The 144,179-nt window shown below is 40.7% G+C and overlaps 2 protein-coding genes across 2 annotated transcripts; both read left to right on the top strand.

Annotated features, from left to right (window-relative positions):
- The first annotated feature begins 35,566 nt into the window (after positions 1-35,566).
- Positions 35,567-60,924, top strand: LOC134575408 (transient receptor potential cation channel subfamily V member 6-like). The gene is made up of 15 exons (XM_063434711.1): positions 35,567-35,790; positions 37,576-37,673; positions 38,168-38,290; positions 40,529-40,669; positions 41,086-41,184; positions 42,616-42,788; positions 43,164-43,310; positions 44,793-45,014; positions 46,214-46,300; positions 53,529-53,602; positions 54,181-54,346; positions 54,982-55,048; positions 55,867-56,132; positions 58,773-58,873; positions 59,165-60,924. The coding sequence occupies exons 1-15, from the start codon at positions 35,699-35,701 to the stop codon at positions 59,280-59,282; spliced, it is 1,974 nt and encodes a 657-aa protein (XP_063290781.1). The 5' UTR covers positions 35,567-35,698; the 3' UTR covers positions 59,283-60,924.
- Positions 60,925-80,398: 19,474 nt separating this feature from the next.
- Positions 80,399-143,285, top strand: LOC134575407 (transient receptor potential cation channel subfamily V member 5-like). The gene is made up of 15 exons (XM_063434710.1): positions 80,399-81,050; positions 95,053-95,150; positions 97,178-97,300; positions 97,853-97,993; positions 121,105-121,203; positions 121,525-121,697; positions 121,919-122,065; positions 124,407-124,619; positions 124,762-124,848; positions 126,046-126,122; positions 127,351-127,516; positions 140,802-140,868; positions 141,316-141,584; positions 142,106-142,212; positions 142,464-143,285. Exons 1-15 carry the CDS (start codon positions 80,983-80,985, stop codon positions 142,936-142,938), a joined length of 2,310 nt encoding a protein of 769 aa, XP_063290780.1. The 5' UTR covers positions 80,399-80,982; the 3' UTR covers positions 142,939-143,285.
- The last annotated feature ends 894 nt before the right edge of the window (positions 143,286-144,179 follow it).

The following is a 144,179-nucleotide window of genomic DNA, read 5'->3' as shown; positions in this document are numbered from 1 at the left end:
TATCTGGTGTCTCTATAGCGTGCTTTTACAAAGAAAAAAGGTTTCCAGTGTAAGCTAATAGCAGCCAGTCAGTGTCCTTCAAGCGGCTCTGTCAGGCCTACAGTGTGTGCTCTGCAGAACTGTTACAGTGCAGATTGCCAATCATATCTGGTATCTCTATAGCGTGCTTTTACAAATAAAAAAGGTTTCCAGTGTAAGCTAATAGCAGCCAGTCAGTGTCCTTCAAGTGGCTCTGTCAGGCCTACAGTGTGTGCTCTGCAGAACTGTTACAGTGCAGATTGCCAATCATATCTGGTGTCTCTATAGCGTGCTTTTACAAAGAAAAAAGGTTTCCAGTGTAAGCTAATAGCAGCCAGTCAGTGTCCTTCAAGCGGCTCTGTCAGGCCTACAGTGTGTGCTCTGCAGAACTGTTACAGTGCAGATTGCCAATCATATCTGGTGTCTCTACGGCGTGCTTTTACAAAGAAAAAAGGTTTCCAGTGTAAGCTAATAGCAGCCAGTCAGTGTCCTTCAAGCGGCTCTGTCAGGCCTACAGTGTGTGCTCTGCAGAACTGTTACAGTGCAGATTGCCAATCATATCTGGTGTCTCTATGGCGTGCTTTTAAAGCCAATTTTTTTCCCCACTGTAATAGAAGAGCAGTTGCCTGCCTGCCAGCTTCTGTTGAGGTTCACAGTGGATACTGTGCCCTCTTGCCCAGTGCCACCACTCATATCTGTTTTTACAATAGCTTAAGCTTTAGATTAAAAAAAAAAAAAAATTTCACTGTAATATAAGAGCAGTTAGTTGTCTGCAAGCGTCTTGGTGTCAGGCCTCCTTCAGCGTGTGCTCTGTAGACCTGTGCCAGCGTACTTTGACAGTTGCCACTCATATCTGTTGTCTCTATAGCGTGCTTTTACAAAGAAAAAAGGTTTCAAGTGTAAGCTAATAGCAGCCAGTCAGTGTCCTTCAAGCGGCTCTGTCAGTCCTTCCTTCAGCGTGTGCTCTCCAGAACTGTTCCAGTGCACATTGCCAATCATATCTGGTGTCTCTATAGCGCGCTTTTAAAACCAAAATTTGTTTTTCACTGTTATAGATTGAATAGCAGTTACTTGTCTTCAAGCGGTTGTGTCAGGCCTACAGTGTGTGCTCTGCAGAACTGTTACAGTTCACATTGCCAATCATATCTGGTCTCACAGTAGCTTGCACGCATAGTACCACTAATCCCCCAAAAAATGACAGGCAGAGGCAGGCCACCCCGCAGGGGCCGTTGTGGTCGTGGTGCTGTGATTCCCTTTTGCCCTAGAATAATGCCCAGTTTTCAGAAGCCACGTACCCTGAACTTGAAAAGTTCTGAGGACATAGTTGACTGGCTAACACAGGACACCCAATCTTGTACAGCCTCAGCTCGGAACCTTGACGCACCATCCTCCTCCAGCTTAGCTTCAGGCACCTCTCAAGATACCACTCACCCGCCTGCCGCCACCACCAAAACTAGCACCACAGCCGCTTTACTTGGTATGTCAGAGGAGTTATTCACACACCCGTTTGAAGAAATGAGTGATGCGCAACCATTATTCTAGAGGATGTAGATAACAGGGATATGTCTCAGGCAGGCAGCATTAAACAAATGGAGGTACGGTGTGATGATGATTATGTTGTACCCGCTGCTGCTTCCTTTTCTGAGTTGTCAGATTCAAGCGAAGCGGTTGATGATGACGATGCGTCCATGGATGTCACGTGGGTGCCCGCTCGGCAAGAAGAAGAACAGGGCGAAAGTTCAGATGGGGAGACAGAGAGGAGGAGGAGACGAGTTGGAAGCAGGGGGGGGTCGTCGCAAGGAGCTAGTGGCACAGTCAGACAGCATGCATCTGCACCCGGGGTCAGCCCGACAGCACGCCAATCAACGCATGCTGTGTCCACCACCAGAATGCCGTCATTGCAGAGCTCAGCAGTGTGGCATTTTTTTTGTGTGTCTGCCTCTGACAACAGCGATGCCATTTGCAACCTGTGCCAAAGGAAACTGAGTCGTGGGAGGTCCAACACCCACCTAGGTACAACTGCTTTGCGTAGGCACATGATCTCACATCACAAACGCCTATGGGATCAACACATCTGTACAAGCAGCGCGCCTACTCTAAGCCGCCATCCTCCTCCTGGTCCAGCATCTTCAGCCACGTCAACCACTGCTGTCCTCCTTGCCCCCTCTCAACCATCCGCCACTCCGTCTCCCGCCTTGAGCAGTTCCCGCTCATCTGCCCACAGTCATGTGTCTGTCAAGGACATGTTTGAGCGTAAGAAGCCAATGTCACCAAGTCACCCCCTTGCCCAGCGTCTGACAGCTGGCTTGTCCGAACTATTAGCCCGCCAGCTTTTACCATACAATCTGGTTGAGTCTGAGGCGTTCAAAAAATTTGTAGCTATTGGGACACCCCAGTGGAAGGTACCCGGCCCGAATTTCTTTTCACAAAAGGCAATCCCCAACCTGTACTCGATTGTGCAAAAGGAAGTCATGGCATGTCTAGCACACAGTGTTGGGGCAAGGGTCCATCTGACCACTGATACCTGGTCTGCAAAGCATGGTCAGGGCAGGTATATCACCTACACTGCGCATTGGGTAAACCTGCTGACGGCTGACAAGCAAGGAATGCGTGGCATTGCAGAGGAGTTGGTGACACCGCCACGACTTGCAGGCAGTCCTGCTGCCACCTCCTCTACTCCTCCTACTCCATCCTCTTCCATAACCTCCTCGGCTGAGTCCTCTTGTGCTGCTGCGTCTTGCTCCACATCAACGTCACCCCCCCAGCTCCCCAGGTACTATTCCACATCCCGGATACGGCAGTGTCACGCCGTCTTGGGTTTGACTTGCTTGAAAGCACTCCTGTCCGCCCTGAATGCACAGGTGGAAAAGTGGCTGACTCCGCAGCAACTGGATATCGGCAAAGTGGTGTGTGACAACGGAAAAAATTTGATAGCGGCATTGAAGTTGGGCAAGTTGACACATGTGCCGTGCATGGCACATGTGTGTAATATGATCGTACAACGCTTTGTGCATAAGTACACAGGCTTACAGGACGTCCTGAAGCAGGCCAGGAAGGTGTGTGGCCATTTCAGGCATTCCTACACGGCCATGGCTCACTTTGCCGATATCCAGCGGCGAAACAACATGCCAGTGAGGCGCTTGATTTGCGACAGCCCTACACGTTGGAATTCAACACTCCTAATGTTCGACCGCCTGCTCCAACAAGAAAAAGCTGTTAATGAATATTTGTATGACCGGGGTGCTAGGACAGCCTCTGGGGAGCTGGGAATTTTTTTGTCACGTTACTGGACGCTCATGCGCAATGCCTGTAGGCTCATGCGTCCTTTTGAGGAGGTGACAAACCTAGTCAGTCGCAACGAAGGAACCATCAGCGACATCATACCATTTGTTTTCTTCCTGGAGCGTGCCCTGCGAAGAGTGCTGGATCAGGCCGTAGATGAGCGTGAACAGGAAGAGGAAGAGTTGTGGTCACCATCACCACCAGAAACAGCCTTATCAGCATCGCTTGCTGGACCTGCGGCAACGCTGGAAGAGGATTGTGAGGAAGAGGAGTCAGAGGAGGAATGTAGCTTTGAGGAGGAGGAGGAGGAGCAAGACCAAACACAACAGGCATCCCAGGGTGCTCGTTGTCACCTATCTGGTACCCGTGGTGTTGTACGTGGCTGGGGGGAAGAACATACCTTCAATGACATCAGTGAGGAGGAGGAACGGGAAATGAGTAGCTCGGCATCCAACCTTGTGCAAATGGGGTCTTTCATGCTGTCCTGCCTGTTGAGGGACCCTTGTATAAAAAGGCTGAAGGAGAATGACCTGTACTGGGTGTCCACGCTACTAGACCCCCGGTATAAGCAGAAAGTGGCGGAAATGTTACCGAATTACAACAAGTCGGAAAGGATGCAGCATTTGCAAAATAAATTAAAAAGTATGCTTTACACAGCGTATAAGGGTGATGTCACAGCACAACGGGAATCTAACAGGGGGAGAGGTGGAAGTCATCCTCCTCCTCCCACGACCACGCCGGCAAGGACAGGACGCTTTAAAGACGTGTTGTTGATGGAGGACATGCGGACCTTTTTAAGTCCTACGGATCACCACACCCCTTCGGGATCCACCCTCAGAGAATGACTCGACCGACAGGTAGCAGTCTACCTCGCCTTAACCGCAGATATCGACACTCTGAAGAGCGATGAACCCCTTGACTACTGGGTGTGCAGGCTTGACCTGTAGCCTGAGCTATCCCAATTTGTGATAGAACTTCTGGCCTGCCCCGCTTCAAGTGTCCTGTCAGAAAGGACCTTCAGTGCAGCAGGTGGTATTGTCACTGAGAAGAGAAGTCGCCTAGGTCAAAAAAGTCTAGATTACCTCACCTTTATTAAGATGAATGAGGGATGGATCCCAAAGGGACTGACACTGGGCGATACATTCGATTAAAAAAGGCCTGATGAGATGAGCCGCCTTGGGCTAAAAATGGTCCACACGCTGCTGTATTTTAGCTCTGAATGCCGTTTGACTTGCGTGACTTTTCCGCAACCAACTAGGGTTCAAGCCGCCATGTTTTAGGGCACTTTCTGCCTGTGAAACAAACATCAATTTTTCTGGCCGCTGCTACAGCAGCGGCTGCAACAATACCAAATTTTTCAGGCATGTGTACATGCCTAATTTTCAGGCCCACTGGTGCAGCACTGTGGCTTCAAAAACCAAACCAAAAAAAAATCCTCCAAGATGGCACCAATATACCAGTGGTCTAAGCATCTTCCTACCTTGGCCTAAAAAGGGGAGGTGATTCAACAATTAAAAATCGCTGCAATATACACGTCCACTGATAGGAGACACGGAAGGTATTAAACTGATATGAACAATACTAAACTCACCACTCCTATCTGGTGGCACATTAGCTTGCCCGCGCAGTGCCCCAAATTTCAAGTAAGAGGACCGACCAAGCATCTTCTTCCATCTCCCTGTTACATAAATCAATGCCATATCCATAGAAATTGTAGATAATATCCAGGATAGTTTTACAGGGCCAAATCATGTCGCCTGTTGAAAGAGGTGACCTTGCTCAGGTCCCAGGTGTGCAGTTCCTAAAATGGCTGCCATATACACGTCCACTGATAGGAGACGCAGAAGGTATTAAACTGATATGAAACATACTCCACTAATATCAGTAGGTCCGTCCCATTGTGATTTATGCTCCCCACCCACCGCGCAGGGATGGGGCCGGGGGGGGAGGAAAGTAGGCCCCCCATTGTGATTTATGGCCCCCACCCACCGCGCAGGGGTGGGGGCCGAGGGGGGGAGGACAGTAGGTCCCCCCATTGTGATTTATGGCCCCCACCCACCGCGCAGGGGTTGGGGAGGACAGTAGCTCCCCCCAGTGTGTATCATGGGATTTGAGGACAGGTGTCAATCCATACCTGCCAAGTGACCCTATGTAGGGGGAACAGTCCCTATTCTGCTCTGTGTCAGTGTGTATCATGGTCTCTGTGGACAGGGAACAGTCTCTATTCTGCTCTGTGTCAGTGTGTATCATGGTCTCTGTGGACGGGGAACAGTCTCTATTCTGCTCTGTGTCAGTGTGTATCATGGTCTCTGTGGACAGGGAACAGTCTCTATTCTGCTCTGTGTCAGTGTGTATCAGGGGCTTTGAGGACAGGTGTCAATCCATACCTGCCAAGTGACCCTATGTAGGGGGAACAGTCTCTATTCTGCTCTGTGTCAGTGTGTATCATGGTCTCTGTGGACGGGGAACAGTCTCTATTCTGCTCTGTGTCAGTGTGTATCAGGGGCTTTGAGGTCAGGTGTCAATACATACCTGCCAAGTGACCCTATGTAGGGGGAACAGTCTCTATTCTGCTCTGTGTCAGTGTGTATCATGGTCTCTGTGGACGGGGAACAGTCTCTATTCTGCTCTGTGTCAGTGTGTATCATGGTCTCTGTGGACAGGGAACAGTATCTATTCTGCTCTGTGTCAGTGTGTATCAGGGGCTTTGAGGACAGGTGTCAATCCATACCTGCCAAGTGACCCTATGTAGTGTCACGCCGTCTTGGGTTTGACTTGCTTGAAAGCACTCCTGTCCGCCCTGAATGCACAGGTGGAAAAGTGGCTGACTCCGCAGCAACTGGATATCGGCAAAGTGGTGTGTGACAACGGAAAAAATTTGATAGCGGCATTGAAGTTGGGCAAGTTGACACATGTGCCGTGCATGGCACATGTGTGTAATATGATCGTACAGCGCGTTGTGCATAAGTACACAGGCTTACAGGACATCCTGAAGCAGGCCCGGAAGGTGTGTGGCCATTTCAGGCGTTCCTACACGGCCATGGCTCACTTTGCCGATATCCAGCGGCGAAACAACATGCCAGTGAGGCGCTTGATTTGCGACAGCCCTACACGTTGGAATTCAACACTCCTAATGTTCGACCGCCTGCTCCAACAAGAAAAAGCTGTTAATGAATATTTGTATGACCGGGGTGCTAGGACAGCCTCTGGTGACCTGGGAATTTTTTTGCCACGTTACTGGACGCTCATGCGCAATGCCTGTAGGCTCATGCGTCCTTTTGAGGAGGTGACAAACCTAGTCAGTCGCAACGAAGGCACCATCAGCGACATCATACCATTTGTTTTCTTCCTGGAGCGTGCCCTGCGAAGAGTGCACACTGCTCTGTGTCAGTGTGTATCATGGTCTCTGTGGACAGGGAACAGTCTCTATTCTGCTCTGTGTCAGTGTGTATCAGGGGCTTTGAGGACAGGTGTCAATCCATACCTGCCAAGTGACCCTATGTAGGGGGAACAGTCTCTATTCTGCTCTGTGTCAGTGTGTATCATGGTCTCTGTGGACGGGGAACAGTCTCTATTCTGCTCTGTGTCAGTGTGCATCATGGTCTCTGTGGACAGGGAACAGTCTCTATTCTGCTCTGTGTCAGTGTGTATCAGGGGTTTTGAGGACAGGTGTCAATCCATATCTGCCAAGTGACCCTATGTAGGAGGAACAGTCCCTATTCTGCTCTGTGTCAGTGTGTATCAGGGGTTTTGAGGACAGGTGTCAATCCATATCTGCCAAGTGACCCTATGTAGGGGGAACAGTCCCTATTATGCTCTGTGTAAGTGTGTATCAGGGATCATTAGGATAGGTGTCAATCCATATCTGCCAAGTGACCCCATGTAGGGGGAACAGTCCCTATTCTGCTCTGTGTGAGGAGGAGGAACGGGAAATGAGTAGCTCGGCATCCAACCTTGTGCAAATGGGGTCTTTCATGCTGCCGTGCCTGTTGAGGGACCCTCGTATAAAAAGGCTGAAGGAGAACAACCTGTGCTGGGTGTCCACGCTACTAGACCCCCGGTCTCTATTTTGCTCTGTGTCAGTGTGTATCATGGTCTCTGAGGACGGGGAACAGTCTCTATTCTGCTCTGTGTCAGTGTGTATCAGGGGTTTTGAGGACAGAAGTCAATCCATATCTGCCAAGTGACCCTATGTAGGAGGAACAGTCCCTATTCTGCTCTGTGTCAGTGTGTATCAGGGGCTTTGAGGACAGGTGTCAATCCATACCTGCCAAGTGACCCTATGTAGGGGGAACAGTCTCTATTCTGCTCTGGGGCAGTGTGTATCATGGTCTCTGTGGACGGGGAACAGTCTCTATTCTGCTCTGTGTCAGTGTGTATCAGGGTCTTTGAGGACAGGTGTCAATCCATACCTGCCAAGTGACCCTATGTAGGGGGAACAGTCTCTATTCTGCTCTGTGTCAGTGTGTAACATGGGCTTTGAGGACAGGTGTCAATCCATACCTGCCAAGTGACCCTATGTAGGGGGAACAGTCTCTATTCTGCTCTGTGTCAGTGTGTATCATGGGCTTTGAGGACAGGTGTCAATCCATGCCTGCCAAATGACCCTATGTAGGGGTAACAGTCTCTATTCTGCTCTGTGTCAGTGTGTATCATGGTCTCTGTGGACGGGGAACAGTCTCTATTCTGGTCTGTGTCAGTGTGTATCAGGGGTTTTGAGGACAGGTGTCAATCCATATCTGCCAAGTGACCCTATGTAGGGGGAACAGTCTCTATTATGCTCTTTGTCAGTGTGTATCAGGGGCTTTGAGGACAGGTGTCAATCCATATCTGCCAAGTGACCCTATGTAGGGGGAACAGTCCCTATTCTGCTCTGTGTGAGAAAGAGGAACGGGAAATGAGTAGCTCGGCATCCAACCTTGTTCAAATGGGGTCTTTCATGCTGTCGTGCCTGTTGAGGGACCCTCGTATAAAAAGGCTGAAGGAGAACGACCTGTGCTGGGTGTCCACGCTACTAGACCCCCGGTCTCTATTCTGCTCTGTGTCAGTGTGTATCATGGTCTCTGATAACGGGGAACAGTCTCTATTCTGCTCTGTGGCCAGAAAGAGTCCCTGTTGGTTTTAAAATTCGCTTGCCCATTGAAGTCAATGGCGGTTCGCGCGGTTCGCCGGTTCGCGAACATTTGCGGAAGTTCGCGTTCGCCGTTCGCGAACTGAAAATTTCGGGTTCGCGACAACACTAACCATTATTATCTCACAGGTCATCTCACCCTGAACATTGTATCAAACTATTATAACTTTCATAAGACTATCCTGGAGATTATGACATCTAGGCTTCCGTACTCAATATTCACTTTCCCCAATCATTTTGGAGGTATGGTCTGCCAGGTGGAGAACACCTAAGTGACATAAATTATTGATTGGCCTTCATACCACTCTTTGTGAAAGGAATCTGCAAGTGATACTGTGTCCATGGTTTTGCTTTGTGGCTCATTTCGTACTGTGGTGGAACATACCATGATTTCTGTGGAGTTTACTTTTCATCCGTTCAGGAGTTATGGTATCCGAACATTCTGCATTCGACTCCTGAACGAGGACCACCCTAGAACCCCATTAGAAAGTTCACACCATCAACTTAAGTGTGAAACCGCAAGGGAAGTAATTAATTAATGCTCCCCCTGGGTGGCCGCCGTTTTGTGTAACTGAATACACGTGGTCGGCAAAAGCGGGACGGCCATTTTGTCTCCCGAATGTAGGCAGTGGAACTTGGTCATCGAGTGCCTGGAACTTGTTTCGGCTAGGCACTTGCACAAACCCCAGTAAAGATTTTACTGCTGCCCGTCCTACTTCCCGACCAACTATGCGAACAACGTTCGGGAGATGGGAACTAACGAATGGGGGGAGCATTCACTCACTGAAATCAAGAGAATCCTTTGCATGGTTTTCGCACAGGAACCTCCGAACTTACCTATTTCCTTGGAACTGTTTTGGGTCGTCACCTCGTGTCCGGTCAGTCAAAACTTTACCCTGGTGGCAATCCAATTCTGCTGAACGGATCTGAGTTTGGCCAAGTCTAGTTACTGGGGGAATGGATGCTTAAGTGTTTAATGATTCTAGTCTGGCTGAGAGGAGAAATTAGCGGAGGTAACCCGGGGTCCACTACAAAGATACTTCCTCAAATTTACATACAAACTTCCTACCCTGATCCCACTGCTGAACAATCCAGATCTACTCAGTGATTTGCCTTCTGGACCCTGGGTTCTGTTCTGGCATGTGGACATCCCATACATTAAGCATCCATTTACTCCTTACTAAGCTTTCTTTCCTTCTCATTTCTCCTTTTTTACCACTTTCTTTTCACCCTATCACATTATTACCTCACCTCTTCTTTCACTTTCCCAGAATGCTAGGAAAAGTTTAGGATTATCTCGACAATTTATGCTATCACACCCATTGTTCACATTCACTTTCTCTTCCTGGCTTATTTTTAATATAAACCTGAGAATTCCTTTACATGCTGCATGTTTGTTTAACATATTCAATACATTTTGATTTTAAAACATTACAATTGCTGAAAAACGCTGATAACATGTGATTGATACTCTTATTCAAGATTGGACTTTGGCAGGATCAAATAGGTAGTGGTGTGTGTAGTTCCTTAACCCCTTAAGACCGCAGGACGTTCTATGCCGTCCTTATTTAGATGGCTCTAAAATCCGCAGGGCGGCATAGAACGTCCTGCGATCTTATGTACTTACCCGGTCGCCGGCGATCCCACGCCCGCGATCGGGGTATGGGGGACTTACCTGGGAGCCCAGGGAGTCCCCCTCCGTCCTTTTCAGCCCCCCAGGGCCATGTGATCGCGAGGTCCTTGCGAGGACCCCGCGATCACATGGACGGCATAGCCGTCCAAGGCAGTGCCAGCAGGGGGAGTGCCTGTAATGACAGGTACTCCCCCTGCTGTCTGAAATTCAAATAAAATCAGTTAAAACAGTGTAAAAATAAGTTTATATATACTTAGATCATATATATATTTATTATATATATGATCTAAGTATATATATACACATGTACACATATACACATAAATATACATACACTGTCTACATGCATTTTAATATTAATATATACATAATTATATATATATATTAATATCAAAATACACGTACAATGATATTGATTAAATATATATATATATATAATTTTTATTATATATATATTTATATATAATAAAAAATAAATAAATATATAAATACGTTAAAAAATAAAATAAAAAAATAATACAAAATAAATAGATAAAAAATATATAAACATGCGTAATTTCGTTCTAACTGTATTTTAAAATTAATATATATATATATTGATATCAAAATACATGTAGAACGAAATAATATATATATCTATATACATAAGTATATACGTATATATCACTAAATATATACCTATATATAAATAAAAATAATAAAAAAAATTATATATATATATGCACACATATATATATATACACACCTATATATATAATAATTCTACGCATATATTTATGTAATAATTTTACATAATTAGGTCATTTTATTAATTACAATTAGCGGGATCTGCCTGACAACTCATGCTGAAACTATAGGGAATTTAATTTGCTAGCACTATATTTAACCCTGTAACTTTCCAAGACACCATAAAACCTGTACATGGGGGTTACTGTTTTACTCGGAAGACTTCGCTGAACACAAATATTAGTGTTTCAAAACAGTAAAATATATTACAACGACGATATCGTCAGTGACAGTGACATTTTTTGCATTTTTCACACACAAATGGCACTTACACTGACGATATAATTGTTGTGATACGTTTTACTGTTTTGAAACACTAATATTTGTGTTCAGCGAAGTCTCCTGAGTATAACAGTACCCCTCATGTACAGGTTTTATGGTGTTTTCAAAAGTTACAGAGTCAAATATAAGGTTTGCGTTTCAGTTTTTTCACATTAAAATTCACCAGGTTGCCTTTGATACCGTATGGTAGCCCAGGAATGAAAATTATCCCCATGATGGCATACCATTTGCAATAGTAGACAACCCAGGGTATTGCAAATAGGGTATGTTTTTTTTTTTCTAGTAGCCACTTAGTCACAAACACTGGCCAAAATTTGCGTTCAAATTAGTTTTTTGCATTTTCAAATATTAACACTAACTTTGGCCAGTGTTTGTGACCAAGTGGCTACTAAAAAAGACTGGACATACTCCATTTGCAATACCTTGGGTTGTCTACTTTTGCAAATGGTATGCCATCATGGGGGTAATTCTTATTTCTGGGCTACCATATGGTCTCAAAGGCAACGTAACCAATCTGGCGAAGTTCAATGTGAAAAAACTGAAATATGTAACATGCTATATTTGACCCTGTAACTTCCCAAAACACCATAAAACCTGTACATAGGGGTACTGTTTTACACGTGAGACATCGCTGAATACAAATATGTGTATTGTATTGCAGTAAAAGCAAACAGTATTATGACATTCACAGTTAGAATGTCACGTAGAACTAAAAAAATTAAAAAAAATCTTATTTTCTCCCATTTTTGTAAATATTTTTTTCATATTAAATTATGTTCCATTCCTAAATATTTGATGTTAAACGAAAGCCCTGTTTCCCCTTAATAAAATGATATATAATAAGTGTGGGAGCATTTAATATGAAAGAGGTGAATTACGGTTGGACAGACATGTAGCGCAAATGCCAGGTTTTGTTTACCTTTTTTTTGGATCACAACTTGTACATTTGGCTGCGGTCTTAAGGGGTTAATGACAAACAGTGAAACAGCACTTCATCTTGTAATATATATTGTATTTGCTGTATTTTTGTCCTTTTGTGTTTATACAGATTCTTTTCTTTTTTTGAAAATGAAACCTGGAATCTGTATGATGGTGTGATTTACTATATATATATATATATATATATATATATATATATATATATATATATATATATATATATATATATATATATATACACACACACACATATACATATACACACACATAAATACATACATACAGGTGATACTCGAAAAATTAGAATAGCAAAGGTTAATTTATTTCAGTAATGCAACATAACAGGGGAAACTAGTATATGAGACAGACGCATTACATGCAAAGCAAGATAGTTCAAGCCGTGATTTGTCATAAGTGCGATGATTATGGCTTACAGCTCATGAAAACCACAAATCCACAATCTCAGTAAATTAGAATATTACATGCAATCAATAAAACAAGGAGTGTACATAGAACAATATTGAATCTCTGAAAAGTATAAGCATGCATATGGACTCAGTAGTTGGTTTGTGCCCCTATTTGTCACGGCTGACGGTACGGAAACCGGGACCCCTGAGTGCCTGCTGTGGAGATGAGCGGAGTCTTCAGCGTGGAAGGGCCTGGTGCAGGGTAACCACACGCCCCCTGGTGTTGTGCACCAGCGTTTGTGCAGCCACAAACCAGGTCCCTGATGCAGCTACAGCGGATCCCAGGAACTTGATATGCAGACCTCCCAGGAACTGGAAAGGGGGGCTCTGCAGCAGACATGTATCCAGTACAGAAACAAGGCAAGACTAGAACAGGCACCAAACATGAAAACAAGACAGAACTAGTAGAACCCAGAACCAGAGAAGGATAGGAAGCTAAACCCAGAACATGTACACATACATAAGGGAACATTAACTAAACAGGAGCAGGACAGGACAGGACTGTACATGGACTGGGAATACAAACTAAAACAAGACAAGATATGATAGGCAAAACAAGAGGAGAAATAACTAAGTACTACATATGAAAATCATGGGGATTTAGTCACATTATATGATCATACATTGCATAAGCCTGCCAACAACGCCAATGTACCCCATATCTGGTAGATCCTACTCTGCCTAATGTATACTAAAAGAACCAATACTAAACCACAATAGCACTTACCTGCAAGAAAGGGCAGAGACTTGAAACACTGCTGCAGGTCCAGACTGAAACAAAAGGAAAATGGAAAACAAACAGGTGTGGCAACAAAACAAACATTTAAAGGAAACTTGGACACTGGGAATTCCAGGGACAGATTACAGGAATGAACCTAGACAAACCCAGCATAAAGAAAACCAGACATAGAATAGAAAACCAAGAAAAACTAAACAAGAATTGTAAAAAGAGTACTGGATACCAGAGTCCAAAGCCAGACATCTCAGCAGAACATGGCATGATGTGACACTTTTGCAGCAATTACTGCCTCAATGCGGCGTGGCATGGAAGCCATGAGCCTGTGGCACTGTTGAGGTGTTATGGAAGACCAGGATGCCTCAATAGCGGCCTTCAGCTCTTCTGCATTGTTTGGTCTCATGTCTCTCATCTTTCTCTTGGCAATGCCCTATAGATTCTCTATGGGGTTCAGGTCAGGTGAGTTTGCTGGCCAATGAAGCACAGTAATCCCACGGTCATTGAACCAGGCTTTGGTGCTTTTGGCAATGCGGGCAGGTGTCCTGCTGGAAAATTAAGTCAGCATCCCCATAAAGCTCATCTGCGGAAGGAAGCATGAAGTGCTCCAAAATTTCCTTGTAGACGGCTGCGTTGACCCTGGACTTAATGAAGCACAGTGGACCAACACCAGCAGATGACATGGCTCCCCAAATCAACACAGACTGTGGAAACTTCACACTGGACTTCAAGCATCTTGCAGTGTGTGCCTCTCAATTCTTCCTCCAGACTCTGGGTCCTTGGTTTACAAATGAGATTCAAAAGTTGCTCTCATTTGAAAAGAGGACTTTGGACTAGGTAAGATGCTTCTGACGTTGTTTGTTGTTCAGGAGTGGCTTGACAAGAGGAATACAACATCTGAAGCCCATGTCCAGAATCCATCTGTGTGTGGTGGCTCTTGATGCACTGATTCCAGCCTCAGTCCACTCCTTGTGAAAGTCCCCAATACATTTGAATGGCCTTTTCCTGACAATCCTCTCCAGGCTGTGGTCATCCCTGCTGCTTCTGCACCTTTTTCTTCCACACTTTTTCCTTCCACATAACTTTCTATTAATGTTCTTTGATACAGCACTTTGGGAACATCCAACTTCCTTTGCAATTACCTTTTGAGGTTATCCCTCCTTATGGAGGGTGTCAATGATGGCTTTCTGCACAACTGTCAGGTCAGCAGTCTTCCCCATGATTGTGATTCCTACTGAACCAGACTGAGAGACAATTTAAAGGCTCAGAAACCCTTTGCAGGTGTTATGGCTTACTTAGCTGATTAGAGTGGGACACTGTGAGCCTAGAATATTGCACCTTTTCACAATATTCTACTTTACTGAGATTGTGGATTTGGGGTTTTCATGAGCTGTAATCCATAATCATCGCACTTATGACAATTCACGGCTTGAACTATCTTGCTTTGCATGTAATGTGTCTATCTCATATATTAGTTTCCCCTTTTACGTTGCATTACTGAAATAAATGAACTTTGCACGATATTCTAATTTTTCGAGTATCACCTGTATATGTAGACAAAAGTACTCCTTTTTTTTGGTACCTTGTCCTGGGATTAGAGTGTTACACACAGTCTTTTCAGGCTTCAGAGACACTTCACATGCTGGATGAGGTAAAATGACTTGATCTTTTTATTGTGGTTCCAAAATTCAACAATGTTCTTCTGAGCACTAACATAACAAAATAATAAACTAACTGGGTTGGATGACTGGTCCATTTCCCAACATAAATAGACATAAATACCCACCTTACTGTTTTACGCTCTTTCAGTTCTCTCTTTCCACTCACAGGAATCAAACACAATCTCTACTCCTCGTTTGGCAAGGGAGTACTTAATAGCACCTGCAATTAACAATCTTTTTCAGGTGAGATTTTTCAGAGGGTTGAAACTCTGGAACTGGACTCCTCACCTGCAGTTTCCAAACAACCTCCAAAATGTGGAGTGGAGCATTGGCCCAGCCTACTCTTCGAGTGCTCCACCCCAGGGCCCAAACATACACTTATATAAAGTGAAAAAATTATTTTATTCAACACATTTCCCTGGGGCTCATTACACAAAGTAAGAACCTTGCAGAATCTGGGGAGATATATGGACTCCATCCAACACAATTCCTTGCTGTCATAATATATATATATATATATATATATATATATATATATATATATATATATATATATATATATATATATATATATATATATATATATATATAGATATACAAATTATGAATATGCTTGGCACACCTCAAACAATACATTGTGTAATTCACATGCCTGGGTGCAAAAAAACCTGCGTTGAATATATAACAAACGAAGAAAGGGTGCACTCCAAGGTCTTCAGTAACAAACTCTGTGTTTAATCCAGTTTTTCAAATTAAATCAAATAATCATCTGTGCAACAAAACATCGACTTTTCAAACCCAATAGGGTCTTTATCAAGATTCATCTTGATAAAGACCCTATTGGGTCGAAATTTCTTTTTTTTTTTTTGCACAGGTGATTATTTGACCCTGGACTTAATGCCCCAAGTGTCCAAAACACTGTATAAGCCCGAGCGCGATCTGCGCATGTGCGGGCTATGTGAAAACATTGAAATGCCGATCGGAGTGTCTAAATGCGTGCCGGTGACTGGGACGAATTTAGACACTCCAATCGGCATTTCAATGTTTTCACATAGCCCGCACATGCGCAGATCGCGCTCGGGCTTATACAGTGTTTTGGACACTTGGGGCATCCGTAGGATAGGCGGAGTTCCGCAATCACATTGCACATGCGCACTTTAATCGGCTAGACGCCGAGAATCCTACTCAGCACCTGGAGTCTTTTTCTTCCACACTATGATAATTATTGTTTTAGTATGCATTATTGATTAATTATTGTTTAATTACTTAGCCTATATATTAGGGCACTGTTTATGTGTGATTTATTGATCCTGATGAAAGTCCTGAGAGAGGACTGAAACGTTGATCCTGGCATCATGTTTTAAACTTGCTTAATAAAAGAAGATTTTTAACCTGAAGACCGTGAGTGCTACCTTTCTACTTGTATTTGGATATTTAAAGTCCCAGGGTGTGCACCCGGCACCTACTATTTTTTCTATATAGCCTGAGTGCAAGGATTTTTGCATTTATTTATATATATATATATATATATATATATATATATATATATATATATATATATATATATATATATACATTATTATATAATTTATCCAAGGCTTTGCACTCCAACTCAAAAATGTAGTACCTGGTGCTCTGGTCACATAATAGCAAACCCCCCTTCCAAATTTCCCCGAGCAAACCCCCCTTCCAAATTTGAAGTGATGGCTCTTCCAGGCAGGGGACAGGTCCATTATTATTAGCTGAGTGCCTCACGATGCTTTCTTCAGAGTATGTAGATATTTCCTGGTGAAATTCTACTTAATCTTAATACAGGTGCTGGGCTGTGGTGGGGGGCACAGTGAATGTTAAGGGACACAGGGGCTATAGAAAGGGTGGGCAAGGGAACAAGGACAATAGATGCAGTGGGCATGGGCTGTAGAAGGGAGGACACATGGACTGTAAAGAGGGCACATTAGCTAAAGAAGGGGTGGACAAAGGGTGCACAGGGGCTATAGAAAGGAGAACAGGGTCTGTAGGGGTGGCAGGACTGAAATGGAGCACAGGGACTAAAGGAGCGGACAGGGGCTGTAAAAGGGAGCACAAGGGCTAAAGAAGGGGTGGGCAGGGGCTGCTAAAGGAGGCACAGGGTATATAGAAAAGGGAACAGGGGCCATAGAGGGGGCAGGGGCTTTAGAGGGGGGCATGAGCTGGCAAAAAAAACTATTGTAAGACACACAGTCTTTTCAGGCTTCAGAGACACTTCACATGCTGGATGAGGTGAAAGGACCCCTGAGGCTTACCTTGGACCAGGTAGGGGTGGGCAGGAGCCTGCAGCCAGAACAGAGCAGCCAGGGAAGTCGAATTTCTGGGGAGTCTGGGAGAAGAGCAGTGGAAGTCATGCCACCTCCTCCTGACATCAGGAATGGACGGCCGACTTCCCTGCCTGCTCTTTTCCACTACAAAAACAAAACAAAACTGAATGCAACAAATTACAGATGGCTTAGTGGAATTACATCACTTAGAGGCTCTCCAGTATTTAGACCCACAACCTCTCACTCAAGTGAATGCAACCAGTACCTACTTAAATGCTTGACTCTTGCTGACACAACAAAGGCCTTGATGTAGCTTAACCAAAATTATTACAAAAAGGGAATAAAGATGATTCTATGCTTGCAAAATACTTGAAAACTTGCATTAAATCTCATCAGGTATCTGGCATACGCACCTCGCCTCGTCGCATGAAGTATTCCCCAAAACTCATAGGGGATGCCTTTCAAAAATATTTTGAAGCCTTATACAACCATTCTCCCTCATCCCCTGATGAGATAATTAACATGCAATCTCTCGCCTCAGCCTTTCGGAGCACACAAGAGCTTTCAACATTGACCCTGGAGGCCCATGGGATATTGATGGCTGATGTCAGTCGATTAACTGGCAATGGCACTTGGCTCATTTAAGCCAAACAAAAGTCTGGGTCCAGATGGTTACACTGCCTTATATTATACGTTTTTTGGTGTTCAACTATTGAAACACCTCTGTGCTGTATTTAATGCACTTCTGAAAGGTGAAAAGCTGCTGATAGACATGGTTACACCTAATATCTGCCTTCTTCAAAAACCAGGAAATTACCACAGTGATCCCAATTCACTATAGGCCAATATCGCTCCTAATGTAGATCTAAAACTCATTACCAAAGTTATATCAAACTGAATCAACCCTTAACTGAATCCCTGATCCATCCAGACCAGGTGGGGTTCATCCCTAATAGGCAAGCGTCTTGCTAGATGCCGTTACGGTGTTTGATCACCTTCTATGGCCCTTCTTGTTTCAGACCCTCATCAAGTTTTCCACCATCCTTTTTATCATTTCTGCACCAGCATCTGAATCATTTGAAGAACAGATTTCCACTCCGAATTTGTAAGTTCACTCTTAGGGGGCATTTGGGAATTCAGCTCACCAATGATGCAGACAAGCTTTACGAAATAAATTGCAGCCCATACTACAAAAAGCAAATTTAAATCTGTATTGCTGGGAAACGCTGGGTATCTCCTGGCTGGGCCATGTTGCCTCGGTAAAGATGGATCTCCTCCCTAATTTCCTGTACGTGTTCCAAACTTGCCCAATCCTGTTTTTTTTTTTGTCTGACCAATTTGAAGGCTTTACAGTCAGCAGTAGACACATTTGTATGGGCAAGACGGAGGACGCACATTCGAAGAACCACTTCGTACACCCACCACAAACGTGGAAGTTTAGGCCTTCCAAGCTTTTTGCAATACCTCTATGCTACCCAATTAACACACATTCAACAATGGTACTTGCCCTCCAATAATAAAAGATTAGGGGATCGTGAACGCTCAATCTTTGGCTGGGACCATCCCTCCCTCTACATATGGCTATCCAAACAAGAAAGGTCTCTGTCCCCACTGACTGCCCCAACGATAACATGTGCTCTAGACTTATTAGATTAAAAGAAAAATTTGACCTTTCCTCATATCTGTCTATACCAACAACTCCCATATTACAAAATAAACTATTCCCACAAGGCTTTTGCTAGGTTTGAGGAGAAGGACATAAATAGATTAGGGAACCTTTTTGAATGTAACGATCTCCCAGACACATCCAAACACACTACCTTTGATTACTTCACTCAATCTGATTATCAAGGAATTGCTACATTTGCAGATACTCTGTTACTTTTAAGAGGTTTCACTATTCATTTGAAAAGTGTTGAAAGGATACCCAATAGTAGGAGTATGCTTATGTAAAACCGGCCAAACTACATACAGATATCCTATATCTGATTGCAGATACCTATGAGTTAGAGTATATTTTGTAAATATCCCTAGTTTCACCCTTCTTTCTTTTCCCTATTTTCTTCTTATTTTTCCTTTTTTGATTATATATTTTTGTACATGTTTTTAATAGAATTTTGATTAAATGTTATGTTTTATCAATCAAAATAAAAACCAACATTTTGTTAAAAGAATGGAGATAGCTTGAAATATCATGGTGGGGAAGAGTAAATACCATTCTACCAAATTGGTCTCATCTGTTCCAGATGATTCCTTTGAAGGTAACAGCTCCATGGATAATAATGATCCAGAGACTTTTAGATGGCTTTGTCTGGAAGGGTAAGACCGCAAGAATAAGTAGAAATAGTTTAGCATTGAAAACTAAAAAAGGAGGTATCAATATGCCTTTAAAGGGGATCTATATAGAGCTAATATTTTAACACATATATACAGATCTTAACTACATAGTTCTAAAACAGAATCTTGGTGGCAAGTTAAATGTGAAATGACCAATATGAATAACTGGGAAACAGCTATATGGAATATTGAAGATCCCTATAACCTAAAACAGCTGGAAACATAATGTAATTGTAAGTAATTTAATGGAAGAGTGGAAAAGGCTAAAGAAAAAAATTAATTTAGGAAAAAGTATCTTATAGTAAATTTCTTTAAAATTGAGATAGTGGAAGCTAATATAGAAAATATTACGCTAAGAAACTGTCATGGTATCAAGAAAAGTCATGGTATCAAATATGTAGATCACATTATGGAAGACACCAATATAAAATCGCTTTCCCGATTGCAAGATGCATTTTCCATGTCACATTCTGAATGTGATGTAACCAAGCTCTGGGATCATATATCCATATATGGAGGAAGTGCCCAAAAATACTAGAGTATGGAATAAATTGTTTGTCTGTCACACATGGGAATTCCTGACATTACTAGATCACCTGCAGTGGCCCTTCTCCATTTAGAATGGCCAAATCTAACTAAAGTAGATACATTTTTTGTAATCCATTGTTTTGTTTTAATAAAAATCATGATTGCACATAGTTGGGGACAATCAGAAACTCATATTTGGAGTGAGATCAAAAAACAACTACAATTAGTAATGGAACAAGGTCTTACCCATCTAAACAGTTTCATTACAAAGAAAAAAAGTGCCGATATTAGGAAGAGGATAGAAGCTTTAAAAATGTTGTCAGATTGATTGTTCACGTAGATCATGAGTTTTTTTTTTCTTTTTTCCTCCCCTTTATTAGTATAATTTTAAGGTTATATTATTCTCCACACTCCAATGCTACCTTTATATATATGTCTTAATTAAGCATGGGGCTAGCCGCACATGGGCATTAGGTCCCACACACCAGCTGACGTCAGCGAAGGAGGAGCAAAGATAGGGTTTCACCCAGCGCTGAGAGAAATATGTGCTGGCATCAGGTAAGTGACAGAAGGGCTTTTAGCTCTCGAGTGCCACTGGGGGCGCAGGGGAGGGGGCATTATAGGTCACTTTAATTTTGTTTTCCTAGCACTATAGTTTGCCTTTAATTCCAGTTTCAAATGATCATTATGCCAAGCCCAACTTTCAACTTTTTAATTTACCCTGTACAAAGAATGTTGTTTTTTTGGCTAAACTCATTGTGATTAAACATATCTTTCCTCACTTTCCTCAGTTATGGAGATACATTTAACAAACAAGCTTAAGAATAATACTGCTAGTACATCAAATCCACATGTTCTGTCAGAACACGTGCATACCAAATGATGCATAGCAGGTTTTGTGTGCATAGGCGAGAGGAGAAAAAAGACAGGGAGCACACAGATAAAGATATTAGAAAAAGAAAAAGGGAGTAAAGAAAAGAGTATCAATTAGTGGATTTCTATCACATAATGTTCAATTTAAAAAAAACTATAATCAGAAATGAAGGTTTTTGGGAACACGCTCTGTCTGTCTAGACAAGGGGTGCACAAAAGGTCAATTCCCAGAGTTGTAGACCTACAACTCCCATGATGCTTTGCGTGCCTTTAGAAAGATAAACCATCATGGAAGCTGTAGTTTTAAAACATTTGGGGATCTACCTTTTTGGCACCGCTGGCTTAAGCCAATACATAGTGCTTCCTGCCGGTCTGGTTTTCACATGAGTGGGCACAAGCTTGTATAAGGACTAGAGAAGGGCACAGCTGAAACATTTGTTTCAATTTTGATTTGTCCAAAATGTGGAAATTATCTATTCAGAATGAAACAAAATTTGGAAAAAAATGTGTTTGTTGTAAAAAAAATAAGATACCATTATTCCCAAAGTATACCAAATTATGGCACTGTTTAGCATACAGTTCCCTAATTTGGTGTCCTTAACCCCTTAACGCTGTTACGGCGTTCTATGCCGTCCCACATTTAAAGGGCTTTAAAGCCATTGCAGCGGCATAGAACGCCGTAACGGCTTGCAGCCCTGGAGGTGAGATTTACTTACCTCCACCGCAATCCTCTTCGGGAGGACTCCCTGACAGCCCAGGCAGCCCTCCCCTGGCAAATGAGGCCCCCAGGGGGCCATGTGATCGCTCTCAAAGAGCGATTACATGGCCCCCTATAGCTTGCTGTGGATCTGCCAGCAGGGGGACTGTCTGAAATATCAGACAGTCCCCCTGCTGGTGGGTAGTGTAAAAAAATTAGACATGTTTAAAATTAAATTAAAATTATTTAAATATATAATATATGTATTTCTATTATATATATAATATATATATATATATATATATATATATATATATATATATACATATTATATATATATATGTAACATCATACAAAGTGTATTTTAATATTAATATTAGTATATATATTAATATTACAATACACTTAGAATGACGTTACATATATATAATATGTATATATATTATATATATATAATAGATATATACACATATATTATATATATATATATATATATATATATATATATATATATATATACACGTATAATTACAATAATAAATAAATAAAATAATAAAATAAATAAATAAAATATTGAAACAAAATTTAATATAAATTAAATATTCATATGTAATTTCATTCTAACTGTAGTTTGTTATTAATATATATATATATATATATATATATATATATATATATATATATATATTGTTAACAAAATACACTTAGAATGACATTCTATATATATATATATATATATATATATATATATATATATATATATATATATATATATATATAAAATACAGATAACCGCAAATATATATATATATATATATATATATATATAGATAAATACATATAATTACATAAAAGATTAAATTAGTATACACGTAGAATTTAAATACCTATAAATGCATATATATTAAAATTCTACGTGTATATTTAAATAATCTTTTAACATAATTATGTCATTTGATTAATTAAAATTTGATTGACATGCCTGACAACACAGGGAGAAAGTGCAGAGAATTTAATTCGCAAGCACTATATTTGACCCTGTAACTCTCCAAGACACCATAAAATCTGTACATAGGGGGTAATGTTTTACTTGGGAGACTTCGCTGAACTCAAATATTAGTGTTTCAAACTGGTAAATTGTATTACAACGATAATATTTTAAGTAAAAGTGAAGTTTTTTGCCTTTTTTTACAAACGAACTGCAATTTTATGGACTATATTATTGTTGTAATATGTTTTACTGTTTTAAAACACTAATATTTGTGTTTAGTGAAGTCTCCCGAGAATAACAGTATGCCCCATGTACAGGTTTTATGGTGTTTTGGAAAGTTAGAGAGTCACATATAAGGCTTGCATTTCATTTTTTTCACATTGGAATTTGCCAGATTGGTTATGTTGCCTTTGAGAGCATATGGTAGCCCAGGAATGAGAATAACCCCCATGATAGCATACCATTTGCAAAAGTAGACAACCCAAGGTATTGCAAGTGGGGTATGTCCAGTCTTTCTTAGTAGCCACTTAGTCACAAACACAAACAGTATTATGACATTCACAGCTAAAATGTCAGATGGAAATACAAATGTAAAAAAAAAATCTTATTCGCCCACATTTTTTTAAATTGTATTCATAATTAATTATCTTCCATATATGAATAGTTAATGATTAATTAAAGCCCTGTTTCTCCTGAACAAAATGATATATAATAAGTGTGGGTGCACTTAATGTAACAGCGGTGAATTACGGTTGAACAGACATATAGCGCAAATTCCAGTTTTTGTTTACGTTTTGTTTTGATCAGAACGTGCACTATTGACTCCGTCCTGAAGGGGTTAAATATGGTAATTCCCCATAAGAGTACCACATTAGAGAGCAATATACTAAAACAGCTGAAATATCAAATTTAATAAAAAATATTTGTTCTTATTTTTGCTCTTTCAGCTGTTTAATAGATAATCCTCTAACTATGTATCCTTATGTAAGATTGCTATAATTAAGGGTACTAAATTAGGGACCTATCCACTAAGCAACTCAAAGAGCAAATTTAAGAAAAATGGCTGTTCTAAATTTTGCTCACTCAGCTGTTTAGAAGAGAGCTCACAGGGGCGGAGCCTGACTGCCGATGAAGATGGCCGCGATCTGAGAGAGCTCCGTGGCGGCAAACGCAACTTAAGCACAAAAAACGGGCATTAACACAGGCAATCCACCCGTGAACCGAGCACTGCATACCCGACCCACACCGGAGCAAGCTGAAATGGGAGGCGGACGAAAATCCAAGTCCGGAACGGCCGTGGCACCAATCTTCAGAACCAGGTCAGACAGAGAGGCGCCATGCGCACACAGCATGCAGGCCTCGGACTCAGACTCTGACACCAGCATTACTAGCCATAGGAAGGAGACATCACCCCTTACCAGGCAAGACCTCAAGGAACTACTCACAGACATGAAATCCCTAGTGGCAGATGAACTTACTAAGCATCTGGCCCCAATCAATGAAGGCCTGACCGCCCTAACTAAGCGCACACACACGCTAGAATCCAAAATGGCTGACGTTACCGCCATAACCTCCAACCATGAAGACAAATTTAAAGACATGCAAGAGCAAATAGCCTACCTGGAAGACTTGCAAGAAGACCTTAATAACCGGTCAAGGCGAAACAACATTCGCATAAGGGGCCTGCCTGAATCCGCTGCACCAGAAACCCTTAACGCCATGCTCCTTGAGGCCTTCAGCAGCTTGCTGCCAGACGCCTCGCCATCCGACCTCCTCCTAGACAGGGCACACAGAGCCCTTCGCCCACCCACAGCAGGCTCATCGCAACCCCGAGATATTATAGTTCGCTGCCACTACTTCCACATTAAGGAGGCGATCATGCGGGCCACCAGAGAGACCCCACTGCAGATTGAAGGCCACACGGTGCAACTATACCAAGACCTAGCACCCACGACCCTCCGCAAACGCAGAGAACTTAAACCGCTGACCCAAGCCCTCCAGGCACGGAGAATTCGCTACTCATGGGGCCATCCCTTCAAACTTATGGTGCGGCGAGACAACCACACATACACGCTATACAGACCATCGGAAGCCCAAGAATTCGCTACGCAATTAGGCCTCCAAGACCTAATCCTAGACCCAAACGCTGCCCCGCAACAACAACCAGCGGCTCAACACGGACCATGGGACCAACAGCCACAAAGGGAACGCGACAGAAGACAACGCCCTAGACAGCCTCCAGCCTAAACCGAAGCCCACTGTCACAGCCGCGTCTTGGCTCCATTCATGGCACCTTCACTTCAAGCCCACCCTACTAACCGACCCCGGACACACAGAACTAATGCCATCAGCACTGCCAAGCCGAAACTAACGACCTAACCGCAAACCCCAGAACCTGCCAAAATGCACTCAACACCTATACCTGCCCTCTGGCCCTCAGGACTCACTCACTCAGCATCACCAGGGCCTTATCCCAGCAGACGCGACCACCCACCACAGCTACCCTTGCTGCCGGCCTTGAGGCATACCGGCCTGCCGACCTCAACCTGAGGCCACAACAGGCTCCAGCGACCCACCCCAAGATCCACAAGATGCTGTCCATCATCCACAACCGCAGATGAAGGCGACCTCACCCAGCGATGAAGCACTCCAACTCACACCCCAAGACCCGGCTGATAGAGATCGAACTGTGAAAACTCTAAGTACATTGGGACTACAGTAAGATCACAGCGGGGACAACCTTTTTTTTGCCTTATTCCTACTGTTTGGGGTGGGGGGAAATGGACAGGGTGGAGGGACCCGGGGCCCTGGTGGTCCCCCCTCCCCCCCTCTTCTGAGGTGGGGGGACGGCGGGCCGCGACGGCCTCGGGCAGGGATGACATGATATGATATATGCACCATGTGGCTCACACACAACCTCACTTGAAGCACTGGGGGGGCTGGGGGAGGCGGGCTTGATGGAACACAGTGGGACTCTGGCTGCCTTCACCCCCCCCCCCTCCCAACGGGGGTGGGGGGTGGCGGGCTGCGGAGGCCCAGTAACAGATAAGGTAACGGCTCCCTTAAGTCACAGAGCACGCAACCTGGCTGAAGGACGGGAGTGCGTAGACAGTAAATTACAGATGGTCTGGGCCCTGGCGGCAGTCCCCCCCCCCCTCCCACGGGACGGGGGGGCGGCGGGCCGCGACGGCCTAGAGCCACTCAGAAAAGACATTCCCCGTCAACTACAATGACCCCAGACACTCACGGGAGGCACTATAGCCCCTCACGTCCCCAGAGAGACTGGGACCGGGGCAACACGACCCTCCGGCCTGGCCGGACCACCCACACCTAAAGAATGATCAGCCAGGTCAGTGCCACCCTGCCCCGGACAATCTCAGACAAAATATTGACTACTGATTGATCAGTAGCTTAAGACAGGATGAAAAAGCCTGACAAACCATAGGGAGGTCAAAGGCAGGGACCCCTGCAGGGAGGTATTTCCCAGCCACACACAACTACAGTGGTTTAATACTTTGACATTCCACCCACTTAAGGAATGAAAGCAGTTTCAATCTTGGCTGATCAAGTATAGATACATGATGACAACCCAAACTATTCTTATCTTACACGCATGCCATACAGCTCCTTGTGATATATGTAATAACTTGTGATAACTGTTAAAAATGTTTATTTCGCAGGGCACTTATTGTATCCCACAACTTGTTCCCACAACTTGTTCCTGTGTGTCCCCCTCCCTCCCCCCCCCCGGACAAATCAGAAAAGTAACAGAAGGGTAAAGCCAAACACAAAAGACGCGACAACCTCTAAACTCCAATGTATATAGTTAAGAAGCCTACCTTCCAGGTTTCATTCTCCCCGGTTCCTTACTAAAACAAGACTGCCCATACGAACCTATTTGCCGTTTGCCGCCCACTCTCAGACGAACGACCATTACTCCCCCCACATAACCTGTTCCGTACCGCCGGTCTCCGATTACACTGACCAGTGAGACCCCCGGTACCACAGTTCACCTTTGCTGGCAACTGACGTAAGACCAGCACGTTTACCCCCCTCCCCATACACCTTACCCGTCTTCTGAATCCTCCTGCTGCCCTTCCGGGACCACCCAGGCCCAAACCTCCTCCCTTCCTCCCCACTGACCAGTCCAACACCCCCTCATACGCTACGACACCTGACCAGACCATTCCTGACCATGCCACTCAACTTACATTGTGTCTCCATTAACGCTAAGGGCCTTAACAACCCCAAAAAACGCCATGCCCTATTACGATGGGCACACAACCAAAAAGCAGACATTCTCCTACTCCAAGAGACACACTTCACCCCCCACAAACACTTCCCACTCAGGAACAAACACTACAACCGCAGCTTTCTCGCCAACTCCCCAGAAGCTAAAACCAAAGGGGTGGCTATCATACTTAAAGCATCCTGCCCCCTGAACGACATCCAAACCTTCCCAGATAAACAAGGTAGATACCTCACGCTCACAGGCAAAATAGGCTCCTCAACCTACTCCATCACCTCCCTATACGCCCCTACAACCCCAGACGCAACCTTCTGGCAAACATTCTCAGCACATCTCACTACGATCAAAGCCACATTCACCATTGTAGGTGGCGACTGCAACGCCACACACCACCCGTCCATTGACCGCACCACCAAAACTCAAAACGACCCAAGACCGTCACACAACGACGCTCCCTTCTCCCACTTCCTACACACACACAACCTCCTGGACATCTGGAGAGCCCAACACCCCTCAACTTTGGACTATACATTCTACTCCCACCCTCACAACACTTACTCCCGCATCGATTACTTCCTCATCTCCCCAAACATAACATCGAGAATCACACACACTTCCATTGGTCACATAACCTGGTCGGACCACGCCGACATCTCCCTTACCCTCTCAATCCCCAACATGACACGCCCCTGGACTTGGAAACTTAACTCACAACTCCTACAAGACAAGCTCATAACCTCGTCCCTAGCAGATGACATTAAGGAATATTTTACCCTGAATGACCCCTCCGTGTCCTCCCCAATCACCCTATGGGCGGCCCACAAGCCAGTAATCAGAGGCAAACTCATAGCAATAGCCACAGCGCGTAAAAAGCAGCACAACAGACAACTAATGGATGCCATCTCAGAAATAGGCCGCCTAGAAACTCTCCACAAACGCCACCCGACCCCCTCACACCTTGACCAACTCACGACAGAGAGAGCCCTACTCAAACGCCTCTCCCTCTCAACCACGGCCAAAGCACTCACATGGACCAAACAAAGGTATTATGAAAAGGGCAACAAGGCAGACTCGATGTTAGCTAAACGCCTCAAAAACTTAACAGACACAAAACGAATCTCTAAGATCCGCACATCAGAAGGTACAATGAGCACTGACCCACACACAATCGGAAAAACCTTCCAGCAATACTTCACGTCCCTTTACAACCACACCCCGGACCCCCAAACCGACCTCGCTAGATCCTTAACGGACGACTTCCTTAAGAAACTCTCCCTCCCCTCCCTCACTGACACAGCCAGAACACTTATCTCAGCAGACATATCCCCAGAAGAACTACAAGCAGCTATAAAATCCCTGAAACCCAATAAAAGCCCCGGACCTGACGGCTTCACAGCTATCTATTATAAAACATTCGGAGACATACTCACCCCACGACTATGCAAAGTCTTCAATGCAATGCTCAAAGGCAACCCTCTACCCCCCGACATGACGCAAGCCAACATTACCCTCCTACCTAAACCCGGGAAATCCCATGAAGACCCAGGCCACTTCCGCCCCATTTCACTCTTAAACATAGACCTAAAACTCCTGACCAAAGTCATGACAACGAGAATTAATCCCCTCCTGCCCAAACTCATCAACCCAGACCAAGTAGGCTTCATCCCCCACAGACAGGCACAAGACAACACCAGAAGGGTCATAGACCTAATCTGGTACGCCAACCATAAACGCCTCCCGACCGCCATACTCTCCCTAGATGCCGAGAAGGCCTTTGACCGCCTTCTATGGCCCTATCTATTCGAAGTCCTTCGCAAATTCAAATTCCCACAAGAACTCACCCACTTTCTCCAAGCCATGTACCACACCCCGACTGCGCAGCTACTAATCCCCAATATCACCCCCCCCTCTTTCCCTATACTGAACGGTACCCGACAAGGCTGCCCCTTGTCCCCCCTACTATTCGCTATATCCCTCGAACCACTGCTGGAGACCATACGTAACAACCCACACATCAAAGGACTCAAAATTAGGGACGACACATTCACCATCGCAGCATACGCAGATGACATCCTCCTCACCCTGACTGACCCCATCCTAACCCTGACCACCCTCATAACAACCCTACAAGACTACTCAAAGATATCGGGATACCAACTCAATGCCACCAAATCAGACCTCATGCCGCTCAACCTGACAGAACCCACTATCCACTCCCTAAAACAAGACCTCCCCTTTCGGATTTGCCCAACGGCAATCACTTACCTGGGAGTCCAAATCACTAGTGACACCACCACCTTATACAAAACCAACTATCCCCCACTCTTCCAGAAAGCAACCCAAAACCTGGAGCGCTGGAAGCAGATGAACATATCTTGGCTAGGAAGGATAGCTTCCGTTAAAATGAACCTCCTACCCAAATTCCTCTACGCCTTCCAAGCACTACCCATCCCCTGCAATAAAACGGACCTCAAAAGACTACAAACTGCTATAGACCGATTCATTTGGAACGGGAAAAAACCCCGCATCCGCAGAGCCACATTATATGTTCCCAAACTCTCCGGTGGTCTAGGCCTCCCCAACCTTACCCACTACCTACATGCAGCCCACCTGACACAAATCCAACATTGGCATCTCCCCCCCGCACACAAACGATGGGTAGACCTGGAACACCTCATCTTTGGCCGAGACCACCCCTCCCAATACATGTGGCTCCAAAGGCAATACAGGCCACTGCCACCCCCCACTTCCCCAGCAATCACCCACTCCCTAGACCTCTGGGACCGACTCAGCGACAAATTTGACCTGTCCACAGGCCTCTCACCCCTCACCCCAATCCTCCGCAACAAAATGTTCCAACCTGGCCTCACACCTCAACACTACGCCCATTTTGAAGACCGCGACATAGTTAGGTTGGGACACCTCTATCCCAATGGCAAGCTCCTGCAATACACAGAACTCCCCAACCCCGAAACCCTAACCACATTTGATCACTTCCGCTACCTCCAACTCCGCAGCTTCGCAGCGACCGACACGGTTCGCATAGCAGCCACCTCGTCCCTGACCAGGTTTGAAAGAGACACCCTACAGTCACCATCCAGGAAGAGCCAAATCTCATCTATCTACATAAACCTAACCACACACCACACGCAGATAGCCCCGCCATATATCACGGCGTGGGAAAAAGATCTCGGACCCCCCGAGGACTCCACGGACTGGGCTGACATCTGGGCATCCATTAAATCTATCTCAATCTGCGTCACCCATCAAGAACAGGCATACAAAATGCTCTTCAGATGGTACCTCACCCCCTGCCGCCTGAAGGCCATGAAACAAAACCCCACCAACCTCTGCTGGAAAATGTGCGGGGAAACAGGCACATTCCTCCACTGCTGGTGGACATGCCCTAAACTTACACCCCTATGGAAAACTATGACGACCCTCCTATCTGGACTACTCAACAAACCAGTACCCCTTGACCCGTGGGCCCTTTTGCTCTCTAAGCCCCTGGACAGCTTCACCCGTAGTGAAAATAAGCTCATAGCAAGAATAGCCCTAGCCACACGCCGAGCAATCGCCGAAAACTGGTCCACAACACGTATACCCACTCACTCTCAAATACATACGAAAATCACAGACAGCATAGACATGGACAGACTAACAGCACAGATACATGACACCCCTAAATCATTCCACAAAGTCTGGGACCCATGGCTCGACGGAAACAATGCCCTCCCATGGTGACATACCAGACCTGACGACCTACACCACCGACGCTAACCACGACTAGGGTGAAGCGCACAGCTTCAACCCACCCTTAACCCAACCCCACCACCCTGGACTCGGAGGGAATACCCGGAAGGGCAGCAGCACTCTACTCGCTCCTCCACAGTTCCTCTCCCTCCCCCTTAACTACCCCCCTACTTAACACTACCCTCCCTGTACCACCCACCCTAACCTCCTGGCCCTACGGACACAACCACAACCTCTGACCGACTCGAAGGCCACGCTCCCCCAGACAGTTATCCCCATCCCCCCAACAATGGGAGGACCACCACTGAAAGCTTCTGGCTAATGACCCTACGACCTCAACTATCTCTAATAACCGGAATATCCCGGAACAGGTACCTCGAAGGACGCCTCATAACCACCCCTAGAACCCTGTAACTCCACCTGACCGCAGGTAACACGACCCGAACGGTCGCACACGTAGCCTTCCTGACTCAAGGTCCTCAAAAGAAAAGGTTATGAGAGATACCAAACCACAATGCCAGAAACATGTCCTACTGAAATATTTTGTATCCTATTGTAACCCCCTAACTAACCAACCTCTTTTTTCTGTAAAAACGTTCATTAACTTTTGTTCATGAAAACTGAAAAATGAAAAATAAAGAATCTTTAAAAAAAAAGAAGAGAGCTCACTAATTTGGTACCCTATCCTTTCCTGTGATTACCGTATTTAAGGATACTAAATAATGGAGACACTTTTTGCCAATATGAATCTTATAAAACTGAGCAAACCATGTATGTTATATTATTTCCTACAGTGCTCCCTTCCAACAGAAAATAATGTGTCCATTAATCTACCTCTAACATGTCAGATCTTGATGAGGATTTATTGCTGGGAATTTACTTGATGGTGGCTTTTAACTTCATATAAGCTATGTAAGTTTATTAGTTCCATAGTTAGAAACTGACTTTCAGCTTAGAGAACAGATAGAACAGCAAGGAACCTGTCAGGTTAAAGTGTCTAAATATGAAAGTCGAAGGCATCTTCTTTTTATAGACTGTAAATACGTTGAGCGATGATTTTATTCAGCATTTGTCTTATGTTTACAAAAGGTTGAGATGATGATTGTAATGTTATAATAGTAATCCTAATTATATAATGTTACAAAAAAGCAAACAGATTTTGTATTTTTACATCTAAACCTAGTGTATGTACACTGATCAGCCACAACATTAAAACCACTGACTACTGAGAAGTAAATAACATCGATTATATAATTACAATGGCACCTGTCAAGGGATGGGATGTATTAGGCAGCAAATTAAAGTACATTTTTGAATTTCATGTGTTGGAAGCAGGAAAATGGGCAAGCAAGGCTCACTGATGCACATGGGGAGTGAAGACCAGCCTGTCTAGTCCAATCACACAGAAGAACTACTGTAGCTAAAATTGTTAAAATACCTAGTCTTGGCCATGATAGAAAGGTATCAGAATACAAAGTGCATTGCAGTTTGCCGCATATGGGCCTGCATAGCCGTAGACCGGTCAGAGTGCTCATGATGACCCTGGTCCACCACCGAAAAAATACATTAACATCAGAATTGGACCATTGAGCAATGGAAGAAGGTTGTCTGGTCTGATGATGTTGATGAATCACATTTTCTTTTAGATTGTGTGGTTGGCCAGGTGCTTGTTTTCCTTGGGAAGAGATGGCAGCACGATGCACTATGGAAAGAAGGAAGGCCGGCTTTTTTTTTTCTTCTTCTTTCAAAGTTGAACTTCTAGAGAATATTCTGTTTATCTGACGCTAGATATGTTATATCAATTAGCCAGTTCATTGCCAGCAATGTTTTGGTAATCGTTTTGTTATTTACGTACATGTGGAAAATGTTTAACATGATAGAAAGAAACTATTTAAGCAGAGAAGCAGTGACACCTTGTGGCTACTATTATTAATCAGTTAAATAGTAAATCAACGCAGCACACTCGAAATGTCAACATTTTTATGTTTTCCACTAATCAATACTAGACAGTTTGAAAGGTCAAGATTTCAACCATCTGTTTTATCCAGTACCAGATAAACCTGTTCATGTGGCAGTTCTTTTATTCTGAAAACTAGAATATGAGATCTTTTGCAACCTTCATGAAAAGAAGCATTAATTGAAAATGATTAACATGTATGTTTAACCAGTAGTGTAGTGTGTTCCTTTTTTTGGGGGGGGGGGAAGGGGGGAGGGGCAGGGGTGTAACAGGGGCAGTTGCCTGGGCGCAACATTCTTAGGGCAGCAAAATTACAAAAGCAAAAAAATAGTAATAATAAAAAATATTAAAAACAATAGATCTCCCTCCCCCTTACAGAGAACCTCTTCCAATGTTCGAATATTCTACAGAGTTATTCAACATTACTGGGAAAACAATTGTTCTCATGTAACATTTTACACTAATTTTCTTGCTAATTGCAGCCATACTGTCTACATGTAATCCTTATCAATGAATTACATAATGCCTATAAAATAGCATGATTTCACATTTGATACCACCCGTACCAGTGGCGTACACACAATCCATGTGGCCCAGGTGCGAAATAAATTCATGGGCCCCACCCCCCATTAGACACACACATACATACAGACACACATACATACACACACACAGACACACACATACAGAGACACATACATACACACAGACAGACACACAGACACATACATACAAAGATATCTACAGACAGACAGGCACAGATACATACAGACAGACACACAGACACATACATACAGACACACATACATACAGAGGCAGACACACAGACACATACATACAGAGACACACACAGACACATACACACACACACACGGAGACACACAAACACATACACACATACATACAAACAAAAACATACAGATACAAAATGTTTAAATCACCCTCCTGTGTCCTATCTTTTAGTTACAGGAGGGTGACTTTCCCTGGAGTCCAGTGGTGGCACAGGCTGGTGGGAATCAGAATTCCCACTCTGACCCCCTCTACTTCCACCCGCGCGGGCTCTCGCTGATAGCAGGGAGGAGTGACGGGCAGTCACTTCCTCCTAGCTGTGATGTCATCACAGTCATCACCCCTCAGTCCCCACCCATGAGCAGCAGGTGGAGGCCAAAAGTAATAATAAGAGTGCCCTGATTGGTAACTTGGAAGTCTCAAGGCACCTATCAGAAACTATTATTGGTTAAATTGCAGGGCGTGGGAAGGCTTTACAAGCCTTTTCCTGCCCTGCGGAGCTCAGTCTGCACGATGCCCTCGCTTTGTGAAGATGGATTTTTTTTGGGGGGGGGCGTCAGATTTTTCTTTTTTCAGCGTGTTTTTTTATTTGCGCTCAGCTGTTTTTTTGTTTTTTTCAAAGTTTGACGGGAATTATGGCTTTTTTATTGGCCTTTTTGGGTGCTAAAAAAAAAGGTTTAAGAAAAAAAGAAAACATCTAATGATAAGTATATATATTTTTTTATTTACAGGTATTTAGTTTTTTGTTCCCCCTCACTATTTTTAGGGTGGTAATTTTATTGGGGATGGAGGTGTCTAGGGACTTGAGGACTCCTACTCACTTGGGGGGTTATATTTAGCCTCCACCCGCTGCTCATGGGTGGGGGCTGAGGTGGAGACAATAGGTCCTCCCCCACCTTTTGTTACTTAAGGCCCCCACCCGCAGCTCATGGGTGGGGACCAAAGGGGGGGAAGACAATAAGTCCCCCCCTATTGATATTTAGGGCCCCCACCCGTCGCTCATGGGTGGGGGCCAGGAGGGGAGACAATAGGTCCCCCACTTATGTTACTTAGGGCCCCCACACACGCTCATGGGTGTGGGCCGTGGGGGTAAACAATAGGTCCCCCCCTTTTGTTACTTTTGTTACCCTAGGTCCCCATTCCATTAAATAGCCCCCCTGTTAATTATTTTAGAAGATACCCCATCATGGGGGACCTGTGCTAGGTCCCCCTTTATTTGATTTGGGGAGTGGTGGGCTTTTTTTCTTTTAACAGTTAGTAGCCACTGGCTGCTCACTGTTTAGTGGACATGTCTCTACTCGTGGCATAGCGAGAAGGGGCATTCAGGAGATTTGAATCTCCCTTATGCTAATATGGGGGTCATATTGACCTCATAGAATGATGAGTAAGGAAGTGGCGGGGAGCACTGCTCCCCACTTCTTCTATTTTCACATACAAGGAGGGAGCTGCGAGCCAGTAGCTCAGTCCTTGTAATAAACCGAACAAACAAATAGGTCTTTGTTCATTCATTTGAAATTTCTATTAATTTATTCATCTTTCTGACAAATGAATGATTAGACGAAATTCCAGTCCGAATGCCTGAGTGTTTAACTGGGCATGTGCGAGAATTTTGCAGTGCTATCTAGTGTGGGCAGATGACACATCCCGCAGGGCCTTCATCTGCCCACATTAAGATGGCGGCGCCCAGGACCAAGGTCCAGTCACAAAATAAAGTTAAAAGGGTAATATGGGGGGCCTGGGGGCATTGGGAGTAACTAGGGGGGGAATTAGATTTAGTGTAGTTGGAAGGGGAGTTCAATAAAAATCGGCCATGACAGTACCACTTTAAGGCTTATTATATTTTACAGAAGGTTGTAACAAAGGAAAATGCAGATGGGTTAAACAGTGAATAATCAGACAAATCAATATCGGGCCATATGCATTGCATTTAACTAAACATATGATTTAATGACTTTAACTTTGGATATTGTGTTAGAGTTTACCCTTAGAGTACAGTTATATAGTTTACTGTATTTTAGTGACAGGCTGCAAGGTAAAGCCAGAAAATGTGTTTCTATTTTCTAGTGCTTTTACATGACACAATAGGTTAGAGGACAAGGAAGACAAACAGGTCGGGTGAGAATGTGGGGGGAGAGTCGGCTCATTTCTCAGTGACACAGTCTGAAACACTAAGCAGCTCAGATGGCTGGTTTATGTGACACTAGGCACTTTTGATTTACAAACCACAATCAACAGTCACATACAGTTTTTTTTAAAGCCCTTTCCCTCTCCAAATGTTCTTCTGGATGATGTGTTGAAATGCTCATCCAAATTCTACAGAGACTGAGGTCATGGAGATTGTGGGATCACCAATTGGAAGATGAAACTATAGAGCTCCTGCAGTACAGAAGGTAGAGTGTTACTCATTACTCTTATGCCAGGAGGGAGATATTACAATACAGCTTTATTTCTTCATTTATGGGTTAGAAGAGCAGCAACCTTTTTGGAAAATAAAAAGTCTATTATTTTGGATACATTTTGAGGGTTCTATTTAAACAGCAATTCAGTGGCAAAGTAGTACAAGTGGTGAAATATGCAGGATCAGCTGATAATTGTTAAGATAGATAGATAGATAGAGCTCAGCTGTTGCTGCCTAAATTTTGTCATTCACTGTGCTTCTTAGTGAATAAACCCCCAACCACAATAAAACTAGCTAGTACTTGTGTATATACCATTGATACCATTCTTCAGCCTGATTAATTAAGCTGCAACCAATTTTCTAAGCCTCAAAATTCTCTATATAGCAAAGTGCTCACAGTAAAATATTATTTTGTACACCTTTGTTTCATCAGATTAGAGATAGCTTGACTGATATTATCTTCAGTTGTTGGCACGTTATCATTTATTTCAGATAGCAGCCTATATAACAGAGGTTGCAATCATTAATCATTAATATAACTATTAATGGCTTACTGTATGACACAATGGGTTTCCAAGCTGTACAGATGGTTCAATTCTTGCCAAGCCAACATGGCCTGAGGGTTGTTATCTACAGCAATATGTTTAGTAATACTATCTCATTCCATGTGTTGTATAAACAAAGCTGTTAAACGGATATCAATCATCTCTCTATTTAGTATTTAGACAACACTTAACATGTAATCGTTACACAGAAATGACCTTGATCTGCTAGAAAAAGTATAATGTCTGATCCCTGCAGCTGTGACCATGTAGACAAAATTATTTTTTCTAAAAGAAACGTAGCTCATCGTATTTGGACTTATGGGTTCCATTCAATTGATAAACAGGAAAGGTCTTGGTATTTAGAAAGAATCAGTATATCAGTATGAATATTCTATAAATAAAATAAACAGTGCAGCTATAACTAAACAGAAAGGGTCAATGGAGTTGATTGACAGCTTTATTGGCACTGCTCTCTATGTCAATATGTCCCTAGATCAATGGATTATACTTCTAAATGAAATAACGCTATATTCACCACCCTGGTGATGACAACTGGCCCATTAATCTTTCCATCATTTTTGATGGGCAAGATGGTTAAGCGAGAATATATCCAGCAATAAACTTTCCATATGCATTCTGGATTCATATCTATCGTGACATATTTTGATTAAACAGATTTACATATATGAAGACCTTTGAGTACACTTTATCCGGGATCATGTGTGTATATATATATATATAGAAAAGTAATCAAGGGAGCACACTAGGTCTTAAAAAATAGTGCAAAATTATTTACTGCATTCCAAAGAATACATCGCTGTGGTATACAAACAAATCAACGTTTCGACCCTGCTGGGTCTTTATCAAGATCTTGATAAAGACCCAGCAGGGTCGAAACGTTGATTTGTTTGTATACCACAGCGATGTATTCTTTGGAATGCAGTAAATAATTTTGCACTATTTTTTAAGACCTAGTGTGCTCCCTTCATTACTTTTCTATTTATATAACGCGGGACTGCACCTAGGCTTGTAATACTTGAAAGCTATTTGAAAGGAGGAGTGCCTGGCTTTGGAATTTTATATATATATATATATATATATATATATATATATATATATATATATATATATATTGAATGGTGTCATATATATATTGAATGGTGTCAAGCTTCATGTTGAAATATTGAACCAAAATTATCTGTAAGACTATATTGTTTTGATTTTTTGTGAAGGATACAAGAGTTGCCTCTACTTCTGGCAGCAAAAGAAAACAATGTTACACGATTAAAGGAACTTCTTGAAGATGGCAAATGGCACCAGAATGAAAGAGGTCTGTATCATGGCATCAGCACCGGTAAGAGGTGTACAGTATACAGTTCAGGGGTAAAACATTGTTTTTGGTGTGCCTACAATATACTTGGTGGGTGTCTAGTTTACAAATTGTCTTTTGTTATTTAAATTGTGTTGATGAGTGGCTTCTAGTTTATATTGTATCTGTTACTTTGTTTGTGTAGCCTATATTAAGAATGCTGTTATGTGTTTCTTGTTTACATTTATTTTTGTCTCCTGGTTTAAATTGTACCTACTCTTTTTCATATTTACTTAATAAATATGCGCATGTATGTAGCATTAATCTAATTAATACTGGGCTTGTGGTTTTATGTCTTTAATATATGATGTATGTTTTTTATGTAAATATTATATGTTGAGTTCAATTGATTTTGATATTAGATACATACATTGCAGGATTGGTTTTAAATGTAATGTGGAGTTAAAGTACATGCAGTATACTGAATAAACTGTCTTTCTTTAATGTATTGATAGGAGCTGTGGGTGAAACATCGCTGCATGTGGCTGTCCAACACAATAGCCTGGAAGCAGTACAAGTTCTATTAGAAGAAGCACCAGAGCTAATTAACCAGCCAATGACCTCTGATTTCTATCAAGGTATTGCAAACAATAATTATTTATCCTTTTAAGTACACATACACATCCTACCACATTCCTCCTTTCATCCACTCATTCATTCTACCTTATTTTCTGTACTCCCATAAACACATACTATCTGTCTATAACATATTCTTTCTATTTCTCTGATGTTTTTACTTACCTTTCTTACTTCCTATGTTTATCCTCTAGCAATTTTTCATACTCTTGCATACTCATCCTACCTTCCCTCCTTTCTATTCACATATCTTACTTTTCATCTCATAAATTTCATTATTTTTTCTCCTACTATACATACCTTTAATCTAAATATACATTTTACCTTTCTTTATTACTATACCATCATTATCCGTATTTCTCTACTGCTTGATCTTCGCCTGTTCCTGTTTATACGTTGGTCCGATTTCCAGATTGTGTTCTATATTTACCCTTGTTATGCCTGGCCACTCTAAGATCTTCTAATTAGACATGTGCAATTTGTTTCGGTCCGAATTAAAATTCGGCTGAATTTTCGGGTAATTCAGACATTCGGGTACTTCCGAATGTCCGAATAGCTCAATTGCCGAATTGCCGAAGTGCCGAATTGCTGAAGTGCCGAAGTTCCAAAGTTCCGAAACACAGTATTGTCCAAGTACTAATATACTTACCCAGTGAGAGAAGAAGAATGTTACATTGTATACAATTTCAAATAAAAAGTATACAAACATAGCCAGGATTCAGCTGTAAGCATTTGCAACACTTACAACAATCAAGTAACATACATTCATATAAAATGTAAGTTACTTAGCCAGTCATGTAATGACAGGAATGAATAAGTAGATAACTCCCTCATTCCCACTCACAAGTTGAGAGTGGTTAGAGCACCACTCATAGCTATAACACCCAGGGAAGATCAGCCACTAGAGTGCGTGGGATCCAATAGATGCACTTGTGACCAGGGTTGCAGATAAGTGAAAATTCCTTTATTCCAAGTATAATAAAAACATATGCAGAAATGGTAGAAGTCCACCATTCACTCACCAACCCTTGGGAACAGTGACATCTTCTGTGAGGTATACAGGCTGTAACAGCCGTCATTTTTGTTCCTGATCGTGGCTGGCTTCCGCGTTTCTGGTTTATGACGCATTTTGCCCCTCCTCTTGGGGCTTTCTCAAATGAGCAGTGTGAAGATCATCTGGATTATAAGCAGCCGCAGCAGCCTGGCAGACAGCACAGGTATTGTTTCAAGAACTGCCGATTTCATCATGGCTAGGAGCTCTACAAATAAAAGACGATTAGAAGTGAGAGGATACACTGCTCGTTTGAGAAAGCCCCAAGAGGAGGGGTGAAACGCATCATGAACCAGGAACGCAGAAGTGTTTGAACTGTCTGCACCGGCAAAACCAGCCACGATCGGGAACAAGGACGGCTGTTACAGTCTGTATACCTCACAGATGATTTCTCTATTCCCAAGGGTTGGTGGGCGAAAGGTGGACTTGTACCATTTCTGTATATGGTTTTACTATACTTGGAATCCAGGAATTTTCACTTATCTGCAACCCTGGTCGAAAGAGCATCTACTGGATCCCACGAATTCTAGGGGCTGATCCTCCCTGGGTGTTATAGCTATGAGTGGTGCTCTAACCACTATTAACTTGTGAGTTGACGACCTACAGATTTAAATATTTATTTTATATTTTGTAACTTTATTGTACTAGGAGTTCCTTCTGCTTTTTTGTGTTTCCTTTTTAGATACCAAAGTTGTGATTTTACAAGGTTGCAAGTATATTTATATGTTACACTGTTGGTTGTATGTATCACAACATCACTAAATTGCGTTTTTTAAGTACACCTAGGTTGTGAGTTGTTAATAGCACCTTAAGAGGTTTTTTATATATCCACAGAGGTTTTTTTTTTAATTCTGCGCACCATCACTTCCATTTGCTACTTCGTTTCAATCTCATTACCAAGATTTTGTGTTGGTTGTTGCAATTGTTATTTAATATTGTGCAATTAATGGTAATTTTTGCGCCATCTTATTTATAGACGAATATATTGCCTTGACATTAACCTACTCATTTTACTTTCTTATGGTCACCTAATGAAATATTGTTGCATGATCTCCTATATTTCTTTAGGTATTTTAGTTTACACCGTAAGTTAAGTAGGATAACAAAGACATAGGAGACAATGCTTCAACTATACGGATTATCTTCAAACTGAATACATTTCCTAATAGTAAATATGTTTCCCTTACAGGACAGACAGCTCTACACATTGCAACTGTAAATGAGAACATAAACCTGGTCCAGATGTTGATAGAGAAAGGGGCTGATGTTGGTTCACCTCGTGCTACTGGAACATTTTTTGCACTAAGTCCCAAGAACATTTTTTACTTTGGTGAGCACACTTAAAATCATACATCCAATTGCAATCTAGTCAAGACTAGACAGACGTCTGTATAATTTTCCATAATACTGATTTTTATTGTCAGCTTCTAGCTTTCTCAGAGGTTGCAGAAGAAAAAAAATTACACTAAAAGTAGGACAGTTGAGATAGCTTGTAGCATAATATGAAAGGTAATAAAGATTCATTACACTCATATAGAAACTTGGCTATAGATGTATGTTGATGGAAGATAAAATCAAACTGTCTGGTCTAGCCTGCCTTCCTTGTCCATTTTCCATTATCCAGAGAATATGCACGTCTGATAAACAGCTAGCCATATGCAATATATATAAGGGAACATAAATTTATTACAATGCATAAGTGTGCCAACTAAGATTAATGTGATTTAACAAACTTTTTACTTCCAGGGGAACATATTTTAACCTTTGCTGCATGTGTGGGGAACGCTGACATTGTCAAGTTACTTCTAGACCATGGAGGAAATCTACGGGCTCAGGATCGTTGGGGTAAGAGCTGAAAAGTGAATAAATCATAGGTTAAGATACAAGATGGCTAAAACTTAAAGGAACACACCAATCACCATAACCAACACAGCAAGCTGTTGTGATTGTGGTGCTTGGAGTACTTCTTTAACACTGGACATAAAAGACAAAGAGTGTGGTACTGGAACAAACAATCTGAAACTAGAGTATAGACTCTCTGAATTTTGAACAACCAAGGAAATTAGTGCTATAGACCAGGACATTCATTCAGCACAATACAAATATGGGTCTCAAAAGTTTAGTCAAACAGAAAGTGTCTAGAGAATTTGGACTTCAATATTTGACTTCAGTATAATTCAATATTTGAACCTTTTTGACATCCATTGTCAACATACACTTTTGTTAAAAATGTCAAGGTAATTTAATAAAGTGGATTCTCCCAAGTGAATTGAGTGAGTTTCCAATTTAAGTCCAAAGTAGATGAACTGGAAGCATAGCTGTCTTGGAGATTTTTTTCAGTTTAGGTATTTTAACCTGAAGTTTAAAATTCACTTGGAATTCCCGACAATTCTTCATTAAACAATATTAAATATAAATAATTTATTTTATAATCCTAGAGGAACTATTTGCTATTTCCAAGTTCTAAATTACTATATGAGGAAGTTAAAGGGACACTCCAGGCACCCAGACCACTTCTGCCCATTGGAGTGGTCTGGGGGCCAACTCCCACTACCCTTAACCCTGCAACTGTAATATTGCAGTTTTTTTATAAACTGCAATAATTACCTTGCAGGGTTAACTCCACCTCTAGTGGCTGTCTACCAGACAGCCACTAGAGGGAACTTCCTGGTCCATAGCAAAGATTTTTTTTGCTAGAGCGTCGCTGGACGTCCTCATGCTGTGTGAGGACCTCCAGTGTCGCTCAATTCCCCATAGGAAAGCATTGAAAATATTTAATGGGCATGCGCATTAGGTCTCATCGGCCGGTGGGCGGGATCAGTCTCGCCCACTGGCCGACGGAGTCAGAAGGAGGAGCGGCAGGGGAGGAGGAAGCAGCGACGAGGGACATGTCGCTGCCTCAGGTAAGTGACTGAAGGGGTTTACACCCCTTCAGCAACTGGGGATTGGGGGTGGGAGGGAGAGGGAACCTGCAGTGCCAGGAAAACGGATTGTTTTCCTGGCACTGGAGTTTCCCTTTAAGAATTTTATAGTTTATAGGTGACGAAAAGAAATGATGGCATCACATACCAAAAATGTTGCCACTTTAACTTTATAGTACTTCAATTCTTTTGAATATAGTTGATTTTTTTTGTCATTGGTAATATACACAAATCAATCTTCTCCAAAAGTGAAATAATCCCTTATATAATAGAAAATCCATAAATTGCAGAACTTTACACAATTGTGTAAAAAATAACCGTGACCCACTAAGTGAATTATTTTCTGTTTTATCAGGTAACACTGTCCTGCACATTCTTGCTCTCCAGCCTAATGCAGCCATGTGCTGCCAGATGCTTGACTTTCTGCTATCCAACGACGTCAGGCCAGTTGGACGACCTTTGGAAGAGATTCCCAACAAACAGGGACTCACACCAATGAAGTTAGCTGCCACTGAAGGGAATGTGATTGTGAGATTCTTATTCTTGAAGCATTTAGAGGATTTGGAATTTGCTTTGTTTTGTTTTTCTCCATGTTTTTATCATTGTTTCTAGTGGACAATTGCCTTCAGAGTAGGCAAGTAGTACCAGGGACATGGCCATCATTAGGCTCACTTATTAGCAGGATTTAGATAGCATAGTGTGAGGGTCAATATTCGTATTTCTATCTTCACTGGTTCTTAGGGGGTGCTTATAAAACTCAATATCTTTAATGAGGGACAATATTTACTTTATAATGTATTTAAGTTTGACCCTTGTTGATGTGGTTGTCTTTGTTAGAACCATTTACTGTCACAGATATTTAATATTCCGTATGAGGCCCCTTATACATCACAACTTTACTAGATGTTTCAGCACTTGGTACAGAAGAAGAGGAAGGCCCAGTGGAATTTTGGTCCTGTTACATCCATTTTTTATGACTTGACAGAACTTGACTCACTTGATAAGGAGCAATCTGTTCTGGAGCTAATCGTATCCTCAAACAAAAGTAAGGTAGGAAGGAATGTTATCTGTATCTTGTTATTAACTCAATGGTCCTGCTGGAGGCTGTTGAATATTAACCATTTCTTATTAATCCTTTCTAATTAATTTTGTTTGTTTTTTCTGTATCATTATTTGTTTTAATTTTGATTCCACTTTACTTAAAATCTAATCAGATAAGGTGTCTGTAAATTGAATTTATGATTTAAACTCTTAAAAATAGTATTTTCTTGTTAAAAAAAATATTAATACCTGTCCCTCATTGTCTGTCTGAGCATCATTGGAAATGTAGGTCACAAAGATGGCAAATAAAGCGCTAATTAAACCACAATACCATAATAACCTCTCAACAATGTATTAGGCCTGTGGGTAGGAGATGTATTTCTTTTACTGATTCCATGACTAGATTCTGATAATTCCTGCAGTTATGAGCGTTTATTAAAAGAGTTAAAGGGACACTGTAGGCACTTTAACTTTTTAATCTCATTGAATTGTTTATAGTGCTTAGAGCCACTAGCACTGACTCTCCATTCATTGTTAAACCATTTTGAGCAATTTCACATAATATAATTTCCACCGGCCCTGTAGCCAGGCCCCTACATCCTTGTAGCCATACCAATTCATACCAGTTATGGACACTGTGATAAAGGCTCTGACTCTGGCTGAAATGTTGCCTCTGTTTCAATTAAAATCTGTCTTTGGATTTTACCCTGTGAGTGGCAGAAAAGCTTTCAATTCTTTACACCATGGACACTGTGATAAACTGAAAGTGGTCAGCTGACACTCTCGGCCAATCACAGCGATCCATTGTTGCTCAATGGATAGTGAACTACGAACACTATAACCACTTCAATAAATTGGAGCAGTTAAAGTGTCCCATGAGGTGAGGTGAAATTTTCAGTTTCAAACTCTGTTTAGATGAATGTTTGAAGAAATATTGGTTCTTTCTGTAAATCAAAAGCAAAGTATCACCATGCAAACCATCTAAAATATATTATTAAGTTGGTACATTCTTGGTCAAGTTGTATCTATTGCATATCTTTCGACTGTCTAACCTACAAAGTCCTAACGCAGACTCCACCATAATGTGGTGATCTGCCATGGCCAACCTTCACTGTTATAATGAAATCCTCTGCTATTCTTATTACAGCTTCAACTTTAGGATTCTTTCCATAGTGTTTCTACCAAGGGAAATCCACCGACTCATCCCATCATCCTCCCTTCAACGTTTTCAAATTATTCCTAAAATGTATATATATAGAAGTATGACATCCTAAACTCTACACTTTGATGCACAATTATTCATTTCTCCAATATTCATGTCTCATGGAAACACACATACTGAGATTCATAAACCTCACACTGTTTTTAAAATCACTTTTTTTTTTGTGCTCCATCTAAGCTCTAGTTAAGTAATGGTATTTTTAATTATTATGTCACGGTCTGTCCAGCTAAAAAGTATATTTAATATTTCTTCTCTTAATCTACTTAAAGGCTCTCAAAATATTGAACTTGATGCCAGTTAAACACCTGTTGAAAAAGAAATGGCGCAGAAGTGGCCGTCCATATTTCTGGTTCCTGGCAATTGTCTACGTGCTGTATATGATCTGTGTTTCTCTTTGCTGTGTCTATCGACCACTTAAACCAAGAGAACCTTCACCTGATAATTTGACAAACCCCCGAGACATCACGTTGTATGTACAGAAAACATTTGAGGTAACTTACACTAGTATAATTCGGCATTCTAAAAATAAATTTTACATATCACCCTGTCACCCAAAATCTTTTTTATGGAAAATCCTTACTTTGATTTAATATTTTTAGATAAGATTTTCAGATGATCACAATATGTTAAAAAAAAAAAAAAAATTCAAATGACTTATCTAGAGAATCACTATTAAAGTCTATAAGAATTTTTGTAGATAAATTCTTGGAAATGTTTTTGTAACAGATTTATGATTATTTGAAAAGCTTATTGAAAAATAATAAATTTAGGCCTTAGATGAAAACAATTGAATTGGTGGGGAGGACATTGTTAATGACATAAATATAAGTAAAAACATTACATCAGGTCATTATTAGTATCAGATAGGTATAATGCGGTATGCATCCTTTGTCTCAGGTAAAGGCACAAGCTTAGAGAATTGCAAGTTTAGGGTACAGGGCATGAAAGCAACAGTAAAACAACAAATCCTTATCTCATTGCACAGTACGTCAGAATATGTGGCAACTGCATAAATAAAAAACACGTCAATAGTTGTTACATTTAATTTATTTTGGAATTCTCTAATTTTATTTGCATGTCTAAATTATGAATTATGTGCCTTAGCTTGTGTGTTACTAACCATAAGTGTATTATTTTGAAAATGTGCTAAACTCAACAATAAGGGTCAAGCTTTATACAAGTAGTTTATTTGTTCCATAGACATTCAGGATGTGGTCCACATATATAGGGCCACAATTAAGTCTTTGCCATTTAAAAAAAAAAAATTGTTGAATTTTTTTAATGATAATTATAATGTGTAGGTGAAAAGAAACAAAACAAAATTGTCATAAAGAACAAACAGTCCAGAATAAATCTTCAAAAGAGTAAGAACAGTATCATAAAACAAATATTTTCTAATTGTCCTCCCTTCCTAAAGAATAAGAAGAGACCTAATATGGTCTGGAGTTAGTGTAGTTTTTACCCTTTTGACCCCAGGTCTGCCACCTCTTTCAAAATAATAATAGATCTTTCTCCCAAAAATCTATATAAAATGTACAATAAAGCAACACATGCAGCTAAAAAACAAAAACATAGGTGCTCACAATCTATGGGTTCTCCTATGTTGTGAACAGGTTCTAAACATATTAAGTTAACTTTTGAGCTAGTGCAATGATCAGTTGTAAGGCACTGACAGTTAAAAATTTTCTAGGAATCTTACCTCACCCGGGACGATCATCTTCGAATGTGTGGCGAGATTGTATCTGTTATCGGGGCATTTGTACTTCTTCTGCTAGAGGTAAGACTTTTGAAAACAATATTTTATTTTGTGGGCAATTTAACTTAAATATTTTAACCTTAACACATATTAAAAGTATTTGAACTACTTCCAGTACAGATTTCACAAGTGTAGTATTCAATATTCCAGAAAATGTGCATCTGATTAATTAATGACGAGTTAGAAAAATAAATAAATAATACAAATTAATACATATTTACTAGACTTGGATATTTTTTCAGGCCTAAACTGCAATTTTTCAGAATTTGGGCTGATTGGGTGATTATTCAAATTCATTAACTCCTAGCCAAAATGTAGCCGGATCCTGAAATAACAGAAACGAGCAAAGGCAAGCATGTTCGCTTTGTTTTGCGATTCTGAATTCCACCTGCAGTGCAAAAACAAAGAAATAATTGATGACTTGAGGGGGGGAAAGAGGAGCAGTTAAAGAAAAACAATCTCTATATATTTTGTAAATATATACTACATAAATATATATAAATACAGATTGTTCTACTGTTTCTTCTGTTTTTCCTTCTTTTGATTACTTTTTGTCAGATGATCAGTGAACTAGTGGTGTGCACAGGGTAAAATTTGTTTAATTTTGTTTAATTATTTTTTTTAATTTTGATTAATCTGAAATTAGGAAAATATCAATTCAGACTAACTGAATTTTGTCCAAAAATGTACATTTCTGAAATTTAGACGCCCATTATTTCACATGGGGAATAATTGAAGGTGGCAGTTACAAATTTAGAAGGGGAAGGGGAAGAAAACGACTTTCCAGAAATTAATCTTAAAGGCAGCAATATCAACCATCCCAAAACAGACAAATAGATCCTCCAGAATATTTAGATTATTGACCAGTATCAGTGTTACTTGTACATATAAATATACAAATACAACTGATGAAATCAGGTTTTATGAAGAAATTCTACAGCCTGTGTGAAGAGATGGATTCCTAATATATTGCTTGAACAGGAAAGACCTGTACTAAGAAATCCTTGCTGGGAAGTTTAGCAGATAATTTAGTGCAGGTTAGTCCTGAAAGGCCACTAAAAGGACACCGTTCTGATAATTAGATGTTAAATTGTCCCTGCTACAAATCAGTCATTCTCCATGGAAAAATATACTGCAAATCTCAAATTTCAGTACTTATTATTGTTAACAAAATGATTAAAACAAGATGAAAAAAACTATGCCTGACTTGAGAATGTCATTGAGAAAGATTAACTTTGTATACAGTATCTACGGAGGAATTATCTGCAGATCTTTTGTGCAGACAAAAGTAAAAAAAAAAGTAAAAACAGGTTGGGCCAAACAGTAGTAGAGGCTTTAAAGAGCTAAATGGACTAAGAACTAAGATATTGTAATAGTGACAAAGCTGCTTCATACTGCCACATATATCAACTCTTATGGCATTACATTTGTAGTTTATTGTATTAAGTCTAGTCTGAGCTAAGTTATTTTAAAGTATACTTTTCTGATACTAAAATAGTGACACCTGTCACAGCTTATTGCCCGATACATGTACTATTTTATGGCCATTTAGCAAATCTGTTCTAGACATCAATTATTCCACTATATAGAAGTCCCCTCCCCCGATATTCTATCTAGGGAACTACTGCTATCAAATTTGGTATGACATCAAAGCCTTCATTTTCTCTGAACAACAAATACATTGTAGGACCTGGTGTTCATATCGTTTGAAGTCACCTTCCTCGTCAGTTGTCTTTTTAGTACACTTTATTTGCACATTTATTTAGGTTATACAAGTTTTAACCCGTTAGCGCCGTTACGGCGTTCCATGCCGTCCCGCATTTAGTGGGCTTTAAAGCTGTTGCGGCGGCATGGAATGCCGTGACGGCTTTGAGCCCTGGAGGTCCGGCGGTACTCCCCTTTCACCGCGATCCTCTTTGGGAGGGCTGCCTGACAGCCCAGGCAGCCCTCCCACGGCAAATGAGGCCCCCGGGGGCCATGCGATTGCTCTCAAAGAGCGATCACATGGCCCCCTATAGCTGGCTGTGGATCTGCCAGCAGGGGGACTGTCTGAAATATAAAAATAAATATTAGACATGTGTAAAAATAAATGTAAAATATTTTATATATATATAATATGTATATATATTATATATATAATATATATATATATACATATTATATATATATAAAAATATTTAACATTTATTTTTACACATGTCTAATATTTATTTATTTATTTATTTTATTATTTTATTTATTTATTATTTTAATTATACGTATATATATATATATATATATATATATATATATATGTAGATCTATTATATGTATAATATATATACATATTATATATATGTAACGTCATACAAAGTGTATTTTAATACTAATATAAGTATATATATATATTAGTATTAAAATACACTTAGAATGACGTTACATATATATAATATGTATATATATTATACATATAATAGATCTACATATATATATATATATATATATGTAACAAAATACACTTAAAATGACATTCTATATATATCTATCTATATATAAAATACAAATAACAGCAAATATATATATATATATAGATAAATACATATAATTACATAAAAGATTACATTAGTATACACGTAGAATTTAAATACATATATATGTATATATTTTAAAATTCTACATGTATATTTAAGTAATCTTTTAACATAATTATGTGATTTGATTAATTAAAATTTGATTGACATGCCTGACAACACAGGGAGAAAGTGCAGAGAATTTAATTCGCAAGCACTATATTTGACCCTGTAACTCTCCAAGACACCATAAAACCTGTACAGACTTCGCTGAACTCAAATATTAGTGTTTCAAACTGGTAAATTGTATTACAACAATGATATTTTAAGTAAAAGTGAAGTTTTTTCCATTTTTTTACAAACTAACTGCACTTTTATGGACTATATTACTGTTGTAATATGTTTTACTGTTTTAAAACACTAATATTTGTGTTTAGTGAAGTCTCCCGAGAATAACAGTACCACCCATGTACACGTCTTATGGTGTTTTGGAAAGTGAGAGAGTCACATATAAGGCTTGCATTTCATTTTTTTCACATTGAAATTTGCCAGATTGGTTATGTTACCTTTGAGAGCGTATGGTAGCCCAGGAATGAGAATTACCCCCATGATGGCATACCATTTGCAAAAGTAGACAACCCGAGGTATTGCAAGTGGGGTATGTCCAGTCTTTCTTAGTAGCCACTTAGTCACAAACACTCGCCAAATATTAGTTTTTTGCTTTTTTCACACAAAAACAAATATGAACGCTAATTCGGCCAGTGTTTGTGACTATGTGGCTACTAAAAAAGACTAAACATACCTCACTTTCAATACCTTGGCTTGTCTACTTTTTCAAATTGTATGCCATTATGGGGGTAATTCTCATTCCTGGGCTACCACACCGTCTCAAAGGTAACATTACTAATCTGGCAAATTTCAATTTGAAAATGGAACGTTCTATATTTGACCCTGTAACTTTCCAAAACACCATAAAACCTGTTAATACTGGTACTGTTGTACTCGTGATACATCGCTGATTACAAATACAGGGAGTGCAGAATTATTAGGCAAGTTGTATTTTTGAGGATTAATTTTATTATTGAACAACAACCATGTTCTCAATGAACCCAAAAAACTCATTAATATCAAAGCTGAATATTTTTGGAAGTAGTTTTTAGTTTGTGTTTAGTTATAGCTATTTTAGGGGGATATCTGTGTGTGCAGGTGACTATTACTGTGCATAATTATTAGGCAACTTAACAAAAAACAAATATATACCCATTTCAATTATTTATTTTTACCAGTGAAAATCCTCAACCCGAAAAGGCCCCACAAGCTCATCTTTGATGATACCAGCCCAAACCAGTACTCCACCTCCACCTTGCTGGCGTCTGAGTCGGACTGGAGCTCTCTGCCCTTTACCAATCCAGCCACGGGCCCATCCATCTGGCCCATCAAGACTCACTCTCATTTCATCAGTCCATAAAACCTTAGAAAAATCAGTCTTGAGATATTTCTTGGCCCAGTCTTGACGTTTCAGCTGGTGTGTCTTGTTCAGTGGTGGTCGTCTTTCAGCCTTTCTTACCTTGGCCATGTCTCTGAGTATTGCACACCTTGTGCTTTTGGGCACTCCAGTGATGTTGCAGCTCTGAAATATGGCCAAACTGGTGGCAAGTGGCATCTTGGCAGCTGCACGCTTGACTTTTCTCAGTTCATGGGCAGTTATTTTGCGCCTTGGTTTCTCCACACGCTTCTTGCGACCCTGTTGACTATTTTGAATGAAACGCTTGATTGTTCGATGATCACGCTTCAGAAGCTTTGCAATTTTAAGAGTGCTGCATCCCTCTGCAAGATATCTCACTATTTTTGACTTTTCTGAGCCTGTCAAGTCCTTCTTTTGACCCATTTTGCCAAAGGAAAGGAAGTTGCCTAATAATTATGCACACCTGATATAGGGTGTTGATGTCATTAGACCACACCCCTTCTCATTACAGAGATGCACATCACCTAATATGCTTAATTGGTAGTAGGCTTTCAAGCATATACAGCTTGGAGTAAGACAACATGCATAAAGAGGATGATGTGGTCAATATACTCATTTTCCTAATAATTCTGCACTCCCTGTATGTGCATTTTTTTTTTGCAGTATTATGACATTCACAGCTACAAATGTCAGACGGAAATACAAATTTAAAAAAAAATCTTATTTTCTCAATTTTTTTTAATTTTATACATAATAAATTATGTTCCATATATAAATAGTTATTGATAAATTAAAGCCCTGTTTCTCCTGAACAAAAGGATACATAATAAGTGTGGGTGCACTTAATGTGACAGCAGTGAATTACGGTTGAACAGACATATAGCGCAAATTCCAGTTTTTGTTTACGTTTTGTTTTGATCAGAACGTGCACTATTGACTCCGTCCTGAAGGGGTTAATAAAGTGTTTGTCATTATTATTTTTCAATTTTCATTTATTTATTTTTGGGGATTTTAAGGTTATTCAAATTTGTAATAATTACCTTCTGGGGGTATCTTCTTGTGGAGTTCTTCCTCTTGTGGGTTTTTCTCTATTTAGCTCTTTAATTGTACTTCAATTGGGTTATGCCATTATTACCCCTGCAACCATTACAAACAACAGTCCAGAGTTTGTTTTGATTCTGTGACTTTTATCTGCTTGTTGTTTTTCTGTAGTAGTAGCTTACTCACATTTGTTAGAGCTAAAACCAGCTCTAGCATAAACAGCATTCAGCGGTATTGTAGAGAACATGAACCGTCGATGAATAAGGCGACAATGGTACAATCCCCACCTAGGATTCTTTATATTCCAGTCTCTCTACTCCTACAGGGTTGCTTCCGTTTCTCTATATGTGTTTTCCTTTTGTGCAGACACCCTACACATAATAAGGTATGACTCTCTTGGAAAGAATATTTGACTTCACTGTCTTTAAAAGTAAGGTTGGCGAATGCAGTGGGCGAACGCGGTGGGCGAACGCATTGGAGCTTGGTGTACTGTGTTTCAATATGTTTAAAATATATATTTAGTTTGCATCTTTTTTAAAAAATAAGACCAGATAAATTAAAATAATTGAAGTACTTTATTATATAAAAAAAAGTGCCTAAACACTGGAACCAATAATACACAGCATCTCAGAACCTGCCCTAATGCATTTTGTGCATAGAAACTGCACATACTCATAGGATATATGTGACAGAACAATTGTTCTGTTACTGGTCTGTCATCGTGCCAGACCTATACTGTCCCTTTGTCACAGATGTCAGATACAATTACTATGTTCACCTGTTGCTTTATGTACAAAGAAACATTCTAAAGGCAAAGTATGATTATTTTGTGTCACAGTAAATAAGTCAGGGACAATGGTTGATGATTTACCCCTGCAGTGCAGATACTTCCTGTGTACACAATTAGGGAAAAAGAGTGGGGTCTGTGATTTGGATTCATTGTTTCCCCCTCTGTCTGGAATTACCTGATGTCTTTTGTACCTCATGTATTTTGTTAATTAGCCTTTGATATTTTTTACAACATTACCTGTTGTCTGATGCACATGTAATTGAATTACCCGGTTTAAATTAGGCTCTCTATTGTTTGAGATTTAACATACTCTAATATCTTTAATTTTCTCCTGGGCATCTCATGTTCCTGATTGATCAGTGTTGTTTATGTGTTATTTGGAAAGCTGCTTTATATTCTGTCTATGAACTTTAAAGTTTGTTTGTTAAAGTTTGTTATATTCTGTCTATGAACTTTAAAGTTTGTTTGTTTGTTAAAGTTTGTTATATTCTGTCTATGAACTTTAAAGTTTGAAGCATCCAGGTTTATTGTCATTCATCCACTATAGAGTAATTACTCACAGAGAATTTTCAGTGGGCTAGATAAATAGAATATCCTATACGAACCAGAGCTATCAGTGCAGTACATTCTGCATTGCCGGTGGATACACGACTCACAGTACCGGGTCTTAGTATAGAGGTTAGCTGCACTGGTTAGTGAAAGAAACCCACGGATTATAACATGCCTGAACTACACCTTTTGCAGCAGAGATGTCAGGGCTGTATCGTCACAGTACATAATTACACACTTTTATTCAAAATACAGGAAGCGAACCATACCTTCCTATAGGTTAGCCGAATGCTCCAATCACTTGCCTCCTACATCACCGTCAGAATATCATACCTAATTTCAAAGTCTCCCATCGACTGCATAAAGTCAAACTAATTAATCTCTGTTTTGTCCTAAGCATCAATATATCCACACACGTGCAGAATCCAAAAGCCAGTTACATGTGTACAACATATAACACAAAGTATGACAAAATCATACATGAACAAAATGTATATTTTCATTAATTCAATTTGCAGTGCTCAATACAATAAATCAGAGATAGAAATTCCATATAGAACGTGTATTGCATTTGATTAAAAACCATTCATCTCATATCACATTCTCAAAATGTTTTAATTAGTGGAACTTAAAGCCATTTCGCAAACCTCCGCTGACTGTCTCGGTTATTACTTGAATATACTTTAAAGCATTAATAGAACATGAAAAAGTTTGTAATTATTAACCTAATTTAGGATAAATAGAGCGCACAGTCTGAATGAAAAAAAATCTTCATTAATTTGACCTTAGAAGTTGGTGGTAAATAGTTCTGCATTAAATAGTGTCACACAAACTAAAATAAATGTGTGCATTTAGATCTCTCAGGTACTGAGTCGTGGAATGCGGTGCTATTTCAGTTACCTGTGGGCAGAGCCTTTCTGGATTGCCAGGTGAGTAAAAGATCTGTTAAAACCTTAATAAAAAGAAATCATGTCTGCAAGTAGCTTTTTAGACAGTTGAAAGAGCTGGGAAAAAAGTCCATGTAAAGGATGTTGAAATGTAATAAATGTTTTACGTTTCATTTTACACAGAATGTGGATGAAGTTGGGAGTTCTGAAAAAAAACACATTCTAAACAGACTTTTCAGAAAAGGTGCACATAGCTTTCAACATAAATAAAAACGTAATCCGCCTCTTTCTGACTTGATAAGATCAGCAAGGAATTAAGCTCAGTCAAAGGATATATAAACAGGGTTATTCACCAAAGTGAAAATTCAAGGTGAATTTGTTAATTTTTTAAATGTAATGGTAAAATAGCAGCATTGGGGTTCTAACTTTAGTAAATAACCAAGACTTTTTTTTCTTTCAATGCTCAATTCTCCAGGTTCATTTCGTTGTCTAAGAAGCCTCTGTGCTTAAAGTATTTCCACTTTCTATAAACTACCAAGTAGAGGCCCAAAATAAGAAGTCATATCAGCTTCACTTAGTCACTGTCTGTAAAATAAGATTCTGTCTCCCTATTCTGCTAGATTTTGTTTTTCTTCGATGATCCTGGTGATTCTGGTTCTAAGAGTCACTAGCACTGATGGAGAGGCGATCCCAATGTCCATAGCTCTAGTGGTTGGATGGTGTCATGCCATGTATTTTGCACGTGGATTCAAGATGCTTGGACCTTTCACAATTATTATTCAGAAGGTAACAGAACCATCTTTATCTCCTTGATTACTCATCTATATTAAGATATTAGTTCTTCCTAACGTAATTTGGGAATTAATATCAAACTAGTTAAAATATGGTATAAAACTAAAATATATAATCTCTGTTCCATTCAGTTCCATGTTGATTGCTCCCCAATGTTGCCCTAACATTTCTCTCTACCAAAATTAGACACTGCCTTTTACATCTGTAAAAATTTCAAATTGACCGTTTGAGTCTTGCACATCATACAATGGGAATTAATCACATTTTTTTTATCCAATTATATTTTTTATTTCCTAATTGTAATTTAAATATTTAATTTTTTTACAATAAATGTAAATCAAATTGATTTCAGCTAAAACCTTCCAGCAAACATTCTTGAGGTCTGCACAAAGGAATACAGAAAAAGTGGGATTTGGATTATGTGAAATCGGGAAGTGTTAAATAATCCTGGGAAAAGTTGGATAACCATTAGCTGTTGTGGACTACATTTCTTGTGATGTTCTTGTATATATTTACTGTGCATTTATTCTCTTTATAGCTCAATGCCTATAACCTGGATTTTTTTTAGTTGTGACTAATACTGAGTGACTGCGAAATACTCACACATTCTCTTTTTCACTCCATTTCAGATGGCATCAACTAATCTCCTGACATTTTGTTGGCTCATGGCAATGGTTGTATTTGGGTATAGCACAGGTAGGTAGCAATGTATGCCACACACTCAAATCCACAGACCTAAACATTACCTTTTTCCAGTGTAGCTACATCACAATACCTCACACAGAAACCCACCAACTACTGCTATATCCATGGCCGGCGCGTCCATAAGGCGGCACAAGCGGCCTCCTTAGGGCGCCAGAGCAGGGGGGTGCAAAAATCTGAATCCCCTGCCTCTGGCTGGGAACTCTGATTTTTCAACTCACCTCACTCTCCCTGCAGCCAGCACAGAGCAGGCAAGAAGTCATCCGGCGTCTCCTGATGATGTCAGGAAAGGGGGCGTGACTTCCACTGCTCTTCTCCAAGACTTCCAAGCAGATTGGGATGAGACCACCACTGCCTCAACCCCTGTCCCGCAGACCCACCCCCTACATTCCCTAACTGCACTGTAAGACGTCCCTTCAACTACAGCATCTATTCCCCTACGTGCAGCCTTTATACCCTACTACAGACCCTAACTGTGTCCGCATGTCTCTGTGTCTGTATGGCTGGGGGGGAGAAAGAGACACACAAAGGGACTGGGGGGAAGAAAGAGGCTAAGAGAAGTAAGAGACACACAAGAGTGATTGTGAGAGACAAACAAGGGGATGTAAGACACACTAAAGGGGGGATAAAATACACTAAAATAAATATGTCTAACTTTATTTTTCTCTTTTACTCTCTTTCCCACCCCTTCCATTTCACTTGCATATTTCCAATCCCTATTTCCACCTTCTCTCCTTCTCCTGGGAATCCCTATTTCATTCTACTGCACATTGTTTTTCTTCTTTTTGTCCTCCTGCTTATTTCTCTTCCAGCTCTCTTTATTGTTTGTCAGACAATAAATCAATCAGATTGGGGAGTTTTCTATCCCTATACCCAGTCTCTGATTAGTACCTACCAACTTTTCCTCAATATCCTCAATGGACCTGCCAACTATGATGTTGACATCCCCGAGATGTACAGCTTCCTCTATGCCTCCTTCTGTGTGATTGCATTCCTTCTCATGTTTAACCTGCTCATTGCTGTGATGGGAGATACACAGTCTGCCATGGCTAAGAAAAAGGAGTTATGGAAGGCACAGGTGAGATACAGGTTAAGACATGAAGCAAGAAACAGGTTTCAAAAAAAAATGTGTGACTGATCTTGATAGCGTTGTGAAGTACACACAGGTCCCTCTACATACATGTCCAGACATTCTATCACTTACTAGTATATCTATATATAGTTCCATCATATACATATTTTGAGTACTGCTAGGAAAATAAGATATCATCAGGGATTCATAAGGTACTTCCTTTACATTTAAACATATACCAAAGGAAAATAAAGAATTTAATTTGTGGATTTAATTTGTGTAATTTGCACATTTCTTTTAAAGTCCTGCTTAATAGCCTTAGTTTATGGTTTCCCAAGACATTAACAACATTTTTAGGCTTTAAGAAATGACAGTCATTACTGTGAGGGAAAAAGTATTTGATCCCCTGCTGATTTTGAAAGTTTTTCCACCGACAAAGAAATAATTAGTCTATAATTTTAATGGTAAGTGCATTTTAACAGTGAGAGACAGAATAACAAAACAAAATCCAGAAAAACGCATGTTAAAAAGTTATAAATTGATTTGCATGTCAATGAGTTAAATAAGTATTTGATCCCCTATCAATCAGCAAGATTTCTGGCTCCCAGGTGCCTTTTATACAGGTAACGAGCTGAGATTAGGAGTTCTCTCTTAACCCCTTAAGGACACATGACATGTGTGACATGTCATGATTCCCTTTTATTCCAGACGTTTGGTCCTTAAGGGGTTAAAGGGAGTGCTCCTAATCTCAGCTCGTTACCTGTATAAAAGACACTTGTCCACAGAAGCAATCAATCAAATTCCAAACTCTCCACCATGGCCAAGACCAAGAGCTGTCCAAGGATGTCAGAGACAAAATTGTAGACCTACACAAGGTTGGAATGGGCTACAAGACTATTGCCAAGCAGCTTGGTGAGAAGGTGACAACAGTTGGTGCAATTATTTGCAAATGGAAGAAACACAAAATAACTGTCAGTCTCCCTTGGTCTGGTGCTCCATGCAAACTCTCACCTCGTGTAGTTTCAATAATCATGAGAATGGTGAGGAATCAGCCCAGAACTGATCTTGTTAATAATCAGGCAGCTGGGATAATAGTCACCAATAAAACAATTGGTAACACACTACGTCTAAAATCCTGCAGCGCCTGCAAGGTCCCCCTGTTTAAGAAAGCACATGTGCAGGCTCATCTGAAGTTTGCCAGTGAACATCTGAATGATTCAGAAGAGAACTGGGTGAAAGTGTTGTGGTCAGATGAGACCAAAATCGAGCTCTTTGGCATCAACTCGCCATGTTTGGAGGAGGAGGGATGCTGCCAATGACCATGAGAACACCATACCCACCGTCAAACATGGAGGTGGAAACATTATGCTTTGGGGGTGTTTTTCTGCTAAGGGGACAGGACAACTGCACAGCATCAAAGGGACAATGGATGGGGCCATGCACCGTTAAATCTTGGGAGAGAACCTCCTTCCCTCAGCCAGGGCAATGAAAATGGGTTGTGGATGGGTATTCCAGCATGACAATGACCCAAAACACACAGCTAAGGCAACAAAGGAGTGGCTCATCAAGGTCTTGGAGTGGCCTAGCCTCGGCCTCCAAAATAAGTGGAGGGAGATGAAGGTTCGAGTTGCCAAACGTCCGTCTCAAAACTTAATGACTTGGAGAGGATCTGCAAAGAGGAGTGGGACAAAATCCCTCCTGAGATGTGTTCAAACCTGGTGGCCAACTACAAGAAACATCTAACCTCTGTGATTGCAAACAGGGGTTTTGCCACCAAGTACTAAGTCAAAGGGGTCAAATACTTATTTCACTCATTGACAGGCAAATGTAATATACAGTATAACTTTTTTGACATGCATTTTTCTGACTTTATTTTTGTATTTATTCTTTCTCTCACTGTTAAAATACACCTACCATTAAAATTTTAGACTGATCATTTCTTTGTCAGTGGGCAAATGTTCAAAATCAGCAGGGGATTAAAAACTGTTTTTCCCTCACTGTAAATTATGTTTATTTGTAAGGGTATACATGAAATATATTGTACCCAACTGTGTGAAGTTGATAACAAGAGTCAATGGTCAGTTATCCTATATTTACAAGCAGTATTCCCATCTCCTTACCTATTAAGTACAGTATCCCAGGAAGCATTTGATATACCAGTAGTAAATGTTTTTAAACCAGCACTTGCTAACCAAACACCACATTAAATAGGTAAATAAATAAAATACCTATGGGAGTTAATAAGACCACCATACTAATATGGGTTTGACCCCATAAGATTTAATTTATTTAATTTTAACTTTTTTATGTGGCAGTTAGCTAACCATTACTTGTCAGCCGCCACATAATTAGCCCTCACACAGCTGAGTTTTTTTTTTTAACTATTTGCATGCTGGCTATAAGAGCTTCCTTGGGGCAAATACTTTATCAGATTATCATTAACTTGCAAAAAAAACAAGTGAATGATAATTTGTGAATGTGCGTCCAGCCAGATGCATTTGGTTCTGATTTTGGTACAATTGATGCTTTGTGTACTTTATGAATTCTATCATTTGTATAGGGTTCGGAAGAGCACTGGTTTTAATCTATCCGGACAAAATCAGGTGTTTAGTGAATAACCCTGTCTGCTTTATATTCTATTGACAGATCACCGACATTACATTAATGATGGAAAGGAAACTTCCGAAACACTTGTGGCTAAACTCACAATTATATGAGCATGACTTGGGCAGAAAAAGATACCTCAGGTAAATGTAGAAGATGAAAGTACATAATTAAAAAATAATAGTATTAGCCATAGTAATAAGAATTCTAATTTTTCTTGGAAATTCATTTTTCACATCATTAATATTCTTCAGTTAATGACATATGAGATTTTACTCTAAAATTGTAATGGTGATTTTTCCTGCTTTCTTTATGCCAATCTGGGTTAGTTAGTAAGTAGTACTGCATGTTAATTCTTGACTCTTGTTTTACTTCTATGACGCCCACCTGAGATGTGAAATTAGATGTTTTTTTTTTTTCTTCTGCTGTGGCAGTTTGGTGGAGAGTAAGTGGCACCCTCTCCCATATTTAGATGGAAGTGAATCTAGTGACGAATCAGATGATGATTTCGCAGAGTCCCTAAGAGAAGAGGACATTAGTATGGGCCCCTGAGCTGTAAATATTGGGAGTTATCAGATACCAGCTGGCACAATGGAGACTTGGAGTGATGGGCAATCTAATATAACATCTGTGAAGGAGAAATTTTAGATATGGATTGTTCCTGTGTTTTTGTTTTTTTTTCTATCTTCTTTAACCAGATTGTTTAACTGTGTTGTGTAATCAGTGCTCTCCTTGAGGACATACAAGGGATCAGGCTATCAGCCATATAGTTTAGAAAGTATTTTAAAAAACAAATTGGTGTTTGCACTGGAACATAATGTTTTTAAAGTGTTGATGACACTGTGAAGGTGAATCGCCCAACCCCATAGCTAGTTGAAAGTTATTTAAATGAAAGTTAGCTACTGGTTGTGTATATTTTGGGAGAAAAAGAGAATGGATTATATTATACAATTTACTTTGTGTGCCTGATTTACAATGTTGCCATAGGTGCAGTCTCTGAAATGGCACATGTGTGCATACTGAATTTTTCTGCATATACCCAGTGTATTTGTGCGAATCCAAACACACGAGTGCACCCAGAATGTCAAGATGCATTGACATCACCAAAGACACAGAATTGCTGTAGTGACAATTACTTTATCTGCACTGCTCACCCCAGTAAATGTTTCAGTAGTGTTTACTTGTGTAAGAGAACAAGATAAATGACATCTGTTCTAACAGGACCCATGTGAAGTTAAAACTTCATTAATACAACCTGTATAATAGAGAGCCTTTGGTCAGGCGGATTATTTGGAATCTGAAATAATACAAAAGAAAGGTATGTGCAGCTACTCCCAAATAATAGAAAAAAAGAAAGTATTATTTTGTTGACGAAACAAATGAAAATGAGTACGCAAAATCTTACAAAAGCAAGAAGAAATAAATATACTTACTCCATCACGGAAGTAAACGCGCTCCAAGTTCTAGGTGCTGGCAGCAATGTTCCTCCTGTTCTGAAAATTCTTACAAAATAGCAGTACCACACTAAAAAAAAACTTATTGGAATAAAAAATATATATGTATTGTGAGAACGAGTATCGTTTAGTGCAGATTTATGCCCACCATAAAAAGAAGCAGTGATAGGAATTGCAGCTAGCCCATCTCTGCACCGGGCATCAAAAAAGAGAAGTGGAAGAGAATAAAAAAAACAAAGTAAAAAACAACTAAATCAAACCTAGAAGTGAACGCGTTTCACGTCACTACTGGATGCTTTAGCTACATCTTTATTGATGCCCGGAGCTTTGTTGGCTACAACTCCTATCAGTGCTGCTTATTATAGTGGTCATGCTATTTTCATAATATTAGAATAAATCTGCACTACAAGGATACTCGTTCTCTGATATCTTTACTTTTATTCCATTAGGTTTTCGGAGTGTGGTAGTGGTCTTCAGGCACAAGCCATTTTTCAGTCAGTCTGTTTAGAACACAAACAAATTACATAGTTCAGCAGTTTATGAGATTTGGCAATAGCATCCAGGAAGTTAAAACATGGTATCCCTTTACACAAACTAAACAGTATGATAATAGTACTCATACATGTCTTCAAGGAGAACTGTCACTGCCCAGGATTTTTACATTCATGTTTACTCATCCCCTATATTTAACAAATATGTGTTTATGAGCTTGTAAAATAAAAATAAATATTAGAAATCCTCATCGTGTTATTTATTTCTGACCTGGAACTGAACACCTTCAACGTGGCTTCCTGCCAGTGATTGAGACATTCACACAACTTGCATTAAATGTGTTTACATAGGCTGAAATAATCAATGCATGATAATAAATGTCCATGTTTCTCCTCCTTGAATCGAATGGTTGAGCCAGGACTGAACTGAATAAAGATGTAATCTGTGCAATTTATAAAATACATTTAAAAGAGACCAGAGCATCACATGAAAAACATAACAAAACAAATTAAAATAACATGTTAACACAGGTTTTAAATGATTTTCAACGTTTCATTTAATGGTGACAGTTCCCCTTTAATTTAATCAGTTCTGGAACTTTTCCCTGCATATTCTTTGAGGAAACATATTACTCTATTACGAATACGGGATCCTAAGAGCAGAGGCTTAACTAGAAACCACGGGGCCCCGGTGCAAAAATTGCCCACGGGGCTCCCCCTTTTGTTACCCCCCCATCCCATACATCCCCGTCCCCCAAACATCCCCACCCCCCCACATGTGCAGACAAACAGATACACACGCAGACACACACATACATGTAGACACACACATACATACGTCTATCTTCTGTCCGTACTCCCACCTCTGATTCTAGCCTTCAAGACTTCTTGAGGGCTGCATCGTTACTGTGGAACCCGCTTCCCTCCTCCGTTAGATGCTCACACAGTCTCCACTCCTTCAAAAAATCATTTAAAAAAACACTTCTTCATAAAAGCGTATCAATAAAACTGTTAATAGCTCCCGAATGATTGCTCTCTTGCAACTGTCATTAGTCTAATACTATCCTTACCTTTTGTGTCACTTTACCCCACTCCCTCTATCATGTAAGCTCATTGAGCAGGGCTCTCAACCCCTCTGTTCCTGTGTGCCCAACTTGTCTGGTTACAACGACATGTTTGTTCGTCCACCCAATGTAAAGCGCTGTGGAATTTGTTGGCGCCAAGTAAATTATAACATAATAATAATACATACAAACACACATACATACAGACACACACATACACAAACACAGATACAAATACATACAGACAGGCACACAGAGACACATACATACAGAAACACACAGACATACACACACACAGACATACAGACAGACACACACACACACACACACAGACAGACATAAAGACAGACAGATATACTGATACAGACATTCTCTATCACACACACACAAACTGTTAAAAAAAAAATTGTGACTTACCTGGGGTCCAGTGGCTGCCTCATGCTGATGGAGTCAGAGCTCCCACTCTGACTCCCTCCTCTTCTCCTGTGCGGCGCTGTGTTGGCTGGGAGGAAATGACAGCTTCCTCCCAGCTCTGACATCACTGGGGCCTGCTTGCGCTCTTAAAATGCTGCAGCGCTGACCGTGCCCCAGGAAATCCATTGCCATTGGGTGGCCCCAAGAGCAAGGGCCACCCAATGGGCTCCTTCAATGCATCCCAGCATTTTTTCTGTGCAGTCAAGGGCTGCACCAAAGTGCTGGCGGCACCCCAGTAGCAGGGGAAGATGGGGTGACCGGGCCCGCGACCCCTGCTACTGTGGTAGTTCCGCCAGTGCCTAAGAGGAGAAACAAAGACAACATATGTACAACTGTTTCCTTAGACCAGTGGTAGTCAACCTGGCCCCTACCACCCACTAGTGGGTGGTTTGGGATTTTAGGTGGGCTGTGGTGTGTTCTGCAGAAAACGCCCAGTGGGCCTCGATGGCCATGGACAAAGCCTGGCAGGGGAGATCCTTTCATCTCCCTTGCCGACCCACTGCAGAGCCAGCCTTGCTGTAAGCCCTCTTAGGGGGCTGGTGAAGAGATCAAAGCACTTAGAGATCCAGAAAACGGAAGAAAGGGCTGGAAGGCTCTGTGTTCCTCCTGTGAACAGGCTGGTCAGAGCATTGCCGCACATTACCATGGCAACACTCTAAACCAGTGCTGTGCTTGCAGGAGGACAGGGGAGTCAGCCTGCAGACAGAGGAGCTTCAAGCTATAGTGAACATGCCACCACTGGACCACCAGGGCTGGTAAAAGGTAAGAAGAAGATACATTTTCACATCTCACACACCTACACACAGCATAGATCCTATGTACCCTTCACTCACAAATACACACTACACCCCTCACAACACACACTGACCCCTCACACACACACACAGACTGCCCCCTCACTTACACACATACACACACACAGACTGCCCCATCATACAGACTGCCCCGTCACACTCACACAGACTGCCTCCTCACACACAGCCCCCGCACACAGACTGCCCCTCACACAGAGTGCCCACTCACACATACTCCACCCCTCACACACACTGCCACCTCAAACACAGACTGGCCCCACACACAAACACACACACAGAGACTGCCCCCTTACACATATCCCACTTCCCACCTAACACACGCACTGCCCCCTCCTTCACACATGCACAGCACCCTTCACACATGCACAGCACCTCTCACACACATACAGCAACCCTTACCCACAGCACCCTTCACACACATTACACATTTCACACACACACACACACTGCACCCCTTACCCACATATAGCACCCCTCTCAAACACACACACACTGCACCCCTTACTCACATACAGCACCCTTCATACAGACTGCCCCCTCACACAGAGTGCCCGCTCACACATACTCCACCCCTCACACACACTGCCACCTCAAACACAGACTGCCCCACCCCCCACACACACACACAGACTGCCCCCTTACACATATCCCACTCCCCACTTAACACACGCACTGCCCCCTCCTTCACACACGCACAGCACCCTTCATACACGCACAGCACCTCTCATACACATACAGCAACCCTTACCCACAGCACCCTTCACACACATTACACACTTCACACACACACACACACTGCACCCCTTACCCACATATAGCACCCCTCCCAAACACACACACACTGCACCCCTCACCCACATACAGCACCCTTCACACACACTGCCCCCCACACACACTACACCCTTCACACACAAACACACACACAGCACCCTTCACCCACACAGCACCTCACAGACACACATAGAAAAAAAAGTAGAATAGAAAATGGAAGAAAAAATGAAAAAATAGATCATTTAATAAAAAACCCTCTTATTTCTAAAAAAAAGAAAAATCAGACTTACACTATAAAAAATATCTTAACATTAAAATAAGCAAATTTGCATTATTATTTTTTTATATATATGTTTCTGCAAAAATAAAATTGACCATATTACATTGACAAATTATCATATAAATTCATATATTTTAAGCCAAGTGACATTTATTGGTATTATACTTAAAAAGTATTACTTTACGTTGAATAAAACAATACTACGCATTTGATTGCTTGCAAATTTTTTTATTTGTGAAGGCGTATTAGATTAATTCATGTAATCAGAACCTGAAGACTGGTTCTGTGAAATGCTAGCCAAAGAGAACAAAACCACCCCACCCCCCAAACGTAAAAGAAAAAAAAATTGTGATTGGATGACTCAAGACAAGGTGCTGCAGAAACTAAATAAAGTTATTATAAACTAAGCCTCAACGCCTAATGATATTCACCCACAAGTACTTAAGGAGATAAGTATGGAAATAAGCAAACTTCTGTTTTTAATCTTTCAGGATTGTTATTAGCAAAAAAACAACACTTTGAAAACTTTGCGATTCCCAGTCGGTCTCCCAGCAGAACTTAGCCGCGATTCTATGGAACTGACTTGGGCATGGGACCATGCGTGCGGTCGGCCCAAAACTATGACTTCCAGGAAATCCCTGAACTCCTTAACTGATCTGGGTGACTTTCGGATATGTTGTTCACCCAGATCGGGGCTGTAACAATTGTGGGGGTTTTGGGGGTTTTATAAAAATGTGTGTTTTTTGTGTCTGGAGATAATTGAGTTAGTACAGTTCCTGACTGTATGATTATGTATGGCAGTGTCTTGTACTTGAACAAGCTTCGTCATTGGTCTGTAACTTTGTACTATAGTCTTCCATCAGATCCAGGTGGGAGAACCCCTTGCATGGGGATTGTCATAAAGTGTGGTCCCATTAAAATCAGTTCACTTCACCCTCAGCAGCCTTATTTCGTGATTGTAGGGGACATCTATACCAGCTGTACCTGCTTTGGATTGCTATACTGCCTATAATCATTAGCTCTTATAAGAGCTACACAGCTATACATGCTAGACTCTCTGGAGTAGGCAAGGTCTGAAGAAGCTGGATGCTTGGCATGGGTCCAGGGTGGGTGGAGGACAGCGAGACACCAGCCAAGCTATGGCAGCTAAGGAGCTATGGTGCTTATGGTGTCCGATGTGTTACTTATAGTACTCCAAGCTACAAGGAAGCAGCAACATGGTCCGTCACATCATAGGTGGGTGTAAAGGGGGAAAATATGTCCCCCCCTATTTTTACTAGGGTCCCCACCTGCTGCACATGGGTGGGGTCCAGGGGGATGGAGGCACTAGGTCCCCCCCTACTGTATCTTAGTGACCCCACTGCCGCTCATTGATGGGTGCCAGGGGAAGACAATAGGTCCTCCCCCCCTCCTATTTTCACTAGTGGCTTTTTAATATTTATTACAAGGAGGGAGCTGGTATCGCTGCCGGCTCCCTCCTAGCTTTTTTTTTTGTGCATGCGCAAATTATTTCTTACAGAATTTCATCCAAAAAATGTATGTTTTACGGATGAAATTTGGAATGGACGAATTAAATTTTTATTTAGTACAAATTCATTTGTATGAAAAAAAAAATGTCACTGGTGCACATGTCTACTGATTGGTTAGATCAGTTCCCCCCCCCCCCTGGGGTGGGTGTCAAATGATTAAATAAAGAAGAAACAAGTAAACGTGAAAATAAAATCATGTTTACCTGATTGTTTTTCAGCCTGCAAAGGCAATTGTCTAATTCAAAGCTAAAGCTTTTGATTGAGATCGTTGTTGCAAAGTGATGCATACTGCCTTAATGCTAGTACCTGTTAGAATCCTATAATCTCTAGCAGCACGATATCCCAGGCTAACCCAAATAAATTAGACACCTACTTGTTAGGGTTTTTTTTTTTTTTAACCCTTGAGTGATGCGTGATGCATTATTTGCCCCATTTATGGATAATCAGGATAATTATTACAACTTTAAATATTATCACATTTTATTTTTGTTTAGTTTTTTTTTTCTTTTTCACTGTATGCCTTTATTGAGACTGGATTGTACTGAATTATAAAATAATTTGTTAAATTGTTAATGTACATTTAAGTGAAAACATGAAAAATAGGCTTTACACAGGTTATGTGATATTTGATGTTTTATTCAATGGTATGGGTTCCACTTTAACAGTTTCTGTGCTGAAACTCTCACTATTATATAGAGGAAACATTGATTTTAAAATGACTCGATGTTACCTGGATAGGACCCTGAGTGTGGTAAACCAATAGATTAGCTTTTTTTTTAAAGACAAAGTTCCTGTAAGTGTCTTATCAGACTATGGTAACTTTGTACATCATGCTATTCCTTAGCATTAACAGTGACAAACTTTGTTAAATAACTTTGTGTTATATTTAAAAAAAGTGTTTATTCCTTAGTTTGATTGATGAAAGGATGTTTTCTAGGTGCCATTAAAACCTGAAAAGTCATTTGTCTGCACACTATTATATTATTATATATATATTATAGCTTTAAGCATTATTACTTTTTTTTTTTTACACTTTTTTTCAATTCATTTATTTTTATTATTCACTGTGTCCGGACTATGTCTGGACTGAACTGGATTTTGATGTAATTTGTAAAATGTTTGATGTACATTTAAAAGAAAACAGCGTATTACATAACAAATCAAGTTCTCACAGGTTATATGTGGTTAAATATGGTATTCATTGTTTTATTTAACTGTTTCTGTGCTGAAACATTCACCAGTATATTAAGGAAACACTGATTTTAAATGAGTCAGTGTTATATGAATTGGACCCTAGGAGCAGAAACAAATAGATTAACCTTTTCTTGGGGACAAAATGTCTCCAACAGTTTTCGCAGACTATAAGAACTTTGAAAAGCAATCAATGCCTTCTGAATAGCATTAACAACAAAAACTTTGTTAAACAAGTTTGCATTATTGAAGAAAAGTGTTTATTTCACATATTAAAATGTGGTTAAGGAGAGCCCTATTTTTTTCTTTTGCCGCTTGTTAATCGCGTGGCTTCTAAATGGCTTCTAAAACTGGAGGATGTCACCCAGAGACCTTGAGCGAAGCAACCACTGCAAAGAACTGCTGTGTTTATGTTACTCAGAGTGTCACTTTAAATTAAAAGATACTGATAAGCAGTCAGACACTCACTTGAGTTAATAACAAGAGCAAGAGGTAGACCAGGGATTTCTTCATGTGATATTTTATCTAATATTTGATTCAGCTGCCATGTAAAGTGAGCCTACAATATTTTGACCCCTCGTTCAGTCCTCAAAGCATGACGAAGAACCCATACAGGGGTTAAAACTTTGCCAGTTCTCATTATACGATTGCTAAATAAAATATCACAAATCTAGTGTTTTAAGTGGTGGAATGTTTATTTGGGAACGTAAAGAAAGACATCACACACAATAGTTCAATCAAAAAATGTATCAAAGAGTATGTTTGAATTACGCAATAGGCAATGCTCTAACAGAAGGATTAAATTACGAAATTCCTTACGTGGAAAGGATGAAACCATTAAACCATTAGAGATAAGTGTTTTAAATTAAGCTAATCCTGCTGTGCACTGAAGGATTTTAGTGAAGTAATTTCTGGCAGGAGAGGTGTTAAACCTAACATTACATAACATAAGGTAAATAAAAAAAAAAATTGGTCCCCCTCTACACAACATAATAATTAATTAACTCTTATTAGAAACGGAATCAGAGAAGCAGTACACATAGGGTTTTTCACTAAAGTGAGAATTTATGGGAATTCAAAGTGAATTTCAAAACTAAGGCAGACATTATTAATATTATTATTTTTATATAGCGCCAACAAATCAGCAGCGTTTTACAGTGGGTGGACGAATAAACATGTAATTGTAACCAGACAAGTTTGACGTACAGGAACAGAGGGGTTGAGCACCCTGCTCAATGAGCTTACATGCTAGAGCAGTGTTCCCCAACCCAGTCCTCAAGGCACACCTACCAGTCCAGGATTTAAGGATTACCCAGTATTGTCTAAGGTGTTTTTAGAAAAAAAGAAAAAACACCTTAGACAAAACTGGGTAATCCTTAAATCCTGGACTGGTAGGTGTGCCTTGAGGACTGGGTTGGGAAACACTGTGCTAGAGGGAGTGGGGTATAGTGACACAAAAGGTAAGGTCATAATATTAGGGAAGAATATTGGTAGCATAGTATTCACTGAAGACTTAGTGTGTTTTATTTTTATTTATTTATTTTTACTCAAATTAAGCTATATCTATGTATGGGCAGCCATACATACTAACTATAATGCGGTCTGAAATGGACTGTTGGCACAATTAGTGTTCCGCTTTGACAATAAAATGGACCACAGACTCCTGGTTCCAGATAGCAATGTGGACTAGGGCCATAAGCACCATGCAACATTCTGTATTAGTCTTTTGTCCTACATAGTAATCCTGTAATTCATAAAATTAGTTATTAAATTCCATTCTAAATGCCCTACATTCTAATAACACAATTAAGCAAATTGGAATAAATAAAAATTGGATTCCTTGCCAATAAAAATCCAGAGGTTTGAGATCTGCCATCATTGATTTACAAGCAAACATTGTACACAGCATTATAATTAAATAACTGCCCCCAATACAAACCCCATTACAAGCATTACAAACCCCTAAAACATTTGAGCTTGCTAAAGTGTTTAATTGATTTTTTTCCACACTTTATAAAAGTGAATATTTCAAGATAATTCAATATGGTTATAAAGTGTCTGGGTTCCATTCAGGCAGATTGGAGGGTGCGCTTTTTCCGCCCCAGCAAAGTATAAATGAGGCTAGTTTTAGAAACGCATTGCAGGTGAAGTATGATGATTGCCAAGCACTGATCCTTAGTGCTCCTCTATCCAAAGCATTTAATTGGTTGAGAGCTCATCAGTACTGCAATCAGTATTGCAGAAATGCCAGCGGAATGAGCAAAGCTGTGACGAGGATGAGAAGACACTATCGACACTGGATTAGAGTAATGTTTGCTCTACAGGTATTTTGAGTCTTGGGGCAGTACTATGAAGGGGCTAGAGAACATTCCAGTGTTAAAGTAAATCTATTAATAATTCTGGTGTATCCCTTTAAAGATGCACTGCCATCTGCTTGAGCAGAATATAAGTGCATATGTTACAAAGACTCAATATTACTATATTATTGTTACCAAGACTCAATACTGATGCAACCTAACCCCTTTCATTAAGAACCTTACGCTATCGGTACTTAGACCATACGAACGGATTACACAAATCATTATAAAGGACAATTCGTCGGTATGAACGAGGGACCCCCCAGACTTTGGCGTGTGCCGCCACTTAACTTCATCACCTCTTGAAGTACCGAATGACCGACCACCCGACGAGCGGAGTGTGTTGCTCATTAACCACCCAAGGCGCTGCGGTCTGTGGTTAACCATCAACTAATTGACGATCCCGGAGGATCCACGTTCGTATACAATTTACCGAATGGAAACTGCCGAAAGACTCACGAACAGAGACCACCTACAGTTTGGCGTGTGGCAGCAGTTAGAATGTGTTTTTGGCGTTTAACCGCAGGCTGAATAACCCCCCTTCCGGGTGGTCCCCGTTCGTTTCCCGAATGGTCGGGACAACCAGACTGAGAGCGGTGATTCGTACGACGGTGTATCCGATTCCCATTCCACAAGTATTGAGCCGAGGTCCCGCTGTCCATTGAACAGCCTAAAAACATGGCCGCCATCAGGGACTAACGACCACAGTGCTGAACCAGACTTTATACAGCAGAAATCACCCATTCAGTTTGTGGGTTCTGGGCGCAATTCGTATATGTGCCCGGACCCGAGCTACCGAATGAATGGTGGAATGAACCGTTTTCTCCCTAAAACGTTAAAGTTATGTATTTTTATACTGTTTTATGGGACATAATAAAACGTGGTCTTTTGTGCGCTTGGAGATAATTAGATTGTATAACCGTTGGCCTCATTATCTCCAAGCTGGGCGGGTACTAGTTCAAATGATACATTGTATTGTGATTGGTAAACTCCTTGTACTGTGCCTGTATCCCATCAGGTCAATAGGGGGCTGTCCTTGGACCTGAGGAATTGCATAAATTGCCATGTTTGTGTGCCAGTAAAGTTAGTTCTTTTTACCCTCAACTCGCAGCCTCGACTCGTGTTCTAGGGATCCGGGAATCCTAGGTTTGTTATAGCTAGCGGGATATTCTACACTTGCAGGTTTTTCTACCGAATAGAACCTCGTTTGACTCGGGAACCAGGACATCCAAGCGATCCAACCTCCTGCTAGACCGGAGGCAATCGTAACAGCATATGTTTTAGATGAGTTTTTAGCTCAAAGTTCGGCTTTCTGGTTAAATTGCTTGTGTCAAGATAGGGATTTAAAATTATCTAAGAACAACAAGAGCTGACAGATGTCCTCTGGGAATGGGTGACTGAGTTTACATCAACACATTCTTCTGAATGTGACATTTTGTTCCAAAGGTGTGAGTCATCACATTCTAAGGCAGGAACACAGAAATGTCATTCTAGCCAAATGAAGAGAAGAGGAATTATATCAAGTTTTTTTTTTAACTAAACATGCATGGGAGAATGACATATTAGTGATTGATGTTTGCATATCTCAAAAAAACCTGAGAGAAAAACAAAGGGGTACCAAAATAAAATGTAAAAAATTTGGTGCAAGTAAACATAAAAGCCAAGTTCAGAAAGCAATTAATAACATGCACAACTACAAACATGGAATTTATTTTTGGTACTTTTTATAACTTAATTTTTACATTTTCAGCTTGTAATTTTTTTACAATAAGATTTTTACTTCATCTCTCTTTTTGTTTGTGTTTTTATATTACATTTGTTTAATATTGCTAAATACTGCTTAATATGCTATAGAGGCTTCATTGATATATATTATTGATTAGATCTGTTTTATTGTTGATCTTAATTATTTTTATTTGATATTTGTTTAATATGAGAGGCAACATTTACAATAACGTTTTAATATAAACTGTGGAGGTATATATTACTTTTTATTTGTTTAGTATACTTACATATATATCCTTGTTGTAATGTTATAATGGTTAGTGAACTTTACTTTTAAAAAATGTGCCTCTTAACAGAGAATCTTTATCAAGATATTACCCCTTCACCACCGATAACTTTTTAATTGAAAACTTATTTGACATAACTTTTATTTAAAACAATAGCAATTTGCATAGTTACCCTATAAGCATATTGTAACACAGCACTTTTGTTTATAGATTGCTTTGCAGAAAAACTTAAAAGTTATAAATATATAAATTTACACCATTTTTATTTTTCACTTATTCGTTCATCCTTTATAAAATTATATTTGAGTATTGAAAAGATTTAGACAATATACAGTGTCCTTTATCTTGCAATATTTCACACGGGGTCTGAAATGTTAGTATAAAATTCTATTTTCCTCACATGCAGTATATGTAACAAAAATATACAAGTGAAAATGGGCAAAATTTGCTTAAGACTGTAAACTCGTTTGAGCAGGGTCCTCTTCAAACTATTGTTCCTGTAAGTTTTTGTAATTGTCTAATTGATTGTTAAATCTCCCCCTCTTATAATATTGTAAAGCGTGACGGAATTTACTGGCACTATATAAATGCCAATAATAATAATACTATGTATTTGTAGGGACCGTGAAGACATCACTAGCAGTACAGTCCACTAAAATTGCAACAAAATACAAAAAAATAATGTCTGAATTTGAGCATAATACAATTAAATCATATATTTATAAAATAAAGGTAAAAACTGATATTGCAATCTTTATCAATCTCTCAACTTCTATTGTACAGCGATATGGAATCTGATGGCGCTATATAAATAATAAAATAATAATATTAATAATTATAACAATAATAATAACTGCTAATGTAATACTGACAGTGAAATGGTAGAGTCCATTCACCCCTCCCCCCTCCATTACAGTAAACATCCTGTCCTATTTGAAAGCAAGGGGTGAGCTGACATTTTCACCAACTTTACATGCATTATCTCAGTGACTAGTGGCTTTGGGCAGAGAAATTAATTCCTCTACAGACTGGTATTCATAACTAGAATATAAATAAGTGTGAGTGAAGCTCTGTTGACTAGATTTTATAATGCTGAATACATAGAAATAAACATCATTATACTCAATACCAGAATTGAGTATAATCATTTTTATATCCATGTATTTAGCATTATGAATTATAATGTATAATATATTCTGGTATTGAATAGGTTAATCAATGTACACTCACAATTTTTAGAGCCTCTCCAAACTCCTGATATATGCATCACCTAATGTATACATGCAGCAAATGTTGTTTTGAGTTCAGTAATAAAGGATATACATGTCAAACTGACACAAACAGAGAAACTTGTAAAAAATATTGTCTAAAAATAAAATATAGGAATAATTTTTAATACATTATATACACACTCCATTAAAAACATACATTAAAATAAATACAATGCTGAAATATTATGTGCTGCAAATATCTCCACTTTGTAGTCTCTGCGTTAATTTAATTCATTTTGTGTCCACAATTTCATGATTGCTTCTGTTGTTTGACCCATCACACAGCTTTAGATGGGGGCATCAGATTATGGATACATTTGAAGATAGGCCTTTACATCAGATGTAGATTTGGATCTCTTTAACCCCTTAAGGACACATGACATGTGTGACACGTCATAATTCCCTTTTATTCCAGAAGTTTGGTCCTTAAGGGGTTAATGTGGTTTGCTGTTTTCAAAACATGTGCATCCAGAGGTGTTCACAGCACATTACATATAAAGTTTAAATAGTGTATACAGAAATAGATGTATTTTTTTAACTCAAGAAACATAAAAAATTATCCCAAACACACAAGTAAAGTGTAAAAAAAACACTGGACACGGAGGACAATATGGCTATGTACAAGGGTTTACCTGACACACCTCTTTTTCTAGCTGATGTATCTATAGGTTTATGGTGTAGAACCAGGAATTTTGTTGCATTGGGTCAATATTTGAGTACATGCAGTTAAGTGGACACGGTCCAACAATTAAGGGGCCACAATCTTTAAACTTCAACTGCCATCACTGATTGGCTGTATACCCCTTTGAAGGCAAAAGAGTTTTTGTGTCCTCTGAGTAATTTTGTCTTCTTGAATGAATGGTACATGATCTTTCTCCTTGAAGGGAACACAAGTAGACACTAATAGTCAAGGGGGGACCGTAGGACAGAATAGCTGTTTAACAAGATCGGCGGAATTAGAGAGGGGATGACAGCCCCTCAATTAAATCAGGAATATTTCTTGGCTTTCTTCGTGTATTGCCAGAGGTGTTTTCTTTAAATGTTTGCGCAAAAATATATATGTGTACTTTACCTAATGGCCCATTTAAACAAATCAATGAATAGGTAAAAGGTTATCAACAAACTAGGTAAAACACACAAAAACAGGTAGTGCCAATAAATGGATATAAAGATAAAATGAGTAAAGAAGTATACAGTCAAGTCCATAAATATTGGGACATCGACACAATTCTAATCTTTTTGGCTCTATACACCACCACAATGGATTTGAAATGAAATGAACAAGATGTGCTTTAACTGCAGATTTTCAGCTTTAATTTGAGGGTATTTACATCCAAATCAGGTGAACGGTGTAGGAATTACAACAGTTTGTATATGTGCCTCCCACTTTTCAAGGGACCAAAAGTAATGGGACAATTGACTGCTCAGCTGTTCCATGGCCAAGTGTGTGTTTTTCCCTCATTATCTCATTTACAAGGAGCAGATAAAAGGTCCAGAGTTAATTTCAAGTGTGCTTTTTGCATTTGGAATCTGTTGCTGTCAACTCTCAATATGAGATCCAAAGAGCTGTCACTATCAGTGAAGCAAGCCATCATTAGGCTGAAAAAAACAAAACAAACCCATCAGAGAGATAGCAAAAACATTAGGTGTGGCCAAATCAACTGTTTGGAACATCCTTAAAAAGAAAGAACGCACCGGTGAGCTCAGCAACACCAAAAGACCCGGAAGACCACAGAAAACAACTGTGGTGGATGACCGAAGAATTATTTCCCTGGTGAAGAAAACACCCTTCACAACAGTTGGCCAGATCAAGAACACTCTCCAGGAGGTAGGTGTATGTGTGTCAAAGTATACAATCAAGAGAAGACTTCACCAGAGTGAATACAGAGGGTTCACCACAAGATGTAAACCATTGGTGAGGCTCAAAAACAGAAAGGCCAGATTAGAGTTTGCCAAACAACATCTAAAAAAGCCTTCACAGTTCTGGAACAACATCCTATGGACAGATAAGACCAAGATCAACTTGTACCAGAGTGATGGGAAGAGAAGAGTATGGAGAAGGAAAGGAACTGCTCATGATCCAAAGCATACCACCTCATCACTGAAGCATGGTGGTGGTAGTGTCATGGCATGGGCATGTATGGCTGCCAATGGAAATGGTTCTCTTTTATTTATTGATGATGTGACTGCTGACAAAAGCAGCAGGATGAATTCTGAAGTGTTTTGGGCAATATCATCTGCTCATATTCAGCCAAATACTTCAGAACTCATTGGACAGCGCTTCACAGTGCAGAAGGACAATGACCCGAAGCGTACTGCAAAAGCAACCAAATAGTTTTTTAAGGGAAAGAAGGGGAATGTTATGCAATGACCAAGTCAATCACCTGACCTTAATCCGATTGAGCATGCATTTCACTTGATGAAGACAAAATTGAAGGGAAAATGCCCCAAGAACAAGCAGGAACTGAAGACAGTTGCAGTAGAGGCCTGGCAGAGCATCACCAGGGATGAAACCTAGCATCTGGTGATGTCTATGCGTTCCAGACTTTAGGCTGTAATTGACTGCAAAGGATTTGCAACCATGTATTAAAAAGTGAAAGTTTGATTTATGACTGTTAATCTGTCCCATTACTTTTGGTCCCTTAAAAAGTGGGAGGCACATGTACAAATTGTTGTAATTCCTACACCGTTCACCTGATTTGGATGTAAATACCCTCAAATTAAAGCTGAAAGTCTGCAGTTAAAGCACGTCTTGTTTGTTTCATTTCAAACCCATTGTGTTGATGTATAGAGCCAAAAAGATTAGAATTGTGTTGATGTCCCAATATTTATGGACCTGACTGTATATGGAATAAATAAAAAATAAATTTATAAAGTCCACTATTCACAGTCAAATGATCACAATCCCAGCTGCTTTTAAATTCTTGATAGGTATCAGTTCTTGATTAAGGTGCTTATCAACATATGTAAAAAGATACATAATTAAAGATAATAGTGCAGACTATTTAAGCAGGAAGATAAAACTCTCAATAATATCAATTGGAATTGCACTCATATTTTGTAGAGCTTAAACTAGCTCTAAGTAAAATTGCTTGCAGTGGTACAATCCCCATTGATGGATATAAAATTCTAAAGGCCAGTGTCTCAGCGTACAGATGGTTATATAAAAAACAAAGAGGTATGCAATAGTGCTCACTGTAAGTATAATTTATATAGAAAATATGAATATATTTTACTCACATTTGATAGAGCGATATATTGCTCACATATCTGTGCATGGCTGGTATAATCCCCACCAGGAATATGGTTTGGAGTTGATGTTTAAAATTGAAGTTGGATGTGACTCTGAAGGTATCAATATGCCTCTTCCACATAGAGAAGCACTGGTGGATGAGATGCACATGCATGGCCAAACACATTTGATTGGAGGACAGAGTTTGACTCAGTCCTGGAGGAGGAAGGTAGACAGCCACTAGAGGTGTATTTTCTCTTCAATATAAACATTGCTGTTTCTTTAAAACATTTTACATTGGAGAGACAAAATTAAAGAACCACTGCACATAAGCCACTTCTTTGAGATGAAGTAGTGTGGGTGACTTTAGTGATGCTTTAACCTGGACTTCCTGAAGGAATTCTGTACTATCAGCAGATTATCTGTGTCAGAGTTTAAATTAAGTAACTATTGGAGTTTTTTTTATCTTTGCAAGGTATAATGGTATCTTAAAAATAAAGGAGAAAAATGGAAGCAGAATCAGATTGAAATAACTAAGAAACCTTGTAAGTAGATATACTATATTGATACTTCATGGAGTACATAACTGGGTATTCTAGATTAAATTCCATTTGTGTCGGACTATGACACATTTTGTTGATTGCAATGTCATGCTTTCATAGGCTGGAGCATAAACAGTACACTGAAGTTTTTGTTGCCATCAACAATCAGATGATCTTCATTCTGAGAATTTCTCTGCCCTGAGTTGTAGGTGATAATGCTGTAAAACCTATTGGGCTCAAAAACAATGTTTTGTTGTTGTACCTTTTTTTTTGTTCTTCAAATAAATATCTTTCAATGCAGTAGGTGTGGAGCCTTTCAAGTTTTACAATTTTGTTTATGTTTATTTCATTTAGGTACATCATTGGTGCTGCAAAAATTCTAGGAAACGATATTTGATGTACTTCTCTAGATAATGTGCATCAAGTATAGCACAGATCTCCACCGCAATAAAAGCAAATCATGTGCGTTATATATATTGCATCACAGACTTCCACAGCAATAAAACTCACTGTGAATGACTTTATCCCTCATCTTTACTGAGATGAGTAGAGTTGAGCGAACCCGAACTGAAAATTTCAGGTTCGTACCGAACATTACGTTTTTTGGACCCCGGAACCGAACACAGACATATCACTGTATGTTCTGGTTGGAGTTCGGTGTTCGGCAATTTAATGATGCATTTTGAAAGGCTGCAGGGCAGCCAATCAACAAGCGTTTGACTTGTGTGCACTTAGAAGCCATCACAGCCATGCCTAATAATGGCATGGCTGTGATTGGCCAGTGCGCCATGTGACCCAGCTAGTAGGGGCATGTCTATTAAACAGTGAGCAGCCTGTGAGTGGGGGTGAGTGGGGGCTTTTAAACTAATGGGGGACCTATTGCCCCCCCCCCCGGCCCCCACCCCTGAGCGGCGGGTGGGGGCCCTAAATACCAATAAGGGGGGGAGCTATTGTACCACCCCGGGCCCCCACCCCTGAGAGGTGGGTGGGGGCCCTAAATAACAAAAAGGGGGGACCTACTATCCCCCCCCTGCCCCCACCCTGAGTGGTGGGTGGGGAACAAAAATGACAATAGGGGGGACCTATTATCCTCCTCCCCGGCCCCACCCCTGAGCAGTGGGTGGAGGCATAAATAAAAATTGGGGGGACACCTAATGTCCTACCCCCGGCCCCCACCCCATAGCGGTGGGTGCGGGCCATAAATAAAAATTGGGGGGGACCTAATGTTCTCCCCCTGGCCCCACCCCTGCGTGGCGGGTGGGGGCCCTAAATAACAATAAGTGGGGACCTACTGTCCCCCCCAGCCCCCACCCCTGAGTGGCGGGACACAGAGCACTCTGATTGGCTAGCTTGAAATCCAGCCAATCAGAGTGCCCTGTGTCATTTTACACAGCATGGGAAAGTTCTTTGGAATTTTCCCACGCTGTGTAAAATGACACAGAGCACTCTGATTGGTGGATTAAGTAACCAATCAGAGTGTTATGAGTCAAATTACACAGTGTGGGAAAATTCCAAAGAACTTCCCCACGCTGTGTAAAATGACACAGAGCACTCTGATTGGTGGATTAAGTAACCAATCAGAGTGTTATGAGTCAAATTACACAGTGTGGGAAAATTCCAAAGAACTTTCCCACGCTGTGTAAAATGACACAGAGCACTCTGATTGGTGGATTTCAAGCCAACCAATCAGAGTGCTGTGACAGGTAAATGTAGAGACTTACCTGTCAGTCTCTTCATTTACCTGTCAGGGCACTCTGATTGGATGGCTTAAACCCACCAATCAAACTGCTCTGAGCCTAATTGCAGGGTGGGGGAAGGCTTACGCAGAGCTCAGTCTGCGCGGAGCCCTCCATGGGTGAAGAAGGACTTTTTTTTTTGCGCTCATTTTTTGTTGTTGTTTTTTTAAAGTGCGTTGGTTATTCTGGATTTTTATTTGGCGTTTTTTTGGGCTGAAAAAATAAGATTTTAGATGAAAGAAGACATCAAGTCTATTTTTTTAACAGGTATTTAGACAAGGGTCCCCCCTCATTATTTTTAGGATGAGGGGGTAAGTGGGGGTAATGTTTTTTGGGGGAGGGGGATGACTAGGGGTTTGGGGACCCATAGTTACCTGGGGAGGGAATTTTGATTTACCACTCAGGGGTGGGGGCCAGGGGGGGAGGACAGTAGGTCCCCCCTTATTGTTATTTAGGGCCCCCAGCCACCGCGCAGGGGTGGGGGCAGGAGGGGAGGACATTATTTTTAAGTGATTTCCCTATCCACATATGTTTGCAGGGCACTTGTCCTACTCTTCATTTTACTTCCTTTTGCAGCCCTCTGGCCCTTTCCAGGAGTTTTTTAGAGCCATTTTTGTTCCTAAAAGTTCGGGTTCGGGGTCAAGTTCGAGCCCGAACCAGGACTTTTTTTCAAAGTTCACCGAACCCACCGGACCCGAACATCCAGGTGTCCGCTTAACTCTAGAGATGAGTATTCAGAACTAGAGTATTACAGAACTCGACAGCAAGAAAACATTGAGCATTGTGTGTGTGTGTTTATCACAGCATCTCAAATAATGCAACTGATAGTAATTTGTGGTTAGCAGAGTATCACAGAATTCCATTGCAATTAAAATCACAGAAATGTGGGTAATGAATGAGTTGATCACAGAATTCTGCAGCAATTAAATGACTATCAGCAAACCCCCCAGTCATACCAGAGCCTGGCTGTCCCATAGGAGGAAGAAGGGAACATCTCAAGGCAACGAGAATATTAAAGTTCTATAACTCTATTATTTTTCCAATTTATCTATGTTTTTGCAACAGTATTACTATTTTGCAATTTCTTTGTTTAGTGATAAATTGGTCTTTGTCCTGTTTAAGAGAAGAGCTGTGCTGTATTATTTAAAGTTTAAGCTATTTATCAGGTCATATCTGAACGCACCTGTGAGGCCGAAGAGCACATGATGAAAAATAGACTTCTAGACCATGCAGGAGCCTCCTATGTGATTAGAGTTACATTTACAGAGCAGGAGATAAAATCTTCTAAAGTAGGTTACATCTGATTAAAAATTAAACCATATATTTTCATGCAGGCTGTGCGAGTCACAGCCCTGGGAGATGTGGCTAGGTCTACATGGACAGAAACAAAAGTGATTTAACTCCTAAATTGAAGATAATTGAGCAATGAGACTTCAGAGGCATGATCTATTCAAATAGTTGCTTCATTAAGCTAAAGTTGTGTTGGTGGCTATAGTGTCCTTTTAAGCGAGTCCGGCATTGCCACAATAAATCAATATTGGTTTAATTTTTTTTCTGTCATTTTATCCATTCACACTGCTGTTTTTTTTTTCTTGTTGTTTTGTATTGGCATTAGGGAGTAAACTCTATATGAAATGGTTTAAAGAATAAAATAACATGTAAAATAACTATTTAGTAAACTCACTTGACCTCTACTTGCTCCAATAAGCAGCTATTATAATATAAAAATGTACACATAAATATATACACAGCTTAAATGGTAACTTGAAACACCATGACCATTTCAGTGATATGAAGTGGTCATGGTGCTCTGAGTCTGTATATGCAGTTTTTTTTTTTACTATGAAACGATACACTTTCAGAGTTTAACCCCCTTGCTGCTGAAGGTGTAACTAAATCTCTGGCAGAGTCATTTGGCATACAGTTAGCTAGCCCAATGAGTGGCCAGTAAGATCAGCATTTGGCTTCTGCAGAATTGTTGAAGCCGAATGGCATTAAGCCTGCTTCAAGTAGACACAAGGACCTAGGTAAGAGAGACACCCAGATACCCAGGTAAGTTGGCAAACCATTGCAGACTAGTTTGCCCATTACCCAGTTATGACACTAGGTTACTCCTAGTATCAAAACTACTACAATGGGCAAAAAGCATAAAGATGTGTGACAAAAAACAAACAAAAAACCTTGAATGTTTTATTCTCTGTAGTGGGAAATCAGGGAATTACATAATAGAGTCATTTTGCAGAATTTACTAGAAAAGAAGGGTCTGCTGACAAGATCTCAGCTTAAGTGGTAAAGGAAAGTCTTTTGTTTTAAGCAAACTCCATTGATGAGTCTTTGTCTCCTATTGATTGTATTGTGTGTTTAACCTGCCCAGCAGGTTTTCAGATATTCGGTGAGAGGTAGAGACACACTGTTTGAAAGAAAGCAATTCAGAAAGCACTGTGTCAACAAGACAAGAGAGGACGATTGGGGTAAAAAGCTTAGAATTTCATTATGGGGCACAATGTTTTGAGTGGACAGCTCTGGGAATGATGAGAAGAGGCAGGTATTGGTGCCTGTTCATTCAGAAATCTAATGCATATTGTAAACCGGACTCTCTGGTTACATAGTAACTAAAAGGACAATAGCATTTTTTTGGATCTATTATTAGATTGTGTGTAAATCGCTCATCCAGTGTTCTAACCAAGACTTGTAAAGATTCATTGAATATGTGTCAAGGAAACCAAAAACTGTAACTCAAAGAGGACTACTGGTCTGCAGGGCTAACAGCCAAACTGAAGTGACTCCTTCTTGTAAGAAATCTGCACCAAATGACCAGATGCATTATTTGAATGTAAAGATTTTAATATGAATCCTAGAGAATCTATTGCAAGTTTCTTTGATAACCCAGGTGTTTGGCAAACATTATCATTTTTTGTGAGAAACTGTGACTTTTGACAGTCCCCTGGCTATCTTTTGTGATCCAGTATAGTTTCATTAGATGTAGCCTGCAATTTCTGAGAAAATATTAACACAAAGCCATTGGAGATCAATATGGCCCCTTGCTTTCAGAGAAACCTACAAGAACATGCTTGTGAAATTCACTTAATCCAACAGAACAGGTAAGTGTTCTCCTGTATTTATTTGACTTACCATAGTACATGTTAGTGGTATGAAAATGAATATATGTAATAACACAACTTACCATTTCCCAGTAATTTTTACATGATATTAAGTATAAAACTGAGTAACATTATTATATAAGACTTTCTGCCAATTTGATGAAGGTGGTAGTTAATGCAATGTCTTGTTTACTTATTGCGAGAAGACAACCCTAGAGAAGTTATTATAGCATTGCCCTCATTAATTGCCTTATAAATACATTTGCATGAAATCTATAAATAGAAACAAACTGCAAAATTGTGATCTCCTGTTACAATTATTTTGTTATAATTACTGATTACCTGTAGCTGGTACAGATTTTATAACAGTGCGCCGGTTCCTCTTTCAATTCACTCCACTTACCATAAAGTACTTTTTGTTACTGTCAGAAATAGGTTAGAAAGGCATTTTGTCAACATCTGATTTTCCAACTTAATCGTCTTTGTGGCAAGTATTTTCAAATATAATCACTAGGCTTATGAATTTCAAGGTAGCATGAATGCAGGATATTTAAACACCCAGATCACCTAATTTTCTTAAATAATCTAGAAAGAGCATTCTGGAGCACTATTCAAAAACTAATTTTATCCCATTCCATAACAGTTTCTTAGTCATCGAAATGTATTTTTCGAGGCAGAAACTCTTAACTGTTTCACTACGTAATTGGCAGCATGTTACTAATCACTGCAAAAATTTTACTTGGATATGATAGAACCTGACACCATAATTGTGCCTACCTGAAAAAAAGAACAAAAAACAGATGACCACACTAATCACACTATATTCACAGGCAAAGACTTGCCTGGTAATGTCATTCAGAGGATATTTTGCTATTTATAGCTACAATTATTTTTTTTCCTGGTATAGTACATAGTATACACTTACACTGATATAATATTTATGCTGACAAAGCTAACTTCTGCTCAGATATCAATTTATGATCCATGATAGTAACTATCATGGATCATTGCCTTGAATGACAAGTCAGGGTTTGTTGAGGAGAATCCTATTTTTCCATCAAACAACTCTAAAATAGTTTGACATAAATGTATAGCGCTATAAACAGTACAATAAGCTGTAATGTTTATAGTACTTGCTGTAGCCCTTTAAACTTCCCTCTCCTTTACTAGAAACACCTTATGACAATATTATTTGTTGAGTGTGAACAATGCCTTAAATGTGTCACATTTTAAAGCTTGCTTATCTTTATAGCAGATTGGCCCTATCACTTCTACTATTAGGCAAATACCTTCTTAGTTGTCCTTGAAATGCACAAACAAAGTTCAAACTGAAGGCAATCAATGATGTCTCCTTTAAATATATTGTTGTTATTAAAGCAGCCACTCAAAAGCTGACACACTGTAACTGGACAAAACAGGGCTCAGTAACCCTGTGGCAATGCGCATCAGCAGTTTTAAAAACACTAATTTCTTGTGGTTTCTTCAATCATCTATATAGTGCATTATATTCATTTTGGCATAGGTTAATGTTGTGTCCAAAGTTACCTCTTATTGAGTGTCACTGGGAGGCTAATGCTTTCTAATACCTCCCGAGATAAAGGATGACATAATTAAGGTCTATAACCGTTCAGCAGATTTAACAAAGCTAGAAAGAAGACAGTGAGTCATCTGGCACATGTCATAGCAGAGAAATTACTTTTACATAATTACATGGGGTAAAAAAAGACTTGCATCCAAGTACAGCCATTCTCACATTTATTTCTTCTCTTGATCCAAAAGAAGGCAAAAAAAAAGTTAGAAGCGCGTTCCAATCTTGCAACGAGCTAAGGCCTCAATTTAATATTGTTGGTTATGTTTTCCAAATTATTTAATATTTTTGGATACATTTTTAAAATTATTTATTGTTGTGAAAAATCTTTAAAAAAAAAATATTTAGATATTTTTTTGATTTGTTGATATATTTTTTTTATGTATGGCATTTTTTTAATATTTTGAAATAAAATTACTTTTTAAAGTTTATGCAAAAATAGGAATTTATTTGGAAAGGTTATCCAACAATATTAAATCAAGGCGTAAGGCTTCAATTTTATATTGTTGGATATGCTTTCCAAATGTTTTCATATTTTTAGATAACCATTTAAAATTATTTTTTAGCATATTAAAATATAAAAAAACATATAATATATACAAAACACATCAAAATATTACAAATTTAAAAACAGCTCATGATACCTCCTAACCTTCCTCATTATTCTAAAAGGCTCCACTGTTAACATTGTAATTCTATTGCACTTGGATATATGCATTTGCTTTGAATCATTACTATAAACATTGTCAACATTAATTTATTCACTTATTAAGTATTTTACCAAGTTTTTACTAGTATTTTCCAGATTTCTCTAATTTTCAAGTATGTCATAGGATGCATATATAGCATTTATAACGTGTAGTTTAAAATACCACATTTTAAATATGTATATAATCAAAAAAGGGTGAAAATCTAATATATATTATGGGTTAGGGTGTCCCAATGTACTGTAGACAACATAAGGGAAGGTCACTTATATTAGGTCCCTAAACATCCCTGCAGAGTAGCAAAGAATGGATAGTTTATGGTCCTAAATAATCCTGCTTACCCCTCTGTTTTCATATGACAAGGTGCCACTAAGGCATTACAGATCCATTTTAAAATGATCTGGTAAAATACTGGCACCAGTTAACATCTTGTGGCAGAGGTTAGGGGATTATGTACGATGGAAGATATGTTTCCACACAACTGATGGACTGATGGATTGCTCTTGCTTATTTTGAAAATATAATTTAATTGTGTATTATGGATCAATAATCCACTCAATGTTTTAGATGTTGCAAAGAGTTGAATTCAGTCCAGGTTTTCCCCACAGGCCATCTAATCAGCAGAAATTATTTGAGAATTTTTTCTTATTTTTTTATTTATATATATATATATATATATATATATATATATATATATATATATATATATATATATATTTCAGATGTGTACTTGACTTACGCATTTTTAGCTGATGCTTATGTGTTTCATGCCTTGGTACTCTTGTCATCATAAATACCTCCCAAATATCTCCTTCTCCACCTTACCCTTAGGTCTCTTATCCTTTCTTAATCTTCTCCATTTTTCACTTCTTATAATGTATAAATGGTAAGAGACAGAAGGGAATGGAAGGGATTAACTTAATTATTCATGTCCTATTAAACTCCCCAATCCTTCCTGCCCAAACATGCCTGCCATATGACTTGTGTTATTTTTTCTTGAATGCATGGGATTTTAAAATATTTTCCAATTTTGCGCTAGAAGGGGTTTAGCTTCCGTAATGATATGTAACGTTAACATTAATACTTTGTTTGTCATTGTGGCAGAACCAGCCTCGCCACTAGGCATTGGAGAAGACTGATTGTCAGCCTCCTGCCCTGTGACTATGGCCCCATGTTGAAATGCTTGATTTTCCCCTGCAAAGACTTGAAAGCCGGGTCATTCTGTACTTTCCCTATGTGAGCAGTGTTACCCCAGATAGCTATGCCATGGAGCCCATTCGTATAACGAAAGACTATGTGAAAGACTTTGGCTCTATGGCAATTGAACTGTATGTATGTGATCTGAGCTCCATTCAGTAATAATGCTCGCTCAGATCTAAACTATCCGGGGATATGTTGAATGTACCTGTTTTATGCAATAGCTGCACAGTTATATATTTTTATGAATTTTATTGTCTTTTGCTACCATGTGTTCAATGGAGTTTTGCCTCTGTCCTTGGAGATTACTTCCCAATTATCTCCAGGATAGAAGACTCTGTGGAACTGGTTTTGGGCAGAAAAGCCATGCTTTGTTTGGTCACAAAGGACGTCGATCTAACTTTTGACCCACTGGACCAATTTGTATGATTTTGACGTATGTTGGTATTTGGAGTATGCTGATTCTGAAAATGTAAGTGTGATGCATACTGTGAATATGATGAATATGTGAATGTGATGCATACTTTTAAAGTTATGACTATTGTGTATAACTGTATATTTTCCTGCCTGTGATAATTATATTAACCCATTGTGCAAGGTAATTGTATCACAGGCAGAGGGGAGGATTTTGTGTGGGAGTGTCTGAGTGTATTGTATATGTTTATTGGTTGTTTTACAAAACCCTGTGGGTGGTACTAATGTGTAAGAATGTGTATATAAGAACAATAAACCAACACTTCTGTCAGTTCTACTTCACCCTCAATTTGGAGTCTCGTCTCTTATTGGGGGATCTGCTACAAGGGATTGCTATGCTCTGCATATTCCCTTGCTATAATCACTCTTAAGCTCTTGTAAGAGCTTGTTCTTGCTTCGCTCTGAATGAAGAGAAGTTAGGCCCGCGGTGGTTGTGGTGTCTGCTAGAGTGCTTAAAGCACTAGGAGCATCCTTCAATGGAGGTACTCAGTCGGGGTGCCAGGTGATCCGTTACAGTCATTTTAGGACAATTTAGGTTTAACTGGACCACTTCAGGCTTAAAGACTAGTTTAATTTCTGTTATTTGATATATTACAATTTATTTATAGGTACACATTGCCACCAAATGTGGATCAAATTGGCCAGTACCCTACGTGGTTCTACATTGATAAGAACAAGATCTTGACCACTTTCACCCCAAGTGACTTTTATTACATTTTATTATCTTTTGATATTGACATTCAAGTTTTACTGATAAGACAAATTTTATTTCATGTTAATATCTTTTATTATTTAGTCCTGTATACCCCTATATGACTTTAAAGGGGGATATTTACTAAGCGCTGGCATCATCTATCTACATTATTTCACCTCTTAATCGCTATATTAAGCTTTATGTTTAGAAATACCTAGCCTAGTTGGTTGATATTTGCCACTACATCAGCGATACAGTTATTCTTTCTCGCTCTCTCCTGGCAGTTCCCTCTTTTTTTTCTCATTTATTCCATAGTGACCAGTCTCACTAAGGCAATTAAGATTGCTGAGGGTAACAAAAAATGGCTCACTCTATATATATGGCCACTCCCCTTACCTACAGGACCTCCTTTCTTTGAACTTATTACACTCCCCCCCACTCACACATGTCCGGTTCCCAGCTAGCCCTTTGGTCTGCCTCCTCAGGGTCTAACAAACCATGCAATTCAAATACCAATACTACACACAAATGTACACCTACATTTAAAAGTCAACTATACATTCAATCATATCTCTGCTATGAAATGCATGATTTCCATGCAAGCACATCCCTGCATTCAAATGTAAACATTGTATAGAAGTACACCACTGCATTCCAATGACAGTGGTAGATAAAAATTCACCCATGCATACACACACATACTCCATTCAAAAACATGCTTACATCCAAAGTCATAAACACTACTTACACAAATATCTGCAAGGATGGGCAAATGGTGGATCATCAGCTGCCAGTTGTAAGACAGATGGGGATCTACCTTTTGGCCTCTTGAACAGGGTCCCACAAATTGGAATGGAAGCTGTGCTTCCACTTTGAATATTTTGGCCTTAAATTTAAGATTCTATTTGAAATCTAACTTTGGAAAATAACCATGTCACTGATACACAATTGTCTGGCAAGCACTCCCAATTAAATTAAATTTTCAAAGTAACCAAAAGCTTTGAATAGTTGTGGGGAAACACATCTCTCATTATGTGCAACACTCTGAGCTCTGTCGCAGTCTCAGTTCTATGGCAAAACATTATCTAGCTGTTAGTTTTAACAATGTCTAAAGGGACACTATAGTGTTAGGAATATAACTGTGTATCAACAAAAGAAAAGAATAAAACCAAACACAAGGAACTACCTTGAACGAAAAGCTGCCTCCCTACAGGCACACTCCAAAAGCCTGTGAAGACAAAATGTACACACAAAAAAGGTGGAAATAAATCACACCTAATGGGGGCGCTAATCGCAAGGAATAAACAGTACCCTTGTAAAAAATAGTGAAGCAATAAAACTCTATATACAATAGAGTAATCTCTTAGAAAAAATTAGCTTTATTCTGCATCACAGTGCAGTAAAACCATATAAAAAACATAAAAACAAGATATAATAATCTCTAATGCACAAATAATACACAGTGAACAGTCCTATTATGAGACCTGGGAAAAACAAGCCCTGCATAAACCACTATATAACCAGAGTGAAGTATAAGATAGACTAATCAGCTCCTGGTCGCGACCTCCAGGGCTGAAAATACTTGCAACTCGGTCAGTGGTAATGATGTTAAGGTCTCTGGACGTCGGCTGGATGATAGATGTGGCTCAACGCGTTTCGTCCAGCTGTATTCGGGACTTCCTCAGGAGCTGTGGATGGCCTCTGTTCTTTCCGGGGTCTCTTCTTATCTTCTGAAATTCGCGCGCAAATTAGCCCTATACGCATGCGCAAAACGGACATCAGCTTCCGTCTGAAATGTTGCCGGAACACAACATAGATGTGTCCGCCCCCAGTATCTGTCGGGAATGGCCGATGCGCATGCGTGGCTAAAATTGTGCGTCTGAAAACTTTATTAGCATCCGAAGTAGAGACACATTATAACATTAGGCTCCATTCAAAGCCGTTATATGTGTCAAAACTGTTCGTTACAATTGATGCTCACAATTACTATATGCAGCCTACAGTTTGCCACAAATAAAAGTTATATATGTAGAAAAAATAAATAAATAATAAAAAAATATTGGAAATGATTGTATTTAATAGATAGAAAAATGATCAATTAAATGTGGTGTGTACCAGTAAATTTATGGCAAACCTTACAATCTAAAATCAGAGGTTCTAGGGGCAAAATCTTACAATCTAAGGTTGTATCTATTGTAGATCATTATATCTAGATGGTTATGGAAGTTTAACATATGATATACACCCTGCTAGTGAGAAAGTTTTTTTCTTTGACCTTAGATTGTAAGATTTTGCCCCTAGAACCTCTGATTTTAGATTGTAAGGTTTGCCATAAATTTACTGGTACACACCACATTTAATTGATCATTTTTCTATCTATTAAATACAATCATTTCCAATATTTTTTTATTATTTATTTATTTTTTCTACATATATAACTTTTATTTGTGGCAAACTGTAGGCTGCATATAGTAATTGTGAGCATCAATTGTAACGAACAGTTTTGACACATATAACGGCTTTGAATGGAGCCTAATGTTATAATGTGTCTCTACTTCGGATGCTAATAAAGTTTTCAGACGCACAATTTTAGCCACGCATGCGCATCGGCCATTCCCGACAGATACTGGGGGCGGACACATCTATGTTGTGTTCCGGCAACATTTCAGACGGAAGCTGATGTCCGTTTTGCGCATGCGTATAGGGCTAATTTGCGCGCGAATTTCAGAAGATAAGAAGAGACCCCGGAAAGAACAGAGGCCATCCACAGCTCCTGAGGAAGTCCCGAATACAGCGGGACGAAACGCGTTGAGCCACATCTATCATCCAGCCGACGTCCAGAGACCTTAACATCATTACCACTGACCGAGTTGCAAGTATTTTCAGCCCTGGAGGTCGCGACCAGGAGCTGATTAGTCTATCTTATACTTCACTCTGGTTATATAGTGGTTTATGCAGGGCTTGTTTTTCCCAGGTCTCATAATAGGACTGTTCACTGTGTATTATTTGTGCATTAGAGATTATTATATCTTGTTTTTATGTTTTTTATATGGTTTTACTGCACTGTGATGCAGAATAAAGCTAATTTTTTCTAAGAGATTACTCTATTGTATATAGAGTTTTATTGCTTCACTATTTTTTACAAGGGTACTGTTTATTCCTTGCGATTAGCGCCCCCATTAGGTGTGATTTATTTCCACCTTTTTTGTGTGTACATATAACTGTGTATTCCTAATGCTATCATTCCTGAGTCCATGCTGCTGAGGTAAAAAAAAAGTGAATTTACTCACCTTTTCTCCCTCATTGTGATGTTTTTTAAATTAAAGCATTGGGTGGCTAGAGCGCATGCGCAGCAACATGATCTCTATAAGTCCATCTGATAGAAATAGTTTCATTTTTCTCTACCATTTCCTCGGAAGCACCTTTAGTGTCTCAGTATGACAGCTACTAGAGTCATTTAGCCTGTAAATGTTGCCATTCTGCAAAATGGCAATGTTTTCAGCTGCAAAGCTTAAACAGGAAAGGGGCTTGATTTCGCACCAGACCACTTTATCGAGATGAAGATGTCTGGGTTCCTACAGTGTTCTTTTAATAGTAGTTTTTTTCCTACAGACAGCTATACAAATGAGGCATTGGTTTATTAGAAATAATCTATGTATTTCTAAAATAGTATGCAGGGACATCTGCATTTGCCATGTTTATAGTTCTCACATTAGTTTAAACTGTGAAATTGAGAAATGAGTGACTTAACTCTCTGTTCATCCAACACTTTATATTACCAAAACACAAAACAAGTAAATTACTTTAAATAACTAGATAAAGAACAACCACTGGAAGGAAATGGATTAAATCCATCCGCCAGTGTTGTGATGGTTATAGGATATAATGGGGCTTAACCCCTGGAGATATATAGAAAGAAATAGGGCTACTGGCCGGCAACTCGAAAACGGATTGCCCTCCAAATAGACCTTATATCCTTATGTTACAAAAAGGCTTGTACTGCAGGTACCCACTGAAGGGAGTCTTTGCATGCAGTGAGCCAAAACAAAAAACTCTTTAATAATCCCTCTTGAGGAAAAGAAAGCAAAAAATGTGTTATATGTACAAGTGTAAGTTTAAAAATGAGGACCTAGTGGGGTAAGGGTCATAGCTACGCCTGGCTTTACTGTAATGAACACATAAACTATGGAGATATAAGTGTGGCTTCAAACATATGCCGAATACTCCACTAGAATAGTTGTGTCAAAGAGACCAAGGGTACAGAGTATGCAGCAATAGTTGCTAAAACATCCGGTTATATTTTGTATCAACTAGTAGAGGCTACAATATGTGCACCCAGAATTGCAAAATGCAAATACAGTAGTACCTAATACATGTTTAAGTATATTCCAGATTAAATATCCCTTATTACGTGAGAAAAGCAGGTGCAATTGCAGGGAGTATAAACCTGGAGATAGCTTAAAGGCTGTAGACTGCAGTGCAGTATAGAGATATAACTTTAAACGCTATAAACTTATATCCAGTGCATACAACGAATTATTCAATAGTATCTAGTGCATCTTTAAATATATTCTAAGTACATATCACTTTTTATGTGAGGATACCTGGAGATAGCTAAAGAGCTGTTAGATTACAATGCAATTCAAAAATGGAGATGTACCTTTAAATGCCATAAATTTATATCCAGTGCAAGAAGCAAATCTTGATTTTTTTAGGCAAAAGGTATATAGAGACCCATATTAAATCATAAAGAAAAGCATAGTAATGAAATATGTAACCATATGTACAAAGATGCCTAAACAGCTAAATGAGATTTGGGGGTAGGAGTCCCTAGCATCTTGTGCATATCATATACATATATACTTAAATGGTCTTTAACAGTGCTCAGGATCGTAGAGATGTCACAGCCCCAGAATTGTCCAAACAAAAAGATAAATTAAAATAGGATGAATCCGCTCATTAAGAGCTGCTCAACGCGCGTTTCGGCGATACACGTCGCCTTTGTCAAGAGCCGTTTGCAGAGTGGACGGCGCCTCTTTTTAAATGAGTCTTAGGACTTCCCCCAATATGACGTAATACTCCCTGTCCAATCGGAAAATCCGTGCGGACGGGAGGGGGCGGAGTAATCCCTTTACTAGGTACAGGGTCCAAATTGCAGTTAACCCTAATCGGGAAACAGAGTGCCGATATGGATCAAACAAATGACTCGGACACTATAGAAAGCTGCAAGGGATTAATTGTTATAATCTGGAAGATCCCAAAAGATAGCAATACTAAGACACTGTTATGAGTCTATAGAAATAAAGTTCGTCCTAAATAAACGGATCTACGAACAAATGGAACTAGTACTTAAAGGAGGCTGGAAAGATTCCAGTATATAAACCAGAGTACAACGAATCCAGTTATTATATAGGACGATATTTTTCTATAATAGGCATGCAATGCCATGATTAGGAACCGAACTGGAAGTTCTAGATGTGTATACAAAGAGGCGTAAATGGACATTTATAAAAAGATAAACAAATGTTCATTATAGATTAAAAGAAGTAATAAGCTTCTAACATACAGAGAAAAACAGAGAATTTGTTGGGATGGACGTGTTGTGTTGACATGTATTGTTAAAGGGTTAATAACTTAACCTTAGGTAGATGAAAAAAGGGGGGGGGGTTTTGCCGACCAAACATCTTTTAGATATACATACGAAATATTTACATAGTATTTACAAAGTAAATTTTGCAAAGTGACCTGACAGGATATTTGAATTGGTATTGTTTAGATAAATGGGGCGAAGGAAAAACCTTCATTGAGACCTTTTGGGTGTAATGTTTTAAGTTGGAAAATCCAAAAACTTTCCCGTTGTCTCAGAAAACGGTCATAGTTGCCCCTGCGTCTATCCTTACGGACCAATTATAATCCACAGAACCGAAGTCCCTGTGGATTACCAGCATGGGCCTCTTTTAAATGACGACCTATGGGGGTATCAACGAGCAGTTTAGGTGATCTGACATGCTCTTTGATACGCTCCTTAAAGGGTCTAAAGGTTTTTCCCACGTATTGCAGGTGACAGGTGCATGTGAGGAGGTATACTAAGCCTGCGGTATTGCAGTTGAAAAAAGATTTGATCTTAAACGATCTTTTTCCAGTGCTATCGAAGATGATCTTGGAGTCACGTTTGATAAATTTACAAACCACACAGTGGCCACATTGATATGATCCCACCGTGGTATTATGTAGCCAGGTACGTATAGGGGGGGAGTGAAAGTGACTCGGAACGAGGATGTTTCTGAGGTTTTTCCCTCTACGGGCGGTCATTTCGACTCTAGGTCCCAAGACCCTTTTGAGGTGAGTATCATCCAAAAGGCACGGCCAGAACTTTTGAAATACAGTTCTGACGGCCTCCCAGCCTGAATCGAATGTGGCTATTAAGCGTGGGGGTTGTGGTTTAGTGGAGAACTCCACTTTCTTAGGTGATAGGAGGCTATCCCTGTCTGCCTCTAAAGCTCTTTTATAAGCCTCTTAAGGCATTTATTCGGATAGCCCTTATCCCTAAACTGCTGTCGTAGTGCATTGGCTTGTACTTTAAAATCTTTGATGTTACTGCAATTCCTGCGGGCTCTAATATACTGCCCGGTGGGGATCCCCCGTTTGAGTGGTTGGGGGTGAAAACTTTCCCATCATAGAAGGCTATTGGAGGATGTTGTTTTTTTATATAATGTGGTACTGATGGAATCTCCCCTTAGTGTAATTGTGAGGTCTAAAAAATTCAGTGTATCTCCCCCAAACTCCGATGTAAAGAATAAATTCAAGCTATTAGTATTAAGAAGTGATACAAAGCTTTTAAATAGATCCTCACTACCTGTCCACAGGATCAAAATATTGTCAATATAACGAGCCCAATGATGGATAAAGGGTCTATATGGTGTAAAGGCTGTGTTTGTCGCCACAACTACTTCCTCCCACCAGCCCAGATGGAGGTTGGCATACGATGGGGCACAAGCCGTCCCCATCGCAGTGCCCTGTACCTGATGGTAAAATTTCTCGTTAAAGAGGAAGTAGTTGTGGCTGAGAATAAATTCGAGCAGCTCCAGAGTGAAAAGGGAATGGTCACTAAAAGCAGGGCCCCTTTTATCCAAAAAATGTTTCACATGTTGGATACCCCCCTTGTGTGGGATCGAGGAGTATAGGGCCTCCACATCGAGGCTACAGAGTGACACAGACTCAGGGATTTTTAAACTTGAAAGTTACTTTAAATAACTACACTGAAGCTACCTTGGCATTAGTCTGGTTAAGAACAGCTGCTTCTAGGAAATATGTTTTATTAATTACCCCACTCCCTCTAGCATGTAAGCTCATTGAGCAGGGCCCTCAACCCCTCTGTTCCTGTGTGTCCAACTTGTCTGGTTATAACTACATGTCCATTCGATCACCCAATGTAAAGCGCTGCGGAATTGGATGGCGCTATATAAATACCATAATAATAATAATAATAATAATATGTGTTTTCATTTTTAGAAAAGTTACACACAAATTATGTAAATTCCATGGATGAATATTGTATATGTGCATAAATAGCTTTAACTTTAGAACGCTTGTTTGGGCAAGGCCCTCTTCAACTACTGTTTGCAAATGTCAAACATGTTTTGTTAGAATTAAAAATATGTCTTATTTACCTTTTGTTCAGCTCTGCAGAATATGTTGGTGCTATATAAATAATTTTAACTGTATCTTAAACATTTCTGAGAACAATTCAACTCCACCTAATAAACACATTGTATTTTTCTGTTGCACAGTGCACAACTGTAATTGTTTTGGAAAATCCTATACAAATAATTTATAAAAGAAAAAAATAGAAAAGGAGGAAAAAAAAAAATCTCAGGCACTCACTGTGACATATTTAAGCAGGTTTATTGGACACCACAACGTTTCGACTTGTACCCAGGTCTTTATCAAGCTTGATAAAGAACTGCACAAAAAAATTGAATTTATTCTCCAGAATAAAATTCCTGTTAATCTATAGTGAAATGAATCCATTCTGAATTGACCTTCTGAAAAGACTCTGAAAAGAGTAAAATTCAGGTAAAATGATTCGCAATTAATTAGTTATTTTTTTCTAATAAGTGCAAGGGCAATAGCTTAGCTGACTATGGTCTTGATACTTTAATAATTTTGGATAAGCTATTCAAATAAATTGACAATTTTGGATAAGCTTGTCAAATTAGTTAATAAAAAAAATATAAACATATTTAGCAGTACACTGATTGGCACATTTTCACTTCATTTTTTATTGGACCGATTGTTTTCCTGAGCATTACTCTGTGGATGATGTCCAGCTGAACCAAACTGTTGATGACCATTAATGAGCATAGGAGGTCCTGAATAATATTTTAATTTCAGAAGAAATGATGTGGCCAAACTTCCCAGCCAGGTAGAAGTCTAGAACTGAGACAGCACAACGTTTCGACCTGTACCCAGGTCCTTATCAAGCTTAATAAAGACCTTGGTACATGTTAAAATGTTGTGCGGCTTAAATCTGTCACAGTGAGTGCCTGACATATTTTTTTTTATTTATTTATTTTATTTTTTACTTCTTCTTATGGGATATGCTGACCCATACTCAGTTAGCACCCTGTGATTTTTATGATTGAGTGAAATCCTGTTTTCTATTTTGATACAATGAATTTATAGCACATATATAAAAATAATTAATCATAAAGTTAAAACTACAATTACACAAAAAGACATTAGTATATAATAAAAACATTTCAAAGCAAAACATATTTCAATTAGTACAGAAGCATCCCTGGTCACAATAATCAATGCCAATTTATTCTAAAATTCTAATATTAAACACCTCAGATTTCACATGCAATTAGCATGCACATTTATAGAGGCTCTGAGTTATTAGAGCAAGGCATTTTGAAAACATTTCTATCACCTTGACCCAGGTTTAGGTGTACTGTTTTATATGTTAGGTGTGATACAAGGTTGTATAAACCACAATGCTCTTGTGTAGGCAAACTTAATTACTCAATATATTGTGGACTATACATAATGGAGATGTAGTCCACAACATTTGTAGTGCTTAAGATTTCCAACTATTGGTCTACTGAGTCCATTTCAGAATGGGACCTCATATATGATTTCAATTCTTACACATCAGAAGGCCATGAGGGACCATTGATAGTGGGTTATGCAAGTAGATACACAACACAAAACATCATAGAGGCTGCTCCAAAGAGACCTAATTCCCTTGACCGATGCCTTTATGATGCCTGAGTATATTATTATACTGAATTGAAATAATATATTATTATTAATGGGTTCATTTACTTTTTTTTTTAGAATCAATGAAATCCCATTGCTTCTTTCTGCCCAAAAGAATCGAGTGAGACTGCTTAGAAAGCTTCTAGCTTCTAAATCCACAGATCCCTTTCAGACAGGTATGTTGCTCAATGCAGATAATTATCATAGAAAATATAATTTTGCCCAGAGCTTGATTCATTACATTTTTTTTTTTGAGTTTTGAGAAAACTGAGCTACTAAAATGTGAGCTGTTTTATTTATTTATTTTAATTTAAACTAAATATTTTTTTTTATTCTTTATTTTTTTTTCTCTTTTTCTTTCCTCTTCCTTCATACCTTTCCTTTTCCCTACTAATGTTCTCCCTATCTTGTTATTTGTGTATCTTTAGATGACTTTACCATTTTTTAAAAAATATTTTTTACTTTGTTTTTGTCCTCATATTTGTTGTCTTTGTGTTATTTTTTTGTCTTGTGATTTTGCTTAAGTAATATTTTGTTTTCTCTCTGATGTGAGATTCTGAAATTGCTATGTTATAAAAAAAAGAATGATATTGGCATTTATTTTTTATATAATTGAGAGCTTTTACATATGGATAACTATATCGTTGAAAGCCTTTCATTGTCAAATTTAAAAACTTTTTATTGTATTTGTGCTATTTATATCCATTTCTCTTTCTCAATAAAGATTACTTCTAAAAAAAGAACTGAGCCACCATGAGTGTATCTCTGTAATAGATGGATTCACCAATATTTGTGTGTCCCTAAGCTTACTCTTTGACTTCAATAGTTCTAATTAATAGCTCTAATCTGTGGATGCAGATTAATCCAAAATGTCATAATGAATTTTGGATTTATCTGTGTCTATGAGGATGGTAGATGGGGTTAGAGGAGGGTAGGAGATTATAGAGTAAGGTAGGGGGTTAGAGATGTTTAGGTAGGATAGGGGGAACAGATATTTACAGAGTACAAGAGATTAAAGCTCAGACAATGATTTGAAAACTTAGCAGTAGGAACACATTATAGGAAGATAAAGGATGAGACAGGAGGACATATGAAGGTTATATTAAGATTATAGGAATATAGAAAGTCATATCAAGATACAAGAGTTTGGGTGTTTGCTCATGTAGGGGGAGATAACGAGTTTGAGCAAAATGAGGGGGTTAGGGGAAGTTATAGTGGTGTAGAGGAAACTAAAGGAGGCTAGTTTAGGCTAGAGGAGATTTATAGGGTCATAGGACCGTAGAGGAGATTAGGATGTTAGGAGATGATTAAGTAGAGGTGGTCAAAAAAGTAAATTCATATACTTTGTGGGTGTTTTTAATTGTTAGTTGATTAAATCCCAGATCAGTATTAATTAGAATCTCTGTATGCGATATTTGCTTTATATATGTGTGTAGGAGTATATACAGTAAATTGACCTTGTGCTGTGAAACTACGTATTTCCTTTCATTATATCAATAATGTAAATATGTTAAGTTGCAAAAACACATAACAAACCTGTTTTGGGCAAAGCATTAGACTTAAAATATTTCCGCCTTCTTTTCCCCAAACCATTGCAATGCTCACTAATACATTGTTCTTTCACACCCCTGCACCTCTTCATTGAATAATTTACTATAGCAATGGATAAATACTCCTTTTACATGTTCACTATCTTCACTTAAAGAACTAGTGGAACCAGGAGAAAGCCCTCCAGTAGTTTAAGTCCAACAATTGTGAGTCGGAACCTGTTCACTCAATTCAATACTGGTGAAGGATTATGCACAATGAACTGAAACAGCTGGAGACCTACTTGTTAGTTGTCCATGATGTAGACAATACAATGTCCTAAAATGACATCAGCTGATGTTTACTGCTAATGATAAATTATGTCTGTTCCTCTACTGGTGATCGAGAGAGTTTGTCTTGTTGCTAACTTATAAAAATGTTTCCAAAGCAAAAACAAGTATAATCAATCCCTCCCTTTCAAAACATGTTATGCTTGGCTCCAACTGGCTTTTTCCATCAATATTTTAATAGAAGTTCAACCCACAACATTGTATTTTGATGATTGCAAGTGAATGTTTCTAAATTGAGTGTTTTTAACCTAGAATTTCAGCTCTACAAAGCTGCTCTCTTACTGTTTGAGATTTTTTTACATTTTCAAATTCCGCATTTATGTTAGGTGCTGTTGGAGAGACTGCTCTGCACCTGGCTGTACTGTATGACAATGTAGATGCAGTAAGAGTCCTCTTAGAAGAAGCTCCTGACCTTCTCAACCAACCTATGACTTCAGAACTTTATGAAGGTACTATTGAGCTGTTGCTGAACAATGTTACTGCGTGTAAATGATCATTTGTGTTTGCCAAATGATTATGTATTTGTTTTGTTTTACATTTAATTTACATAAATATAATCTAAAAATGTTTAACAAACATTAATACATTTACATATGTTTAGAAATACCTAGGTTAGATAATATCTCTAATTAGAATAAAAGTGCAAAATACTGGAAAAATAAAACATGTTGTGGCTTATTTGGTAAGATCATGTTGATTTTGTGTGCGTTGACACTGGTGTTTATTTCTACTATCTCTTACATTATCTAAATTATTCACATTTACATGTAACACAATACAAGTATTGGATTCAAACATTCTTCCTCTGTGATCATTGCATTTGATGACATTTGGTGTAAAATGAAACAACTATGTTTCATTTCACTTAAATTGTTATTATTTTTTAACAAAGAGCATTTGTAAGACTTCTTTTGCATCAAAGCTATTCAAACAAAAACCAGATGCTGTACATAAAATGTTTTATGTTAAACTCTCCTAATTAATTTTCCTTTCTGCTGCAGGCCAGACTGCTTTACATATTGCTGTGATGCGACAGCATGTAGTGATTGCTCAGCAGCTGATTGAAAAAGGAGCGGACATCTCTAAGGCACGTGCTGTTGGATCTTTCTTCAAACTCAAACCTACCAGCACCTTCTATTACGGTAAAAACAACTACAATTGTGTTATTCAAATTTCTAATAACATTTCTTGTGAATTTGAACATTTGCCTCCACGTACCAGAGTCATCTATACAACATAGTATGCTCTGTGGTCTTGTCTACACCTTACTTTAAGATGTAGTGGGAATGGTTGAAACTGCCATCTAGCCAGGGCCGGTGCAAGGATTTTTGGGTACATGTGCGAAGATGCATTTTTCCTCCCCCCCTTCTAAAATTAACATCTTCACCTATATGCATCCTAACCAGCCCCTCCCTCTCCCCTGTCCCTTAGTGTTCCTCTCCCCTCCCCCCTCTTTTCCCTGTCCCTTGGTGTTTCTCTCCCCTCCCCTCTCTGTCCCTTGGTGCATCCCCCACTCTCTTAGCGGTCACACTCCCCTTCCTGGTGTGCCTCCTACCTGTCTTGTAGCGTTGCGGAGCAGATCCTCTACAGGAGCTTCAGTTTTCTGTATCTGGCTGGACTGTCAGGAAGTGCTCTCTCAGTGAGCACCTCCTGTCAGTCTGGCCGGGTACAGGAAACAGAAGCTCCTGTACTGTGCTCCGCTCCGCCACGCTACACTCAGTGGTGTATACACACTAACAGCCACACACACTCAATGACAAACACACAGACGTCACTGACAGACACAGACTCACTGATCTGACACACACTCAATCACAAACATACTCTCACTGATTTGACAGACACTCACAAACACACAGTGATAGACACACACTCACACTGACAAAACACACTCATACACTGACAGACACACACATTCATACAATCATTCACACACACACACACACACACACTCACTCACAAATGCATAAACACACACACTTACGGACACACACTCACAGACAAACACATACACACAGACACATACACACACTCACGCATACACAGATACACACTCACATGCAAACACATACACAGACATACACACTCACAGACAAACACATATACAGACACACACTCACAGACAAACACATACACAGACACACACACTCACAGACACATACACACACTCACATATACATAGACACACACTCACAGACAAACACATACACAGACACACACACTCACAGACAAACACACACTCACACATACACTTTCAGACACACACAAATTATTAATAATATCCACTCAGCCTCCATACCTGGAGAGCTGGCGTGGATCTGTCCCTGGGGTCCAGTGGGGCTTCAGTGCGGCGGGCGGCAGAGTTCTAATGAGAGGTGGCGAGGGAGCTCTAACCTGTCTGCTCTGCTCCCTCGTGGGCTGTCTACTGATGACGGGAGCCGGATTATGATGTCATATTCAGGCTCCCGCAGCATCAGCAAACGGCGTGCGAGGGAGCAGAGCAGACAGGTTAGAGCTCCCTCGCCGCCTCTCATTAGAACTCTGCCGCCCGCCAGGGGTCCAGAAGGTGACTTGGCAGGAGGGAGCGCATCCCGCCTGCCGGTCACTGAAATCTTGCTCCCCGAGAGCCGGTGCGCCCTAAGGCGGCCGCCTGTGCCGCCTAATGGACCCGCCGGCCCTGCATCTAGCCTTCTGTGTATCATATCTCTATTATTTTAAATGTTACTGTAACTGTTCTAGCTGGAACCTTGGGATTTTAGCAAAGGCTCATGTGTGACTACAAAGAGGGCTGATATTCATATTAAATTACTAGTGCTGAGGTAGGCACAAGACCACTTTCAGTCCTATGGAAAAATGGTGCCTCTGAAATGAGTTTGCAAGTGGAATCAGCATCCAGTGATAAAGATCACTTGAAGAACAGCAACATTCATAGGTCCTAAAGATACATTTTGAGTCAAAAGTAGAGCAGCCAGCAGGAGCATTATGCCACTGGTATCGGTGGTGATTGCTTTAATTTAGAAACTTATAGAAACTTATTCCAGATCCAGTTACATCAATATCACATAGAAAAAAATCAGTCAAAATATGTTGATTCCTACATTTATGTTAACTCATTACCATCATGATGATTTCTAAAATAACAAAACTGGGAGATCCATTATGGGTGGTGGGTTCATTTGATCATAACCTATGCATTTATTTAAGAGAGCTGAGAGAAACAGTAGGTCACCCCCTTATTGTTTTTTTTAGTGCCCCCACCCACCGCTCAGGGGTGGGGGCCAGGGGGGGAGGACAGTAGGTCCCCCCCCTCATTATTTTTATGGCCCCCACCCACGGTGCAGGGGTGGGGGCCGGGGGGAGGACAGTAGGTCCCCCCCATTGTGATTTATGGCCCCCAACCATTGCGCAGGGGTGGGGGCCGGGGGGAGGACAGTAGGTCCCCCCCCTCATTATTTTTATGGCCCTCACCCACCTCACAGGGGTGGGGGCCAGGGGGAGGACAGTAGGTCCCCCCTCATTATTTTTATGGCCCCCACCGCGCAGGGGTGGGGGCGGGGGAGGACAGTAGATCCCCCCCACTGTGATTTATGGCCCCCACCCACCGTGCAGGGGTGGGGGCGGGGTGAGGACAGTAGGTCCCCCCCATTGTGATTTATGGCCCCCACCCACTGCACGGGGGTGGGGGCCAGGGGGGAGGACAGTAGGTCCCCCCCACTCATTATTTTTATGGCCCCCACCCACGGTGCAGGGGTGGGGGCCGGGGGGAGGACAGTAGGTCCCCCCATTGTGATTTATGGCCCCCAACCACTGCGCAGGGGTGGGGGCTGGGGGGAGGACAGTAGGTCCCCCCCTCATTATTTTTATGGCCCTCACCCACCTCACAGGGGTAGGGGCCAGGGGGGAGGACAGTAGGTCCCCCCCTCATTATTTTTATGGCCCCCACCCACCGCGCAGGGGTGGGAGCGGGAGGGGAAAGTAGATCCCCCCACTGTGATTTATGGCCCCCACCCACCGTGCAGGGGTGGGGGTGGGGTGAGGACAGTAGGTCCCCCCCATTGTGATTTATGGCCCCCACCCACCGCACAGGGGTGGGGGCCGGGGGGAGGACAGTAGGTCCCCCCATTGTGATTTATGGCCCCCACCCACTGCGCAGGGGTGGGGGCGGGGGGGTGGACAGTAGGTCCCCCCATTATTTTTATGGCACCCACGCACCGCGCAGGGGTGGGGGTAGGGGGAGGACAGTAGGTCCCCCCATTTTGATTTATGGCCCCCACCCACCGCGCAGGGGTGGGGGCTGGGGGGAGGACAGAAGGTCCCCCTCTCATTATTTTTATGGCCCCCACCCACCGCGCAGTGGTGGGGGCGGGGGGAGGACAGTAGGTCCCCCAATTGTGATTTATGGCCCCCACCCACCACGCAGGGGTGGGTGGGGCGGGACAGTAGTTCCCCCCCTCATTATTTTTATGGCCCCCACCCACCGCGCAGGGGTGGGGGTGGGGGGAGGACAGTAGGTCCCCCCTTCAGTGTGTATCAGGGTCCCTGAGGACAGGTGTCAATCCATATCTGCCAAGTGACCCTATGTAGGGGGAACAGTCCCTATTCTGCTCTGTGTCAGTGTGTATCAGGGATCCTTAGTATAGGTGTCAATCCATATCTGCCAAGTGACCCTATGTAGGGGTAACAGTCCCTATTCTGCTCTGTGTCAGTGTGTATCAGGGTCTATGAGGACAGGTGTCAAACCATATATCAAGGTGTCAATATGTCATATGTCAGGTGTCAATCCATATCCATTGTGATTTAGGTGATTTATGCCCTTTATGGATTGAAACCAGACTCTGCATCAACTGTGTAATTTTCCATGGGAGTTTTGCCATGGATCCCCCTCCAGCATGCCACAGTCCCCTGTGTTAGTCCCCTTGAAACAACGTTTCCATCACTATTGTGGCCAGAAGAGTCCCTGTGGGTTTTAAAATTTGCCTGCCCATTGAAGTCTATGGCAGTTCGCCCGGTTCGCAAACATTTGCGGAAGTTCGCGTTTGCTGTTTGCGGACTGAAAATTTTCTGTTTGCGACATGACTAGTGACAAATATGAATATTCTGGAAACTAAACTAATTCTAGGACAGATTCTGTATCAATTGTATAACTGGCAGAGAATGGACTGACTGGGTAGGATAAAATATTAACTGTGGCGGAGCTCCCCTACTCTGACTGAATACCTAACCCCTATCTGCATTAATTTTTTTAAATTCTGGTTCTTGCTTTCAAATATCTACATAATGCCACTCCCACCTATCTATCCTCCCTAATACACATGTATGTCACGCCTAGGCCCTTACCCACTGCTTACCCTCTGCAAATATCTACATAATGCCACTCCCACCTATCTATCCTCCCTAATACACATGTATGTCATGTCTAGGCCCTTACCCTCTGCTGTAGACTTACATATATCTTCTGTCCGTACTCCCACCTCTGATGCTCGCCTTCAAGACTTCTCGAGGGCTGCACCGTTCCTGTGGAACTCATTTCCCTCCTCCGTTAGATGCTCATCCAGTCTCCACTCCTTCAAAAAATCATAAAAAATCCACTCCTTCATAAAAGCGTATCAATTATACTGTAAATAGCTCCCGACTGATTCCTCTCTTGCAACTGTCATTAGTCTAATACTATCCTTACCTTTTGTGTCACTTTACCCCACTCCCTCTAGCATGTAAGCTCATTGAGCAGGGCCCTCAACCTTTCCGTTCCTGTGTGTCCAACTTGTTTGGTTACAACGACATGTTTGTTTGTCCACCCACTGTAAAGTGCTGCGGAATTTTGTTGGCGCTATATAAATAATAACATAATAATTACATTTAACTTAGGTGACAAACTCAATCTAATATATATATATATATATATATAACACAATCTTATTGAGAAACATACATGGACTCATAATAACACAATAACATATTTATAAAGGGAAATTTAAAATAACATAAAAGGATATAATTCAGCTCTCAAGTAAAATATTACAGTCCAATGGCAGCTAAAACACCAAGTACAGAGTTTCGCTCTTCCAATTGAAAGCTGGGTAAAGATCATACCACTTCACACACTATCCTTGGAGCCATATCTATGGTTCCATAACATGTGAGTACACATTTTTACACATTTTTATTTATACCTACTCCTGCTCCATAGCCCAATATACTACATCATATCCGTTTTTTTAATCTTTTTATTTCTATGAGAATACCTCCCACAACCACGACAACATGAAGAATCAACCCTGCACTTGATCCTTAGGTGAGGATTAATTCGCCCAGGCGCATAAATTGGAGCTGTATTTAAGCTCCAGAAAAGTGTTAGTGGCCATTTTTTATCTTATTTACACAAACCGAAGTTTTAAATACTACACTATTGTATCTCCCTTTTTTTCTTTTATATACCCCTATGAGGACTATTTAGGTGCTGCATCTACCTCCTGTCCCCTGTCTGCAGAAATTATAATATTCAAATCTACCTGAATATGCAAATGAGCGAGTTTTGCAATTCATGTAGTGCATATAGTTTCATGATCCAACAGATGGTGCTGCACAGCCAAATCCACCAAACTTTTAGAAGCTATCAGCAGAGCAGGATAGCACATATGACATTTAACAGATAATACACACCCTGAACCTTTTATGGCACAAGGTGACTTAAATGTAAAAGTTATCATGGGACCTACTTAAAGTGCCCATCTTATAGTCCCAGTGATGGTAACTACCATCACAATAACTATTTTTGTCATTGTGTAATTTGTGGTTAAAATAAATACATTATAGACTTATAACTATATACTAAATTGCTGTAAATGTACATTTTTAGGGTTGCATCTGCACTTTAAAGGACTGCAACTATAGATTGTACAGATCTTCCTGTACATTATATGGCTATAATTATTAGTCATGGGAAGGCAACGGCACTCCAGATGTTGTGGCCTACATATTCACAGCATTATGGCAGTGAGAGCCAGCATTATGGCAGTGAGAGCATTATGGGAGATGTAGTCCACAACATCTGGGGTTCTGCCTACCCTTGTACAATATGAAGATGACATTGTTTATTATAAGGCTATCATTGCTTGTTACATGACTGCAGCAGTAGAGTATAAAGGCTCTAGATATACAGGTTGATCCCATATGTAGATCACAATTGTTTTACCTGCTTATCATCTTCAATGTTTTACCTGGTGCATACTGACGTGTCCAGGTCAGAACAGGAAAAGAAGGAAGAGGAGCAGGTTTTGCAAGATTTTGAGTATGTTCTACTTGGTGTTTTGGGCAAAACTAGTATTTAAATGATAAGTATCTGTCAAGTTGTCTAAAATGTACTGTGTTTACTGTGATTTGTTCTTTTTTTGCCTATGGCAGGTGTTTTGTAAAAGGAATTTGTGTCTGTTCGATGTCAGGATGTTGCTAGAGTTACTATGATTCCAAAAGTTGTACATTCTTCCATTTGTGTTCCAAGACTGGGGAGAGAATTATGTACAGTGCTATAGTACAATCTGCCCCTGAAAATATACAATCAGGTGCGCTCCAGTTGTTTACATTATGTACAGTTTTGGATAGGCCACCAGTATATTAAAAAGCGAACACTTTGCTGAATAGCTAGATAAAAATGTAAAATGCTCATCAACAAGTGATTGATTTATGCTTTTTTATGTAGTTACATAGTTACATAGGCTGAAAAGAGACACGTGTCCATCAAGTTCAGCCTTCCTTACATTTGTTTTTTAACTGTTGATCCAAAAGAAGGTAAAATAACCCAGTATGAAGCACTTCCAATTTCGCAACAAACTAGGGAAAAGTCAGTCAGATTTATCCGTGGATCAAGAAGCAAAAATGTCAGTCAGATTTATCCTTGGATCAAGAAGCTATTACCCTACAGTTGAACTATTATATAATTAAATATTTTCAAGTATGCATCTAGTTGCTGTTTAAACATCTGTACGGACTCTGATAAAACCACTTCTTCAGGCAGAGAATTCACATCCTTATTGTTCTTATGGTAAAAAAATATTTTCCTTGCCTTAAACAAAATATTTTTCTTCCTGTCTAAACGCATGACCTTGTGTCCTATGTAAAGTCCAGTTTGTGAATAGATTTCCACACAATGGCCCCGGATATATTTGTATAACGTTATCATATCCCCTCTGAGGCGACATTTTTAACCTTTCTTCATAGCTAAAATGTTCCATTCCTTTTATTAATTTTGTAGCCCCCCTCTGCACTTTTGATAGTGCCAGAACAGGTGCCCAAAATTGCACAGCATATTCAAGATGTGGAAGTGCTTTATAAAGTGATTTATAAAGATGCTAAATGATATTCTCATCCCAAGAATGAATGCCCTTTTTCATGCATGACAATACCGTACTGGCCTTAGCAACTGCTTATTGACATTGCACATTGTTGCAAAGTTTTTTGTCTATGACAATCCCCAAATCCTTCTCATGTGTTGTTATCCCTAGTTCTCTTCCATTAAGGGTATAAGTTGCTTGTGCATTCTTTATGCTGAAGTGCACACCTTTGATTTTTCTACATTAAATTTAATCTGCCATTTGAGTTCCCAGTCCCCCAGTCTATCTAAATCCCCCTAAAGCAAAGTAATATCTTGCTCACATTGTATTACTTTACAGAGTTTTGTGTCATCAGCAAACATTGAAACATTTTTAATGCTTTTTTCAAGATTGTAATAACTGGTCTGGGTTTTCTCAGTTGAATAAGTATTATATATATAGATATATCTTCTTTGGTTAAAGGCTCGCACATTAATATATGTCCTTATTAATGAAAAGTACCAATACGCAATCTGACGTTCCTTTTAAAAAAATATTAATTTATTCTACTTCAAAAGAAAACAGTAATAACAGATGGTATTTCTTAACCCCTTAAGGACTGAGCCAAATGTACACATTGTGATCACAACCAAATGTAAACAATACCTGGAATTTGACTATATGTCTGTTCATCCGTAATTCACCTCTTTCATATTAAGTGCACCCACACTTATTATATATAATTTTATTCAGGGGGAACAGGGCTTTCATTTAACATCATATTTAGCTATGAAACATAATTTAACATGAGTAAACTATAAGAAAATGGGAAAGAAATAAGACATTTTTTTTTAGTTCCACATGACATTTTAACTGTCATAATACTGTTTGCTTTTACTGCAATAATATACACATATTTGCATTCAGCAATATCTCACGTATAAAACAGTACACCCCATGTACAGGTTTCATGGTGTTTTGAAAAGTTACAGGGTCAAATCTAGCATGTTACTTTTTTTTTTTTTTTTTTTTTTTTTTTAATTTGCCAGATTGGTTACATTGCCTTTGAGACCTTTTGGTAGCCCATGAATGAGAATTACCCCCATGATGGCATACCATTTGCAATAGTAGAAAACTCAAGGTATTGCAAATGGGGTATGTCCAGTCTTTTTTAGTAGCCACTTGGTCACAAACTCTGGCCAAAGTTAGTGTTCATATTTGTTTGTGAGTGAAAAATGCAAAAAGCAAATTTGAACGCCAATTTTGGCCAGTGTTTGTGACTAAGTGGCTTCTAAAAAAGACTTGACATACCCCATTTGCAATACCTTGGGTTGCCTACTATTGCAAATGGTATGCCATTATGGAGGTAATTTTCATTCCTGGGCTACCATACGGGCTCAAAGGCAACGTAACCAATCAGGCGAATTTCAAGGGGGAAAAAACTGAAACGCAAGCCTTATACTTGACTCTGTAACTTTTGAAAACACAATAAAAAATGTACATGAGGGGTACTGTTATACTCGGGAGACTTTACTGAACACAAATATTAGTGTTTCAAAACAGTAAAACATATCACAACAATTATATCATCAGTGTAAGGGCTATTTGTGTTTGAAAAATGCAAATTCAATTCAATTTCGGTCTGGGTTGTCCGGCAGGTCCCGCAAATTGTAATTAATAAAATGACCTAATTATGTCAAAATATTACATAAATATATACTTAGATATATACTTAGAATTAATATATATTAATATATATATATATATATATATATATATATATATATATATATATATATATAAAAAAAGCTAAAAAACGGCACTCCAAGGATTTGATCAAAGATATTTACTGTTGAAAAGATTTGACGTTTCAGCTCCTCTAGGGAGCTTTCACCAGGACATACATCAAGATACATCCTGATGGGGGCGGAGCCTGGCAGAGCACCGGAGCAGACACGCTTTCTCCGAGCTCCGCAATAATCTACGATAAACGCAAGCTTTGCGGGAGAAAACGGGCATATTGAAGGTCCACAAACCTTCCTTACCGTACAGCACCCGACATGGGCCGAAAAAATAAGAAGCCAAAAGCGGATGAGGACTTTCCAAGCTGAGATATCGGTGAACTGTTCCGCAATAAACAGCAGGCCGCATGGGACAAGATGGCCGCCCTGGAAGGGGATTTCTCTTGTTCCTCGGAGGAATGCTTCGATGACACGGAGGAAGGGGCAGCCGCTAATCTAAGCGCAGGCCCCGGGCACAAGAAGCGGGACGACGGGGAACCGGTCACTGCCACTATGCTGAGGGCGATGCTGGCTGAGCTGCGCGCCAATATTGCAGGAGACATGGCCCACTTCCAAAAGGCAGTGGACACCGCGACGACAAAAATCACCCAACTGGAGGCGGCGCACAGCACCCATGACTCCAGACTATCTGCAGTGGAGAAGAGGGTGACAGAGCTTGAACAGCTACACGCCGCTACCACGGGCAGACTGGACACACTTGAAGATATGAGGAGACGGTATAACCTAAAGCTCCGAGGTGTGCCGGAATCTGTGGGGGTCTCCGACTTACCTCACTTTCTTCGGAGGTTCATCGCAGCCTATATGCCGCCAAAACAAGCGAAAGCGGTAAAACTTGACGGTATGTTCAGGATCCCGGTACCGAAAAATGCTCCACCTTCTACGACCCGGGACCTCATAGTTCGTTTCCAGTCGCTGCAGGACAGGGCCCTGCTCCTCGCAGCAGTAAGGGGGAAGAACCAGATAAAATTTGAAGACGCCACGCTGCAGATCTTCCCGGATCTCACAAGGAACACACTAGCCTGGCGCCGATCCCTGCGACCTCACCTGCAGATTATGCGGGCAAAGGACATCACCTACCGATGGGGCATGCCGAGAACTCTCCTTTTCCAGGTACAGGGGGAATCATACAGGGTGAGCACCCTGCAAGAACTTGGAGAACACTTGAACAGGCTTGGCCTTCCCTCCCCGACAGCTACTTCTGGGTCTGGACTGTCTCGTATCGACCCAGCCGGAATACGGGAGTTTGTACCCCGCGCTGCCCGGGTCACCCCAAATCCCGGACCTGCAACCTGACTGCATAACCCGAGGCCGTCACTAGAGCAGCCTGCAAGGGCTTTAACACCCCTTAACACACCGGGACTTGCCAAATGATACCACCCTAACGGTTTTTTCCTGCCTAGTATTGTTACCACCGTATAGCCTTTTATTTTCTTTTATTTTCTCTCCCTCTTGACTAATATATTGTTTACTTGCTAAGCTCTGTCACATGTACACTCATACCACACTAACGTCACATAGCCATATACACCGGGGAAAGCTTGTCCCCCCACTTTCGCCCTGCAAAGCTGCTCATCCAGCTCAGAACGCAGTCCAGACTGGTTCCCAACTCGCAGAAACTCTGCCTACAGCACGACACATAATCTACTGAAACACACACCCCCCCCTCCTCACTTATCGTAACCCAAAGGGACTTTTGAGCCCCCTAATAATGCCCCATAGAGAGGGTGACCCCATAGGTGGTGGCACCTCTTAGATCTCATATCATCGCATCACCACCATTGTTATGCCTTTTTGACAACGACTTTCTATTACTATAAAAATGTGCAATGCCTATAGTGTCACGTATGTATATTAATATGCAATTGTGAAGCATGTATACGCTGTTGTGGCAATGTATGCTTTTTCCTATTGTTATTTCTTGCACAACCAAAATAAAGAATTAAAAAAAAAAAAAAAAAAAAAGATACATCCTGATGAAAGCTTTTCAACAGTAAATATCTTTGATCAAATCCTTGGAGTGCCGTTTTTTTGGCTATTTTCTACATTTGAGCTACCAGAGCACCAGGTATATATATTTTCATTTGGAGTGCAGGGGTTTTCTATTTTTTGTATATATATATATATATATATATATATATATATTTATATTTAAATATATATATATATTTTTTTTATTTTTTTTATTTTATATATATATATATATATATAAATATATATATAATTTTCTTTAATTATTTTTATTTATATATAGGTATATATATATAGTGATATGAGATATATATAGTGATATACTTATGTATATAGATATATATATTATTTCGTCAATAATTTTTTTTCATTTTTTTATATTTTATTTTTTAATGTATTTACATATTTATTTATTTTATATTATATATACAGATATACATAATTATAATTTTATATATATATATATATATATATATTTAATCAATATCATTCTATGTGTATTTTGATATTAATATATATATTTAATTATATATATATTAATATTAAAATACACGTAGACAGTGTATGTGTATGTATGTGTGTGTGTGTGTGTATATATATATATATATATATATATATATTTAGATCATATATTATATATATACATATATATATATAATTATGATTTAAGTATTTATTTTATATATGTTATTAGATCTTTTTAAAAATTTTTTACAGGCAGCAGGGGGACTACCTGTCATTCCAGGCACTCCCCCTGCTGCCGTCCATGTGATCGTGAGGTCATCGCAAGGACCTCACGATCACATGGCCCAGGAGGGTGGCATGTGAGTTCCCCCACAGCGATCGCTGGCATGGGATCTCCGGCGTGGGATCGCCGGCGACTGTGTAAGTGAACAGGACGGCGGGGACGTGCTATGCCGCCCGTCTGCATTTAGAGCCGGGTCCCCAAGGATGGCATAGTACGCCCGCTGTCCTTAAGGGGTTAACGGCTTTACAGAGTGAGAGTTCTTAAGTATTCGTCTTAATATCAACAAGTCAGGAACACATCAGGAGAGCAGATCGGATTGTAGGAGTAAGAGAGAGCGTATTTTGTCCTCAGTCCTTTATAGGCAAAATTACATCATAACTTTTAACTTAGACTGTGGCCACATAAGGAAACTCCCCATATAAGGAACCCTACCCCCAATCTCCCTATACAGCACATTCCAGAGTCCTCATGATACAGAATAGCAAACACCATCTGTTCTTTTTTAACCCTTTAGACAGCCACACCTTAATATGTATTTGAATAGGAACATATAAACCATTTATAAACATGCATCCTATATAAATGTAGGGCACATGTAATACATGTTGGCATTAATCTGAGGCACTTCCCCTTTAAATTATATTACCTATAAAAACCTTTTTGGTGATATATTATTTAAATAGTATTGCTGCTTTCCTCTGATCCTCTGAAAAAAATCTCATTAAAAAAGCAATTAAAAATATTAGTTAGCGCAATATAAATGTAACTACAATACTCACATGCAGTAATATCTTAATTACCGTATATACTCGAGTATAAGGCAACCTGAATGTAAGTCGAGACCCCTAATTTTACCCCAAAAAACTGGGAAAACTTATTGACTCGAGTATAAGACTAGGGTGGGAAATGCAGCAACTACTGGTAAATTTCTAAATAAAATTATATCCCCAAAAAATTATATTAATTGAATATTTATTTACAATGTGTGTATATAATGAATGCAGTGTGTGTGTGTGTATATATAATGCAGTGTGTTTGTATGAATGCGGTGTGTGTGTATGAATGCAGTGTGTGTGTGTATGAGTGCAGTGTGTGTGTGTGATGCAGAGTGTGTTTGTGTATGTGATGCAGAGCCTTGGTGGGGGGTGGGCATTTTTTTTATTATTATTATTTTAATATTATATTTTTTGTTATATTATTAATATTTTATTATTACATTATTATATTTTTTTATATATTATTAATAGTTTATTATTATTTAAATTGTTATTTATATTTTTTTTGTCCCCCCTCCCTGCTTGTTAGCTGGCCAGGGAGGGGGGCTCTCATTCCATGGTGGTCCAGTGGGTGGGCTGTGTAGGAGGGGGGCTGGCAGAGAGCTGTAACTTACCTTTCCTGCAGCTCCTGTCAGCTCCCTTCTCTCTTCTCTCCGGCTTAGACTTATACTCGAGTATATACGGTAATATGGGAATAAATACCATCCAATAACATAATTATAGAAGTCCCCTGTTATAGTCTTAATAAACAAATACACTGCTCAAAAAAATAAAGGGAACACAGAAATAACACATCCTAGATCTGAATTCATTAAATATTCTTCCAAAATACATATTTCTTTACATAGTTGAATGTGCTGACAACAAAATCACACAAAAATGTAAAAAAATAATTAAACCCATGAAGGTTTGGATTTGGAGTCACACTCAAAATTAAAGTGGAAAAACACACTACAGGCTGATCCAACTTTGATGTAATGTCCTTAAAACAAATCAAAATGAGGCTCAGTAGTGTGTGTGGCCTCCACGTGCCTGTATGACCTCCCTACAACGCCTGTGCATGCTCCTGATGAGGTGGTGGATGGTCTCCTGAGGGATCTCCTCCCAGACTTGGACTAAAGCATCTGCTAACTCCTGGGCAGTCTATGGTGCAACGTGATGTTGGTGGATGGAGCGAGACATGATGTCCCAGATGTGCTCAATTGGATTCAGGTCTGGGGAACGGACGGGCCAGTCCATAGCATCAATGCCTTCGTCTTGCAGGAACTGCTGACACACTCCAGCCACATGAGGTCTAGCATTGTCTTGCAATAGGAGGAACCCAGGGCCAACTGCACCAGCATATGGTCTCACAAGAGGTCCGAGGATCTCATCTCGGTACCTAATGGCAGTCAGGCTACCTCTGGCGAGCACATGGAGGGCTGTGTGACTCCCTAAAGAAACTACCTGAGCCACTTGTGTGGGTTGTAGACTCCCTCTCATGCTACCACTAGAGTGAAAGCACCGCCAGCATTCAAAAGTGACCAAAACATCAGCCAGGAAGCATAGGAACTGAGAAGTGGTCTGTGGTCACCACCCGCAGAACCACTCCTTTATTGGGGGTGTCTTGCTAATTGCCTATAATTTCCACCTGTTGTCTATCCCATTTGCACAACAGCATGTGAAATTGATTGTCACTCAGTGTTGCTTCCTAAGTGGACAGTTTGATTTCACAGTGTGATTGACTTGGAGTTACATTGTGTTGTTTAAGTGTTCCCTTTATTTTTTAGAGCAGTGTATTCCTATAGGAGGTACCAGCACTCTAGGGGTTAAACCCACCCTCTAAGACACTCCATTGTTGGGAAGGTTAAACCGTCCAGTTTGCCAGTTTCTGTAAAAGACAAGAGATTTCCAATTGCGTAAATAAATTGACTGTGTATCCTCTGCCTAACACCGCAATAGGAGATGTCTTCACCTTATTAGGTGGCAAATAATATTGCCCCTTATCTTTTTCATATGAATATTATGCCATCACATTAATCTTCAACATGATATAGTCATTAATAAGTGTAAATAAAAACACTACAATTGTGCAGAAAAACTTTGTAAAAGTGAGTCCAGCAGCAATACCTTGACATGCTGACTCTTAACCTGCCCCATAGGATTTAGGCACATACAGTGTAACACCAGAATTGGTAATTGATAATTCCTTTATTCTGTTAAAATCATGAAAGTGTATAAGTACACTGCAGGCTCACAGTTTGTCTGCATTGTCTCTCTCTTCCACACGTTTCGGTCTCCTTCAATCCATGCCACATGACTAAATATTTTAGCCCGTATGTCTGGGCTTTGTCAAAGCCTAGTGATGTCCTCAATGAGGTGAAATACCTCTCATTGTTTACATTAAGTAGAAAGCACAGTTGCTGTGCATTTAAAAACATTTTTACGATCTGATGAAATAATATTTTTCATAACCAGACTTAAGGGGAAATAGCTCAAAACATGTTCACACAACAATAATTTTACAAAATTTATTTTTAAACTATATAGTTAAACACTAAATTACTGGTATAATGCTTATTGGGTGAGAACCATGCGCCGTTAAATAAGAGCCTTTATGAAATAACATAAGAAAAGTCTTAGCAGATCTAAATAAATCGGTGTTATAAAGTAACATAGATCGAAACATTGAAGCATCCAGTGTCTATATGTTTCTCCTCTTATCTTATGGTTTGCAAATATGTATTAAATCTATTTTACTGATTCTAATATTTTTTAATTCTTCTTGAAAATATTATAATTGTCTTTTTAGTATAACTGTTGCTGGCATAAAAATTCAGAAGGGTTTGGTGATGAAGAGGGAAATAGAATAAACAAAATAACAATGAAATAATCTGCAGTTGGGCTATTATATCGTACTTGTTAACTTGCTTTACAGTCAATTAAAAATAACATGCAGGTTAATTTAACAAAGATGAACTTGCATCACCTGTATATCTACAGATACGTAGAGAAAAAAGCAAAACATTGGATTCAATGTCTCACAGTATTCTGTCAATTTGCTGGGTGAAAACTGACATTCATATCTCCTGTGGCTACTACTCAAGAGCAGAACAAAGCAAAGTGCTATTTCCTTCTTCAGCAAGAAAATACATTCTAAAAAAACACCTGAATATAATTAAAAAGCCTTGGTGGGAAGGGGTCCAAAAAAATGCTCTTTAGAAGTAGCCTAAAATTGAAGATTATGATAGCTTTAGTGTACTAATAATCTTAATTTTAATAATGACAGGAGGCGAGTATTTTGCATCTCTCTCTTTACTAACTCCATACAGCAGTAAAGAAACACATAGAAAAAAGAACCAATCACAGGAGAGCAGGATGTACACAAGGCAATGTGACCTTGTCCTCTTTCAGAAAGCGACAACAAGCAGAAGTAAATACAGGGAGTGCAGAATTATTAGACAAGTTGTATTTTTGAGGATTAATTTTATTATTGAACAACAACCATGTTCTCAATGAACCCAAAAAACTAATTAATATTAAAGCTGAATATTTTTGGAAGTAGTTTTTAGTTTGTTTTTAGTTTTAGCTATTTTAGGGGGATATCTGTGTGTGCAGGTGACTATTACTGTGCATAATTATTAGGCAACTTAACAAAAAACAAATATATACCCATTTCAATTATTTATTTTTACCAGTGAAACCAATATAACATCTCAACATTCACAAATATACATTTCTGACATTCAAAAACAAAACAAAAACAAATCAGTGACCAATATAGCCACTTTCTTTGCAAGGACACTCAAAAGCCTGCCATCCATGGATTCTGTCAGTGTTTTGATCTGTTTACCATCAACATTGCGTGCAGAAGCAACCACAGCCTCCCAGACACTGTTCAGAGAGGTGTACTGTTTTCCCTCCTTGTAAATCTCACATTTGATGATGGACAACAGGTTCTCAATGGGGTTCAGATCAGGTGAACAAGGAGGCCATGTCATTAGATTTTCTTCTTTTATACCCTCTCTTGCCAGCCACGCTGTGGAGTACTTGGACGCGTGTGATGGAGCATTGTCCTGCATGAAAATCATGTTTTTCTTGAAGGATGCAGGCTTCTTCCTGTACCACTGCTTGAAGAAGGTGTCTTCCAGAAACTGGCAGTAGGACTGGGAGTTGAGCTTGACTCCATCCTCAACCCGAAAAGGCCCCACAAGCTCATCTTTGATGATACCAGCCCAAACCAGTACTCCACCTCCACCTTGCTGGCATCTGAGTCGGACTGGAGCTCTCTGCCCTTTACCAATCCAGCCACGGGCCCATCAAGACTCACTCTCATTTCATCAGTCCATAAAACCTTAGAAAAATCAGTCTTGACATATTTCTTGGCCCAGTCTTGACATTTCAGCTTGTGTGTCTTGTTCAGTGGTGGTCGTCTTTCAGCCTTTTTTACCTTGGCCATGTCTCTGAGTATTGCACACCTTGTGCTTTTGGGCACTCCAGTGATGTTGCAGCTCTGAAATATGGCCAAACTGGTGGCAAGTGGCATCTTGGCAGCTGCACGCTTGACTTTTCTCAGTTCATGGGCAGTTATTTTGCGCCTTGGTTTTTCCACACGCTTCTTGCGACCCTGTTGACTATTTTGAATGAAACGCTTGATTGTTCGATGATCACGCTTCAGAAGCTTTGCAATTTTAAGAGTGCTGCATCCCTCTGCAAGATATCTCACTATTTTTGACTTTTCTGAGCCTGTCAAGTCCTTCTTTTGACCCATTTTGCCAAAGGAAAGGAAGTTGCCTAATAATTATGCACACTTGATATAGGGTGTTGATGTCATTAGACCACACCCCTTCTCATTACAGAGATGCACATCACCTAATATGCTTAATTGGTAGTAGGCTTTCGAGCCTATACAGCTTGGAGTAAGACAACATGCATAAAGAGGATGATGTGGTCAAAATACTAATTTGCCTAATAATTCTGCACTCCCTGTATATAGCAAACAATAAAACTAATAATAACTCCAAGTTCCCATGTGCGAAGGAGCAAATGTCCAAAGAATTCTATACCAACAACGAAAAAGAGTTCAGGGTTGAGACAAATCCGAAGGATAAAATCTCCAATAGTTTCACGTGAACTGCCAATTATCTTCAGAGACGAATCATACTGAAAAGAGAATGTGTTACAGGTTTAGAAATAGTCACAAACATGTAACTCCAATTAAAGTACCACCTAACATCCCATTGGAGAATATAGTAACTATAATCTGATAACTGAGTAATTGTAGTGAGAACTCTAATGAGGATTCCATATTAATGGAAGTACGAACATATCATATAAGCACCAATGTGAGAGGCAAACCTACCTTAGCACCTGATATCTGCAAAGCAAACAAATAGAAAGGGTGGGCAGTGAAGCATGGGGGGGAAATACTCGCCTCCTGTCATTATTAAAATTAAGATTATTAGTACACTAAAGCTATCATAATCTTCAATTTTACCACATGACAGGAGGCTTCGTATTTTGCATTTTTAACGCTGAGAAAAGAGTATAGAACTAAATAAGAGTCCTACGGTGTGCCGAGAGACCCAGTATTCAGCGTTGTGGGGAGGTCTTCCCCGTTGAGCGCCCACGTATACACCATCTAATGGGAAATTATACAAGACCAAGTCTGACCGTTTGTCAGCAGGATGTTTAGTCCCGTAGAGGGAAAGGAGAACGACCTCCACAACTCATAAGCTGGAGAGGTATGACATTGGTTAGTTGGTATCCTAGAGAATCCTAGTCCCTTGGGCATCCTCAGGTAGTGATACCGGCTGCAGTTCCGTCTCCATCCTCACATAAGGGATCAAGGTGCAGGACCAAACCAGACAGGCTGGGAATGTCGAGATGTAGGGGTAGGGTTGTCGCATCCCTGGGTTCCCAGATTCCCAAGAGGTCCCCGGCAGCTTGCGATCATCTGCTGACCTGCCAAGAAACCCCCAAAGTGGGTCCAGGTCCCCAGGTAGCCGACCCTCCTGCGATAGAAAATGTGAGTACCCTACAGCTCCATGAGGAATTGTTTGTCATGAATGTAGCAGGAGAAAATCCTCATCTGCTCGAGAATTACTATAGACCTTGTAAGCATGAGAAGCATAAGTCCTCCAGGGGGGTCAGGTCGGACGGAGCGCGATCACCATCGTGCTTCGACTTATACTGTGACGAGTGGTAATATCCAAATCAGTCGGCTCCTATGAGATGTGTCTTCCCCAGGAGGCGGGTTGATCTTCTGTGCAGAAGACGGGGATCAAAGGAGCCTACATAATGTCTGACAAACGTGAGTTGGTCCATCCCAGTGGATGTGAAACCTGTAAAAACTGGTTTGGAGTCGTCACAGTTAAATCTTCTTAATTACTTCTTGTCTTCAGTTGATTGATATATATACGTCTTTTGTGTATATAGTCTTGGGCCAAATGCTCGCCACAATAATATATGTCTATATTATTGAAAAGTACTATTACGCAATCTGACTTACAGTTTCTTCAGGTTTATTCTTAGTTACTGATACATAATAAAACAACAAAGGATGTTACAGGATAATGGACATTCAACAGCAGATGGTAATTGCTGGACTTCTTTACATTCTTACATCTTTACATCGAGAGAGAGACAGAGAGAGCCCAGAGAGAGACCAGAGCCAAGAGCGAAGAGAGCCAAGAGAGAGAGACCTCGTGTCCCTCTGTTACTATATAGAAGTGCCCATACTGACGTCAGAACATACTCTTGCCATATAAGGACAAGACCCTCAAATCCACATTCCAGAGCTCTCAGACAAAGAAACCCTTGTGACTTATTGATACTATCTGTTACTTATGTCAATCCACACATCCATATATATAATCAATAGAAACATAGAATATGCAATATTCTACAAAACCTGACCGCCTAATCTGTGGTTACCTGCAGTAGGGTGCAGCCGATCTAGTACTTCTTTATCAATCCATGTATTGTGAAGTATAGGACCAAGAAGTCTAGGTATACAACGTACAGGGTCGCGGTGGTGCCGCGGAGAGTCGTACGAATATTCCCAAGTTGTGGAATAGTCTACGAATCCTCTGAGCGAATAGTCTTCTACAAGAGGTTCCAGCAGGTTCTCAGATGAACGTGGGTGTTGACGGGTTTTCAGTTCCCTGGAGTTATCTGAATGAGGTTCTCCCGGAAGAGAGTGTCTCGTCTTCCCCGCCTGTATTCATTACTTCTTTTTGGTAGGAGAGGATGTCCCCTGAAAACTGGGTAAGGTAGTCGAGCGTTAAGCAAGAAGACCGTCTTTAGGTCCTGAAGGCGGTTGACTACGTGAAAGTGGTCTTCCCCAGGATTGAGTGCCTTTCACCTAGATGTGGTGAAATCCCCTGTGGATGTAGTAGGAGGTATATTGATGGTATCTGTGTGTACCGTGTTCTCTGTCCGCTTATCTGGAGCACCATTGGTTGACTCTAGCTCTATATGGGTAATAGAGCTAGCGGTAGCAGATCTCGGGTCAGATGTCCCAAAGTGTTTGATGACCGGCTCTGGTGCCAACCGGTTCCAAAGAATCCCTTGTAAAGGTAATCGCATAACACCTCCCTCCTAGAGGTTTGGGCCCTTATGAAAGCCGTGGGTCCCTTGCGTGTCTAATATGTTCCCTTCGGAACTTTGTGCCTTGTGCCTGGGGTTCCGACTATCTTGGCGCCCAGTACCGCCAACCATCCGTCAGTGCGGAGGAGTGCTGCTATGGGCATCCTATGGGAGAGGCCAACAATGGGGTTTACTGCGAGGAGTTTTTTTTGAGTCCATATACCCAAGTTGTATGCCCGTTCCCGGACGATGTTTGGCGGCGTCCAGCATCGCCCATGGTAAGGTCGTGAATCCTGAAAGACCCCCTCCATTGGTCACTATAGTCATCTGAGCCGTTCTGACCGGCATGGAAGGGCATGGGTTTGTCCGACCGTCAGCGGATATGGACATTCTAAGCAAGAGGCTGCAAAGCCACGAGTGCATAACGTTGTCAAGTAGGTTTATCGTAGTAAGGGATACCACTGTGTAAGGCACAAACCATTATTAAATTCACCTCAAGGGGAATATATATTGTTAAGTAGGCGGCTCGGAACTCCTGTTCAGCGGTTGTAACCGCATGCCTCTCGTGCAGAGAGAACTTGCTGGAATTTCGGATCTGGACTGCCTGTATGGGTCTGGACCTGTAAGTGCTGGTCCCAGATCTGAAGTTCGGATTTTCAATCCTCGAGCTTGCTGTTGAGAGGGGTAGGAGTAGAAGCAGCAGTGCTGTAGGGGGCTCACCCCGGTTGCACAGGGTATGAACCCATCAGTGCTGGCCATCAGCCTGATAGAGAGTGTCCTAAGCTCTATCAATAATTAATGCACCGCCATGGGGGGTATTCTGTGCTGAAGCTTGCGACTCTGTCCCCTTTTTTGCCGAATAGATTGGCTTATACCTAGTCAGAGATCACCTCAGGTGCGGCCAAATAAAACAGACTGGAAGGGAGCACAATCCGTTTCATTGTGTGCAATGCACCATGCAGCAGGGTGTAGTAGTGTGCAATTTATTGTCTCAAAGTACCAAAACAACTCCAGCAGGGTGTGTGATATGGGGTACCCCAGCAGGGTATCTGTTGTAGTGTAAATAATGCCAGTGGACCCCAGCAGGGTCTATATAAATGACAGTAAGGTGTAATAACCCCGGCAGGGTATTCTTTATCTGTCACTTAGTGTTGTCAAATTTTCCCAGCAGGACAAACCACAATATTGGGATTTGTATAACTGGGCCTCACCCAGGATCACGGAGGAAGCCACAGGGCGACCTCCAAAAAGCAGCACGGTAATAGGGGCAGCACCCCAGGAAGGCACAGGGTAATAAGCCCTTTAGTGCCTAATATGGCAGTAATGAGATAAAAGTGACTGACCTCTGAGGGATAATAGGATATAACACTAGCTCTAAGCTCCGTTGTCTGTCATGTTCTGACAGGTACTCTTAAGTGATAGGGGTCATCCCTTTGAGCATCCATTACCAGACATAGAGTTTTGCTGTAGATTCCAGATGCCTGTTGCTGGGGGTCAGGCAGCCATCTTTCATCCTTTCCAGCAGCAGCATGGGCTGCTGCTTAACGGCGGGGGTGGGGCTTATGTGCAGGAGGTGGGGCTTAGTTTGGGGGCGGGGCCAGTGCCGGGGAGCCTGTCAGTGCTCCCTCCAGCCACAGACAGCCCCCAGCCCTGTTCCAGCTGCTCTTTTCTGCATTCCCTGGGCTGTCACACACTGTTACAGTCCGAGGGAATATAATTTAGACACATGGCCAGCAAGTTGATGGCATTTGGGAGGAACATAGGACCTTGACAGGGCTTGGAGGGGGAGATAAGGGGGGTGGTGATTGGTAGGCTAGATTAGGAGCTGGCAACACATAGTTGGGTGGGGGCAGGCAATGACTTTACATGTTTCAGTTTATATTTTGAAGTTATTATTAACATTATTTAATTATTTAATAAAGCTGTGGAGATATAGACCCATACCCTTAGAGCGTCTGCGTTTGATTGGGAAAGGGGTTGATATGGGTTTTCAGTGTTTATCTCCACCTGCCCATATGGTGACAATGCACCTGTCAGGTGTCTTAACAAATTCCATTTTAACTCACATTTCATCTGCCAAATAAGTGTTTTCAAAAAGCTATTAAACAGGGTCAGAAGTGAATTTTCAAAGTAATCTCTGTCGAGAACATGATACCTCTACACCAGGCTTCCTCAAACTGCAACCCTCCAGATGTTGCTGAACTACAACTCCCATGATTCTATGAATGAAATAGATAGGCTGAGAATCATGGGAGTTGTAGTTCAACAACATCTGGATGGCCGGAGTTTGGGGAAGCCAGCTCTACACCAAGTATTTCAAGGTTTCTCAAGGTGACCTTGCATAAGGTTATTTTCTTTCAAATAAAAGCTTAAAAAGACATCAACAACTTGTGTAAAAAATGTTTGTTACATTTCCTTGGTGCTATATGAAAGATAGGGTACCAATGTGTCATCCTTTTTAAAAAAATAGGCACTTTCCCCTTTATACCTGTATATCTGGGATATAGCTTTTTACTAACCCTGTATATCTGGGATACAGCTCAGCTCTTTACTAAACCTGTATATTTGGGATATAGCTCAGCTCTTTAATAACCCTGTTTATATGGGATATAGCTCAGCTTTTGTGTAACCCTGTATATCTGGGATATAGCTCAGTTCTTTACTAACCCTGTATATCTGGGATATAGCTCAGTTCTTTACTAACCCTGTATATCTGGGATATAGCTCAGTTCTTTACTAACCCTGTATATCTGGGATATAGCTCAGCTTTTGTGTAAACCTGGATATCTGGTATACATCTCTTTACTAACCCTGTATATCTGGGATATAGCTCAGCTTTTGTGTAAACCTGGATATCTGGTATACATCTCTTTACTAACCCTGTATATCTGGGATATAGCTCAGCTTTTGTGTAAACCTGGATATCTGGTATACATCTCTTTACTAACCCTGTATATCTTGGATATAGCTCCGCTCTCTCAGTGCCAACTCGTTACACGCCTTTCTAATGCTGTCTACATGTCATTTACAACCTCTACAAATAATAGTTTGTGAGACTTTTTTCTTCTGCCTGTTCTATCACAGGAGAACATGTTCTCTCATTTGCTGCTGCTGTGGGTAACGCAGAGCTGGTTCGTTTATTACTGCAACATGGGGCAAATCCTGAAGTTAAGGACTCTCAAGGTAAGAGATGTTTTCACTGAATCCCTTTAGTCACGGGGTGTGGGGGGGGGGGGGGGGGGTGGGCTGGAAAATAAGTAAATAAAGAAAAATCCACAATTATTATAGTACTGAAAGTTCAAACTGATCCCTGCAATAATGGGCAAAGTGTGAGAGTAATAGTAGGATGTTTTTCTCGCAAATGGAACAAATAATATCAATGTTAATGTCAGGATATCAACATGGCTAATTATGACCCAGAGTGCTTTAGGATATTGTTGGGTTCATAATTGTTTGTCTAAGTTATAATTAAACCTATTTCTGCCTCCATTTTCCTACCCACAGGAAACACCGTTCTCCATATACTGGCATATCAACCAAACAAGATGGTGGCTTGTCAGATGTATGATCTGATACTTTCTCACCACAAAGAGCATTTTGGGTCTAGTTTAGAGGATATCTGTAACATTGAAGGACTCACACCACTGAAGATGGCCGCCACTAGAGGAAATGTTGTGGTATGTATTGGAACTGAAACTGAGTCACCTACATGAAAATGGAAAACTTATACTCATGAGAGGGAATTTATATTTTTTTGTATCTGCCCCTTACCTTGTTTAATTTGCCCTTCCAGTATGAGTCTCTAGGTTAGTTTGAGTTTAGGTCTCTGTACCTCTGAATGTAACACATTCCATTCTCAACATTGATAATATCACCTGATGTACATTCTTTCATTCAGATGTTCCAGCACATTGTCCAGAAGAGGAGGCATATTCAGTGGACGTTTGGTCCTGTTAGCTGTTATCTTTATGACCTAAAAGAGATAGACACGTGGGAAGACCACAAATCCGTCCTCGACTTGGTTGTGTCATCGAGAAAGAAAGAGGTAAAGAATGAAGATACAATAAAATGTACATTTTTTATTTTTGAAATGTAGAGAAAAACCAAATGAAATCACATTTTGAAAATGCATGTCTATGAATGTCCATAATAACGAGCATCTCAGTGTATACATTTAGTAAACCTTCTTCCAGATATACCAGTGATCAAGTATTTTAAGTCCAATAAAAAATATTACTGAATAAGTTATTTTTCATATAAATATATATTACATGAGAAAGATCAGTATTTCAGCCAGGTTTTACAATCTCGTACTGCATGCATGGTGACATAATCCATGCTACTATTTCCAGTAACAAATGGGTAATAATGCTGGGATCACCTCCATGCATTTTGTTAACACTAAGCTCAACCAGAACATACATGTCTTGGTCAGCCTGAGATTAATGGGAGTTACAATTCCCAGTGATACTTCCCTTAAATAGCAGCTGAGATAGCTTCAACACAGGATTGTAACTCCCACTCATCATAAACAGTACCTTTTTTCCCCATTTAAATCCCAGTGCTGCCCTTACACTAAATACCTCCACCTAACCCTCTCTCGCACAAGATGAGCAAAAACAAGTTTAAAGGGATAATCCAGACGTGGACCCCTTGCTCACGGTGCCTAGGGAGATATCAGCTATGCCTCACTGATGATGCCTAACAAGGCTGAAACGATCGTCTGGGGTTGCTGTATCTCTCGTGCAGAGAGAACTTGCTGGCATTTCGGTTCTGGACTGCCAGTATGGGTAGGATCAGTCTGATATGTTTCAGAGATGTTCTCTCTGTAATGGCACAAGATGAGCAAAAACCAGCTTGAGATCTGAGCGGGGACCCACCGAAGGGCAGGCTATTTCAGCTGCTGCCCGTTCTTAGTATACTCTTGTGACCCATTTTTTTCTCTCAACAAGTTTAAAGGGATAATCCAGAAGTGGACCTCTTGTTCACGGTGCCTAGGGAGATATCAGCTATGCCTCACTGATGATGCCTAACAAGGCTGAAACGATTTTCTGGGGTTGCTGTATCTCTCGTGCAGAGAGAACTTGCTGGCATTTTGGATCTGGACTGCCTGTATGGGTGGGATCAGTCTGATATGTTTCAGAGATGTTCTCTCTGTAATGGCACAAGATGAGCAAAAACCAGCTTGAGATCTGAGCGGGGACCCACTCTTGTGACCCATTTTTTTCTCTCAACAAGTTTAAAGGGATAATCCAGACGTGGACCTCTTGTTCACGGTGCCTAGGGAGATAACAGCTATGCCTCACTGATGATGCCTAACAAGGCTGAAACGATTGTCTGGGGTTGCTGTATCTCTCGTGCAGAGAGAACTTGCTGGCATTTCGGATCTGGACTGCCTGTATGGGTGGGATCAGTCTGATATGTTTCAGAGATATTCTCTCTGTAATGGCACAAGATGAGCAAAAACCAGCTTGAGATCTGAGCGGGGACCCACCGAAGGGCAGGCTATTTCAGCTGCTGCCCATTCTCAGTATACTCTTGCGACCCATTTTTTTACTTTTGCGACCCATTTTTTTGCCCTCCACCTAACCCTGTCAGTATTATAATACACTACACTACACTATCACTAAGCATTTTAACCCCATCACTACGCTATCACTAAACATTCACCCTTACACTAACATTATCACTTAAAATTATACCCTACACTGTGTTAACATTATGACTAAACATGAGCCGGTACACTACACTAATAGTAAACAAGCATCTTAACCTTTACAGTACTATAACTCTAACTATTAACCTCTACATTGCCATAAAACTTACACTAACACTAACCGTAACCTAAAACTGTGATATAAAAGAGGCATATTAGTGAAGAGTGTATTATGAGAAAATAATGCCATCTTGAGGTTGTGGAGATATTTATAAAACTTTAGACCATCTTTGTCTAGTTGCACATTGTGTTGTCTCCAGAATCCTTACAATTGCATTGTTGTCTCTTAATGCATAGATCAGTATGCATTCAGATATATATTTATAGCATGATTGAAAACTGGAAAAACTTCCAATAATGCTAAATTTGCTAAGGGTTGACATGGCTTATATTTGGTACCTAATAAATTTAGCAGTCATATAATGACTCCAAATATGGTGTACCGAGTACAGGTGTGTTAATCTATCACTCTGTACCTGTGTATCATTTATAGATTTTTTTTACTTCTAGCATTCGATTTCCAGGACAGAGTGCTCTGGTTACCGGTGTTAAAGTTTTTTCTCTCCATGAGTTGAGATAGTTGATTGGGAGCTAATCTCAGATGTGTGCAATGTAACAGTCTGGGGCTGATGCGTTGTATTCTCTCACTGATACATGTTATCATTTCTAGTCTAGGCAGATCTTGGACCTCACACCGGTTAAAGAGTTGGTTAATTGGAAGTGGCAGCGATTTGGGCGTTTCTATTTTTGGTCCCTAGCACTGATCTACGTCATATACATGATTTGTGTGTCTCTTTGCTGTGTCAACCGACCTCTTAAAGCCAGACCAGAAAATGCTACTAACCCACGAGACATCACCATCTATGTACAGAAAAACCTCCAGGTGAGTCAGCTGAGCACTCAGAGCAAGATGTGTCTCTGTTTCTCCATGTGAAATCTATAGTCTTCATGTGCACAATCCATCTGCTCTTACAATGTTCTCCTTTCATTGACCAAAGTCTCCTTGTTTTTTTTTTTACATACAGGAAGCATACACGGAGCCTACAGACCTCACACGACTGGTTGGAGAAATGATTAGTGTCATGGGAGCAATCATTATTTTAATACTCAAAGTAAATAATTTTTCCTTTTTTTTATATGTATTTTAATTATTACAATTGTGTGACATACCAGACTTTACCTTGTAAAATGCATTTCCCCAAAGACCTTATGCTGTTTAATACTTAAATATTAAGATGTCCTGCCTAGCATTAAAAATTCAGTTTTTCACATTTTAATTCTTTCTACCCTTAACCCTTTTATGGTCAGAAATACGGTGAGACTTCATAATGGTGAATTTGCCTAAACCTGTTGCTAAAAGGCTTGAAGGAACCGTAGAACACCTCTCCTTTAAAGGACCACTCTAGGCACCCAGACCACTTCAGCTTAATGAAGTGGTCTGTGTGCCAGGTCCAGCTAGGGTTAACCCATTTTTTTATAAACATAGCAGTTTCAGAGAAACTGCTATGTTTATAAATGGGTTAAGCCTTCCCCCAAAGCCTCTAGCGGCTGTCTCATTGACAGCGGCTAGAGGCGCTTGCGTGATTCTCACTGTGAAATCACAGTGAGAGCACACAAGCGTCCATAGGAAAGCATTGATAATGCTTTCCTATGCGACCAGCTGAATGCGCACGCAGCTCTTGCCGCGCATGCGCATTCAGCCGATGGGGCAGAACGGAGAAGGATCGGAGGCAGAGAGCTCCCCGCCCAGCGCTGGAAAAAGGTAAATTTTACCCCTTTTCCCCTTTCCAGAGCCGGGCGGGAGGGGGACCCTGAGGGTGGGGGCACCCTCAGGGCACTATAGTGCCAGGAAAACGAGTATGTTTTCCTGGCACTATAGTGGTCCTTTAAACCAGGTTAATGTTGGTTTGTAGAAAAATGTACAGCTTTTCAATTCAGTTAGTAATACATGATGATAATTACAAAACAAAAATAAAAAAATAAAAAAAATATCTACTGTTTCTTTTGTTTTAACTTGCATATTTTGTATCAAAATATATATATGCATTTTTTTGAAATTCCCTTTAGCGATGGCTCTGCTCATTGGGCAATTGTAAGCCAGGAGAGGTATTGAAAAATGATACACGTAGGCAGTAATAAATGTCACATTTTGTTTATTTAAACTATAATAATGAATTTTTTTTTGAATTCACTCTTTAATGGAGATCACAGTAAATGTTTAATCTGATGGTGGGGGGTTGCACATGTTTTGAATTCTATGTGTAAGATGACATCCTTTTTGTTTATTCAATGATTGTATCTTCGCTTAGATCCCTGACTTTCTAATGATAAAAGATGCCAGATATCTCACACATGCAGTGCAAGGTGGACCATTCACCCTCATTATGTAAGTCCAGTTTCAATTGAAATGTAACACTTTTTTTTCAAAAGGCAGTATTGATTATGGTTTTTAGTGTTTGTTATCTATAAAATAAGAGAGAGCAAAACACAGGTAGCAAAATAACCAAAGGGCAGGCTACTTCAGCTGTTATACAGTCTCAGTATTCTCTTTACTCTCCCTAAATTTAAAGGCTAATCTAGACATGTACTCCTTGTTCACAGAGTTTAGAGGGGTATTGGCTATGCCGCATTGACAAGGCCTAACACGGCTATAACAAACGACCGGATTTGATGTATCTCTTGTGAAAAGAGACCCAGCCAGCATATTAGATCTAGACTGTCCTTTTGGGTAGGATCAGTCTGATATGCAAATGGTCCTGGTTTTCTTTGTAATGGCTCAAGATGAGCTAATACCAACTTGATATCTGAGTGGGGAACCACCAAATGGCAGATTACTTAAGCAGTGCCTTCCTTTTTATTCTCTTGTACTCTTGTTGGTTTTGTGTTGTAATTGGCACAAGCAGCAGTCATTTTTATTTTTATTCTTTTCGTTTGCTTTCTTATATTTTGTAGGTACTACAATAACTTCATCTTATTTAGGTTGTTATGGTACCTTAAGTAGGTCCCACAAGTTTTAGCATCCAATACTGTATGTTTTAATAGTTTGAAGTATTATAAGTGTGGCTTCAAGCCATGTCTCCAAGCCCTTTGAATAGGAGAGCTGGAACTGTTTTGCTCGCTCTCATACCCATTGCATTCAATATTTTTTTATGGCAAGATTTTGATTGGTGGATTGCGATGTGCACTACGTATGCACCTATGGTGCCTAATTTGATAAGACGTCGAGTGAGGGGGAGTGAACGTCAGTACAGCAGTTCCAAGGAAAACTAGAAGCTGGAAAAGGTAAATAAACAAATGTATATTATAAAGTAAGGGAATAAATCTAGCTAGCACAGGGTGTCTAAAAGTGTTAGGAATACAGGTTTGTATTAACAATGCTATAGTGTCCCTTTAAGATTGTACATTCTATATTTAATTTTTTTTCTCTTATAATATAAAACAGCTCTTTTTGATTTTTTTCATCTATTGTTATGCCCTTGTTATTTCCTGTAGGATGCATACAAAGTATTTGAGGAACAACAGGAAAATGAAAGGGTTAAATGAAAAGGCATATGTTATGTTGGCATGTTCTTCAAGGTCGATTAATCTCCAGCACTTCTCACTCGTGTTCACAGTGTGTCCTTCCCCTGCATGATCCTGGTGACTCTTGTTCTGAGACTCACTAGCACCAGTGGAGAGGCGGTCCCGATGTCTTTAGCACTAGTGATTGGCTGGTGCTATGTCATGTATTTTGCACGAGGATTCCAGATGCTTGGACCTTTCACAATCATGATTCACAAAGTGAGCATTATTCTGGGAACGTTCACCGATGTTATTTATTTGAGTTAAAATCATCTATGAAATGTATGATTATTTTTTTATAGTAATTTGCAATAATCATATTACTGATCCCAGAGCTAACCAATATATCTGTACGAGTTGAATCATTAGGCAGGTCTGTGTGTGTTGGTTCTAAATGATGGTCTGTGTGTTGGTTTGAAGGGCAGGTATGTGTTGGTTGGCTTTACAGGCAGGCTTGTATTGGTTTGTGTAATAGGTTGATCTGTATGTGTTGGTTCGATGTGCAGGTCTGTGTGTTTTGCTTATTTAGCTTGGTCTGTATGTGATGGTTCAAAGTGTAGGCATGTTTGTGTTGCATCAAAGGAAGATCTGTGTGTTTTGGTTCTATAGCTTGGTCTGTGTGTGTTGATTCAGTATGCAAGGGTTATGCCCGCTTCACAGTGACAGACCAAACTCCCCGTTTAACGCACCGCAAACAACCGCAAACAGTCCATTTGCACAACCGCAAACTCCCCATTTGCACACGATTGGATACCAAGCTAGCCATGTCCCGTTCCTTGTCCTCACTGATGTCATTGAAGGTCTCTTCCTCCACCCAGCCACGTACAACACCAAGGGTCCCTGAAAGGTAACAACAAGCCCCCTGGGACGCCTGCTGTGTTTGGTCTTCCACCTCCTCAAAGCCACCTTCCTCCTCTGACTCCTCTTCTTCAGACTCCTCTCTCTGCGTTGCCTCTCTCTGCGTTATTATAAGGTGTGTTAAGTAGTACTATTCCTATCAGTTTAATCCCTGTTACATCCCCTGTCAGGGGACGTGTAAATGGCATCGATTTTAGGAACAGAGAGATGGAAAAAGATGCTTGGTTGGTCCTCCTACTTCAAATTTGGGTCACTGCGCGTGCAATCTAATGTGCCACCAGATAGGAGTGGTGTGTTAAGTAGTACTATTCTTATCAGTTTAATCCCAGTTACGTCCCCTATCAGGGGACGGGTATATGGCATCGATTTTAGGAACCGGGATATGGAAAAAAAATTTTGGTCGGACCTCCTACTTCCAATTTGGGGCACTGCGCGTGCAATCTAATGTGCCACAGATAGGAGTGGTGTGTTAAGTAGTACTATTCCTATCAGTTTAATCCCTGTTATGTGCCTTTTTTTAGGTTTGGTTTTTGAAGCCACAGTGCAGCACCAGAGGCCAGAAAGATTAGGCATGTACACATGCCTGAAAAATTAGATATTGTTGCAGCCGCTGCTGTAGCAGCGGGCAGAAAAATTGATGTTTGTTTCCCAGGCAGAAAGTGCCCTAAAACATTGTGGCTTGAACCCTAGTTGGTGGTGGATAAGTCACGCAAGTCATCCGGCATTCAGAGATAAAATACAGCAGCGTGTGGACCATTTTTAGCCCAAGGCAGCTCATCTCATCAGGCCTTTTTTAGTCGAATGTATCGCCCACTGTCAGTCCCTTTGGGATCCATCCCTCATTCATCTTAATAAAGGTGAGGTAATCTAGACTTTTTTGTACCTAGGCGACTTCTCTTCTCAGTGACAATACCTCCTGATGCACTGAAGGTCCTTTCTGACAGGACACTTGAAGCGGGGCAGGCCAGAAGTTCTATCGCAAATTGGGATAGCTCAGGCCACAGGTCAAGCCTGCACACCCAGTAGTGAAGGGGTTCATCGCTCCTCAGAGTGTCGATATCTGCAGTTAAGGTGAGGTAGTCTGCTACCTGTCGGTTGAGTCGTTCTCTGAGGGTGGACTCCGAAGGGCTGTGGCGATGCGTAGGACTTAAAAAGCTCCGCATGTCCGCTATCAACAACATGTCTGTAAAGCGTCCTGTCCTTGCCGGCGTGGTCGTGGGAGGAGGAGGATTAATTTCACCTCTTCCCCTGTTAGATTCCGGTTGTGCTGTGACATCACCCTTATACGCTGTGTAAAGCATACTTTTTAATTTATTTTGGAACTGCTGCATCCTTTCCGACTTGCGGTAATTCGGTAACATTTCAGGCACTTTCAGCCTTTTTATTCGAGGGTCCCTCAGCAGGCACGACAGCATGAAAGACCCCATTTGCAGAAGGTTGGATGCCGAGCTACTCATGTCCCGTTCCTCATCCTCAGTGATCTCACTGAAGGTATGTTCTTCCCCCCAGCCAAGTACAACACCATAGGTACCAGATAGGGGACAACGAGCACCCTGGGATGCCTGTTGTGGTTGGTCTTCCTCCTCCTCCTCAAAGCCACATTCCTCCTCTGACTCCTCTTCCTCACAATCCTCTTCCAGCGTTGCCGCAGGTCCAGCAAGCGATGCTAATAAGGCTGTTTCTGGTAGTGATGGTGACCACAACTCTTCCTCTTCACGCTCATCTACAGCCTGATCCAGCACTCTTCGCAGGGCACACTCCAGGAAGAAAACAAATGGTATGATGTCGCTGATGGTGCCTTCGGTGCGACTGACTAGGTTTGTCACCTCCTCAAAAGGATGCATGAGCCTACAGGCATTGCACATGAGTGTCCAGTAACATGGCAAAAAAATTCCCAGCTCTGCAGAGGCTGTCCTAGCACCCCGGTCATACAAATAGTCGTTAATGTCTTTTTCTTGTTGGAGCAGGCGATCGAACATTAGGAGTGTTGAATTCCAACGTGTCGGGCTGTCGCAAATCAAGCGCCTCACTGGCATGTTGTTTCACCGCTGGATATCTGAAAAGTGCGAGATGGGCGTGTAGGAACGCCTGAAATGGCCACACACCTTCCTGGCCTGCTTCAGGACGTCCTGTAAGCCTGGGTACTTATGCACAAAGCGTTGTACGATCAGATAACACACATGTGCCATGCATGGCACATGTGTCAACTTGCCCAAATTCAATGCCGCCAACAAATTTCTTCCGTTGTCACAAACCACTTTGCCGATCTCCAGTTGGTGCGAAGTCAGCCACTGATCCACCTGTGCGTTCAGGGCAGACAGGAGTGCTGGTCCGGTGTGACTCTCTGCTTTCAGGCAAGTCAACCCCAAGATGGCGTGACACTGCCGTATCCGGGATGTAGAATAGTACCTGGGGAGCTGGGGGGGGTGCCGTTGATGTGGAGCAAGACGCAGCAGCAGAAGAGGACTCAGCCGAGGAGGTAATGGAAGAGGATGGAGTAGGAGGAGTAAAGGAGGTGGCAGCAGGCCTGCCTGCAAGTCATGGCGGTGTCACCAACTCCTCTGCAGAGCCACGCATTCCATGCTTGGCAGCCGTCAGCAGGTTTACCCAATGCGCAGAGTAGGTGATATACCTGCCCTGACCATGCTTTGCAGACCAGGTATCAGTGGTCAGATGGACCCTTGCCCCAACACTGTGTGCCAGACATGCCATCACTTCCTTTTGCACAATCGAGTACAGGTTGGGGATTGCCTTTTGTGCCAAGAAATTTCGGCCGGGTACCTTCCACTGCGGTGTCCCAATAGCTAGACATTTTTTCAACGCCTCAGACTCCACCAGCTTGTATGGTAAAAGCTGGCGGGCTAAGAGTTCAGACAAGCCAGCTGTCAGATGCCGGGCAAGGGGGTGACTTTCTGACATTGGCTTCTTATGCTCAAACATGTCCTTGACAGACACCTGAATGTGGGCAGAGGAGCAGGAACTGCTCAAGGCGAGAGACGGAGTGGCGGATGGTTGAGAGGGGGCAAGGAGGACAGCAGTGGTTGACGTGGCTGAAGATGCAGGACCAGGAGGAGGATGGCGGCTTTGAGTTTGTGTGCTGCTTGTACTCATGTGTTGATCCCATAGGCGTTTGTGATGTGTGATCATGTGCCTTCACAAAGCAGTTGTACCTAGGTGGGTGTTGGACTTCCCACAACTCAGTTTCTTTTGGCACAGGTTGCAAATGGCATCGCTGTTGTCAGAGGCAGACACACAAAAAAAATGCCACAGGCTAGTGTATTCAGTGTCCACTACAGTCTTGAAGGACTCATCTGATCTCTGCTGTAAGGACAGCACCCCAAAAAGCCAGTTTTAGGGCTAGAACATCAGTCTGCTTTTTTTTCCTGTGTAATCTAATTGCAGTTGACTGCCTGCCAGCTTCTGTGTCAGGCTCACAGCGGATACTGTGCCCACTTGCCCAGTGCCACCACTCATATCTGGTGTCACAATAGCTTGCATTTCAAAACCAAAAAACCTTTTTCACTGTTATAGATTGAATAGCAGTTAGTTGTCTTCAAGTGGGTGTCAGGCTTACAGCGTCTACTCTGCCAGCATCTGCCACTGCACATTGCCACTCATATCTGGTGTCACAATAGCGTGCATTTAAAAACCCAAAAACTTTTTTCACTGTTATAGATTGAATAGCAGTTAGTTGTCTTCAAGCGGGTGTCAGGCCTACAGCGTCTACTCTGCCAACCTCTGCCACTGCACATTGCCACTCATATCTGGTGTCACAATAGCGTGCATTTAAAAACCAAAATACTTTTTTCACTGTTATAGATTGAATAGCAGTTAGTTGTCTTCAAGTGGGTGTCAGGCCTACAGCGCCTACTCTGCCAACCTCTGCCACTGCACATTGCCACTCATATCTGGTGTCACAATAGCGTGCATTTAAAAACCAAACAACTTTTTTCACTGTTATAGATTGAATAGCAGTTAGTTGTCTTCAAGTGGGTGTCAGGCCTACAGCGTCTACTCTGCCAACCTCTGCCACTGCACATTGCCACTCATATCTGGTGTCACAATAGCGTGCATTTTAAAAAACCCAAAAACTTTTTTCACTGTTATAGATTGAATAGCAGTTAGTTGTCTTCAAGCGTCTGTGTGTCAGGCTTACAGCGTCTACTCTGCCAACCTCTGCCACTGCACATTGCCACTCATATCTTGTGTCACAATAGCGTGCATTTAAAAACCCAAAAACTTTTTTCACTGTTATAGATTGAATAGCAGTTAGTTGTCTTCAAGTGGGTGTCAGGCCTACAGCGTCTACTCTGCCAGCCTCTGCCACTGCACATTGCCACTCATATCTGGTGTCACAATAGCGTGCATTTAAAAACCCAAAAACTTTTTTCACTGTTATAGATTGAATAGCAGTTAGTTGTCTTCAAGCGGGTGTCAGGCCTACAGCGTCTACTCTGCCAACCTCTGCCACTGCACATTGCCACTCATATCTGGTGTCACAATAGCGTGCATTTAAAAACCCAAAAACATTTTTCACTGTTATAGATCGAATAGCAGTTAGTTGTCTTCAAGCGTCTGTGTGTCAGGCCTACCGCGTGTACTCTGCCAACCTCTGCCACTGCACATTGCCACTCATATCTGGTGTCACAATAGCGTGCATTTAAAAACCAAACAACTTTTTTCACTGTTATAGATTGAATAGCAGTTAGTTGTCTTCAAGTGGGTGTCAGGCCTACAGCGTCTACTCTGCCAGCCTCTGCCACTGCACATTGCCACTCATATCTGGTGTCACAATAGCGTGCATTTAAAAACCCAAAAACTTTTTTCACTGTTATAGATTGAATAGCAGTTAGTTGTCTTCAAGCGTCTGTGTGTCAGGCCTACAGCATCTACTCTGCCAACCTCTGCCACTGCACATTGCCACTCGTATCTGGTGTCACAATAGCGTGCATTTAAAAAACCAAAAACATTTTTTACTGTTATAGATTGAATAGCAGTTAGTTGTCTTCAAGTGGGTGTCAGGCCTACAGCGTCTACTCTGCCAACCTCTGCCACTGCACATTGCCACTCATATCTGGTGTCACAATAGCGTGCATTTAAAAACCCAAAAACTTTTTTGACTGTTATGGATTGAATAGCAGTTAGTTGTCTTCAAGCGGGTGTGTCAGGCCTACAGCGTGTACTCTGCCAACCTCTGCCACTGCACAGTGCCACTCATATCTGTTGTCACAGTAGCTTGCACGCATAGTACCACTAATTAAAAAAAAAATGAGAGGCAGAGGCAGGCCACCCCGCAGGGGCCGTCGTGGTCGTGGTGCTGTGATTCCCTTTTGCCCTAGAATAATGCCCAGTTTTCAGAGGCCACGTACCCTGAACTTGAAAAGTTCTGAGGACATAGTTGACTGGCTAACGCAGGACACCCAATCTTCTACAGATTTCGCTTGGAACCTTGACGCACCATCCTCCTCCAGCTTAGCTTCGGGCACCTCTCAAGTTACCATTCACCCGCCTGCCGCCACCACCAACACTAGCACCACAGCCGCTTCACTTTATCTGTCAGAGGAGTTATTTACACATTCGTTTGAAGAAATGAGTGATGCGCAACCATTCTTGCCAGAGGATGTAGATAACAGGGATATGTCTCAGTCAGGCAGCATTACACGCATGGACGTACGGTGTGATGATGATGATGATGATGATGTTGTACCCGCTGCTGCTTCCTTTGCTGAGTTGTCAGATACAAGTGAAGCGGTTGATGATGATGATGCGTCCATGGATGTCACGTGGGCGCCCACTCGGCAAGAAGAAGAACAGGGGGAAAGTTCCGATGGGCAGACAGAGAGGAGGAGGAGACGAGTTGGAAGCAGGGGGAGGTTGTGGCAAGGAGCTAGTGGCACAGTCAGACAGCATGCATCGGCACCCGGGGTCAGCCCGACAACATGCCAATCAACTTATGCTGTTGCCACGACCAGAATGCCGTCATTGCAGAGCTCAGCAGTGTGGAATTTTTTTTGTGTGTCTGCCTCTGACAACAGCGATGCCATTTGCAACCTGTGCCAAAAGAAACTGAGTCGTGGGAAGTCCAACACCCACCTAGGTACAACTGCTTTGCGTAGGCACATGATCGCACATCTCAAACGCCTATGGGATCAAGACAGGAGTACAAGCAGCACACAAACTCAAAGCCGCCATCCTCCTCCTGGTCCAGCATCTTCAGCCATGTCAACCACTGCTGTCCTCCTTGCCCCCTCTCAACCATCCGCCACTCTGTCTCTCGCCTTGAGCAGTTCCCGCTCATCTGCCCACAGTCAGGTGTCTGGCAAGGACATATTTGAGCATAAGAAGCCAATGTCAGAAAGTCACCCCCTTGCCCGGCGTCTGACAGCTGGCTTGTCTGAACTATTAGCCCGCCAGCTTTTACCATGCAAGCTGGTGGAGTCTGAGGCGTTCAAAAAATTTCTAGCTATTGGGACACCGCAGTGGAAGGTACCCGGATGAAATTTCTTTTCACAAAAGGCAATCCCCAATCTGTACTCGATTGTGCAAAAGGAAGTGATGGCATGTCTGGCACACAGTGTTGGGGCAAGGGTCCATCTGACCACTGATACCTGGTCTGCAAAGCATGGTCAGGGCAGGTAGATCACCTATACTGTGCATTGGGTAAACCTGCTGACGGCTGCCAAGCATGGAATGCCTGGCTCTGCAGAGGAGTTGGTGACACCGCCACGACTTGCAGGCAGGCCTGCTGCCACCTCCTCTACTCCTACTACTCCATCCTCTTCCATAACCTCCTCGGCTGAGTCCTCTTCTGCTGCTGCGTCTTGCTCCACATCAACGGCACCCCCCCAGCTCCCCAGGTACTATTCCACATCCCGGATACGGCAGTGTCACGCCGTCTTGGGTTTGACTTGCTTGAAAGCAGAGAGTCACACCGGACCAGCACTCCTGTCCACCCTGAACGCACAGGTGGAAAAGTGGCTGACTCCGCAGCAACTGGAGATCGGCAAAGTGGTTTGTGACAACGGAACAAATTTGTTGGTGGCATTGAAATTGGGCAAGTTGACACATGTGCCGTGCATGGCACATGTGTGTAATCTGATCCTACAACACTTTGTGCATAAGTACCCAGGCTTACAGGACATCCTGAAGCAGGCCAGGAAGGTGTGTGGCCATTTCAGGCATTCCTACACGGCCATGGCACACTTTGCAGATATCCAGCGGCGAAACAACATGCCAGTGAGGCGCTTGATTTGCGACAGCCCGACACGTTGGAATTCAACACTCCTAATGTTCGACCGCCTGCTCCAACAAGAGAAAGCCGTTAATGAATATTTGTATGACCGGGGTGCTAGGACAGCCTCTGGGGAGCTGGGAATTCTTTTGCCACGTTACTGGACGCTTATGCGCAATGCCTGTAGGCTCATGCGTCCTTTTGAGGAGGTGACAAACCTAGTCAGTCGCACCGAAGGCACCATCAGCGACATCATACAATTTGTTTTCTTCCTGGAGCGTGCCCTGCGAAGAGTGCTGGATCAGGCTGTAGATGAGCATGAAGAGGAAGAGGAAGAGTTGTGGTCTCTATCACCACCAGAAACAGCCTTATCAGCATCGCTTGCTGGACCTGCGGTAACGCTGGAAAAGGATTGTGAGGAAGATGAGTCAGAGGAGGAATGTGGCTTTGAGGAGGAGGAGGAAGACCAACCACAACAGGCATCCCAGGGTGCTCGTTATCACCTATATGGTACCCGTGGTGTTGTACGTGGCTAGGGGGAAGAACATATCTTCATTGAGATCACTAAGGAGGAGTAACAGGAAATGAGTAGCTCGGCATCCAACCTTGTGCAAATGGGGTCTTTCATGCTGTCGTGCCTGTTGAGGGACCCTCGTATAAAAAGGGTGAAGGAGAACGACCTGTCCTGGGTGTCCATGCTACTAGACCCCCGGTACAAGCACAAAGTGGCTGAAATGTTACCAAATTACAACAAGTCGGAAAAGATGCAGCATTTGCAAAATAAATTAAAAAGTATGCTTTACACAGTGTATAAGGGTGATGTCACAGCACAACGGGAATCTAACAGGGGAATAGGTGAAAGTAATTCTCCTTCTCTCATGACCACACCGGCAAGGACAGGACGCTTTACAGACGTGTTGTTGATGGAGGACATGCAGAGCTTTTTAAGTCCTACGCAGCGCCACAGCCTTTCGGGGTCCACCCTCAGAGAACGACTCGACCGACAGGTAGCAGACTACCTCGCCTTAACTGCAGATATCGACACTCTGAGGAGCGATGAACCCCTTCACTACTGGGTGTGCAGGCTTGACCAGTGGCCTGAGCTATCCCAATTTGCGATAGAACTTCTGGTCTGCCCCGCTTCAAGTGTCCTGTCAGAAAGGACCTTCAGTGCATCAGGAGGTATTGTCACTGAGAAGAGAAGTCGCCTAGGTCAAAAAGTCTAGATTACCTCACCTTTATTAAGATGAATGAGGAATGGATCCCGAAGGGACTGACAGTGGGCGATACATTCAACTAAAAAAGGCCTGATGAGATGAGCTGCCTTGGGCTAAAAATGGTCCACACGCTGCTGTATTTTATCTCTGAATGCCGGATGACTTGCGTGACTTATCCGCCACCAACTAGGGTTCAAGCCGCAATGTTTTAGGGCACTTTCTGCCTGGGAAACAAACATCAATTTTTCTGGCCGCTTTTTACATCTTTGAAGGGGTTTGGCGAAACAAGGAAATAGTCCTCTACTCGTAACAGGGATTAAACTGATAAGAATAGTACTACTTAACACACCTTATAATAACGCAGAGAGAGGCAACTCAGAGAGCGGAGTCTGAAGAAGAGGAGTCAGAGGAGGAAGGTGGCTTTGAGGAGGTGGAAGACCAAACACAGCAGGCGTCCCAGGGGGCTTGTTGTCACCTTTCGGGGACCCTTGGTGTTGTACGTGGCTGGGTGGAGGAAGAGACCTTCAATGACATCAGTGAGGACAAGGAACGGGACATGGCTAGCTTGGTATCAAACCTTGTGCAAATGGGGAGTTTGCAATTGTGCAAATAGACTGTTTGCAGTTGTTTGCGGTGCGTTAAACGGGGAGTATGGTCTGTCACTGTGAAGCGGGCGCAACCCTTACACTACCTGATCGATACAACATCATACAGTAGGTCCCCCCCTCATTATTTTTATGGCCCCCACCCACCGCTCACAGGTGGGGGCGGGGGGTGAAGACAGTAGGTTTCCCCCCATTGTGATTTATGGCCCCCAGTAGGTCCCCCCCCTTATCCTTATTTACTGAATATTCCCCTGTATAACAATGTTTGGCATTTAGTGAATATTCCCTATTCTGCTCTGTGTCAGTGTGTATCAAGGTCTCTGAGGACAGGTGTCAATCCATATCTGCCAAGTGACCCTATGTAGGAGGAACAGTCCCTATTCTGCTCTGTGCCAGTGTGTATCAGGGTCCCTGAGGACAGGTGTCAATCCATATCTGCCAAGTGACCCTATGTAGGGGGAACAGTCCCTATTCTGCTCTGTGTCAGTGTGTATCAGGGTCTCTGAGGACAGGTGTCAATACACATCTGCCAAGTGACCCTATGTAGGGGGAAAGGTCCCTATTCTGCTCTGTGTCAGTGTGGATCATGGTCCCTGAGGACAGGTGTCAATCCATATCTGCCAAGTGACCCTATGTAGGGGGAACAGTCACTATTCTGCTCTGTGTCAGTGTGTATCAGGGTCTCTGAGGACAGGTGTCAATACATATCTGCAAAGTGACCCTATGTAGGGGGAACAGTCCCTATTCTGCTCTGTGTCAGTGTGTATCAGGGTCTCTGAGGACAGGTGTTAATCCATATCTGCCAAGTGACCCTATGTAGGGGGAACAGTCACTATTCTGCTCTGTGTCAGTGTGTATCAGGGTCTCTGAGGACAGGTGTCAATACATATCTGCCAAGTGACCCTATGTAGGGGGAACAGTCCCTATTTTGCTCTGTGTCAGTGTGTATCAGGGTCTCTGAGGACAGGTGTCAATACATATGTCAAGGTGTCAATATGTCATGTCAGGTGTCAATCCATATCCATTGTGATTAAGAAATGTAAGGTGATTTATGCCCTTTATGGATTAAAACCAGACTCTGCATCAACTGTGTAATTTTCCATGGGAGTTTTGCCAGGGATCCTCCTCCGGCATGCCACAGCCCAGGTGTTAGTCCCCTTGAAACAACTTTCCCATCACTATTGTGGCCAGAAAGAGTCCCTGGGGGTTTTAAAATTCGCCTGCCCATTGAAGTCTATGGCGGTTCGCCTGGTTCGCCGGTTCGCGAACGTTTGCGGAAGTTTGCGTTCGCCGTTCGCGAACCGAAAATTTTATGTTCGCGACATCACTACCTGTGATATGATTACTGAACACAATGGGTAATATAATTATCACAGGCAGAGAAATACAGTTTTTACAAAATATTAATAACTTCCAAAATATATATGCCATTTACATAAAACATACATGTTCAGCATCAGCATGCTTGAAATATACACATACTCAAAAATCAGGGCAATCGGTTCTGGGGTTAAAAAGTTAAGGGAAAGTCCTATTTGAATGAAGCATGGCTTTTCTGCCCAGAACCAGTTCCACAGAGTCTTCCATCCTGGACAGAGGCAAAACTCCATTAGCCACATGGTAGCAAAATACAATAAAATACATAAAAATATATAACTGTGCAGCAATTGCATAAAACAGGCACATTCAACATATCCCCAGATAGCTTAGATCTGAGCGCACATTATGACTAAATGGCGCTCAGATCACATACATACAGTTCAATTGCCATGGAGCCAAAGTCTTTCGTTATACGAATGGGCTCCATGGCAAAACTATCTGGGGTAACACTGAATGACCCGGCTTTCAGGTCTTTGCAGGGGAAAATCAAGCATTTTAACATGGGGCCATAGTCACAGGGTAGGAGGTTGGCAATCAGTCTTCTCCAATGCCCAGTGGCGAGGCTGGTTCCGCCACAGGTTTGACAGACAGGTGTGATCGGTTGGTGTGTGTGGCGGAACCAACCTCACCACTGTCCACTGGAGAGGCCTGGTTGCTCGCCTGCTCCTGTAGACTATGGTCCTGCATTTTAAACTTTTATTTTACCTGCAGAAAGGTTTATTTGTGCCTTTCTGCGGACTGTTAAAGCCATGCTACCCTAGATAGCTATGCCATGGAGCCCAGCCATAGACTGAAAGACTGTATGAAAGACTTTGGCTCCATGGCGATTGAACTGTATGTATGTGATCTGAGCACCATCCAGTAATAATGTGCGCTCAGATCTAAGCTATCTGGGGATAGGTAGAATTTGTATGTTCTATGTGATGAATGTAACAGTATGTATTTTAATGTCTTTTATTGTCCTTTGTCTGCCATGTGACTAATGGAGTTTTGCCTCTGTCCTTGGAGATAATTGGATTACTTCCCAATTATCTCCAGGATAGAAGACTCTGTGGAACTGGTTTTGGGCAGAAAAACCATGCTGCATTTGGTCAAATCGGACTTTCCCTTAACTTTTTAACCCCTGGATGGAATTGGCTGAATTTTGGTTATGTTTATATTTAAAGTATGCTGATTCTGAATATGTATGTTTTATGTGAATATGATGCATATTTTTAAAGTTACAGGGTCGGTATAAAAAGTGTATTTTTCCTGCCTGTGATAAATTACATTAAACCATTGTGTTCAGTAATTATATCACAGGCAGAGGGGAGGGATGTATGTTTGTGCTGTGTGTGTTTTACGGTTCTCCTGTAAATGATTAGTTGTATTTTGTCCCCTGTGGGATGTCCCCTTGCATGGGAACTTGTATAAAAGCCAGTGTGTGGCCATTACAGTTGAGTTCCTGCTTAACCCTCAAAGTGAAGTGTCTTCTCATTATTGGGGGAGGATTTATTGTATGCTGTTCCAGTTTGACTTCTAGGAGTGTAAACCTATTCAAATGCTGGAAAGTACTCATATGCTTCTCCGGTTCGGTGATTGTGGTGTCTGCCAGAGTGCTTGGAGTCCTCCGGAAACGCTAGGAGCATCCTTTAACGGAGGTACCCAGTCGGGGTGCCCGTCGATCCGTTACAGTGTGTATGTGTTGGTTTGAAGGGCAGGTCTGTGTCTGTTGGTTTGATAGGTTGCTTCAAAGGGCAGGTCTGAATGCGTTGGTTTGACAGACAGGTCTGTAAACGTTGGTGTGATAGGTTGGTGTGTATGTGTTGGTTCGAAGGGCAGGTCTGTGTCTGTAGGTTTGATACGTTGGTTCAAAGGGCAGGTCTGAATGTGTTGGTTTGATAGACTGGTTTGTAGACTTGTGCATAAGTGTCCTTGTCTTTCCATTTATTTACCCGTGTCTCTTTTCTTGTGTCTCTTTATCTGTCTTTCTCTTAATTTGACTTTCATTTTCTCCAGATTTTTCTTTTTATGTCTTTATCTTCATTTTTTTATCTTTCTATGTATTTGTTGAATTGTAACTCTTGTCATGTATCGTCAAACATTACAAGCCTCACAGGCAAAGGAAGCGTATTTCACTCTGTCAATGGTTTGTCAGATTTTTTTAAATGTAAAAATAAAATAGAATGTAAATATTCCTCGTTCTTCTATAACCCGTAAAATATTCTGTTTAGATGATTTTTGGAGACCTAATGCGCTTCTGCTGGTTAATGGCTGTCGTCATACTAGGTTTTGCTACAAGTAAGTAAAGACTTTCCAATATTTGCTTTATTGGTGGTTAAAATAATTTCTACTGTTGATCATGGAACACAGTGGACACAAAGGCAATTAAAAATACCTGATATTTTAGAATTAAAGCAATTATTTTAGCTATTTTAATCACATTTTTGCATTGTTATAACATAAATGGGATTTCATAGAAAATGGCAATTGAATCATATTTTGCTCACATTTCTATAAATTACATTCATGAACACAGATAAACCATAGTTCCTCTTTATTTTCATTATTTTGTCAATTTGAAAGTCCAATTTTATTCTCCATCTGTTGATCCAATTGAAATTAATTTCCGAGGTTGAAGCAAATTATACTGTTTAGTTGGGTAGTAAATATATCTGAACAATTTATCCAATCATGTTAATTCATCTATTGTTAACTCTATTAACCATTTTACAATTTTTTTCCCAGCATTCTATGTTATTTTTCAGACAGAAGACCCTTCCAAACTTGGGCATTTTTACAGCTATCCCATGGCTCTTTTCAGCACCTTTGAACTGTTCCTCAATGTCATCAACTCTCCAACGAATTATGAGGTGGACCTTCCCAGCATGTTCAACATCATCTACTTCATCTTCACCATCATCGCTAACCTTCTGATGCTCAACCTGCTGATTGCAATGATGGGGGACACCCACTGGCGAGTGGCGCAGGAGAGGGACGAGTTGTGGAGGGCACAGGTATCAACTTACCTTCTAGGGCACTTAACATATATGGCAATTTACATAAACTTCATGTACTCTCTGTCACACAATATGACCTTTTCATTGCCACCCACATGGGTATCTTTTCACACACTGCACTGTGATATAATATTCTCCAGGGCATTATCACTATACAGTACTGTGATATTGCTCTATCCATGAAAATATCAGGTATTGTGCTGCAATATTGCTCCACCAATGGCAATATCGCTATATATCACTGTAATATAACTTATTACTCAAGTCATGACGTTGTTGCAGGATAGCACTGTATTACTCCATCCATGAAATCAGAGATTGGTCAAAGTGTTACATTCTCTCTCATGTGTATGTTTCTCCTTTTAATAATATGTATAAAAGTCATCCAGACACCTTATTACATACTTGCAAGAACTGTACCCAACTTCATTTTGGTCAACACACTCTTGGTGTTTAGCATTTTTATTTGTTAATCCATATTTATAGGATTTTTTCATCGTTGTCATAATTTTTCTCAGGTTGCAGCCACCACAGTAATGCTGGAAAGAAAACTCCCACAATGTCTTTTGCCTCGATCCGGTGTTTCTGGCAGGGAATATGGTCTTAAAAACCATGCGTACCTTCGGTGAGTATAAATGTTTTAAAACACAAGACAAAAAAGAAAATTAACTTTACTTATCAATATTTTTTAATTGTGCAAATGTTAAGTGTCTGTAAAATTGATTCAGAAATAGGAAAGTAAGACATGTGCTGTAACCAATGCTTGGTCATAAAGAGAAAAATAAATAAATAAAGCAAATTAAGCTCAAACAAAATGTACACTATTTAAAAAGGAATAACTGTAGAGATAAACTGTATTATCTGTTTGTTCTACAGAGTGGTGGTAAGGAAGGACCCAAGTCAGCATAAAATCCGTCGTTACATAGAAGCATTTCAAGGACCAGAAAATGAAATTAAAGGACATAAAGGGAACTCAGAGAAACCCAAAAGAGTGAAGAATGTACATTTAACCAAAGCGATCATTTGTAGCTCTCATATAAACCTTCCGACATTCACATTCACAGAAGCAGAGGATGATGAACCACATCAAACTCCACAACCTCAAGCTAAATTTTTAAATAGAGGTGCAGTTTCCATACAAAACACTCCAAGTAAGACAATCCTCGAGTTGCCTCAAATACATATAGAAACTAAAGAATGTGACCATAGTTCTTCAGAAAATAGAACAATTCCTGTGAGAAAGATCAGTGGCCGTGGGTGGCAGATTGTCAGATCAGTCACCTTAGAAAGACTACGGGGTATGATGCCACAAAACAACACAGAGGACACAGATGAGATACACCATGTGTGACACAACCTTGGTAACACAAAGGAATGTGGAGACAGACTGAAAGTGGAAAATAATGTGTTATATGAAGGTCTCTAACAGAAGACACAAAGTACTAGACCTCATCTCGCTAAATAGAATTCCCAGTATTATCTGAATGGAGGAGAAATATTTAACAGCGTTATATGTTTTCACATGGAGTAATATTAAAATGTTACTATCTATCACTTGGAAAGGCATGCATGTGGCATGCAGTGGGTTAAATGTTTTGTAAGAGACTATTGTCATAAATAGACACCTGAAAAACACAAACTTGTGAAAAGATGGAACTTGGATAGTGACGTAATAAACACTTTTTGAAAAAAGTGTAATGTTTGTTAACATAAATATTGCTCCTTTTTATTAAAATGTGAAAATGCTTTGTTTTTGTAGTTTGAGACTATATCAATAAGCATACAATGTTTTCAACTTTAGTATAACCCTGACACACACACAAATTCCAGTTCGAACAACCAAAGAGGCAATCTCTGCACAGTTAATTATCACTAAACAGTGAAATGCAGTGGTTACTAGCAGTAGGCACAGCAACCCAAATTCTAAATCAGCCAAAATGGCTTGTCTATCACACTATTTGGTTGATTTGCGAATGATTCAGGATTTACCAAAGTTTGACGAAAAGTGATTTGGGCCAAACCAAATTTACCAAATTTTACAAAACAATACGTCCTTAGGACATTAATACTGTGTGTAAAAACAATAGCAACTGCACTATGCTCATATCCCTCACCCATGTTTTGTGCTTAAGAAAAGTCACGTACTCATAGGCCTGTCTATGATAATATATTTATATCAATATTAATTTCTACTGATTTCATTAATTTATTATTAAAATGGAGATGCATTCTAAGATGGTAGCTCCCTTGCCACAGACTGTTGGAGAGGCCTGAAGGTCAGACTCCTGCCCACAGACTATGAGTCTGGTCCCAAGAACCCCTAAAAGGAGCTATTGTCACTGTGGGAAAGGGGCATGGGGATCCTGGATTCTTACTGTGCTTCCCAGACAAACTTGAGGACCTCTGGGAATTGCTTGGACTCTATTTAGACAATGAGTGCTGGACCGTAAGATATCCTGAAACAATCTGGAACTGTTTTTAGATCGTGATTGTGCAGAGGTCTGAAAAATGTTTAAGCAGGTATTGCTCTGTCTCTCAACCTTCAAATAGAGTGTTATTTGGAGGGCAAATCAGGGAGATAAGAAGGCACTG

Source organism: Pelobates fuscus, chromosome 10 (assembly GCF_036172605.1).
Source record: "Pelobates fuscus isolate aPelFus1 chromosome 10, aPelFus1.pri, whole genome shotgun sequence".
In the NCBI taxonomy this organism is placed as follows: Eukaryota; Metazoa; Chordata; class Amphibia; order Anura; family Pelobatidae; genus Pelobates; species Pelobates fuscus.
This window is presented reverse-complemented; position numbering and strand designations above follow the sequence as displayed.

What these genes read in the sequence shown, in the direction of transcription:
- LOC134575407 (XM_063434710.1), top strand. Translation starts at nt 80,983, where the DNA reads ATGGCCCCTTGCTTTCAGAGAAACCTACAAGAACATGCTTGTGAAATT. An exon ending in CCACTAGAGGAAATGTTGTG is followed by an intron (nt 121,698 to 121,918) that starts GTATGTATTGGA and finishes TCTTTCATTCAG; the next exon opens with ATGTTCCAGCACATTGTCCA. An exon ending in GGACCATTCACCCTCATTAT is followed by an intron (nt 126,123 to 127,350) that starts GTAAGTCCAGTT and finishes TCGTGTTCACAG; the next exon opens with TGTGTCCTTCCCCTGCATGA.
- LOC134575408 (XM_063434711.1), top strand. Translation starts at nt 35,699, where the DNA reads ATGCTCATCCAAATTCTACAGAGACTGAGGTCATGGAGATTGTGGGAT. An exon ending in TATCCTCAAACAAAAGTAAG is followed by an intron (nt 43,311 to 44,792) that starts GTAGGAAGGAAT and finishes ATCTACTTAAAG; the next exon opens with GCTCTCAAAATATTGAACTT. An exon ending in TTGTACTTCTTCTGCTAGAG is followed by an intron (nt 46,301 to 53,528) that starts GTAAGACTTTTG and finishes GTGTGCATTTAG; the next exon opens with ATCTCTCAGGTACTGAGTCG.